Source organism: Canis lupus, chromosome 19 (genome assembly GCF_048164855.1).
Source record: "Canis lupus baileyi chromosome 19, mCanLup2.hap1, whole genome shotgun sequence".
NCBI lineage: Eukaryota > Metazoa > Chordata > Mammalia > Carnivora > Canidae > Canis > Canis lupus.
This window is the reverse complement of record NC_132856.1, coordinates 1,532,162-1,676,340: the sequence shown is the minus strand read 5'-3', so window position 1 is coordinate 1,676,340 and position 144,179 is coordinate 1,532,162. Positions and strand designations below refer to the sequence as shown.

The 144,179-nt window shown below is 41.0% G+C and overlaps 3 protein-coding genes across 21 annotated transcripts; all 3 read left to right on the top strand.

Annotated features, from left to right (window-relative positions):
- Positions 1-43,194: 43,194 nt before the first annotated feature.
- ZNF197 (zinc finger protein 197) lies at positions 43,195-92,849 on the top strand. 10 transcript variants are annotated; one of them, XM_072784814.1, is made up of 8 exons: positions 48,916-49,048; positions 64,453-64,548; positions 65,106-65,276; positions 72,119-72,596; positions 74,215-74,374; positions 74,751-74,842; positions 75,117-75,243; positions 86,965-92,849. In XM_072784814.1, the coding sequence occupies exons 4-8, from the start codon at positions 72,198-72,200 to the stop codon at positions 89,295-89,297; spliced, it is 3,111 nt and encodes a 1,036-aa protein (XP_072640915.1). In that variant the 5' UTR covers positions 48,916-49,048; positions 64,453-64,548; positions 65,106-65,276; positions 72,119-72,197; the 3' UTR covers positions 89,298-92,849. The 10 variants fall into 10 exon arrangements, with proteins under 10 accessions (XP_072640913.1, XP_072640907.1, XP_072640915.1 ...); XM_072784810.1 differs by having other exon boundaries at positions 48,923-49,048; positions 74,733-74,842; XM_072784809.1 differs by lacking the exon at positions 64,453-64,548 and having other exon boundaries at positions 48,919-49,048; positions 74,733-74,842.
- ZNF660 (zinc finger protein 660) lies at positions 48,700-54,083 on the top strand. The gene has a single exon (XM_072784824.1). It carries the CDS (start codon positions 48,700-48,702, stop codon positions 49,693-49,695), a length of 996 nt encoding a protein of 331 aa, XP_072640925.1. The 3' UTR covers positions 49,696-54,083.
- Positions 92,850-93,127: 278 nt separating the features above from the next.
- ZNF35 (zinc finger protein 35) lies at positions 93,128-117,276 on the top strand. Of its 10 annotated transcripts, XR_012011414.1 has the most exons (7): positions 93,141-93,414; positions 95,552-95,870; positions 103,441-103,585; positions 108,163-109,412; positions 110,391-110,441; positions 112,048-112,107; positions 112,313-117,276. XR_012011414.1 is itself a non-coding variant. In XM_072784820.1 (5 exons), the coding sequence occupies exons 4-5, from the start codon at positions 106,771-106,773 to the stop codon at positions 109,407-109,409; spliced, it is 1,413 nt and encodes a 470-aa protein (XP_072640921.1). In that variant the 5' UTR covers positions 93,128-93,414; positions 95,555-95,870; positions 103,441-103,585; positions 106,750-106,770; the 3' UTR covers positions 109,410-117,276. The 10 variants fall into 10 exon arrangements, 6 of the variants coding, with proteins under 6 accessions (XP_072640921.1, XP_072640922.1, XP_072640923.1 ...); XR_012011415.1 differs by lacking the exon at positions 112,048-112,107; XR_012011413.1 differs by having other exon boundaries at positions 112,048-117,276.
- Positions 117,277-144,179: the final 26,903 nt, after the last annotated feature.

The following is a 144,179-nucleotide window of genomic DNA, read 5'->3' as shown; positions in this document are numbered from 1 at the left end:
GTGGAACTTGACGGGATAAGCACTGGGTGTCATTCTGTATGTTGGTAAATTGAACACCAATAAAAAATAAATTTATTTAAAAAAAGGAATATTACTCAGCCATTAGAAATGACAAATACCCATCATTTGCTTCAACGTGGATGGAACTGGAGTGTATTATGCTGAGTGAAGTAAGTCGATCAGAGAAGGAAGACATTATATGTTCTCATTCATTTGGGGAATATAAATAATAGTGAAAGGGAATAGAAGGGAAGGGAGAAGAAATGTGTGGGAAATATCAGAAAGGGAGACAGAATATAAAGACTCCTAACTCTGGGAAACGAACTAGGGGTGGTGGAAGGGGAGGAGGGTGGGGGGTGGGTGTGAATGGGTGATGGGCACTGAGGGGGGCACTTGACGGGAAGAGCACTGGATGTTATTCTGTGTGTTGGCAAATTGAATAGCAATTAAAACAAATTTATTTTTTTAAAAAGAGCCACCAGTGCCTTTATAATAATACTTCTCAAGTTGGATTTCTGACATTTATTTAAATCCTAATTTGGTAACTCTGTGGCAGAGAGAAATGTTTCTTGTCAGTTCTTTGGTGGTGATCTCTTCCTTCTAGGCATTTTGCCCAAGGCAGTGGCTGTTTGATCAGGGTGAATCAAAATGATCAAACAGGACCTATGTAAAATACACCCTAGATGATACTGAAGAGGTCAGAGACAAGAATATTTAAAAAAAAAAAGAACAGAAACCAATGAAACAAAAGGACCACTAACATGAAAATCAAATTTTAAAACAAAGTAGTCAAAGAAAGGAAAAAAAACAACACAAAAAAAGAAGAAAAGGAAAGGAAGTAGAGAGAAAAAAAAGGGGGGGTCTTGGTGTTGAAGAGGTGGTCGGGGAGACATGATGTGTAGCTGAGGTGTCCTAGAGGGTGATTTTCTTGGTTCTGAGTGTATTTTGTTCTGTATGTTAGAAGATGGATAATCCCAAATGTATATAAACCAGACATAAATAAATAAAGCCCCACCTTTCCCACAAAAATATAAAGAAGATAAAATAAGGGGGACGTCAGAAATGGAAGAGAGAGTATAATCTCACAGAATGAACCAACTCAAAAAAAAAAAAAAAGAACCAACTCAGCATTCCACTTTGTTCTAAGTGTATGTTGATCCTGTTTTGTTTTTTGTTTTTTTTTTTAATTATTATTTATTTATGATAGTCACAGAGAGAGAGAGAGAGAGGCAGAGACATAGGCAGGCTCCATGCTGCAGGAGCCCGATGTGGGATTCGATCCCGGGTCTCCAAGATCGCGCCCTGGGCCAAAGGCAGGCGCCAAACCGCTGCGCCACCAGGGATCCTCTGTTGATCCTGTTTTATAAGGTATGAACTTCCACTATTGTAGAAGAAAATGAGACAGAAAAGAAAAAAAATACAAAACAAAACCCCAAAATTTAAGTGAATACCTTGAAGGGATCCAGAAGTGCCAAATATATCTAAGACATGTAATTGTAGAAATATGAAAGTCAAAACAATTTAAAAATAACTGGTAAAATATTGTAGTAAAGGTGGGAAAAGAGAAAAATTATTGGAAACTTGTAGTCTGATATAAAAAGGAGTCGGATTGGAAAAAGAAAAAGAAAAAAAAAAGGACAAAAGGCCCTAGTTCTATATACTAATTTCCCTCAGTCCTGGAGCTTTCCAGCGCTGCTTGGTCAATAACGTTGTTTTTCCCTTGTTCTTCCAGCAGTTCTCCTGGGGGAGGGGTGTGCTGTGCTGATTCTCAGGTGAGTGTGTGCCTGGGTGGACAGGCCCCACCCCTTGCCAGGTGCTGGGCTCAGGATGAGCTATCTCCCTGGGGGCCTTGGTTCCCTAGAGGTCTTGCCTCTCCGAGGCACAAGGTGACAGAAGGAGGAAAAACAATCCCGAGGGCGGCCAGCTGTCCAGCTGTGGAGTCAGCTCCCCGTGAGTCACTGCCTGCAGTGCCCAGTCTGCACTGGCCTAGATGCTCCCGGGGCAGGCGCGGGTGCACTGATCTGCACAGCTTGTGGGGCGCCCAGCAGCAGGATGCTTGTTGCTTTCCTTTATCCTCCCTGCTTCAGCCTGTCCCAGGAGGAACCCAGAATCGCCGGCTTTATCCCCCTGGGCGCCCTGAGCCCGGGGCCCTGTGCTGCTGGACCCACGCTCCCAGGGCCTGCCTCTCCAGAAGAGAACAGGGTCCAGCCCTCTCACCTGGGCCGGCTCCCCTACCTGACTGGCTTCTCCCAAATGCGCGGGAGGGCTGCGGCGCTGCAGCCCTTTCCTGATATGCCTCTGCGGTTTGTGGTGAGCTTTCCCCCGGGGTGCCCCTCCTCTTATAGTGACCCCAGGAATCTGGAGGCTTCACTGCCCCTCCCTCGAATCGGCCTGATTTCCTGGCTAAGCGCTTTTCCATCAGGGAAAACTCAAGCTCAGCTTATTAAAAGCCCTGCTTGTCCAGGGCTGGGCTTTCGTGCCCCAGGGGCTACCACTGCTCTGCTGTAGGCGGCCTACTTGCGGTTCCCCTCGCCCACTGTTTTCCTTTCTTTATTTGTCGGCTTTCCTTTTTTTTTTTTTTCATGACATAAGACATAAAGATTTAATTATCATTAAATTATAATGTACCTGCATTACTTTCTTCCAACAATCTAAACCTTGTTGTTCCATCATTACCAAATGAGAGTTTAATAAATTCATATTTTCAGAAATTAAGAAAGCATCATAAATAGCACATGCTTATAAATGCCCATTTGAAGCAAGTTGTCACAGGGTGCCTGGCACATTTTACCACTCAATTATTTCTATGAGCTTTGAACAGACATATGTAGAGTCCTTCTGGTATACTATATACACAGAAGAACATGGGAAATATATAGGAAAATGCTCTTGGTGTTTATTTCTGAGTGGTGATTTTCTTCTGTTTAGCCCTCAGTGATCACTGAAACACTTGAAAGATGACTTACATTTCACCTTCCCAGAGAACTGTTTATATAAAATTCTGTATCCAAAATTAAGACCTACAAAATTTAAAAAAATAGACTCTTCAGAGCTGGAACAATATTGATACCTACATGCATTTCAGGAAATTAGCCCACTTTAAGAATCATCCCACTGCTTAAACAATTGTATATTGGCCAAAGTAAAAATTCAAATCTCTTTTGATACAATGGATATGGTGCTATCTTGAGGTAAAGGTTGTAGGATTCAGGCACTAGTTCTGTCATTTATTGACCTGTGTTCTGGGGCAAACCATGTCCTCACTGTGGCTTATGATTGTCTGAATAATCTCACTGGATACTATCAAGTTTAACAGCCAACAAAGACTACCCACCTGAATGAAGCTATGGACCTGTGAAGTGTTTTATCTCTATATGCATAACTGGTTCTACTTAGGCACTGAAATATTGAGCTTGAAGGAGTCAGTAACAAGTCCGGTGCCAAATTACACTTTTAAAGGTAATTTAGGCACTCTAATAGAGGTCTTGAGGGGGATTATTTCAAAATAAATAAATAAAAAGATTCTAGTGCATTATACCCTCAACATACTTTGAATTTATGAACATGCTGTGAATCTGGCCATCCGTAAGCAGGGTTAATCATAATATTCTCTCCCTGTCTGATTCATGATAGCACTTCATAAATGTCCAATTTTCAAAAGCTCAGACCCTGGAGGAACAGAAAACAAATAGTGGAGTTAATGTGCAGCAAGAGCCAGCACTGCCATTATGCTAGCTTGGCACATCGTTATTCGGAACATGGCATTAGCACCTTGCAAGGAGGCAGGATAGAGGAAACAGGTCCCTCATTATTTCTGAGAGCAGGACTTGAGCACCAGTTTGGAGATTTGAATGCTCCATTATCATCAGTCTATAGCTGGCATTTATGGATCTGTCATCCCACTGGATCATCAACTAATTACATTAATAATCAGATCTCATTTTCTTTTGTCTTTCTAATTTTAACCACACAGTTTTGTCCATGAAGGTCACTTGTTTTATGGCACTGCTATCACAGTCACATCATCATTAATACTTTAGCTAAAATGTTCCTGTGAAGCTGAAGGGCTGGTTCCATGTGAATTTTAATCCATGTGGTTTTTTCTTTTTTTAATTTTTTTATTTATTATTTTTTATTGGAGTTCAATTTGCCAACATATAGTATAACTCCCAGTGCTCATCCCATCAAGCACCCCCTCAGTGCCCATCACCCAGTCACCCCCACCCCCCTGCCCACCTCCCTTTCCACCACCCCTTGTTCGTCTCCCAAAGTAAGGAGTCTCTCATGTTCTGTGTCCCTCTCTGATATTTCCCACTCATTTTTTCTCCTTCCCCCTTTATTCCCTTTTATTATTTTTTATATTGCCCAAATGAATGAGACCATATAATGTTTGTCCTTCTCCAATTGACTAACTTCACTCAGCATAACACCCTCCAGTTCCATCCACGTTGAAGCAAATGGTGGGTATTTGTCGTTTCTAATGGCTGAGGAATATTCCATTGTATACATAAACCACATCTTCTTTATCCATTCATCTTTCGATGGACACCGAGGCTCCTTCCACAGTTTGGCTGTTGTGGACATTACTGCTAGAAACATCGGGGTGCAGGTGTCCCGGCGTTTCATTGCATCTGTATCTTTGGGGTAAATCCCTAACAGTGCAATTGCTGGGTCGTAGGGCAGGTCTATTTTTAACTCTTTGAGGAACCTCCACACAGTTTTCCAGAGTGGCTGCACCAGGTCACATTCCCACCAACAGTGCAAGCGGGTTCCCCTTTCTCCACATCCTCTCCAACATTTGTTGTGTCCTGCCTTGTTTTTTTTTTATGATAGTCACAGAGAGAGAGAGAGAGAGAGAGGGAGAGTGAGAGAGAGAGGCAGAGACACAGGCAGAGGGAGAAGCAGGCTCCATGCACCGGGAGCCCGACGTGGGATTCGATCCCGAGGCTCCAGGATCGCGCCCTGGGTCAAAGGCAGGCGCCAAACCGCTGCGCCACCCAGGGATCCTGTTTCCTGCCTTGTTAATCTTCCCCATTCTCACTGGTGTGAGGTGGTATCTCATTGCGGTTTTGATTTGAATTTCCCTGACGGCACGTGATGCGGAGCATTTTCTCATGTGCGTGTTGGCCATGTCTATGTCTTCCTCGTGAGATTTCTCTTGATGTCTTTTGCCCATTTCATGATTGGATTGTTTCTTTGGTGTTGAGTTTAGTAAGTTCTTTATAGATCTTGGATACTAGACTTTCCTACCTTGTTAGCAGCAAAAATGTTTCTCTGTGTAGCATTCCAGCTATTCTCTCTAAGTCTCAGGTCAAATTCGTAGGTGTGTAGGGTATTTTGAAAGTCATCTAGGTAAGTGGGTGGGATCAGGTGAGTTGAGGCCCCTCCTCTTCTGCCCTCTTGCCCCCTCCCTCTCCTGGAGAGGTTGACCTGGAGTTTCCTAAAATTGAGGAAGCTCAGGAATAGTCAAAGTGGGGGGAGATGGTATTTCAAATCAAGGATGGAGCTTCTCTTTTTTGAACATGCTCGCTTTGCACTTTTCACGCTGAAATTTTTTCTGCCACCTGCATTAGGCAGGCACTGTTTTCTTTTTTGTTTTCTGTTTTCTGATATAACTTGAAACACATATGTCCTCGTAAATGCCACACGTGCCCATGTAAACAGACACTCTTCTAAACAGCAGCAGTTGGACCCACAGCGTGCAGAGGCACGTTCACTCTGAAGGCCCTTGATGACCAATCGCCATGGGGATATGATGATGCACACTTTGCATTCTATCCCAACTGTCACTCTCTGAGCTGAGCAACAGCCAAGTGGTGATAGCTGAGATGCTCCTCATGATGGGAAATCTGAATTGTTTTTCTACAGGTATGTTCACATTACTTTTCTTAAGACTGTTCCTTCCCCCCCGGGCTGGATAACTTTTACTGAAATCATATTCACGTGCTCTTTTGCATTTCCACTCTCCAATTCGTCTACAGGGTTATAGAAAGGTGTTTTCTAATATTGTGCTGTTACTTTACAATGTTCATTCTTGTATCAGGCCACTGAGAAGCAGATGGTCTGGCTGTTGTTTTCTAAAGAGAGACCAGAGGTGGGCTCCCGCAGGCTTTGGTTTTGGTGGGTATGCAGGGAAGCCCCTGCTGCCTCCCAATGCTGGGTCTAGAGAAGGATGAGGAGAGATCCCAGAGCACAGACTGGATCCACGGGAGAATGGGAGCAGGAAGGCACAAAAGCAGCCAGTGCAGCCACACGCGCTGTCAGCCAGGCCTTAGTCCACACTGCTCAGTCACTCACATCAGTAGTGAGACGCTGAACAGCACAGAATTAATCTTTCAACAACTAAAGCCCTAGCCCAGACGTCCCCCTTCCCATGAGCACACTGGAACTGTTCATCTAGAGTTGGTGAGTTGAAGAGAAGCTAATTCTGGGCAGAGCCATCATATAACAGTTGGTTTGGGATGTCATGGGTTTGGAGTCAGCTTGAGGGCTGAAGAGACCACTGGTCATTGGGTGTGGTCACCTGGTCATTGAAAGGCCCAGGGAGAGGAAGCAGACGCTTGGAAGATGCTGGGGAGGATGGCCACTGTTGGATTTCCCTGAACCTCACATGGGCTTGGTTTGGAGGAAACCATCCTATCTTCTGTCAGGGATGAAACACAGGATCAGGAGGCTGAGCTAGGTTTCCAGCTCTTTTCCTGGCCCAGGCACCTACTCCAGGGCATGCACTGTATCCCTCGGCAATTGTGGGGCAGGAGGATTTGTGAAAATACAGAGTATTTCAGATCTCTCTCCCAGGGAACAACTACATTCCTGTCTGGGATCTAACACTCATCATTGTAGCCACCTCTGGGCATTCACTTAATCTCTCTACATTTCCAAAGCCTACACTGTAAACGATGGGTTGAAGCCCCTTCTCTGACCTCTCCGGGCGGGCTGAAGGGGGGATCACAGGAGCCGACGATACATATTATCTATGAGCCCTTCTGTGACATTGCCATGTAAAGGCTGAGGAGTCAGCCTCCATCCCCCCTGCTGTGGAGCCAGCCATGTCCCCTCTCTGGAAGCAGCCACTACCATGTGTGGAGCTCATTCTCTAGGCATTCAGTAGCTGAACAGCTATAGAGCAATTGTGAAGCATCAGTCCTTTCCTTCCCTTAAGGCTTTCCTGGTAGGAAAGTGCTCTTAGCCTCCTAACTTAACACATTGAACAGCAATTTGTAGACCTGGATAACATTTCCACTTTGCAGAACAGGGATCTGAGGCACTGAGGGGTCCCCATAACTCTCTCAGCTATGTGTACCTGCTAAGTGGTATGGGAACCCGGGCCAATAGGTGTGGTCACTGTGCTGCGTGTCTAGAATGTATCAGCCAGAGAAGGTACCTGTCCACCAACCCAGTCTGTGGGCTGTGGAAGTCCAGGCCAATCTGTAACATCTTTCTAAGGTCAACTGTAATTCAGGAGTCTCTGCCAGGCAGCTGATGAAGAAGGAAAGAAGATTGCACTCTGACAAAGTTCCCTATGGTCTTCTGTCAGCAAGTTGCCAACCGTGCTCTGTATCGTTATGTATTTCCCAGGATCTTGTTTGCGAGATTCAGGAAGAAATGGGCAACCCTAGTCCAGAAATATCAACTTCTGGCCCCCCTTCTGACCATTGGCGAAAGTCCACTTCTGGCCACACACGGGTACAAGGTACAGATGACCCAGATCAAGGTACTGTGGAGATTTTCTCACTTGGTTGACATGGAGGATTCTCTCTAAGTCTCATGTCCTTAAGACACAGGAATAAACATGCTGGGACACACTTCTCTGTGTTTGAAAAGAACGTTTAAAAACTAGGTTGTATGTTCAATGTGAGGACCCTGAGATCAAGAGTTGCATGCCTCCTTGACTGAGGCAGCCAGGGGACCCATCTTTCCCTGTGAATTCACATGCCCAAATTTACATTTACTCAGACAATGGGTACATTCAGTTCACTTTACTAGTAACCAATGTGTCCGGTGCAATTCACTGACCTTAGCTACTTTTTGGACATAGAGCATTATCGCTATCTCCCTGAAAGACTGTTTCTGGATTTTAATCATGATTACTGCATTTAAATTCCATTTGCCAACATATAGTTTAACACACAGTGCTCATTCCTTCGAGTGCCCTCCTTAGTGGCCATCATGCAGTCATCCCATTGCCCCACGCACCTCCCCTTCTGCAACCCTTTGTTCATTTCCCAGAGTTAGGAGTCTCTCATGGTTTCTCTCCCTCTCTACTTTTTCCTCTCAGTTCCCCTCCTTTCTTGATAACCCTTTTCACTATTGCTTATTTTTCACACATGAGTGGAAGCATATGATGATTGCCTTTCTCCCATTGACTGACTTCAGTCAGCATCATGCCCTCCAGTTCCATCCACATCGAAGCAAATGCTGGTGTTTGTCCTTTCTGATGGCTAATATTCCATTGTATATTTAGACCACATCTTCCTTACCCATTCGTGTGTCGAAGGAAATCGTGGCTCCTATACAGTTTTCCTGTTGTGGATATTGCTGGTATGAACACTGGAGTGCAGGTGGCAGAAGAATGAAACTAGACCACTGTCTTTCACCATACACAAAGATAAACTCAAAATGGATGAAAGATCTAAATGTGAGACAAGATTCCATCAAAATCATGGTGTTTCACTACATCTGTGTCTTTAGGGTAAATACCCAGCAGTGGAGTTGCTGGCTTGTAAGGTAGGTCTAGTTTTAGTTTCTTGAGGAACCTCCACACATTTTCCCAGAGTGGCTACCAGTTCACATTTCCACCAACAGTGCAAGATGTTTCCCCTTTCCCCACATCCTCTCCAAAGTTTGCTGTGTCCTGCCTTGTTAGTTTCGCCAATCTCACTGGCATGTGGTAGTATCTCATTGTAGTTTTGATTTGTATTTACCCAATGGCATGTGATGTGGAGCATGTTCTCATATGCTTGTTGACCATGAGTATGTCTTCTTTGTAGATTTGTCTGTTTTTGTCCTCTGCCCATTTCATGATTAGATTTTTTGTTCCTTGGCATTAAGCTTGATAAGTTCTCTATCAATCTTGGATACTAGCCCATTAACTAATATGTCATTTGCAAATATCTTCTCCCATTCTGTAGGTTGTCTTGTAGTTTTGTAGACTGTTTCTTTTGCTGTGCAGAAGCTCTTTATCTTGATGAAGTCCCAATAGTTCATTATTGCTTTTGTTCCCTTGCCTTCATAGATGTATCTTGCAGGACGTTGCTGTGGCCAAGTTCAAAAATGGTGTTGCCTGTGTTATCCTCTAGGAACTTGATGGATTCTTGTCTCACATTTAGATCTTTAATCCAGTTAGAGTTTATCTTTTTGTCTGGTGGAAAAGAATGGTGTAGTTCATTCTTCTGCACATGGCTGTTCAATTTTCCCAGCACCATTTATTGAAGAGACTGTCCTTTTTCCAGGGGACAGTCTTTGCTGCCTTCGAATATTAGTTGAACATAGAGTTGAGCACCCATTTCTGGGTTCTCTATTCTGTTCTATTGATCTATATGTCTGTTTTGTAACACCTTGACATTTAATTTGAAACTTGCCAAAGACAAGAGAAAATCCTTAAAGCAGTGAGAGATAGGAGATTCCAAACTTATATGGGGAAATTTATTAGATTAACAGCAGAGTTCTCCACAGAGAGCTGGCAGGCCAGATGGCCTGGCAGGATATATTCAGGGTCCTAAAGGGGAAGAACATGCAGCCAAGAATACTCTATCCTTCAAGGCTCTCATTCAGAAAGAAGGAGACATAAAGAGCTTCCAACATAGGCAGAAACTTAAAAGATATGTGACCACCAAACAAGCTCTGCAAAAAATATTAAGGGGGACCCTGTAAAAGAAAGAGGAAGCTTGAAGAAATAATCCACAAAACAGGGAGGGATTGAAGAGGTATTATGATGACACTAAATTCATATGTTTCAATAGTTACTCTGAATGTGAAAGTGCAAAATGATCCCATGAAAAGATGCAGGGTTTCTGACAGGATAATAAAGCAAGACAGATCCCTTTAGTCTCGAAGAGACTCATTTTAGAGCTAAGGACACCTCCAGCCTGAAAATGAATGTTTGGAGAACCATTTACCATTCAAATGGTCCTCAAAAGGAAGCTGGGGTAGCAATCCTCATATTAGATAAAATGAACTTTATCCCAAAGACTTTAGTAAGAGAAAAGAGGAACACTATATCATACTTAAAGGATATATCCAACAAGAAGACCTAACAATCATGAATATTTATGCCCAAATTAACAAGGGCTTTAAATGATACAGTAGACCCAATAGATTTCACCTATATACAGAACTTTGCCACCGAACACAACTGAATACACGTCCTTCTCAAGTGCACGTGGAAGTTTCTCTAGAAGAGACCACATACTGGATCACAAATCAGCTCTCAACCGATACCAAAAGATTGGGATTGTCCCCTGCATATTTTCAGACCACATGATTTGAAACTAGAACTCAATCACAAGAGGAAATTTGGGGGAAAAAAAAACTCTTTTTTCTGTCTCATCAACAGATTCCTGTGCATTGACTTTGTACCCTGCCATAGTACTGAATTCCTCTACCAGTTCCACCCATCTTAGGGTGGAGTCTTTTGGGTTTTGTACATACAGTATCCTGTCATCTGCAGATGATAAAAGTTTGACTTCTTCTTTGACCATTTGAATGCCTTTTGTTTCTTTTTGTTGTCATATTCCTGAGGCTGGGACTTCTAGCACTATGTCAAACAACAGCGGTGAGAATGGGCATCCCTGTTGAGTTCCTAACCTTAGGGGAAAAACTTACTTTTTTCCTGCTAAGTGCCACAGGTGGCCATGTAGACAGACAGTAGCCCACACCGCATCACAAAGGCCCATGCTGTGTAGATGTGCATTCACTCTGGAAGTTATACAATGGCCCGTTACCATGGGGATGTGATGATGCGCACAATCCCTTAATTTCCCACTGTTACTCTCAGAGCTGAGCAGTACCAGTGTGGTAATAGTTGTGGAGCTCCCCACGATGGGAAATCTGAACTGTTGCTCTTCAGGTATGTACCTATTCGAGTTCCAAGGCTTGTTCCTTCAAATTGGCTATGAAACTTTTACTAAATTATGCTCATCTTTTTAAACTTCTCATCGTCTGATTGTATAGAGGGTTATGTAAAGATATTGTATAAACTTCCGTGTTACGGGCCTATTGTCCTTCTCTCAAGCTGCCTGCCTTAATACCATCCTAAATTTAGGACAATGTGTGATTTCCACATGCCAGTTTTGTATATATTTGCATCGAGAAAACACACAGAAACACACCCACACTGCTTTCAATGGGTCGGGAGAGTGTTGGTGCCATTTCAGCAAGAGTCACTCCATTTGGAGAATACCAGGAGAATTCCCACTCAAGTTTTCCTCAATATAGACGTCAGAATCTGAGGGCATATATTCCCAGTCTAAATCCAGAGATTTTTCTATAGAATGAAACGGAATTCTTTTTTTTTTAACAATAAATTTATTTTTTATTGGTGTTCAATTTGCCAACATACAGAATAACACCCAGTGCTCATCCTGTCAAGTGCCCCCCTCAGTGCCCATCAACCATTCACCCCCACCCTCCGCCCTCCTCCCCTTCCACCACCCCTAGTTCGTTTCCCAGAGTTAGGAGTCTTCATGTTCTGTCTCCCTTTTGGATATTTCCTACCCATTTCTTCTCCCTTCCCTTCTAGTCCCTTTCACTATTTTTTATATTCCCCAAATGAATGAGACCATATAATGTTTGTCCTTCTCCGATTGACTTATTTCACTCAGCATAATACCCTCCAGGTCCCTCCACGTCGAAGCAAATGGTGGGTATTTGTCATTTCTAATGGCTGAGTAATATTTCATTGTATACATAAACCACTTCTTCTTTATCCATATTTCGATGGACACCGAGGCTCCTTCCACAGTTTGGCTATTGTGGACATTGCTGCTAGAAACATCAGGGTGCAGGTGTCCCAGCGTGAAACGGAATTCTTACAGGAGTTTTCTGGGTCAAAGTGCACACGTTCACTGGCTTTGGAGTGATACCTGGGACTGGGGTAAGATGGGACTGCGTCATTTGTGGCCACAGTGAAATGGATATTTGCAACTGAGGGATGGAGGGTTTGGCCAACGTTCTCAAGAGAGTCTTAGACTGGGATCTCCACCCTGTCCCCTGCCACCATGGTGTCTAGAGAGGGTGATGGATACTGAGAGTGGGGATGGATATGTAGGAGGTCAGAAAGAGCAACCAAGCCCACTCTCAGCCTGTCCTTAGTCCATGCCCCTCAGACCTTTGCCAGGTAAATAGCAAGTCACTGAGAGTCACAGAATTCACTCATTCAACCATTCTGGGGTGGGATGGATTCATAGAGCTATCAGCTGAATTCAGTCTTGGCTTTTTCTCTAGTCAAACACTTCTTCCAGGGCATCCATTCTCTCCCATAGAAACTCTGGGCAAGAAGATTTGGGACATGGAGGAGAGTCATGATTCAGGGGCCCCAGGCATTTTCTCAGGGTCCTCAGGTTGGTCTCAGGTGGCCAGTGATCTCTATACCCTGAACCTAACTACCTTGGTGCCCCAGATCCGTCATTCACCAGTGTGGCAAGTCTGGACATGTTACTCCATCTCCTTAAATTTTAATCTCCCTCAATTTCAGTAATTCTACGTAATTTCCCACAGCTTCACTGTAGGACATGAGTGACGATCCCTGCTTGCCAAGCCCTAAGAAGGCTGGTGTCAGATCACAGCAGATGTTAATAACGTATTCTCCGTGATTTGGACACATCAGTCTCACGTCAAGGCTGAGGACTAAGCCTCCATCCTCCGTTACTGTGGAGACATTCAATTCCCCTCTCTGGATTCACTCATTACCAAGTGTCCAGCTCATTCTCTACTCATTCAAAATCTGAACGCTTATGGAGCAATAGTGAAGCACCAGTCCTTGCCTTTCCTTTCAGTTTTATTGGTGGTCAACCAAATCTCCCCTCGTTTCCACATTCCAGAATAGGGAACGGAGGTGCAGAGGGCTCCCCACCACTCTCTGGGGTACATGGTCGTCCTAACTAGGACTCCCGTCCTAGGTCGTCAGTTTTGCTCCCTGTGCCATGTGGCATCTCTCTAATAACTCAGCCAAAGTCATGTGATTGCCCACAAAACTTGTCTGTGGGGGTTGTAAGTGCACACCAACTGTAGCAACTTCCTGCCTCCAACTTTGATCCAGAGGGCTCAAGCTGAACAGCTGAACAGACTGAACCGTGCAATTCCCTATGGTTTTCTGCCTGCAAGTGGCCAACAATTTTCTCCCTTCTGGCCCAATTTCCAGAATTTTGCTCGGACTGCAGAAGAGGAAACGTGCTGGACACACCAAGAACATCACCTTCTGTCCTCAAAAGGCAGACCAGGCAAGGCCGCTTCTGGCCCCGCAATAGGGTCAATCCTGCAGCGGACACAGAGGAAGGTATTGTGGAAATTTCCTCATTAAGTCAATCCAGAGTACTCTCTTTCATTAAGGACTATATGCTTATGAGATAGCAAAAACATAATGTGACGGTCCTTTTTGTTGTTGTTATTTCCTCTGTACAAATTTAAATTCACTAAGTCAACTGGTGGTAGGAGAAGGGTCCGGATGCATTTCTAACTCAAAAGTGGGCTCACTCTACTAGTAAACAACTTCTCTAGTGCATCTTTAGACCTTAGCTGATTTTGGAATATTGGGAGGTCTAAAGCTCTCCCTGGACCACTGCTTCTAAACTTTTCAAACCAACTAACAGCTAGGATTCAGGGCAGGTTAAGGTACACATAAAGGTTGGACAGATAATGCAGAAAATCTCCATAAGCTACACCTCCACTTTCCCCTAAGGGATAGCTTCTTACATGAGTGTGGGACATTTCTTTCAATCAGAGAAACTACACCCATATATTTTTAAATGCAAAGTGCTGAATTTACACTAAAACTCATGCTTTGTGAGTTGACATTCTAAGAGCTTTGACAATTGCATCATGTCAAGTGTCCCCCCTCTGGCAACGCACAGAATCTTTACACCTACGTCCACAGTAGCATGACGCACAATAGCTACAGGCGGACACTCCTGGAAAGGCCATCAACTGAAGAATTGATAAATAAAATGGCATATACGTGAGTGCGTGTGTCTGTGTGTTGCACACACAGTGTGAGATAGTAATCAAACATTCATACAATTGAATTCACAACATGCTACAACATGAATCGACCTTGAGAAATAAGATATTTTGGAGCTGCCAGCTGAGAAAATCCTATATTTTATGATTCCCCTGAAAGAACTCCACACAGCAGGCAATTTCTAGAGAAAGAAAGGGGAGGTTACAAGGGTTAAAGGCAGCGGGGTGGGGGCGAGAGGGCGGAGTTAGTTCTTCAAGGGTACAGAGGTATTTTTCGACTTGGTGAGAGTTTTGTGTGTAAATGGTAGTAATGGACACAAAGAACTCTGAATGTCATTATTACCACCGAGCGTGTACTTACACACGATGAGAAGCATAGACATTAGGTCAGTTACATCCCCCAAAACACAAGGAGTAATCCTATAGACTAGATGATGAATAGAGAAGCTGCCTTTGTGAACGCATAGAAGCCAGAGTAGTCCTATATTATGTGGAGAAGTGGAAATTTACCCTGGGCAGGGTGCTTCCCATGACCCTGTCACTGCAACAAGGTATGCACTTAGTGTTTGCCCTTCTTCACGTTGACTATTTCACACTGATTATGTCTCCTTAGCTAAAAAAGACATAGATTCTGTTTCCCACTTCTTTGCTGCTCCTCTCCTTTGCCTTCCGTCATCCACTAAGTAGGTGGGCCCAGGAGCAGCTCAGTCCTTCCTTGTTCACCAGTGAGTAACAAGCGCTGTAGCCCTGTGTCCACCTCAAGCAAAGCTCCTTGAGTAATTCCTGAGCAACACCAGCAATGCGCTGACAGGTATCTGTGCCTTCCCTGTCTTGCAGAGGGCCCACTGGAGGTTTCTCCTGATGGCGGGGCAGAGGAAGGGGCCCCATATCTCCCCAAGGTAAGATCAGCTTTCTTTTCCTGATGTAGAAATCTCTCTGTCTCTCTCTCTGTCCCTGTCTCTGTCTCTATCTATCTCTCTCCTCTCTCTTCTCGGGTAGTTTTCAAATCAATGCAGATTGTAGGACATCACAATGTACACAAGCAATGCTATGTGCAATTCCCTGTTTGGGGCCATGTCGAGTGAAAGTCTATAATCACCTGACAGCTGAAACAAGAGGCAAGAGAAATGACAGCATCAGTTACAACATGTAGAGTAGAGAGCATTCTCATCCACAGAACCTTTTCTTCCTTGAAAAGGAATTTTGTACTTGCTGATCAGAATGGACTGGACAGGTCTGCCAGGCAATGGTCAAGCCTCTTCCCTTGGGTGTCCTCTTTAAATTGGGGGAGCCATCGACTCAAACACTATATATGATCTGGTTTCCTGGACTCATCTTCAAAGCAGTGTATAGAAGGATATGACCCTCCTAATGTCTTCTTTTCTCTCAATCACAGGTGGATGCAGGAGGAAAGGAGAGCTGTACGTATCCTAGACTCAGGGCATTTTCACACAGAATCTAGGTGATGAAGAAGGTGGGGCTGCCCTGGCTGCTTTGGAGAACCACCAGTTTCCGGGTTTCCACTGGGAGGGGGATAGGAGAATCACGAGAGCAACGGCCTCTCCTGGGAAGAACTAGAACCATGTTCTATAGACTCCAGAGGAAGTAGTTTTTTCAATGAGGTTTATGTGTATGAGGTTTGGAGGGAGTTATGCATGAGTCTCTGTAACATGACTGTGAGAGGTGTCTGTGTGTGCGTGTGGTTGTGTGTGTGCATATTCCTTCTGGAGCTCTTTCTCACTTAAACAACAAACTGCAAGTGTTGAAGTTGTAAAGAAGGAAAAAAAAAACCCTCCAAGGCACACTTTGCCTACATTGGCCCATTCCTCCTTCACAGCATTTGTGTCTGGAGGATTCTTCAAAATTACTTCACCTCACTAGATATAGAGCAGAGATGAATGGCCCAAGCCATTCCCTTCCTATGTGGAAAGGTCACCATGTGAACCAACGCCTATGTCCCAATGTTGGTGCCCTGGGCTACTGACCTGCCCTTATCTCTCAGCCCCTGGGTCATCAGAGAGCAAGGGAGTTCCAGCATCAGAGTCCATGACTGACAGTACCGGAGGCTACAGAGGTCCCACAGAGTGCCCAAAAGTCAAACGAGGCCTCAGTGGCCCCAGAAAGCAGGGGAGTTAGAGGGTACTTCACAGCTGCTTGGGCATAACATTGGTGTGTACTGCACCTAGAAGGCCCGCAGACTTCTGGTCAGCCCACAGATTCTCAGAGGGGAGAGGTCCCATGCAAGACAGTGCAGGAAACAGCAATCATTGCTGGAGTCCTTGATCAGACACGGCTGAAGCAGAGAAGCAGCAGACAGATATTTCAGTGTGTTTGATGACATTTTCATTAGGCATACAAGCGCTCAACTCCTGCAATCACACACCCAGGGGACAGTGGAAAAGAGGAACTCAACGGAAAACTTGGTCCTTAGCTTGGTGCTTAACACCCTTGTTTCAGTCTCCTGCACAGTCAGGCCAGAGACTGCAAGCACTCGCTGTGTGGTTCTTCTCGGCAATGACCCTCCCACTGGCTCCATGGCCCATGCCAGTATAATTACACCCAGACTCCATGGACCCCCACAGACACACACACACACACAGACACAGACACACACACACACACACACACACACACACACACACACACTGCATAGGAAAGGAAGACTGGAGGGAAAATTCCACTTGACAGATAATTACTACATTCTATTCCTGATACCAAAACTACATGTTACGGTAACTAACTTGAATATAAAGAAAAGGAAAATGGCTATTTTTAAATGTTAGGATGTCCATATTTCAAATCTTCTGTATGTGATTTTCTTTAGGATGATTGATCAGTGAACAACTACAATGGGATATTGGCCCAGGGTTGCTTTCAGCCTCCGAAAATGTTACAGAAGACATAATCAGTACAGTAGCAGACTGTGGGCATCCTGGGGGAAGAACTGGTTTGCAAAGAAGAGAGTGGCAATTTAGCTGAACCTCAAAGATACAGGAGGCATCAGGGACTCTGTCGTTACAACATAGCATATATGTTAGGGTATATGCTCTTTTAGACTGACTTCTTCCCACCGAATAGGATTCCTCTCACAAGGAAGTGAAAGGTCCCATTTCTCCTTTCTTTGCTCCTGCCCTCTCTGCCTCCCTTTGTCCACCAAGGAGGAGGGCCCCGCAGCAGCTCAATGCGTACTGATCACCACCCATGTGCGCACTCCCACAATGTAACCACATCCAGCAAAGCTCCCAGACTACTTTCTGAGCACCATCTCTGCGGCCCTAACAGTGCCTATGTATCCCCCTAGTTCCCACTGAGGACCTGATAGCCGATCTTCCTCCTGCCACCGAAGAGGAAGAAGCCCCAAAAGTCTCTGAGGTAAACTCTTTTGTCTAAGACAGACATTTTTTACTTTTTCAATAGAATGAAGCTGTGATTCTGAGCCAGGACATCTCAGATGATGTATCTAATTCTCTCAGTGTGGAGAGTTTCAAGGGAGAGTGTGTTACCAACTGATACCTGGTACAATAGGGTATTTGATGGATGACAAGATCACGGACAAACGGTATGGTAGGGAGCATTTTCCTCAGCAGAAATGTCCGTCCTTGAAAGTGAGTTATTGGTTTCCTGATCAAAATGGACCCACCAGATCTTGTATGAAATGCCTAAGCTTCTTCAATGTCCTCTGTGTGTTACTCTGGGGTCAAAGACTCCGCCACTGTTTCATTTACTTTCCAAAAGAGAGCAAAAGACCTGCGTAAATGCTGTATAGAGCGCTCCTACATTTTCTCTCTAATTGCAGGTGAATGCAGGCAGGAAGGAAAATGATCCTTTCTTTATCAAGATCCATTTTCCGTGTCAGAATATAAGGATGGAAGAAGGTGAGGACTTCTTGTATGCACAGCCACCTTAACACTAGGCTCAAGCTGAGTATGCATTTTGTGATGTATTGAGAGAAACAGTCCCCTAAGGAACATGTCCATGTTCTACACTTTCTGAGGTACTAGGTCTTTTAGGTGGTGTGGGTTGTGTGTGTGAGGGTTGGGGGTGGCTGTGTTTATCTCTGTGCTTTAACTTCCAATGCATGTGTGTGTGTGTGCATGTGTCTTTGTGGGTCTGTTTCCTCAGGACATATTTTCCAATAGCACAAGTCAAACTTCCCCCCCAAAAATGTCACCTTCACCACATTTACACTTCATATACCAGTGTTGCGTGCAATACCACATGCCTCCCTCTACACAGCGGTACCTTCAGTTTTGCTTAAAATTCTCTTTCCTCAGAAGGAGATCCTGCTGAGAGAATACCTCCAGCTCTTGCCTTCTATATGGAAACATAAAAGTAGCATTCCATACCCGCATCCCACTCCTGTGACTCTGGGCCTGGATCTGCAGTTGTCCCTCAGTTATGGGAGCATCAGTCATGTAACAAGTCCCTCATCCATTACATACCTGGAAATGCTTATCTATAAGGCCACACCGTGCCCCATATTTTAAGTGGCTTCAGTGGAAAAATAACCCAGGATACATAATATGCATTTAAGAACTCATTTTGGCATAGTCATTTGTGTGGAACACACACAGGAAGCACACATGCTCGTGGTCAGCCCACAGATCGTGAAAGGTATGGATGTAGGTTCCACCCTCCACCATGCAGGTCGACATCTGTCAGAGTTGGGGCAAATTCTCATGCATGATTGAAGCCTATGACAGCACCTCCCATTCCCTTCTCCCGACAGTGCTTGGCTATTAATCCTCTACTCTCTACTTCCATGACTGGACTACTAACATACTTTGTCGTCACCAAACACATGGTATTTGTGTTTCTGTGATTGGCTTATTACACTTACAATAATGCTCTCTAGCTTCGAGTCAGTAAGGATCTGAGAATCCACTAGAAAGATCCAGGAGATAGTTGATGACTGACCACACCCTCAATGAAAGTAGGAGGAGTGGCTGGTCCCCTACTAACAACAATATTGCTAACGCTGTTTTTCCCTAGATTTGTGTGTGGAGAACCTTGAGGATTGAAGGAATGAGATGGGAAAATCTCCAGGTAGGAAACAATGCTGAGTAAACCAAATGGGAGAGATTCCCTGGGAGGAGTTGTGTTGGAACTGCTCATTTGGAGACTGAACAAGTTGCATATGAATCAGGAAAGAAAATGAGTTATGTGTAGGAATCAGATTCGTCTACTTTATAACATAAATAGTAGTGACATAATAGTGACATAATAGTAGAAAACATGAGTTCAGTGTGCGGGGTTTGTGAACATCTGTTCTCACTTTCTAAAAAGTACCTTTCCCTACACTTTCCCCTCTTTGCCAAAATCAAATGTCCAATCTCGGTTCTGTCTCGTTGAGATCACTTTGGAATCATGCATGAAAGAGTTAGGATCTTTCTTCTCATTGACCTATGGGGCACATAATCTGCAGGGACACAGGAACTCGCTCCCAGATACATGAGCCTGGAGACCTGTAGGCTGTGCCAGGTGATGGGTAAGAAGTAAACTCTATTAACTGACAGGACATGTCACATCACCTTCATGTCTCTGTCCTCACCCTGGCTCCTCCATCAAGAGCACTCACACAGCTGGATTCGTTAAAGACTGTTTGCTGTGGGGCTCTGCACGTGCTCCATTCTACTTTGGGCCTTGCCACCCTCAACACATGCTGTCATTTCCTCAAGCTTCTCCAGAACATCCATCCTCATCCTCTCTTTCCAATGTCCAGGGTAAACACTGGCACATAGTAGCATGTGTTCATGTGGCCATACTCTTCACATCTCCAAGGACCTCACTTAAAGACTAAGGTGTATTGGACAAGTTACTGTCCCGTAGTTTTCTCTCATTCTCTCTAAATCTTCACAAGATAATGGGATGGAAGTGTAGGTTGGAGGACAGAGGTCAAGTTCCTCAATACATAGGAGAAAGACCCAGGATGGGAAGGACTTGAGGAAGGGATAGATCATCTGGAATTCAGGGCACCTTAACTCTGGAGAAGTGGGGTCTAGGATATCACTGCCTATTGCTTTGCACTTTCCTTTCCCCCATTCACCCTGAAATCATTGCTGTGCTGTCCACCTGAACAAGTCTGTGCATTCAAAGGTTCCAAGGAATGAAGAAGTATGGTGCCTCTAATGTATTTGCTCCTTCATCCTTTTTCACTTCCTCTCTTTGTCCCCATAGATCCTCTGTATACCGCTTATCCATTTTCTCTTTCTAGGACTCTGGCCCTGTAGATCCTGGTATCATCCAGGCACTGGAAGCCTTGCCTCATCAGGGTCTAGGAAATCTCTGCAGCCACTCTCATCCCCTTCCTTAGCACTGCCCAGCACCTGACCCTGGGCCTGCACCACTGATTCATGGTGAGTGATCTGTCCTGAATGGCCCAGCAGGGAGCCAGGCTGTGAGTCAAAAAGCCAGCCTTTGGCTTTTTGTCTGGCTCTGCCCTAGACTCCCTGCACACGGTCTAGTTCTACCCTAGGTGACTCTGGTCATACTTGAAATCTTCCCTTCCTTTCAGCTGTCAAACCTTCTCCATTACAGGACCCAGGAGAAAGAGCAGAGGATGCAGTTTCTCAGCAGGAACACAAAGCCGTGTAAATGCGCAGTGCCTGCCACGAAAAGGGTAAGGGAAAGAAGTACACGTGTTGCTCATCACTCCCTCAACTTTCTTGGTGGGTCTGCAGCTTGATCAGCCAAAATGCCTAGGTAGCTGCTCTTGCCTAGGTTCAAAAAATAAGAGGATGGCCGACATCTATGCAGGCCACTGGAGGATGCCCTGAGCACATCCCCCAGGGACCCAGTAGCTACTCCCAGCATGCAGCAGAGCATGAAGTGAAATGTCCGCCAGCAGGCAGGGCTCTGGGTGCCTGAAGGTCACCATGGGCAGGCCTGGAGGAGGTGCTGTGCATTCTTTGCTCTCTGAAGAGCGCCCTTGATTCTGTTCTTCATCTCCCTCTGCAGGACACAACCCTGCCTTTGTAACAGGCTCCAAGTCAGCAGAGAGCTTGCTCTGTTAATCACTAGTTGTGAAGAGGCATTTGGGGGTGGCACTGTGCTCCCCCTATTCGGGCATCTATTAAATGAGAGAAGGCACAGGGCATTCCAGTGCTCATGCAAGCACGACTGCTCACCTCTCGCAGATGTGCATCCCTCTGGCACATGGTAGGCCCTGGTATCAAGGTGGGGTAACGATGCAATCCCCATCTGGCTGGCAGCTTCCCATTTCCTTGGGTTTCTTGACCCTAATGGACCCTTCTGGGACATAGGGGCAAGCTTCATGGCAATAGTTTTCCACGTGACCTTGGAGCTTCCATAGATTCTGTCCCAGTTGGCAGACAAAGCCATCAGGGAAAGCAGAGCCCTGTGCTCCCACTCAGACATGTCTTGCAGCTCAGTGTGTATATTCTGCAAACTCATTCCCTATGTGCTACAGCAGCCTGGCGTACTGCTATGCCATGCACCACAGGCAGATGTGCCCAAGGTTCATCCAGAAAGAAACTCACTTGAGTGAGTTTGAGTGAGTTCACTTGAGTGCTCTCAGAGAGATTGGGCAAGTGACTGGCAAGCAACAGAAGCACCCTGCACCGACAGGGAGGCGGGCTCTTAGGGAAGGGCCCCGATGGCATCGCTAATATAGCCTTCATTCAGGCCCCAGGGGATGGATGCAGTTTCTCTTCCTTCGTGTCAGGCTTGGGTTCTGCAAAGAAACTTCCATCCCAAGAGTTCAGAAAACCAACCTAAGAGAAATCCTAGAACTCCTATAAAAGCTGTAGCAAACAAAGTGCCATAATCTTGTACAACAGCATGTCCTGTTTCTCACAGGTGCAGAGGAGGAACTTCTTGCCATCTCCCAGACCTCAGGGCTCCAGAGGCCCTCATCGTAATGGACTGATGGGCCTTTGGTCTCCCGCTGCAGCACTGCTGGTTTCCCGTTTCCCAGGGGTCTTCCCATGAGGCAGAAACACACCTGCAGGTACTGCTCAGGTGCACTTGACACTTGCAGGCCTCAGGAACTGAAGACTTTTGCACTTCCAACCAGCAGACAAGACTCAGGAGCCCTGGAGACAAGACAGAGGGATCCTCTGAGATTGCCACACCCTTTGAGTTGGGTTAAGAGTCAGTACTAATGAACTAGCAACTGAGGAGGAAGCAGAACCCCAGGTCTCACCCAGTGCATTTCGGGGAGTCTGGAGGCCGGTGAGTGTCACATCTCTAACTACAGCACTATACAGCCTTCCAGTTCTTTCCCCCTGCCTACTGCAAGGTCTGCTCCTCCTCCAGCTATCTCTCCAATCCCAGAAGGAATGCACAGTGTGAGAGGTGCAAGAAGATGCAGGACTACCACGGCTCCATGACCACCCTAGAGTCCAATTGAGGGGCAGCATCTGTGCATCCTCTGTTTCAGAGGGCACACAGCTCACCTGGCCTCCTCTCCTCTCTGTCAGAACCCCTTTCAGTCACCTGTTCACCATCACTGTCCCCAGCCCTGTCCATCTGGCTGACTGAGCCCTGCTCACTGCCACATGTCACTTTGGTCAGCCTGACCTACTGGGTCCTCAAAGCACTGCCCCTGGCCCCTCCACCTCACCAGGCAGGGAGTCTGCATGAGACTCCCAACTCCTGACCGGCCAGCTCCAGAAGCAGCTGCAGTCCCTGTCCCCCTCCATATAGGACTCCGGCCCATCCTGGATTACCCTCTACTGGGTTTAGTGGGCAGGCCCTCTGTAACACAAGGCCTCAGTTATAGCTGAAGCAGATGCCAGTTGTACCTCCCTGCTGCTCCCAGCACCTCTGAAATAGAGCCCCCACCTGGGATGTATAGATTTTCCTGTCTTCACTTGTCAGGGCTCCCTTCCCACTGGGGTCCTAGTGACCCTCCCCACCACAGCCTCCCCATCACTGCTGCTGCCATGTCCAGCCCCTCCTTGAGCATACCTGAAGGACTGTCGGTCCCCAGCCAGCCCCTCACCCTGAGGTTAACGCCATAGACACCACTCTGTGGAGATGCACTACTGCCCTTCAACTCACATCTCCTGGGCCCTGCCCTCTCAGAGCTCCTGACTTATAGCAGAGGGCCCAGGACAACTGTCTGCCAGTATGCCTTTACTGGTGGGTGTTACCAGGTGTCTACTCCTAGAGCCCTATCTCTGTGATGAACACAGCAAGAGCATCCTTGTAAAGAGGATGGCAATCTCAACTCAAGGATACATATGCTTGTGTAGAGGAAACAAGGTCAGAGGAATTTTAAAAATTTTAAATTTGATGTAGTTAACATATAATGTATTATTAGTTTCAGGGGCAGAATTCAGTGATCAATAGGTTGAATGGAAAGGCCAGTGCTCATCAAGTCACAATCCCTCTTTAATGCCCATCCCTCAATTACCCCATTCCCCACCTACTTCCTGTCCATCAACTTGTTTCCTAGAATTAAAAGTCTCCTATATTTGCTTTTGTCTCTGTTCTTTTTCATTCTGTCTTCCCTTCCCCTGTGTTCATATGGTTTTCTTCTTAAATGTCACATATAACACAGACCATATGGTAGTTGAGTTTTGCTAAGGGTATATTCTATGAGTTTAGTAGACTTCCAATGTGTCATCTGATATGTGTGGAGTGTAGACATCATTAATCCTGTCATTGCAACAAAAGAAATGCCGAAGAAGCTGAAAATCAACAAATCCTCCCAAAATCCATCAGAGAACTGAGATCTCAGGCCAAACTGTCCCCAGAAAAACTGGAGAGACAAGTGAACACAGAAAAATATCCACACATAGAGCCCTCCAGGCTTCTCTGTGGACCAGGGGACCCAACTCCAGCTCCCTCTGCTATTCTCTTACCTAATGGGAACAAAGTCTTGGAAGCACTTAAAGCCACTTCCCAGGGACACATGTTCGCTAAACCATGAGAGCTACTCATACCACTACACAAGGCTTCCCGTTCCAAACACATTTCTGCTGCATGAAAGGGCACCTGATAACTGGGTGATGGTCACTACAGAGGGTGCTTGATGGAAAGAACACTGGGTGTGATAATGTATTTTGGCAAATGGAATTTAAATAAAACATTCTCTTTTTTTCGTTCTATGAACTGGAATCATAGCAATTTGTTTTAACAGATGTCATAAAATCAGCATTACCATATATACAAAGGACAAGCCACCAGTTTGGCATACAAAAATGCCATATATTGAAATCGGGTTCATTGGAAAAATTCGGGACTTGCTAAGACACCATGTACAACAGAGAGAGCAAGCAAGAATGCTTTTTAGACATCCAGCTTTATAAACAGCAGCTTAATACCCCCCTTACAAAGTCAATTATTTGGCAACATTTGAACAATATTTTCTACACAGCCCAGCAGGTCATTTATCTGTAGGGCTATGTGGCCCTTTCAAAGAAAGGCTCCTAAAATAAAGCATCCACATAATTGTAAATGAAGCATGTTGAGGACTTGAGTTAGCCTGTAGAGCAGCATTAATCTAGCCATCGGACTGTAGTATTAGCTATCCAGAGGGCCGGGGAACCCACCAGTGGGGCTGGAAGAAATGGCAGGAACCCTGTTCAGCAGCTGCATGGCTTGTGTTGGGGAGGTTGCACCCACCCCAAGCTGAAACCAGCCTCCCCACCTGCAACTGTCAAGTGAGGCAAACAGGAATAAAGAGAATAGAAGAAATGACAACAACCAGGATGGAAAAACGAAATGTTCTGGAATGAGTCTTCCAATAGTATCGACCTACTCAGTCAGGAAACATCCACAGGCAGGGGCACTGCTCTCACCGCTAAGAGGGTGGTATTAGTTTGTAACCACTCAGCAACCAACTCTAGAGCGTCTAGTGTGCAGACAACGCCGGGGGCCCTCTTTGCATCCTCTCATCAGCTGAGCCCATTCCCTATGTCTTCAACGGAAACATCTGGAATGGAATTTTCCCCTTTGTAACTAGAAGACCACCCTTTCTCTATTTTGTCTACCTCCATCCTCGTCTCCTCTGGCAGTCACCAGATTGTTCTCTGTATCTATGAATCTGCTTCTGTTTTGTTTTTTAAATCCTACATGTACTGAAATCAATCATATGGTATTTATCTTTCTCTCAAGTATTACACTTAGCCTAATACCCTCTAGATACACCTATTTGTCACAACTGGCAAGGTTTCATTCTTTATAAATGTAATTTTCAAATGAATATATACAATATATATTTTACATCTTTTTATCCATTCAGCTATGATGGAAAACTGGATTGCCTCCATAATTGGCTGCTGTATTTATAGCTCCAATAATATTGAGTCTGCATATATCTTTTTGAATTAGTGCTTCTGTTTTTTTTTTATTTAAACTCAATTTGAGGGGATCCCTAGGTGGCTCAGAGGTTTAGCGCCTGCCTTTGGGCACAGGGTGCGATCCTGGAGTCCCGGGATCGAGTCCCGCGTTGGGCTCCCAGCATGGAGCCTGCTTCTCCCTCTGCCTATGTCTCTGCCTCTTTCTCTCTCTCTCTGTGTCTATCATGAATTAATAAATAAACAAAAATAAATAAAAATAAATTCCATTTGATTAATATATAATGTATTATTACTTTCAGAGGCAGGATTTAGTGATTCACCAGATGCACATAACACCCAGTGCTCATGACATCAAGTGCCCTCCTTAACGCCCATCACCCAGTTACCTCATCCACCCACCCATCTCCCCTCCAGTAATCCTCAGTTTGTTTCCTATAGAGTCTCTTACTGTTTGTCTCCCTCTCCATTTTCATCTGATTTTTTCTTCCCTTCCCCAATGTTCATGTGTTTTGTTTCTTAAATTCCACATATAAGTGGAAGAAAATAATTTGTCTTTCTCTGACTGACTTATTTCACTCATAATAATACCCTCCACTTTGATGCATGTAGTTACAAATGCCAAAATTTCATTTTCTGATGACTAATATTTATATATCTATAAATATAAATAATAATTTGTATATAATATGTATATCACATCTTTATCCTTTCATCTGTTGATGGACATCTAGGCTCTTTCCATATTTTTCCTGTTGTTGATAATGCTGCTATAACCCTTGGTGTGCATGTGCCCCTTCAAATTACTATGTTTATCCTTTGGATAAATACCTAGTACTGCGACCCATCAATTGCCCTGCTGGGGATTTACCCCAATGATACAGATGCAGTGAAACGCCAGGACACCTGCACCCCGATGTTTCTAGCAGCAATGTCCACAATAGCCAAACTGTGGAAGGAGCCTCGGTGTCCATCGAAAGATGAATGGATAAAGAAGATGTGGTTTATGTATACAATGGAATATTCCTCAGCCATTAGAGACGACAATTACCCACCATTTGCTTCAACATGGATGGAACTGGAGGGTATTATGCTGAGTGAAGTAAGTCAATCGGAGAAGGACAAACATATGTTCTCATTCATTTGGGGAATATAAATAATAATGAAAGGGAATAGAAGGGAAGGGAGAAGAAATAGGTAGGAAATATCTGAAAGGGAGACAGAACATAAAGACTCCTGACTCTGGCAAACGAACTAGGGGTGGTGGAAGGGGAGGAGGGCGGGGGTTGGGGGTGAATGGGTGACGGGACTGAGGGGGACACTTGACGGGATGAGCACAGGGTGTTATTATGTATGTTGGCAAATTGAACACCAATAAAAAATAAATTTATTATTTAAAAAAATCCAAAAAAAGAAGATGTGGTTTATGCATGCAATGCAGTATTACTCAGCCATTAGAAAAGACAAATACCCACCATTTGCTTCAACGTGGATGGAACTGGAGGGTATTATGCTGAGTGAAATAAGTCAATCAGAGAAGGACAAACATTATATGGTCTTATTCATTTGGGGAATATAAACAATAGTGAAAGGGAAGAAAGGGGAAAGGAGAAAAATGGGTGGGAAATATCAGAAATGGAGACAGAACATGAGAGACTCCTAACTCCCAACCCGAACTGTGCAGATCAGCGTCCCCTGCCCCAGGAGCATCCAGGCCATTGTGGACTGGGAGACTGGGGTAGTTACTGCTGCAGCTGACTCCAAAGCTGGAGACCTGTCTTCCACCAGTGTTGTTGTCCCTCCTGGTGTCATGTCACCTTGTGCCTGGGAGGGGCGGGGCCCCCAGGAAACAGAGGCCTCACAGGAGAAACAGCTTCCACTGAGCTGTTCACCCAACGGGGGGGGGCAGGCATCTCCCCAGATGCACACACACCTGAGAATCAGCACAGCAGCCCCTCCTGCAGAAGACAAGCTGGAGGGACAGGGAAGGAGCAAGTTCTTGACCAGGTAGCACTGGAAAGCTCCAGAAGTCAAGGAATTTATAGTATATAGAGCTAGAGAATACCCCTCTTTTTTTTTTTCCTTTTTACCTTTTTTTCAGTACAATTTGTTTTTATATCCAACTAAAAATTTCCAACTTCTTTTCTCTTTTCCCGCCTTAACTACATTTTACTACTTCTTCATTTTTAGGTTTCTTCCTTTTTGACTTTCATATTTCTATAGTTACAGGTCTAAGATATATTTTCCTTTTCTAGATTCCCTTCAAAATTACTCAACTTAATTTTGGGAGATATACAAGATATGTTTTTGTTTTCTTTTGTTTTGTCTTTTTTGTTTTCTCTGTCTCATTTGGTTCTACAATGGTGGGAGTTAATACCTTCTATGACCAGCATGCACCTAAAACCAAGTGGTATACCGTCTAGTTCATTTTGTGATATTATATTCTCTCTTCATTTCCATTCTACCACCCACTTTTATCTCCTTTGTGTTATGGTGGTCAATATTGGGGCTCTCTACAAGTATTTCTGGTTTATATAAAGTTGGTACTGAGCATCTTCTAACATACAGAACTTAATACACTCAGAACCAAGAGGATCATCCTCTAGGATCCCTCAGGTAGTGCTCATTCTCCCTCCACTAAAACTTCATCATCACAACCATCTCTCAGTCTCCCTGGTTTTTTTCCTCTCCTTTTCTTTTCTTTCTTTTTTCCCAATTTACTTTTGCTCTTTTGCTCTTTTTTCTCTCTTTTTTTTTCTACTTCTCTGGGATTCTTGGCCTTTTATTTTTAACTACTTTGTTTTAAAATTTGTTTTTCACAGAACATGAAAGACTCCTAACTCTGGGAAATGAACTAGGGGTGGTGGAAGGGGAGGTGGGAGGGAGGTGGGGGTGACTGGGTGACAGGCATTGAGGTGGGCACTTGACGGGATGAGCACTGGGTGCTATTCTATATGTTGGCAAATTGAACACCAATAAAAATAAATTTATACAAATAAATAAATAAATAAAATTTATTTTTCACTTTAGTGGTCCTTTTGTTTTATTCAACTCTGATCTTTGTTTTCAATTTCTGGTCTCTGAACTCATCAGAATAATCTAGGGTGAAATTTACTTAGGTCATGGCTTATATTCTTGACTCAGCCCAGTCATACAGCCACTCTGCATGGCACAAAATGACTAGAAGGAAGAACTCACCACAAAAGAAAGAATCAGAAACAGTACTCTTTGCCACAGAGTTACAGAATTTGGATTATAATTCATTGTCAGACAGCCAATTCAGAAGCACTATTATAAAGCTACTGGTGGCTCAGGAAAAAAGCATAAAGGAATCAAGAGACTTCATGACGGCAGAATTTAGATCTAATCAAGCCAAAATTAAAAATAAATTAAATGAGATGCAATCCAAACTGGAAGTCCTAACACAAGGGTTAATGAGGTGGAAGAAAGAGTGAGCAACATAGAAGACAACTTGATGGCAAGGAAGGAAGTTAAGGAAAAAAGAGAAAAACAAAAGACCATGAGTAAAAGTTAAGGGAAATAAATGACAGCCTCAGAAGGAAAAATCTACATTTAATTGGGGTTCCAGAGGGCGCCAGGAGGGACAAAGGACCAGAAAGCATATTTGAACAAATCATAGCTGAGAATTTCCCTAATTTGGGGAAGGAAACAGGCATTCAGATCCAGGAGCCAGAGAGGTCCCCCCCCACCAAAATCAATAAAAATCTTTCAACAACTTGACATTTAATAGTGAAACTAGCAAATTCCAAAGATAGAGAGAAAATCCTTAAAGCAACAAGAGACAAGATTTCTAACATATGGGAAGAAATATCAGATTAACAGCAGGCCTTTCCACAGAGACCTGGCAGGCCTGAAAGGGCTGGCAGGATATATTCAGGATCCTAAATGAGAAGAACAAGCAGACAAGAATACTATATCCATCAAGGCTCTCATTCAGAATAGAAGGAGAGATAGAGAGTTTCCAACATAGGCAGATGCTGAAAGAATGTGACCACCAAACCAACTCTGCAAGAAATATTAAGAGGGACCCTGTAAAAGAAAGAGGAAGCCCAAAGAAATAATCCATAAAACAGGGACTGAATAGGTATTACAATGACACTAAATTCATATGTTTCAATAGTTACTCTGAACGTTGAATGGGCTAAATGAACCCATCAAAAGATCTTTGCAGGGTTTCGGGCTGGATAAAAAAGGAAGACCCTTTTGCTGTCTACAAGAGATTCATTTTAGACCTAAGGTCCTCTCCAGCCTGAAAATGAAAGAGTGGAGAACCATTTACCATTCAAGTGGTCCTCAAGAGGAAGCTGGGGTAGCAATCCTCATATAATATAAATTAAAGTTTATCCAAAAGACTGTCATAAGAGATGAGGAGTGACACTATAGCATATTAAAGGGTCTATCCAACAAAAAGGCCTAACAGTCATGAGTATTTATGCCTTTAATGCAGGAGCTGCCAAGAATATCAATCCACTAATAACCAAAGTAAAGACAGACTTAGATAATAATACACTAATAGTAGGAGATTTCAACATGGCAGTTTCGGCAAATGACAGATATTCTAAGCACAACATCACCAAAGAAACAATAGCTTTAAATGATACACTGGACCAGATGGATTTCACAGATATATACAACTGAACGCAACTGAATACACATTCTTCTCAAGTGCACATGGAACTTTCCGCAGAATAGACCACATACTGGGTCACAAATCAGGTCTCAACCAATACCAAAATATTGGAATTGGCACCTGCATATTCAGACCACAATGCTTTGAAACTAGAACTCAATCACAAGAACAAATTTGCAAGAAACTCAAACAGGTGGAGGTTAAAGAGCATCCTGCTAAAAGATAAATGGGTCAATCAGGAAATTAGAGAAGAAATAAAAGATTTCTGGAAACTAGTGGAAGTGAAGATACAATCATTCAAAATCTTTGGGATTCAGCAAAAGCAGTCCTACGAGGGAAATACATTACAATACAAGCATCCCTCAAAAAATTGGAAGAAACTCAAATATACAATCTAACCTGGCACCTAAAGGAACTTGGAGAAAGAACAGTAAGTAAAACCTACACCAAGCAGAGGACAATGAAATAGCGACCAGAAGAACTGTAGAACAGATCAACAAAACCAGGATTTGGTTCTTTGAAAGAATTAATAAGAGAGATAAACATTAGCCAGCCTTATTAAAACGAAAAAAGACTCAAATTAATAAAATCATGAATAAAAGAAGAGAGGTCACAACCAATACCAAGGAAATACAAACGATTTTAAAAACATGTTATAAGCAGCTATATGTGATAAATTAGACAATCATAGAAGAAATATATGCATTTTTGGAAAACCACCAATTACCAAAACTGGAACAGGAAGAAATAGAAAACCTGAAGAGGCCAATAACCAGGGAGGAAATTGAATCCATCATCAAAAACCTCCCAAGACCAGGGCCAGATGGCTTCCCAGTGGAATTCTATTAAAGGTTTAAAGAAGAAACAATTCCACTTCTATTAAAGCTGTTCTGAAAGAAAAAAGGGACGGAATACTTCCAAACTCATTTTATGAAGCCAGCATCACCTTAATTCCATAACCAGACAGAAACCCCACCAAAGGAGAATTATAGAACAATATCCCTGATGAACACGATGCAAAAGTTCTCAAGAAGATACTAGCCAATAGGATCCAACAGTACATTAAGAAGACTATTCACCATGACCTAGTGGGATTTATCTCTGGGATGCAGGGCTGGTTCAACACTCGTAAAGCAATCAACATGATACATCATATCAACAAAAGAAAATACAAGAACCATGTGATCCTCTCAATAGATGCAGAGAAAGCATTTGACAAAATATAGCATCCATTCCTGATCAAAACTCTTCAGAGTGTAGGGAGGGAGGGAACAGTCCTCAGCATCTTAAAAGCCATCTACGAAAAGCCCACAGCAAATATCATTCTCAATGGGGAAAAACTGAGAGCCTGCCTTTCCCCTAAGATCAGGAACACGACAGGGATGTTCACTCTCACCACTGCCATTCAACATAGAAGTCCTAGCCTCAGCAATCAGGCAACAAAAAGACATAAAAGGCATTCCAATTGGCAAAGAAGAAGTCAAGCTCTCCCTCTTCACAGATGACATGATGTTGTGCGTAGAAATGCCAAAAGGCTCCATGTCAGGATTGCTGGAACTCATATAGCAATTCGGCAATGTGGCAGGATACAAAATAGATGCCCAGAAATTAGTGGCAGTTCCATACACTAATATTGAGACTGAAGAATAATAAATGAAGGAATCAATCCCATTTGCAATTGCACCCAAAAGCTTAAGATACCGATGAATAAACCCAATCAAAGAGGTAAAGCATCTATACCCTAAAAACTACACAACACTTCTGAGGGAAATTGAGGAAGACACAAAGCAATGGAAAAATACTCCATGCTCATGGATTGGAGGAATTAATATTGTGAAAATGTCAATGCTACCCAGAGCAATTTACACATTTAATGCAATCCCTATCAAAATACCAAGGACTTTCTTCAGAGAGTTGGAACAAATCATCTTAAGATTTGTGTGGAATCAGAAAAGACCCTGAATGCCCAGAGGAATATTGAAAAAGAAAACCAGAGCCGGGTGCATCACAATGCCAGGTTTTAAGTTGTATTACAAAGCTGTGATCATCAAAACAATGTGGTAATGGCCCCAAAACAGACACATAGATCAATGGAACAGAATAGAGAACCCAGAAATGGGCACTCAACTGTACGGTCAACTCATCTTCGACAAACCAGAAAAGACTATCCACTGGAAAAAGGTCAGTCTCTTCAATAAATGGTGCTGGGAAAATTGGACAGCCACGTGCAGAAGAATGAAACTGGACCTTTCTCTTACACAATACACAAAGATACTCAAAAGATACTCAAAAGATAACACAGGCAACACCCTTTTTGAACTTGGCCACAGCAACTTCTTGATGAAGGCAAAAGAAACAAAAGCAAAAATGAACTATTGGGACTTACTCAAGACAAGAAGCTTCTGCACAGCAAAAGAAACAGTCAACAAAACTAAAGGACAACCTACAGAACGGGAGAAGATATTTGCAAATGACGTCGTATCAGATAAAGGGCTAGTTTCCAAGATCTATAAAGATCTATCCCATTGAAGTGGATGAGGGGATGTGGTGACTGGGTGACAGGCACTGAGGGAGGCACTTTTTTATGTTTACTCTTTTTTTAATAAATTTATTTTTTAATTGGTGTTCAATTTGCCAACATACAGAATAACACCCAGTGCTCATCTCGTCACGTGCCCACCTCAGTGCCCACCACCCAGGCACCATCCCCCCCCCCCCGCCCACCTCCCCTTACTCTACCCCTAGTTCATTTCCCAGAGTTAGGAGTCTCTCATGATCTGTCTCCATTTCTGATATTTCCCACTTATTTTTTCTCCTTTCCCCTTTATTCCCTTTCACTATTTTTTATATTCCCCAAATGAATGAGACCATATAATGTTTGTCCTTCTCCGATTGACTTACTTCACTCAGCATAATAACCTCCAGTTCCATCCACGTCGAAGCAAATGGTGGGTATTTGTCATTTCTAATGGCTGAGTAATATTCCATTGTATACATAAACCACATCTTCTTTATCCATTCATCTTTCGATGGACACCGAGGCTCCTTCCACAGTTTGGCTATTGTGGACATTGCTACTAGAAACATCGGGGTGCAGGTGTCCTGGCGTTTCATTGCATCTGAATCTTTGGGGTAAATCCCCAGCAGGGTCGTAGGGCGGATCTATTTTTAACTCTTTGAGGAACCTCCACACAGTTTCCAGAGTGGCTGCACCATTTCACATTCCCACCAACAGTGCAAGAGGGTTCCCTTTTCTCCACATCCTCTCCAACATTTGTGGTTTCCTGCCTTGTTAATTTTCCCCATTCTCATTGGTGTGAGGTGGTATCTCACTGTGGTTTTGATTTGTATTTCCCTGATGGCAAGTGATGCAGAGCATTTTCTCATGTGCTTGTTGGCCATGTCTATGTCTTCCTCTGTGAGATTTCTGTTCATGTCTTTTGCCCATTTCATGATTGGATTGTTTCTTTCTTTGGTGTTGAGTTTAACAAGTTCTTTATAGATCTTGGAAACTAGCCCTTTATCTGATACGTCATTTGCAAATATCTTCTCCCATTCTGCAGGTTGTCTTTTAGATTTGTTGACTGTATCCTTTGCTGTGCAAAAGCTTCCTATCTTGATGAAATCACAATAGTTCATTTTTGCTTTTGTTTCTCTTGCCTTCATCGGTGTATCCTGCAAGAAGTTACTGTGGCCAAGTTCAAAAAGGGTGTTGCCTGTGTTCTCCTCTAGAATTTTGATGCAATCTTGTCTCACATTTAGATCTTTCATCCATTTTGAGTTTATCTTTGTGTATGGTGCAAGAGAGTGGTCTAGTTTCATTCTTCTGCATGCGGATGTCCAATTTTCCCAGCACCATTTATTGAAGAGACTTTTTTCCATTGGATAGTCTTTCCTGCTTTGTCGAATATTAGTGACCATAAAGTTGAGGGTCCACTTCTGGATTCTCTATTCTGTTCCATTGATATGTGTCTGTGTGTGTGCACAGACAGTGTGCACCACACTCTCTTGATGACCACAGCTTTGTAGTACAACCTGAAATCTGGCATTGTGATGCCCTCGGCTATGGTTTTCTTCTTTAAAATTCCCCTGCCTATTTGGGGTCTTTTCTGATTCCACACAAATCTTAAAATAATTTGTTCTAACTCTCTGAAGAAAGTCCATGGTATTTTGATAGGGATTGCATTAAACGTGTAAATTGCCCTGGGTAACATTGACATTTTCACAATATTAATTCTTCCAATCCATGAGCATGGAATATTTTCCCATCTTTTTGTGTCTTCCTCAATTTCTTTCATATGTGTTCTATAGTTTTTAGGGTATGGATCCTTTACCTCTTTGGTTAGGTTTATTCCTAGGTATCTTATGCTTTTGGGTGAAATTGTAAATGGGATTGACACCTTAATTTCTCTTTCTTCAGTATCATTGTTAGTGTATAGAAATGTCACTGACTTCTGGGCATTGATTTTGTATCTTGACACACTGCCAAATTGCTGTATGAGTTCCAGCAATCTTGGGGTGGAGTCTTTGGGTTTTCTATGTAGAGTATCATGTAATTGGCGAAGAGGAAGAGTTTGACTTCTTCTTTGCCAATTTGAATGCCTTTTATTTCTTTTTGTTGCCTGATTGCTGAGGCTAGGACTTCTAGTACTATGTTGAATAGCAGTGGTGAGAGTGAACATCCCTGTCTTGTTCCTGATCTTAGGGGAAAGGCTCCCAGTGCTTCCTCAATGAGAATGATATTTGCTGTGGGCTTTTTCTAGATGGCTTTTAAGATGTTGAGGAATGTTCTGAGGGGGGAACTTGATGGGATGAGCACTGGATGTTATAATATAGGTTGACAAATTAAACTCAAATAAAAAAATATACAGGAAAAAAATCAACGATGACGTATGTAAAATACACTCTAGATGATTCCCAATAGGTGATGAAAAAATCAAAGGAAAAGCAGAACTGAACAAAAAAAACAAAAGGACCGCTAATGTGAAAAACAAATTTAAATCAGATAGTAATAATGAAAAACAGAAAGCAAAGAATAAGAAGAAAATAAATGGACGGTGTTGGTAGTGTTGGTGTGAAAGTGGTGTTGGTGAGAGAATGTATTCTCCCTAAGGGGACCTAGAGGATGATCCACTTGTATCTAGGTGTATTTTGTTCTTTATTTTAGAAGATGGTCAATTCCAAACTTATATAATCTGACAAATCTTATATAATAACCCAACATCGACCACAAAAACATAAATAAGATAAAAGATGGGGGCAGAATGGCAGGGAAGAGAGAATATAGTCTCACAGAATGAACCAACATTGTGTTCTACTTGGTTCTGCGAGTATTTTGGTTGTGTATTAGAAGGTACTAACTTCCAGCAGTATAAACAAAATGAGACAGAATAAAGAAAAACCCTTGCCTGGTGCTGGGCTCTGTATGAGTTGTTTATCCCATGAGGCCTTTGTTCCCTAGAGGCCCTGTCTCTACCAGCTGAAAAGCGAAAAGAGGAAAAAAAATGGCAGTGGCCAGATCTCCCGCTCAGGATCTAAGATCTCCCAGCAAGTACCTAATTGCAGTCTCCCAGTCCACACTGGCCTAGATGCTCCTGGGGGCTAGCGTGGGTGCACTGATCTGCACAGCTTGCAGGGCACCCAGAGGAAGTAGAGTTCTTGCTGTCCTGTGCCCTGTCTGGTTCTGCCTGTCTCAGGGGAAGTGAGGATTTCTGGCTTTTTCTGCTTCGGCACCTTGGGATGGAGGGCCCTTTACTCCTGGACCCACGCTTCTGGGGTCCACCTCTCCCGAAGGGAATGTAGGACAGCCACTTCTGTCCATTGTAAGGCTCTAGGGTAAAGGGAGCACTAGTGCCAGCCTGCTTCTCTCAAATGCCCAGGAGGACTGTAGCGCTCCAGCTCTTTACTCAGATTGGACTACAATTTGCTGTGAGCTTTCTCCAGAGGACCCCTATTCTTATTGTGTCTCTGGGAATTTTGAGGCTTCACTGCCCCTCTTGCAATTCTGCTCTATTTCTCTGATGAGCCCTTTTAAGTTAGGGAAGTCTCTTTCAGGAGCATATTTCTAAAGTTCCCATTTGTTCACTGTACCACTTTTCTGCAGTGGCTTTCTGCAGCTCCCCTTCTCCCCCGCCTTTCTTCTCTGCCTTCCTACCTTGTCAGAAGAGATTGCTTTTCTCTCTGTAGCATTCCAGCTGTTCTCTCTTTACTCAGGTTGAAGTCATATGTGTATTTGCTTCAACATGGATGGAACTGGAGGGTATTATGCTGAGTGAAATAAGTCAATCGGAGAAGGACAAACATTATATGTTCTCATTCATTTGGGGAATATAAATAATAGTGAAAGGGAATAGAAGGGGAGGGAGAAGAAATGGGTAGGAAATATCAGAAAGGGAGACAGAACATAAAGACTCCTAACTCTGGGAAATGAACTAGGGGTGGTGGAAGGGGAGGAGGGCAGGGGGTGGGGGTGAATGGTTGATGGGCACTGAGGGGGGCACCTGATGGGATGAGCACTGGGTGTTATTCTGTATGTTGGCAAATTGAACACCAATAAAAAATAAATTTATTATTTAAAAAGGAATTCATAGGTGTTCAGGATGTTTTGAAAGTTATCTAGGTTAAGTTTGGGGGACCAGATGAATCAAGGACCCCTACTCCTTTCTGGAATCTTGTCTCCTCTCACTTAATAAATTTATAATAATGTTTCCATTAATGTGGCTTTTTATGTTCTGGAAGTTTTTTCCATGTTCACTGTTTGCTGCAAGCCTGAGGTGCCTGAAGCTATAAATTTCTCTGAGGTCCTTTGTATTTTCAAAGAGTTTTTTTTGTTGTTGTTTGTCTCTCCTGTTTGTTTTGGTTTTCCTTGATACTTCTTCTTCAGTAATATCTGAGAGCAGATGTTCTTCAGTTGAAATTGCATCTTGATATCAGGTCCCCATTAATGCAGCAGAAGTGTGTAAGGAAGGAGAAGTGTTGTGTAGTTGTATGATTAGGTCTCAGGGTTTAGTGAGCATGTGTCCCTAGGACTTGACCTTTTACAAGTGCTTCCAAGACCTTTGTTTCCATTAGTTAAGAGAATAGGAGAGGGAACTGAAGTTGGGTTCCTTCATGCTCATAGAAACCTGGAGGGATCTAGGTGTGGAGATTTCCTCTCCTCAGGCCAGTTATGGTGTGGTCAAATCCAAAGTGACTGCTCTGCTACAACAATTTCCCTTGAGGGAAGGCTTCCTTAAGGAGAACAGAGGGCTCTGGGTGTGTTCCAGAATGGTTGCATCACTTCTTTTCAGCTGGAAGTAGAAGGACTTTTCCTTTACCTTCATCCTCACAATGTTGGGGACAGGGCTAATGGAGGTAATCATGGAAGTGAAGAGTCCTCCATCAAAATACCCCCCTGGAGATTTTCACTTTCCACCCATGCTCACAGAGCTTCCAGGGATTCTTCATTCACTGTATAAATTTGCAGCCCAGATTCTGGCTCCTGCAAACACAGATGCTTCTGAAGCTCTGATACTTCTGTATTCACCTGTCTCTCTAGATTTTTTGGTGACAGTTTGCACTGAGATCTCAGTTCTCTGATGGATCTTTGAAGAATTGTTTCTTTTCATCTTCTTCAGCTTTTGTCTTATTGCTATGACAGGAGTGTTAATGTCTAAGTCCCATACATTTGAGACCACAAATTATTAATATTTGTAATAGAAATTAACCTTAGCTTGTTCCCTCTGCATATAGCTCCATTTTGTACCCTATTGTTGGGAAAAGGAGGAGATATAATGAGTGATTCCCTCTGATTTTTAAAATAGAATGTCAGGAGTTTCTCAGGGATATGTCATATCCTAAAATGAAAACCTGCCTTGTTTTCCCCAACTCAGCAGTTGTAAAGCCAGGCCATGTTCCTTATATCAGTTATTTATGTATATTATTTGCCTGGGATAATAAAGCAAAAAGTTACAACATAAATGACTACATTAGACAAGGTGAAATGTGTAGAGTGTGGACTCTGGGTATATAGTAGGGATGTTCAGCCTGCCCCAAGTCAGAGAGGATTTTGAGTATCATCAGTTCCAAGAGACAGGGATAAGTCTCCCCATTTATACCTCCCCTGGGACACATTTATATTGAGTTGCATCTTTGGACTCCAAACACACTGTCAGATGCAGGTGTCAGTCCTTCTAGCCATCAAGGTATGCTATTCTCTCTACCCTGTTAGGTGGGCCATAGGAAATTTGAAACAGGCCCAGCCCCCATGTCACCCTTCCTCCAAATCAGTGTTTTTCTGCATTTGGTTTACAGATCACAGGCACATGAGAATTATGCAGAGAAACGGGAACAAACTTTTATGATTAGTTCTGGAGAAGAAATGAGGGTTCTGAGTAGAAAACAGGGAGAGGGGAAGAGTCAAGCTTAGGCAGAAGGAGTCCCACCACATCCAGGTCTGGAGGAGAACGGAAGAGGAATACTTCCATCAACTGCTCTGTGAGGACTGTGACCACAGTGATTGAACTATAACCTCTAACCTATTCATATAGGTTGCAGAAATGCAGAACCGTTTCTCAACTTTAGGAAAAATTGCAGGGCAGGGAGTAGGGATGAAATGCTCTATCTATGGGCATTCAGTTGGCTCCATGATTCCAGAGGTCAAGACTAGATATCTATTTCCCATCTAACAAGGCCCACACATGAAGAAGGAAGATGGAGCCTAGGAAGAAGATGGAGAACATCGGCTAATTTTCAAGGAAGCTATTCCCTGGGGCCATGCATTTGCCTCCCAAAAAAAACCAATTCAAATCTGAAAGAAAACATAGTCAATGGCCCAGAGGAACAGCCCATGATGAAGATGAGGGGGTCCTCCTGTTGAAGCTGATTCTTTTTATGTTGACTATAGAAGTAGGACTGCTAGGAGTAGACACTTAAGAATGTACCCCACTAAAGGCCTGGGGAGGCAGTGGTCCTGGGCCCTCAGCTGTAAGTCAGGGGTCTTTGACAAGGTGTGGCCCCAGGGGTGTGAACTTTAGGGGCAGTAGTGTCTCCAAACACAGTGGTGTTTATAGGGCTGACCTCAGGGTCAGAGTCTGGCTGGGGAGCCATAATTCGTGTAACATACAAAAGTATGAATTGACTGTGCTGTCTGTAAGGCTTTGTAAGTTTGGGGGGATTTAAAATGGGGATATGTGGATATTTTTTTAATTGTCAGGGTCTGTGTCCCTAACCCCTACATTGCTCAAGGATCAACTGTATATGCAGAACCGTTTCTCATCACCCCCATCATTTCTAAGGTAATTCAAGCAACAATTGTTTCTCATCTGGAATACTACAATAGCCTCAATCTCCCTGATTCTACTCTCACCCTTTAGACTGTTCTGGACAGAGCAGCCAAAACAAAATTTTTAAATGTCATGTCATCGAGTAAAGCCTTCATGTTGAGGTTTCTGTCAGAATGACCGGGGACTCTGAGCAAGAAATTCACAGAATTTGCAGAACAAGTTTCTTGGCTTCTTTTGTATCCAATAGCTAATAAAGTTTGGACATGTGATATGAAAAGAAAAAAGATGAGATCTTGTCAGTCCTCAGTTCCAAACCCGTCCTAAGTTATTCCTGACACATCCGAAGCCCCTGTGGTCTCCGAGGTCCGAAACGTGCCGCATACCCGCCTCCTGACTCAAGGACTTTGCTCCTGATGTTCCCTCTGTTGGGAATACTCTTCCCCCAGATGCCTTTGTTTGTCTTTATATCCCCTGACTTGAAAGAAAGCTTTAGGAGGCAGCGAGTTCAGGTTCTCCGCCACCTCCTGTGCGGCGTCTGAAGCGGCGACAGGTAAGCGCCCAATGCGTAGCCCTCAGGCCGGCGGTAGATGGGGACTGGTTCTGGCTTTGAGGCTGGAAGGGGCGGGAGCTGTGGAAGGAAAGACGACTTTTCCCGAGTAGGGAACCTGATTTCAGGGAGCCTCCCATGGTCGCTGCCGTGACTGGTTCCCCTCCCCACCCAACCCGGCCTCTAAGCAGGCTCCACCGTGTCTAGAGCCCTCTCGACCTCATCGGCCGAGCCCTCCGAGTCCCTCCGTCCTCCCTTCGTCCTCCCCCGTCCTCCCCCGTCCTCCCCCCGTCCTCCCCCGTCCTCCCTCCGTCCTCCCCCCGTCCTCCCTCGTCCTCCCTCCGTCCTCCCCCCGTCCTCCCCCGTCCTCCTCCGTCCTCCCTCCGTCCTCCCCCCGTCCTCCCCCGTCCTCCCTCCGTCCTCCCCCCGTCCTCCCTCGTCCTCCCTCCGTCCTCCCCCCGTCCTCCCCCGTCCTCCTCCGTCCTCCCCCCGTCCTCCCCCGTCCTCCCTCCGTCCTCCCCCGTCCTCCTCCGTCCTCCCTCCGTCCTCCCCCGTCCTCCCCCGTCCTCCCGCGTCCTCCCTCCGTCCTCCCCCCGTCCTCCCCCGTCCTCCCCCCGTCCTCCTCCGTCCTCCCCCCGTCCTCCCTCGTCCTCCCTCCGTCCTCCCCCCGTCCTCCCCCGTCCTCCCCCCGTCCTCCCCCGTCCTCCTCCGTCCTCCTCCGTCCTCCCCCCGTCCTCCCCCCGTCCTCCCCCCGTCCTCCCCCGTCCTCCTCCGTCCTCCTCCGTCCTCCCCCCGTCCTCCCCCGTCCTCCCTCCGTCCTCCCGCGTCCTCCCTCCGTCCTCCCCCCGTCCTCCCCCGTCCTCCCCCCGTCCTCCTCCGTCCTCCCCCCGTCCTCCCGCGTCCACCCTCCGTCCTCCCCCCGTCCTCCCCCGTCCTCCCCCCGTCCTCCCCCGTCCTCCTCCGTCCTCCTCCGTCCTCCCCCCGTCCTCCCCCCGTCCTCCCCCGTCCTCCCTCCGTCCTCCCGCGTCCTCCCTCCGTCCTCCCCCGTCCTCCCTCCGTCCTCCCGGCCAGTGCTAGGGCGCGCTGTGCGGGGGGTGGGGCCGGAGCTCCCGCGGAGCTGGCCGACTCCGCCTCCGGGGCACAGAGACGCCGGGACCTCCAGACGCCTAGAAGGGCGGGCGGGGGGAGCAAGGGGGGCTCGCGCGGCGTCGGTGACGCGGTTCCGTGTGCGCCGCGTCCCGAGCTGTGGGCCGGGCGCCGCGGGCGAGCGCTGTGTGCAGCCGGTGCCGCCAGCCCTGTGCGCGTGGTGGGAGCGGGCGGGGGCCAGCGGCCGGGACTCGGGACTCGGGCCTCGGTCGCCGCCGCCGCGGGCGTCTCCAGGGCCGGCCGAGGGCCTCGGCCCCCTCGGTCGGCGCTGGCCCTTTGTCTGGGCTCGGTCTCCAACCCGCCTAGCTGCCCTCACGGGGCTCACAGTGGTGGCCCCGGCCCCGGCCCCGGCCCCGGCCCCGGCAGGCCGCCCCAGGAACAGCAGAGCAGACCCCAGCCAGACTGGAGGATTCCGCAGCCCTAGTTCACCCCCGATGTGAACCGGATCGCCAGTGGCGCCCCTTGCGTTCCCGGTGAGGAAACAAGACTCAGAGAGGACAGAGTTGTGCAGGAGGTTACTCATCCGCCCACCAAATACTCGTTGAGCACCTACCACGAAGTGCTAGGTCCTGGGGTTACCGCTGTGTGTTTTCTGGAAGGGAAGAAGCGGAACAAGCTTGGAAAGCCAGAAGCCAAGTCTGGAAGTCTGGAGGGCTTGAAAACACAGACTTGGAGGGCGAGTCATCCTAAGAATTAGGTAATCGTTGAAAACAAACAAGAATACTTTCGTCCCTTTAAAGCCTTAGTTCTTCCTCTCTGGAGATCCTTGACTCAGCAAAGTCTCCTCTTCCTGCTGCAGACTGGCTGGAGAGCAGCGGGAATGCGTTTTGCAGTTAGAGAAGAGTATGGAGACTTTTTATGTAGATCAAACAACAGGTAAAAAGGGGTCACTGTAGATCTTCAGCCACAGAAGCCTTGTTTCTCACCAGCCATACGACCTTTGGCAAGTAATTCAGTGTCTGGTAGCTTCATTTCCTCATCTTCAGAATGGAAATGATCATCCTTACTGCTCACGCTTCTATAGGAAGGGGAGTTACCCATGGATGGGACACTACTCTGAGTGTCCACCTGGAGTTGAGCTCTGGGAGAACTCAGTCATTTCTATCTGTTTACAGCGATTCAGCACCCCATTAGGAACTTCCTCAGCAAACCCGAGAAAGAGATCAGGCAAGACTTGTGCTGGGCAGACCCTTTGGAGTGAGGCTTTCTGTGCCGGGCAGGTGAGAGACCTATAGTGTGAAATGAGTTATCTGGGGACAGGAATCCTGCCCATTAGCGGAAAGGACCATGACTGCAAGGGAGCATTTCCGGATGGCTCTTTATTGAGGAGAAGAGAAGCAGAGAACTGGGACCTTGAGGAGTAGAGTTTGGGGGTGGGAGGAACAGTAATATAGTTGAACTCAACTTTGGATGGCAGGAGACTTGGACTTGAGTCATAGCTTTCTTTTAAGTTTCAATGTCCTCATCACTACTTTTGAGAGAGGTCACTTGGAATCCGCATGATTCCTTCCAGCACTGACATTTTGGGAATCTCTGAGTAGTTAGACTAGGTCAGTCTCAGAATTGGGGTCCCTGGATAGTCCTGTTGAGACAACACTGCTGAGACTTTAAATATATACTGTCATGGTGTTCAGGCAAGATGAAGCACGAAAGAGATGAACAAGTGGAGGAGAGATGGCAGTGGTCATGTGTGGAGCGTGGAGTTCTTACCATCCCTACACCCAGATAGAATCTTGAACTTGTTTAACATTTCAAATCATAACATTTACTGAACCCCCTCTATGCTAAGTACTTTGTGGAATCCACATATGAATACTATGGGCCTTGCTCTTGGGAGCTTAGAGCTTAATGTGTACTTGGAAAGAAGAATGACACAGACATACACCAGTTAACTTTAGTATAAGGCAACTCTAGTTCATATTACAGATTTGTTACGGTGGCTTTTTTTTTTTTTTTTTGAAGTACAGGAATTTCTGTATGATCAAATCTGTCTGCTTTTGTTATGATGTCAGGCTTGTTTTAGGCTTTTTGCTTCCTGGGATCAAATTATCCCCTGATTTTTTTCTCCCAGTTCTTTTCTTTTATTTTTTTTTTCTTTTCAATTTTGATATTTCATTCATTAGTCTCTCTGGAATTTTTCAGGTATTCCCTCTTAGTCCTCGATCCGTTGCAGCTAATCAGTAACCAAGGACCATGTGACCACTGCTCACAGAGACTTGATCATGCAGGTGATGATGGTGAATTAGAGGAATACGACCTCCCAAGGTAAAACTACTTTCTCTCTCTTTCTGGGAATATGACCCTGCTCTTTGTGAGTTTCTCATAGCCTGCACTGAACATGGTCCTAAGATCACTCACCCATCAGTCTCAGGGATTTGTAGGTTGGAGATTTGTGGAGCCTCATTGGTTCATTTGCCAGTTGTCTGAGATTATGCTTTTATGCACAGTTGCTTGGATACCCCTGGTGTCCTCCTGGCCCTGTGGTCTCATCTGTCCCTCCTCCTAGTTCTCTAGCCAAGAGTTCGCCTCCCTGCACACATATCAGTGCCTGGGAATTCTTTCTGAGGGAATTTCCCATTCAGTCAGACAGAGGACAAGTAGTTTTTCTTTTGACCAACCTCTCCTTAGACCAGCCCTCCCTGGTCTTCTGATAAGTCTTGTTTCTTTCTCAGGTCCCCAGAACCACATTGGGCTTCCTTTTGGCACATCCTTGTGCATTTCTCTTTCTCCCTTCCTGCTTTTCTAGCCAAAATCTCTATGTCAGTGAGCTTATACATTTGCATGACTTCCTTTGTCCCCTCTGTCTTACTCTCAAATTTGCATTCTTGACATATTCTTCCTCTTCTCATCTAAAGTGTTTTCCTGTTCTTCATCTTCCTTAGTGACATGACCATTGTTGATATTCAGACCTGGATCTGGTAACTTTGAATTCTTTCTTTTAGTCATCCTCTGTATCCAATCTGATATAAGTATATGCTTTCCTGGAAATAGCTAGATTTCATCCTTCTCTTTCCTATCATTATCCTGGACTAGGGTCTCACTATCACATTCATTTATTCATTCGTTCAACAAACATTTATTGGGCACCTAGAAAGTGGCAGACCCTCAGTAGAGGGGTCATGAATACTGCATTCCTAAAGTCTCCCCACTCATTTCCCTTCCTCCATTCTTTCTTGCAGTTCTATTCCATCTGGGCTAATCTTCCTAAAGCATTCTTTTTTAAAGAAACACGTTTAATTCAAGTATAGTTGACATACAATGTTATACCCTAAAGCGTTCTTTTCCTCATGCCATATCTAGGAAGGATGATGTGAAATTTATTGTCCAAACTGGGATATTTTTGTGAGTTCAGGAGGCCACTGATTTATAATCATGCTAGAATAGCAGGTATAAGCCAGCTCTGTTCTGGGACATCTGAGATATATGAACGCTCTACTCCTAGGTGGCATCTCTTGATTCTGTTTTCTTCAGTTTGCAACTCGTGGGATAACCAGCTGCCTCTGTCCTGTTTTCTACTCTGTGAAGCTGAGAGAATTATTAATGTGCTGGGGTGTGGAGGGAAGTTTGAGAACTAGGGGATATGAATAGCAATGCTCAAAAAACTGTGTTATTGACAAGTGAGAGTGAGACAGGAGAACAGCAAGGTAGAAAAAAGAATGTAGACTGGGGAAAGAAAACGATGATGACGGGATCCCTGGGTGGCGCAGCGGTTTGGCGCCTGCCTTTGGCCCAGGGCGCAATCCTGGAGACCCGGGATCGAATCCCACATCAGGCTCCCGGTGCATGGAGCCTGCTTCTCCCTCTGCCTGTGTCTCTGCCTCTCTCTCTCTCTCTGATGACTATCATAAATAAATAAAAATTTAAAAAAAAAAGAAAACGATGATGGTAAATACTTATTTCCCATTGACCATTAAATTATATCCATATATGCCCCATAATTTCAGTGTTCTGACTCCTATAACTTCAGGCAACTTCTTTCATTCCTTCATTTGTTCATTCAAACAAAAATTTTTTTGATTCCTACTGAATGCCGGGACTGTGCTAGTTGCTGGGAAGACAAAGGTGAAGAAAATGGACAAAATCCCCACCATCATGAAGCTATGTGATACTGTAATCTCACACTTATTTCTGAGTACACTGGCCCTGTGCAATCTTTTTTTTTTTTTTCTGCCTTTCCACAAGCTTCTTTTGGAGGAAATAATTTCATCTTCTGGGGCTCATCCAAAGGTGTGCGTTCTTAAAGTACCTTTCCCCAAAGGGATTCAATTCAGTAAATGTCCCCTTCCCTCTTACCCTTCACCTGTTGATTGGATACTTTATAAATCTTAATTTGGCTTCTTCATTTTTCACCATTTACTCCACTGTAAGCTCCTTAAAGGTAGATGCAATACTTCATGCTTGTATTAGTGTGCTCAGGCTGCCATAATAAAATCCCACAGACGGGCAGTGTAAACAACAGACATTTCTTTTCTCACAGTTCTGGAGCCTAGAAGTCCAAGATCAAGGTGACCACCTGATTCAGTTTCTGGTGAGGACTCTCTTCCTGGCTTATAAATGGCCACCTTCTTGTTGTGTGCTCAAATGGCTATCCTCAGTTTATTGGGAGGAGGAGAGGCAGAAATGGAAGCAAAAATGAGCTCTCAAAAAAAAAAAAAAAAGGCTCTCCTATGTCTTCTTATAAGGACACACTAATCTTGTCAGGTCAAAGCTCCACCCTCATGATCTCATTTAACCTTAATTTACCTCCTTAAAGGTCACATCTTCAAATATAGTTACATTAGACATTAGAGCTTCAACACGTAAATTAGGGATGAGGGGGACACATTCAGTATTTAACAATCCTTTATTTTTAATATTTTTTAATTGAAGTTTGGTTTGCCAGCATATAGTATTTTTTTTATTTACATTCAATAATGGTATTTATTTCTTTGTGACAGAGCCATGTAAATACCTAGCTATTAATATTTTCCATGAACACCTCTTTCTTGAAAGCCACGAGACTAATCTTTTCCACAGCAGCCTTTGACAGTAGAATAGTTACTACAATAGCTAACTGGGAAGCTTCAGATCAGTCATGCCTAGAAATGAGACAAGCTGGGGCTGGCTTCAAGGCATTATCTCATTCTGAATCCTTATTATGTCTTGTTCTCATAATTATGAAGATCCATTCTCAAGTTGGGAAGTCATTTCCCAACTTTTCATAAAAAATACTATAAAAAGAATTAAAAAATAATGCAAGTTGGCAGAAGACAATTTGCTAGCAAAATGAGAGGCCTCTATAACAGTAAATATATAAACTTACCCACCTTTTCATCCATCCATTCATTCATCCACAGTTATTTTCTACCTTTCCGCAATAATGCTTTTTAAAATTTTCCCTGTGTTAGATCCAAAACAGAGATGTGTACAGAGTAGAATGCTCAGTAACTACTACTTTAAGACATGTATGAAAAAAAGAGTTTTAGAGAAGATTGCAAATGGAAAAGAAATTCAGAAAGAACCATCAACTTTCCCGGAGAGAACATTGGAAATGGCTTCACTTTCTGTCCCACCCTGCTCTGCAGGCACCTGGCTTCTCACTGAGTTTCTTCCTTATTGATTAGGAGAGGTAACAACAGCTGGATGTGTTCAGTATCCTGGCAAGAATCCACCCTTCAACCACCATTTTCTCTGCGTTTATATCTTGAGCACAGATTTGTATATATGTGTCCCTGTATGGCATCAGTGGCACCTATATTCCTGAAATATGAATTCTAATCTCAATTGGAAGTTCTCTTCCTTTCTTGCTGATCTTGAGCACTGAACCACTGGACATGCTTCTCCTTTAGAGAGTGTGACTCAGCCTATGAAAAAGCTATGAGACCATGGAAACTGGTCAGACTTTTTTGAAAAGCAATAGGCAGCATTGCAAAACAATTTCATTCCTTCTGATCCAATAACTCCTTTGTGGAACTTTTATTCTAGGAACATATTTCAATTGGAAGAAAACTTTATCCAAAGTGACAATTGAAGTGGTTAAACCTCAGGGAGCAACAGAAATGTCTAACACTAGCAAAATTGTAGGTAAATTATAATGAATTCAACTGGTAGTATATTTTATTTTCATAAAATGATCTTATGATGATAAAAAACTAACGTGGAAAGTTACATATGAAATTTAAAGAGATAGAATGCAAAATTATATCTACTGTATATTTGTAATTGTATAACTATACATATGGACAAATTTGAAGAGGAACATGGTAAAAGGAACATTAATTATGTATTAGTATCATGGGGTCATCTTTCTGTTTCCTTTATGATTCCAGTCCCCTCCAGATTTGAGATATCCTAGGGTTACCAGTGTGTCCAGAGTTTCATGTTAAACCCACTAGGCAGTTCATGCTCGTTCCTGTCATGGGTTTCATGTATTTGCCCCTTTTGATTGCACTGCCTCCTCCTTTCACCCTTTTGCCAATGTTAGATACTTACATTATACCATGCACAGTCTTATCAGAGTTTCCCCTGCCATGCTTTAGCTAGCCCTGTTCCCCAACTCAGACTCTCAAATTTGCAGTGGATTGAATGATAGCTTATCAGAGTGATAGCTTGGTGAGAAACAGACAGACTGAATGAGTGCATGTGGCTGGATCCAGCTACAGAGCAATCCCTACAGAGTAGGCTGTGGTGTGACTAGGCTCCAATAGGTTCTGGTACTGCAAGAATAGTGTTCCCCTTTATTAAGACAGAACTTAAAAACAGGGATGTAGCCAGGGGCCTTGTATCTGGACTTTGAACAAAAGACGAATTCTTGTACCCTAAGACCATCCCAGTTGCTGATCTATGAAATAGTTCTTGAGTATCTATTTTGTGCCAGCCATTATATCATTGGTATTAGGGGAATAGGTCAGCAAGAACTAAAAGCCAAACTGTTTTTGAAGAGCTACTGAGGGATGCCTGGGTGGCTCAGTGGTTGAGTGTCTGCCGGAGTCCCAGGATCGAGTCCTACATCAGGCTGTCTGTATGGAGCCTATTTCTACTCCCTCTTCCTATGTCTCTGCCTCTCTCTGTATGTCTCTCATGAATAAATAAATTAAATCTTTTTTTTTTTTTTTTTTTTTTTTTTTTTAAGAGGAAGAAGAGCTACTGAACTAAGGATCTTTCAGTTCATTTTTTCTGGGAACCAGGTGGGGAGTTTGATGGCTCCAATTCTGGGAGTAGAATGTGAGACAGGAAGAAATCAGGATGGATTTTATATTATTCATTGCTTATCCTAATGCTGGATCTGTTGGGTTCCTCTCTTATGCCTTTACCTTGGTCTCGGGGTCTACCCTCATTTTTCTCATCTTGCTTTTGATCTGTTCCGCCATCTTTGAACACTTCTTCTTCCATGTGAGACCCTGTGATGTACTACATCTTGTTATCTTTGGATAATTCTCCTTCCTCCAGGAAAAAGAATAGGTAATATTGCAATTTCTGTTTCTTCTGTCAGATGGTGGAACTGGAACTGAGGAGGTATTGATTGCAAAGTATTATTCCTGAAAAATTAGAATCTTGCACTTTTCAAGAGAACTCCACAGAGGTATTTCCCAGGAAGTCAAAATTTAAAAAGCTCCTCTGAAGAGAAAGAGAAGATTCAACAGGCCACTGTGATGTTTCAAGCAAGAGAAAATGAGGAGAAAGACGAGAAATTTCAGACATAAGACAGTTAAAGACAATAAAACACTTACAGAAGTAAGTGAGCAAGAATCTGAAAAAGATGGTAGTCAGTGCTTGGATCCTATAACAAGCAGGAGAATTCAGGCTGAAAAGAAACAGTATGTATGTACTGAGTGTGGGAAAGCTTTTAGTCAGAGTGCAAACCTTACAGTGCATGAGAGAATCCACACAGGAGAGAAACCCTATAAGTGTAAGGAGTGTGGAAAAGCCTTCAGTCATAGCTCCAACCTTGTTGTTCATCGGAGAATCCACACTGGACTGAAGCCCTACACATGCAGTGAATGTGGGAAATCTTTCAGTGGTAAGTCACACCTCATTCGGCACCAGGGAATCCATAGTGGGGAAAAAACGTATGAATGTAAGGAGTGTGGGAAAGCCTTTAGTCGGAGTTCAGGTCTTATTTCACATCATAGAGTTCACACTGGGGAGAAGCCCTACACTTGTATTGAATGTGGGAAAGCCTTTAGCCGTAGTTCAAATCTTACTCAACATCAAAGAATGCACAAAGGAAAAAAAGTTTACAAATGTAAGGAGTGTGGGAAAACATGTGTTTCTAATACAAAGATTATAGACCATCAGAGAATTCACACAGGGGAGAAGCCTTACGAGTGTGATGAGTGTGGAAAAACTTTCATTTTAAGGAAGACCCTTAGTGAACATCAGAGACTTCACCGTAGAGAGAAACCTTACAAATGTAATGAATGTGGGAAAGCTTTTACTTCTAATCGAAACCTTATTGATCATCAGAGAGTTCACACTGGAGAGAAACCCTATAAATGTAACGAATGTGGAAAAACCTTCAGGCAGACTTCTCAAGTTATTTTACATTTGAGAACCCATACTAAGGAGAAACCCTATAAATGTAGTGAGTGTGGGAAAGCCTATCGTTACAGCTCGCAGCTTATTCAACACCAGAGAAAACATAATGAGGAGAAAGAAATCTCATAAATAAAATATATTGTTGGTAGTAGTCCTAATTGCTACTTTTTATAAAAGCAATTTTTCATTATTATCAACTTAATTCAGTTTTTAAGACTCCATGCAGGGAAAGTAACCAGAAACAGACAAAGATTAACAGAGGGATATTCATGCCAGCATCATATATAACAAGGAAGAGAACTAGATTTTCAATAGGACGTGGTTTAAATGAATGATAGTCTATCTACTTGATGGTTTTGCAGCCATTATATAAACATCTTTAAAGAATATTTAATGCCATGGGGGAAAAATTTGTATAAAACAGAAGATAGAGAAAAAACAAGTTCGATCCAAATATTTGAAAAGCATTTACATATAGTAGAGAAATGGTTATGAAATAATACCAAACCAAAACATTGACAGTGATTATCATTGGGTGATAGAATTATAGGCTATTTCTATTTTCTTCTTTATACTTTTCTATGCATTTTAGATTTTCTACAATGAGAACATACTACTTTTATATTCAGGAAAGAAGTATAGTACTTTTTTTATTTTTTATTTTTTATTTATTTTTTTTAGTAATAAATTTATTTTTTATTGGTGTTCAATTTGCCAACATACAGAATAACACCCAGTGCTCATCCCATCAAGTGCCCCCCCTCAGTGCCCGTCACCCATTCACCCCCACCCCCTGCCCTCCTCCCCTTCCACTACCCCTAGTTTGTTCCCAGAGTTAGGAGTCTTCATGTTCTTTCTCCCTTTCTGATATTTCCTACCCATTTCTTCTCCCTTCCCTTCTATTCCCTTTCACTATTATTTATATTCCCCAAATGAATGAGACCATATAATGTTTCTCCTTCTCCGATTGACTTACTTCATTCAGCATAATACCCTCCAGTTCCATGCACATTGAAGCAAATGGTGGGTATTTGTCATTTCTAATGGCTGAGTAATATTCCATTGTATACATAAACCACATCTTCTTTATCCATTCATCTTTCGATGAACACCGAGGCTCCTTCCACAGTTTGGCTATTGTGGACATTGCTGCTAGAAACATCGGGGTGCAGGTGTCCTGGCGTTTCATTGCATCTGTATCTTTGGGGTAAATCCCCAGCAGTGCAATTGCTGGGTCATAGGGCAGGTCTATTTTTAACTCTTTTCCAAGATCTATAAAGAACTTATTAAACTCAACACCAAAGAAACAAACAATCCAATCATGAAATGGGCAAAAGACATGAACAGAAATCTCAGAGAGGAAGACATAGACATGGCCAGCACGCACGTGAGAAAATGCTGTGCATCACTTGCCATCAGGGAAATACAAATCAAAACCACAATGAGATACCACCTCACACCAGTGAGAATGGGGAAAATTAATAAGGCAGGAAACCACAAATGTTGGAGAGGATGCAGAGAAAAGGGAACCCTCTTACACTGTTGGTGGGAATGTGAAATGGTGCAGCCACTCTGGAAAACTGTGGAAGTTCCTCAAAGAGTTAAAAATAGTACAGTATTTTTTAAGTGCAACCAGAACATGTTCATTTTCACTTGACAGTGTTATGAAAGGCATGGAGAATATGGACCCTAAACTCATGGGATTCCACCCTAATACTGGTACTTGGTAGCAGTGGAACCATGAGCAAATCACTTCCTTTTAGAGCCTGTTTACTGTTTGTTAAATAATAAACACTAGTCATTGGTCTTTGCAGTTTTAAAATAAGCTGGCTGTATAGTTGTCAGCTGTTAGGTTAAAAGAACAGCAAAAATTTACTACATTCTCCTCTCCACAGTTGTAGAAGGATGTACAGATAATAGAGGCTTTATTTTTTAGGTATATGTCTACAAAACCAGAAAAAAATGTCCCCTTATGAAATTGAAACAATTGCAGGTTCAAAACTGTAAAGATGCAATGAGCATAATCTAAAACTAGGGGAAGACTCTGCCTTCTCATGTTATGTATAGTTTAGTAGCTAAAGGTGCAGACTTTGGAATCAGAGATAGGTGTTCTGATCCCAGATCTACCTCTCACCAACTTGTCAAGGTTGGTCAGGAAGTGAGGAAATGCTGAGTCTTTCTCCCTTTTATCATCTATAAAAACCTTTCTTAAGAGAAGGGAGGGATGCTGTGCAGTCAGTACTACAGGTGCTTACTAGCTTCCTCTGCATGTCTTTAAGTCCAGCCCTTTGAGAAGGCCTTAAACCAGTATTTTAAACTTCTAAGTCCTTGGCTCAAAATCCACCTGGGAACACTTAGAAAGAATCTGCCCATTTTTAAATGCAGTTGCCCCTCTTTCTTTGTATATGGTGAATTCCTAAGCCTAATGTCATTTGTTTTATGCATATAAGGATTATTGTTATCCCATTCAATTCTTATAACATTTGTACAAGATAATTGTGTCTTGGGGTTAGGTGACTGGCTACTTAGTGATTGGAGTCAGGATTTGAACTCAGATCTGAGGTTTAAGTCTGTGCTTTCTTCATTATACCACAGTGTCTCTGCCCACCGTGATGGTTCTATATGTGAGCAGGAGACCAGTTGTGATTCTCCTGAGTAGACACCTCTGTGAAAGGACATTGTATCTAAATAATTATTTGATCATGGTTTCATAAGGAAGATGCTATCTGTCTTCCCTAAGTTTGATTTATGGCTTGTCCCTGCACCTTGTAATTTAGTTTTAAGGATTATATATTTCTTCCTTGCTGTTACTGGAGACAAGGAAGCAGAAGGTTGTAAAGGGTATAGTGTGAAAAGAGATTGTTTGGTTTTGTCCTATTTTTATAGGATTGGTACATGGAATTTTGTGATGTAATAGTCCATCTTTGTTTGCGTGGTTATTCAAAAGAAGGTTGCTGGATTCAGGGATAGGACTGTTATATCACTGTTGAATAGGCACTTCCCTAAGAGTCTATGTGGACACAAGGGTAGAATAACCCACATATGGCAGTGGGTTACACTACTATAACACTAAGGGTCCTTCCATCATTTTCCTCTTGTCACATGTCCTTCTAAAATTAAGGGAGGCATTTGTAATTAGCATCCCATGCCTTTTGTTATGCCAGCCATCCTCACCTGCTGATTACCTATGTAGAAACTCCATTACTGATGTCTACTGGTGGCCGAAACTAAGAAAACAGTCAGTTGGCTTCTTTATACCTGTCAGAGGTTGTATTTTGAGCATTTATTATTACTGAGCAGAGTTGTTGATGCTTCCTGTATTACTGAGTAGGTATTCTCTAACCAAAACAATTTCCTATCACTGTGTCATAGTGCCTGAGATTCTTCCTTCAAATAGGCTCTCTTTTTCATCTTAAAAGACTTTTGTGATCTTCAAAAGTAAATACCTTCTGGAAGGATGCTGTGCCATTTCAAACCCAGAAATCTGAATACAGATCTTCACTTATCTTACCCCAGGCAAGGTAAGATAATAGACGCTCACCCGTTTTCTAAGCTGATACTTTTCTCAAGCTGCACAGGTAAATGCTGATAAGTGGTCCTCATACCCTTTCAGATAAATATTCCGTAGTATAATGTGAACTGATCATCCACCTTCCTCCAGGGACACTTTCAAGACTACCAGCTGTTTACTTCAGTCAGACTTGAATTATGTAGTTCTTATCATACTTTCAGGCTTTTTCATGACACACTCTGCACTCAGGATGTCTCTGTGTTTTTTCCAGTTACCTGTGCTAATGGAAACCAGTGCCTCCTCTGCGGCCACTCATTTGTTAGTTTTGGTCTCCCTCAACCCTGAGTTTATTTCCATTTTCCCCTATTTTCCATCAAAAACCCATTGCTAGACTACTGTGTATTGCCTATCCCTTTTTATGTTATCTACTGGCTTCTTGTGCACTCACACTTATTCATTTATGTTTTTAGTACCCTGAATATTCTTGAGGAATATGAAGAGGTGATATTTTTTAGCCACAGACATCCTGGTTGTGTAGAATTGCTCTTGTGTGGAATAGGAATATATATGTATCCTTTTAGTTGAGAAAGTGTGGAATAAAATCTCATTTTTTATAGCCTTGATTGAAGAGAAATATGAAAGACAAAGAATCTGCATAGAGAGAAGAGTTTCTCCTTAGGTTTAGAGATATAATATGTTATTGGTGGTGTGTACTGTATTAGGTCTTACTTGGAACTGAGAAGAAAATCAAACCAAAAAGGGGCTTAAATAGCTGAATAATTCTGTTGCATTTAAATCCTCTAAGACTAAATTTTATTTTAGTTCGGTATCCTCAGTGACAGATTTCTTTTTTTTAATTTTTCCATTTAATATAAATAAATAAAATAGTATGCTCGTGTTGTTAGATTGTTTTCTGAAACTGATTGTCTTTAATCACCTCTGATGTTATAAAACTGTTTTTGCAGGACATAGTTATAATTCCTCCAATAAATTCTGTTTTCATTCACTTGTTATAAATACCACTGAATTTTTTTATCTTGTTTCCTTTGTTCAGAGTGGGAAGAAAACAGTTCAGTTTGCTTTTCTTTAAGCAGCTGTTTTTGGAATGATGTGATTTTGCTTGTTTCTGATTTAAACGCAACACAAAGCTTGTTCTTTTCATACTCCTACTACATAAATCAGAGCTCCCTAGCCAACAGAAAGTGTCCTATAATTTCCTTAGAGGAATTGTTTAGCCAATTATTATCCGAGTCCCTTTCTCTGGGCCCATCTGTGTTTCAAATCTTTACCATTCCGTAGACCTCAGATGGCTATATAAAACCAGCCATGTTCCCTGAAGTCTGTTTCTGCTCCAGAAAGTATGTTTGTGAGTGGTATAAAGTGGTATAAAGGAGATAGCAGACTCCTTTCTGGGCATCATAGATAAGGACCTGACTAGTTCCCACTCTTCCCACTGACCATTTAAATGTACATGGTACAGTTTGACCACAGGGATTGTAGACATGCAAAAGCTATAACCAGTCTCTGAAACTAAGGCCAGTGGATTCCAAATTTGGGAACCACAGGAGGTAAAAGCACACACAGATCAATTTCCAAGGCCCGCCAAATGTGGGCCAAGGTCCAGGAGTCTATATAAAACAACACTTTTGCAGTGGGAATTGAAAATTTTTCATTAGGAGCCTTGACTCTTTACCTCACTACTGTGATGATAGTCCATTTTTCCCTCAGAAGAACCTATAAATTACAAAATTATTAAGACATATATCAAAGTTTGTATAACCATGACAAATTAGCAACCAGTTTATGGAGTATGAAACAAAATGCTGTCACATTTGCAGTCTGTTTTACCACAAAATTGAGCAGAGATTAATGTCCTTAAAAGGCATAAAAGAACAGTAAGGCAAACTAGATAATTATAAAGCCCTTTGGCTGCAAAACAACCTAGAAATTCTGGATTAAATTTAAACATTCTTTTCAAGGGCTTTTGAGAAGGTGAAGTAAACACACAGAGCCTAAAGTAAATAGGAGGTGGAAGTCAGAAAGGTAAGTGGGTGATGATACTTTGGGTGCTGTGAGGCAGTTTGATGATATTGGTCACAAGGGACATAGATTTTACCTGCTGCAAGTGCAGAATTTGAATCTGTGGCCTTGCAAGAGGTGGAGAATTGGAAGTGAGATTTCCATAAGAATCCCAGATGTGTACTATACTCCCAGCGAAAGCATGCATTAGGAAAAGGTCAACCAGGAGCAGAGGAAAACATCAAGGAAGCTTGTGAGTTTTGTCATGGACTTTAAGTAGAAAATAAAAGCCTCTAATAATTAGTAGTCATGAGTCAATCCTCATGGTAATTTAGAGTTCAAATTTAGAAAACTCTAAACCAAGAAAGTAATATAAAAGTATGTATGTACATTTCCAAGTATTCTTGAATGGTTATTTAAAAGTTAGTGAATTTTTAAAAACTGAGTTATCTAATTAAACTGAGTTACCTAATTGTTTTAGGTTGTTTTTCAGGAAGTATGTATAGACAAAGGATAACATACAGCAAATTTATTAGAGAGTATTCTTGGATTAACACCCAAGAACACAGAACTACCAAACTAGTAGTAAGAGAAGTCCTCTGTGTTCCTTCAGACTCAATTAGACGGGTCTGTACTATCAGAAGTGCCTAGACCAGAGGAGAGAGGTCTGGGCTCATATGCCGCTTCAGCCAGTCACTCAGTACAAGCCCTGTCACACCACCGTAAAGGGAACCATGATCTTGGGTAAGGTAGGCTTCTTCAGCTGAGGATATAGTTCCTGGAGAGAACTGACAATTGAAGGCTTTCAGCCTGCCCTCCTGGGTGGAAGGATAGGGGACAATCCAGGGAAATCCAGACAGGGCAACACAATGTCCTCTGCCCTGATCATAATGCAATTATTAACTAATAATTAATTAATTAATTAAACCACATACATTTGGAAAGTAAACACATTTCTAAATAATCCATGATTTGAAGAAAACTTAATGAGAATGAGAAAATACTTAAACATGAATAAAACTGAAGGAGAGACTCCCTCTTCTGGCCATGTTAGAGTTAGAGGGACCAGAATTACATTCCTACCTGAAACTAGAATCCTAGACAAAATATATGAAACAATGATTTTGGTCCTATTGATATCAGTAACAAACATCAAGGATTTTTTATTTCTGATATAGAGAAACAAGTTAAGTGAGCCATATGTGCCCCAGTTTATTGCCTTAAGAAAGTCCCCAGGCGGGCAGCCCCGGTGGCACAGCGGTTTAGCGCCGCCTGCAGCTTGGGGTGTGATCCTGGTAGACCCGGGATCGAGTCCCACGTCAGGCTCCCTGCATGGAGCCTGCTTCTCCCTTTGCCTGTGTCTCTGCCTCTCTCTCTGTGTCTCTCATGAATAAATAAAATAAAATTAAAAAGAAAAAAAAAGTTCCCAGGCATCCCCAGGCAGTAGCATAAGGAGAGGGAGCTGGTGGAGTCTGGTGAAATTCTTGAGTTGACGAGAGAGCTGAGAATCCAAGAAGACCAAGGCAGGTAGGGTTCACAAGATAGTACTGGAGGAGAGAGAACTATGCAGAGATATCTGGAGATCTGTGAATGGTCAGGATATTCAGCAGAGTACTGATGGGCACATTATATGAGGAAACTTATCTAAGGCCAGGGGGGTGGCGGGGGGAACATTCCAAAGGATTGGAGTGAACAGTTCCAGGCACAGAAACAAGGTAAGAAATACTGTCTTGCCATGAGTCAGACACAATTCCTTTGTGCATTGGGTAAACTACTCAGAAGGGTCTTGCCTCGGTAGTGTAGAGCAATAAACCTAGAATAAATCTGAAGAAAATTACTACAAGGTGCATCACAAATTTCTCAAAAACAGTCAAGAGAAAATTATAAAAACAGTGCAGAGGAAAAAGATAGGGATTACAACAGGTTTCTTTCTCCCTTCCCTTCCCTTCCCTTCCCTTCCCTTTTCTTTCTTTCTTTCTTTCTTTCTTCCTTTCTTTCTTTCTTTCTTTCTTTCTTTCTTTCTTTCTTTCTTTCTTTCTTTCTTTCTCTCTTCTTTCTTTCTTTCTTTCTCTTTCTTTCTTTCTTTCTTTCTTTCTTTCTTTCTTTCTTTCTTTCTTTCTTTCTTCTTTCCCTCCCTTCCTTCCTTCCTTCCTTCCTTCCTTCCTTCCTTCCTTCCTTCCTTCCTTCCTTCCTTCCTTTCTTTCTTTTCTCTCTTTCTTTTTTTAAGATTTTATTTATTGGGAACCCCCAGTGGCTCAGTGATTTAGCGCCACCTTCAGCCCAGGGCATGATCCTGGAGACCCGGGATCGAGTCCCACATCCGGCTCCCTGCATGGAGCCTGCTTCTCCCTCGGCCTCGCTCTCTCTCTCTCTTAAATAAATAAATAAATAAATAAATAAATAAATAAATAAATAAATAAATAAAATCTTTATTCATGAGAGACACAGAGAGAGAGAGAGAAGCAGAGACACCGGCAGAGGGAGAAGCCGCTCTCTCAAATTGATAAATAAATAAAATCTTTATTCATGAGAGACACAGAGAGAGAGAGAAGCAGAGACACAGGCAGAGGGAGAAACAGGCTTCCTGCATAGCTTTTTAAAAAAGTTTAAGTTATCTACACCCAATTTGAGCTCAAACTCAAAACCATGAAATAAAGAGCTGGATGCATTTCTCCTTGAGCCAGCCAGGTGCCCCTGTCTTACATTTTGGACTGTTGTGTTGGGCTGTCCTGTGCATTATACGAAACTTAGCAGCACCCATGGCTTCTACCCACTAGATGCCAGTATCACCATACCTCTGTTGTTTCAAAAATATCTAGATAATAGCCCCCAGGGGAGAACCATTACTAAGTAAGTTGAGTACCACTGCTATACAGAAAATGGTATAATGTCACTTGAAGGTAGACTGATGAAGATCCCAAAGCAATCATTAAAATAACAAAACAGGGGGATCCCTGGGTGGCTCAGCGGTTTAGTGCCTGCCTTTGGCCCAGGGCGTGATCCTGGAGATTCGGGATCGAGTCCCACGTCGGGCTCCCAGTGCATGGAGCCTGCTTTTCCCTCTGCCTCTCTCTCTCTCTCTCTCTCTCTGTGTGTGTGTGTGACTATCATAAATAAATAAAAATTAAAAAAAAAATAACAAAACAGGGACACCCGGGTGGCTCACTGGTTTAGCCTCTGCCTTCCATTCAGGTTGTGATCCTGGGGACCTGGGATTGAGTCCCGCATCGGGCTCCCTGCATGGAGCCTGTTTCTCCCTCTGCCCATGTCTCTGCTTCTCTCTGTAGGTCTCTCATGAGTGAATAAATAGAATCTTAAAAAAAAAGTTTTAGTTATTAATAAAAAGATAAAATTGCATAGAATTATATACCCACCAATTAGCATATCCAAAGTTGGTGAACCTGAATAAGCTCTGTGGATTGTACCATTCAATTTCCTGGTTGAATTGATAGATATTGTGCTCTAGTTATGCAAGATGTGACCATTGGACGAAGCTGGGTGAAAGATACATAGGAATTCACCGTACTTTTTAATTTCCTGTTATTTTCCCCAAAAAAAAGTTTAAAAAAGAAAAATAAATACGACTGATTGCAGCTTAATTCCATCTTATGAAAACAAAATTCCATCTTATGTATGCTATGAACATATGTGTAATTATATATTTTAAAAAGCTATTTGATAATGGAAAGTTTACAGTATCTAAAGTGCTCATACTCCTAACTCTGGGAAACGAACTAGGGGTGGTGGGAGGGGAGGTGGGCGGGGGGTGGGGGTGACTGGATGATGGGCACTGAGGGGGGCACTTGATGGGATGAGCACTGGGTGTTATTCTATATGTTGGCAAATTGAACAGCAATAAAAAATAAATTTATTAAAGAAAAAACTTAAAGGGCTCATAAAGTTATTCCAAGTAAATCCAAAAGAAGTTAATGAAGTTAGTTTTTTCCATGCTATCATACTGAGTTAATAAAATATATGTTTTATACACAAACAGGTCATTTCCTAATGAAAAGGGGTCAATTCATCAAGAGTACCTGATCTTAAACATTGATATATTTAAAAGCAGTTTTAAAATACACAGAGTAAAAACTGATAGAACTGTAAGGAGAAATAGACAAGCCCACGTACATAGCAGATTTCAATACATCTTTCTCAAATGATAGAATATATAGAAAACAAAGATACAGATCTGAGCAATACTACCAACCAACTTGACCAATAGACATTTAACACTAGCCAGCAACAACAGAACATACCACCATGGAATTCAATTAGAATTGGTAACAGAAAGATCCCTATAAATCCTCAACTATTTGAAACTAAATTACACAAATGAAATCTTGACTCCAAAGATGAAATTAAGAAATATATATAGAAAGCATTTTGAATTGACTCAGAAAAAAAAAAAACATCAAAATTTATGGAACATTGTTAAAGCAGTAGAGGGACATTATAGCACTAAATGTGTATTAGGAAAGAGGAAAGGTTAAGCAACTAGAATAAGAGCAAATTAGAATCAAAGTAAGAAGAAATGAAATAATAAGGTCAGAGTGGAAAACTTAAAAACAGGAAATCTATAGAGAAAATCAATGAAAGCCAAAATGATTATTTTTTAAAAATCAATAAATTTGATAAACCTCCAGCAAGATTAACTAAAGAGGAGACTCAAAGTACCTGTATCAGGATTGAAAAAGATGATATCAATTAGATGAGATTCTTACACCAATTAAAGGGATAAATTGTGTGATGGTTAACTATTTTGAACTTGTCTGGGCTAAGAGATGCCAGATAGTTAAGATATTGTTTCTGGGTATGTGTGAGGTTATTTCCAGAAGAGATTAGCATTTGAATTGGGAAACTCCTGGAGTTAGGAAGGGTTCCAATAGTTTGGTTGACTGGCTGAAACACAAACCAAAGATAGTCCCCTGTGAATGAAATGGAAATGCCCAATCTCCCTTTAATTTGGAGGAAGGAATTTAAAGGCTTAGAGAGGGATACCTGGGTGGTTCAGTGGTTGAATGTCTGCCAAAATACAAATATTGGCTCAGTTGATGATCCTAGGGTCCTGGGATTCAGTCCTGCACCGAGGTCCCCGAAGGGAGCCTGCTTCTCCCTCTGCCTCTGCCTCTTTGTGTCTCTCATGAAATAAATGAAATCTTAAAAAAAAAAAAAAGGCTTAGAGAGATTGCAATGTTCAGAGTGGACTTGTCATTTAAACTGTACTCACCAACCCTGGGTGGGTCCATAAGATGAACTTCTTGTCTTTCTGCTTCTTTAAAAGACATAAAATTACATAAAATAATAATTATGATAATAATAGCACAAAGAGGGGGAAGGAAATAGAGCTATGCAGGCAGCAGTTCTGTATCTCACTGGAAGTTACTGTAAATCTGAAGTAGATTCTCATAGCTTAAGATATAAAGAACAGCCACTAAGTAATAATGTAAAAATTGCAATGAAAAAAATCATTAAGGGAATTAACATACTAGAATATTCACTTAATGCAAAAGAAGGAAGATAAGAGAAACAAGACATGAGATGTATGAAAAATAAAAAGTAAAATGGAAAATATAAATCAAACTATACCAATAATAACATTACTTTTTTTAAATTTAAATTCAATTTACTTATAGTGTACTAGTAGTTTCAGGAGTAGAATACAGTGATTCATCAGTTGCATATAACACCCAGTTGCTCATGACATCAAGTGCGCTCCTTAATGCCCATCACCTAGTTACCCCATCCCTCTACCCCACTCCCTTCCAGCAACCCTCAGTTTGTTTACAGTTAAGAGGCTCTTATGGTTTGCCTCCCTCTCTGTTTTTATTTTTCCTTCCCTTCCCCTATATTCATCTGTTTTGTTTCTGATATTCCACATATGAGTGAAATCATATGGTATTTGTTTTCTGACTAACTTGTTTTGCTTAGCATAATACTCTCTAGTTCAATCCACAGTGTTGCAAATGGCAAGATTTCATTCTTTTTGATGTAATGTTCCATTGTATATATACGTAATACACTTCTTATCCATTCATCTATTGATGTACTTTTTCCATATTTTGGCTATTGTGAACGTTGCTGTTATAAACATTGGGGTGCATATGCCCCTTCAAAGCACTATTTTTGTATCCCTTGGATAAATAGAGTACACACCAATAATGACATTGACTATGAATGGGTTAAGCAATCAAATAAAAAAGGAGAGAAATTAGACTGGATAAAGAAACAATATATGTATATATTTCTATAGGAGACCCACTTTAGTTTCAAAGATACAAATAGATTAAATGTGAAAGGATAGAAAAAGATCTATCATGCAAAGAGCAATCATAAGAAAACTGGAATGGCTGTACTAATAACAGACAAAATAGACTTTGCAACAGGAAAAAGGTCATTAAAGATGAAGAGGCACATCTCATAATGATATAAAATGAGATGAGTTAATCCATCAGGAAGATAATTATATATGCATCTAATAAAAGACTGCCAAAATATATGAAGGAAAAACTGATAGGAACGAAAAAAGAAATAGACACTTTAATTAGTTGGAAACCTTATTTTCAGGAATAGATGGAACTGCAGGTATTATGCTAAGTATAAATAAATTGATCAGAAAAAGAGAATTCTATGGTTTCATTCATATGTGGACTATAAGAAATAGTGTATAGTGTACAGGAACATAGGGAGGGAGGGAAAACTGAATGGGGAAAAATCAGAGAAGGAGACAAACCATGTGAGACTCTTAACTCTGGGAAACCAACTGCGGGTTGCTGAAGGGGAGCAGGTTGGGGGATGGGGTAAATGGATGATGGGCATTAAGGAGGGCACGTGATGTGATGAGCACTGGGTGTTAGATGCAACTGATGAATTATTAAATACTAATACATTACTAAAACTAATGATATATGTTGGCAAAATGAATTTAAATAAAAAGAAAAATCAGGGAAGATCAACAAGGAAATGGAGGACTTGAACACTTTATGCAAAGAGACTTAACATACAACTTTAGGACACTCCATCTAAGGACAGCATAATATACATTTCTCTCAAGTTCACACAGAACATTCTCCAGGATAGACCATATACTAGGCCATAAAACGAATGTCAATACTTTTAAAAGGATTGAAATAATAAAGTATGTTCTCTGATCATAATGCAACTTAACTGCAACACTCTCTAAAAAACAAAACAAAACAAAAAAACCCTCAAGAATATTTATAGGAACAAAATATACCCATCCCTCAACAAAATAAAATTCAAAATATATAGCATACACTTATTACCAGGCATGCAACAAACAGGAAATACAACCTGTATTTACAGACACACAAAAATCAATCCGTCAAAACTGACCCGGAACTGATACAGGTATTAGAATCAACCATCAAGCATATTAAAAACGGTTATAACTATAAATCACATAATCAAAAATCTAGAGGAAAGATAGAACTTTCAGACATAGAAGAAATTAAAAAGACCCAAACTGAACTTCTGGACATGAAAATTACAATGTCTGAGATAAAAAATACATTGGATGGAAATTTCTGCCTGATAATTTTACCACACTTATTACATTCATAGTTTCTTTTCATTGTGGATTGTCTAATGCCCACTTAAGGGGTGAGTTCTGCTTAATAGATTTGCCACATTCACCACATAGAGTTCAGAACTCCTTGATGCTCAGAAGGAATATTAGGATGTTCCCAAGGTTCTTTATATTCAGCAAATCCATATTTTTGTGTTCTTAAGATTCTTTGTCCATTACTTCCAAGAATCACTTTCCAGTCTACTTCCTTCTTAATGTGAGAGTTGGCTTCTAGTTTCTCTAGAATATCTTTATGGGCATCTAGCTGCTTCCCCCAGGAACCATCTCACAGAGTCCTCCTGATGTACCATTAGATGATTCTGATCTTTTAAAAATTTCCTTCTTTGGAGCCAACTGTGAACTCTGCATCCAGTTCTCATCTGCTGCCAAAAGGCTACTTTTTGTCCTGTGGTGGAAACAGAATCATCAAGAAACCTATACTTCTAAACAAAAACAAAAACCTTCACATTATTGGTAAGGAATGAAGTGACACATTGAGAACAAGAGGGAAAATTGGAAAGAGCTCATTTTTTTTTCTTCAGGGACAGAAAAAAATAGAAAAGGGAAAGTTGATCAATTCAGGGGAGTAGAAGAGAGATCAGGACAGACAAATGTTGAACCGTCACAGTCAAGTTAGAAGGGCAACTGAAAAGCAAGAGACAAGGTTGTGGTGTGTGATCTTACAGAAGTAATCTCCTTAGTAAAATGATTAACTCTAAGGTCCTTTCCAACCATGACATCATATAGTACCACGGCTCTCACAGAAGATGTTGGGGAGACAAAGAGGTAGCAAGCACCTCAAGTCAAATATGGGAGATTACAGAGTAATCATGGTAATGGTTGTGAAACATGAAAATGTTGATTCCTTTCATCAAATTTTAACCAGGGCCACATACTGTTTTGCATTTTAGTATGTGAGAAGTTGAAGATATCTGAATCCTTGACTGTTAAGCCCACCTTCTCCGTAGTTGATTACTGTCCTTGTCTAGTCAATCACAGAATCTACCTTGCCTAAACGCCTCTTCCAGAAGGCTTTCCTGATCCAGTTTTGGCTGAGGGGAAGCTGGGGTAACCATACTTTTTGTCAAGTGACCCTACTTATTCCATAATGAACCACAGGTGATAGGACCAGAGCCAGGCACTAGATCCATGTATAACTTATCTCTAGGCTAATTATCAGCTTCTGCTATGACTTGTGTGTGTGTGGCAGGGGTTGGGGGGGGGGGAAACTCTGCCCAAACAGATGTTTAATGACTGAGCCAACTGGAATACCTCTCTCTGGAAATTCTGAATCAGAAGTAGAACAAAAATAAGAAAGTTAAAAGTAGGAACTGAGGGCAGCCTGGGTGGCTCAGCAGTTTGGCGCCTGCCTTCAGCCCAGGGCGTGATCCTGGAGACCCCGGATCGAGTCCCATATCAAGCTCCCTGTGTGGAGCCTGTGTCTCCTTCTGCCTGTGTCTCTGCCTCTCTCTCTCTCTCTCTCCCCCTTTCTCTGTCTCTCATGAATAAATAAATAAAATCTTTAAAAAAAAAAGTAGGAACTGAAGATGAAATGATGTATGGAAAGAAGCTAAGCCGTTAGGAGCCACAGCAAATAAAGTATGATTTATTTGAACAGAAACTGAAATAAAGAACTTATTTGAGGGACAGAAGATTTTTCACAGTTGAGCAGCAGTGAGAAAAGTAGAGAGAAAACCAACATATATGGAGCAACTAAGTTACATTCACAGTGGAACACTGGCCTAAAGATTCATTTATTTTTGTTGTTGAGGCTCCCAGACTGCTATTCATGGGGGTGCATTCTCCACAAGAACCTGTTTCTCACAGTGTCTTCTGACTGGTTGGGCTTGGATCACTTCTCATAATGGTAAGAAATTTTAACCATAGACCCCTCTTTGACCAGGGATGCTTCCTTTTCCTCATTACTGTATCATTCAGGAGGATGAGATGTGTTAATAAAGCTTGCTAATATGTGTCGCTGTGTAAAGTCCTGTCTAACTTTGAAGTTAAAGAATTGGCTCCTGGATCCTCTGGAACAAAATAATTAGTCTCCAATCAGACTGATACAGGGGCGTTCACAAAATTGGGCATTGTGGAAGGACACACTCTTATTTGAATCTAGGATGTTGATTGTAAGTTTAGGTTTCTCCAAAAGCAGAGCCTAATGCCACAAGGACTTAGGGGTAGATAGGTTATTTGGGAGGTGATCCCAAGAAGCAGAAGGGAGGGAGCAGGAAGACTAAGATGGGCAACAGAGGAAAAGCCGATAAAGTGTGAGTTATTGAGTGGTTCCACTGTGAGCAACTAAGGCTCAATGTCACTTGGGGCCCCCTAAGAATCACGTAGGACAGAGCTGAGAATTTGCTGTCAAAGCACAGGAAGCTTGGGCATTTATGCACTAATTGCTATTTGTCATTCTTTTAGGGTTGCCCTTGAGGCTGTTATTCTCACCCACGTCTTCCAGGCAGTTCCTGAGACAGGGCTGGCAGAGCAAGCCCAGAGGCAAAACAGACTGAGATGTCACAATGCACACTAGAGATGGAAGGCTGTCAGGATGGATAGAACCATTCCTCAAGAGTTGCACAAAAATCACAGGTAGGCAGAGATGACTGTGGTAGAGAGCACAGATGGCATCTTCTTCTGGTAACAAGCAAAAGCTGCTTTTAATATTTGACTCAAAGAATTTAGTGTTTAGAAATAATCCCTTCATCTGTGTAGTAACGACTTCCATTATTTTCCAGTACCCAAAAGAAAAGTATCTGCACAATGTGTTGGAATATGAAAGGCCTCAGTTACATTTTGCTCTGCTTCCCAGCCACTTTTTTTTTTTTTTTTTAAGATTTTATTTATTTATTCATGAGAGACAGGCAGAGGGAGATGTAGGCTCCATGCAGGGAACCGATGTGGAACTCAATCCCAGGACCCCAGGGCCAAAGGCAGGCGCTAAACCGCTGAGCCACCTAGGGATCCCATTCCCAGCCACTTCTAAGGCTAGGAAATACTAGACTGATTTCAGGACCACCGCCTTTGGGCCTCTTCAAAGCAGTGTCCTCAAGAGCCACGACCCTCTATATAGAAGTCCAGGTGGTACAGGTGAAGATAGTAGGTCCAACTCATTTAGGAGGTAATTCAGCGTCCTGAGGGCCCGGGCCATGTTAGTCACCTTTGCATCCTCCCAAGTCTGGAGTGCCACAGCTCCCACCCCTTTGTTGGGAGGAGGAAAACCCCAGGGCTCAGAAGCTCGGCCACTCCCGCCTCCTCAGGCCAAAACAAGGAACCATAGAGACGAGGCTTCGCAGAGAGCAGGGGAGCGGGGCGGGGCTGGTAACCGCCGGAAGTGGCGGCGGCCGCCGGAAGTCGCGGTGCCTGCAGGTCGGCCATTGCTCGGAACCGCGGCTGCCTTCGCGTGGGGTTTTTGTGTCCTCTGTCGGCGTCCCAGCGCCCGGGCGGCAGTGCCCAGAGCCAGAGGCACAGTGGGAATTCCCGGTGAGCGCGGTGGGCTCGGGTCGGGTGGGGTGGCGCGGAGGGCGGCCTGAAGCTCCCTCGGGCGGTGCTGACTCCCGGCGCGGTCCCCGCCAGCTTGGTGTTGGGTAGACGCCCTGGCCCTGACCTGGGCAGGTGCTGGCTTGGGGCAGGTAGTGAAGGCGGCGCCTCAGAGCCGCGCTGTGTGTGTGTGTGCTGCTGGAGTCAGGCGTGGAGGAAAGCTGCCTCGGGAGCCAGGCCTTTCTGCTTTTCTTCAGTCTTCTCTGAGACTTACAGCTTGAGACATTCCTAGAGCGATGACAACCAGACTCCTGGGGACTTCTTATCGTAGGGATGGAATAATTTCCATCTTTTAATTTTGCATGATATTTAAGAAGCAAACTTAGATCACTCATACCACCATTACTTAAGGGAGTATTATTTTTTATTCATTTGAGAGAGACAGCACAAGCAGGGAGGCTGAGGCGGGGGGGGGGGCGGGGGGGAGCCGACCCCCGCTGAGTAGGGCGTGGGACTTGGAGCTGGAGCCCAGCGCCTGGAGATCTGGACCTGAGCCTGAGGCCGACACTCAACCATCTGAGCCATGAGCCACCCAGGTGCCCCAAGGGAGCATATTTTAATGCTAAGTCCTGGCACCGTAAACTCAGAATGAAAGCCATTCTTTGCAAGAAAGGTTATTGCAAACTTCTGTCAGTGATTATGTACAATTACTGTATTTTTCATTTTACAATTTGCCAGATTAAATCTTTATAACGAACTAGTGTTTGGAAACTATTACTTTAGAATGGATGTTGTTTGGCCTTAAAAAGTCTTTAGGTTGGTTTGGTTGGCTCTGTATTTTGACAGTTAATGCATAATGCTGCTATAAACATCTGTGTGCAGATTTTGTATGGACATTTGTTCTTGACCTTTTAATAAATACCAAGGAGCACAATTGCTAGATTGTGTGGAAAAGAGTTGTTTAGTTTTGCAAGAAATGCCGACCTATCTTCCAAAGTTCGCTGTACCATTTTGCATTTCCACCAGTAATGAATGAGAGTTCCTGTTGCTTCACATCCTCACCAGCATTTGGAATTGTCAGTCTTCTGGATTTTGGCCATCTTAATAGGTGTGTGGCAATACCTTGTTGTTTTAACTTGCATTTCCCTGATGACGTGATGTGAACCATCTCTTCATGTTCTTGTTTAGAACCTGTACATCTTTTTTGGTAAGGTGTCTGTTTTTTTGTTTTTTAAGATTTGTATTGATTTACTTGTGAAAGACACAGGCAGAAACACAGGCAGAGGGAGAACCCGGTTCCCCACATGAAGCCTGATGCAGGACCCCAGGATCATGACCTGATCCAAAGACAGACACTCAACCACAGAGCCACCCAGGCGTCCACGGTGAGGTGTCTTAAAGTCTTTGGGCTATTTTTAAATTGAGTTGTTTTCTTATTGTTGAGTTTTAAGAGTTCTTTGCATATGAAGTACACAAAGGATAACAGTCCTTTATCAGACATGCATGTCTTTTGCAAATATTTTTCTCAGCTTGTGGCTTGCCTTCTCAAGCTCTGAACAGTGTTTTTCACACAGCAGAATTTTTAAAATTCTATCAAAGTCCATCTTACTGTTTTTTTTTCTTCATGAATTACATCTTTGTGTTGTATCTAAAAAGTTACCACCATACCCAAGATCATTTAGGTTTTCCCTTGTTATCTTTTACGAGTTTTATAGTTTTGCATTTCACATTGAGACCCATTTTGATTTAATTTTTGTGAAGGGTGGAAGGTTTGTGTCTAGTTTTTGTTTTGTTTTTTGTTATTTTGCATGTGGATGTCCAGTTATAGTGTCTTGGCACTATTTGTCAAAAAGACTCTCTTTGTTCCACTGTATTGCCTTTGCTCCTTTATCAGTAACAGTTGCTATATTTACGTGGATTTGTTTCTGGGCTCTCTATTCTGTTTCATTAATTTGTATATTATTTCACCAATACCACACTATCTTAATTACTATAGTTTTATCATAATTCTTTATGTTGTGTGGTATCAGTCCTTTTTAACTTTTTTATTCTCCTTCAATGTCATGTTGACTATTCTGGGTCTTTTTCCTCATATAAACTTAAGAGTGAGTTTGTCGGTATCCACAAAATAACTTGATATTGTAATGGAAATTGCGTTGAACTATAAATAGGAAAGAACTGGCACTTTGGCAATATTGAATCTTTCTGTCTGTGAACATGGGATAGAAATCCTTTTTGAAAGTTCTTTCTGTAGTCCCCAGATCAATTACGAAGAATTCCTCAGGTTTTCTCAATTATTTTATTCCTATTGCTACTTAGTTTAGAACTTAATCATTTGTTTAGACCGCTGTAAAAACTTTCCTGGCCTTCCTGAGATCCAGTCTTCCCTCTCCCATCATCCCGCCCATATAGATTTTTGACCCTGTTAGTTAATACTTAATTCATGCCTAGAGTTAGAAAGGCCTTTCTAACTGTGACACAAAACCTAGAGCCATTAGAAAGAGATTGGTTGCATGGCAAGACAAATACAGATAAGATAAAATCACATGAGATACATGGCAGAGACATGACAAAAGGAAAAAATTTGCCACGTCCCATTGTAACAAAGGACTAATTTTCTTATAATGTAAAGAGTTACACATTAACAAGACCAAACATTCCAATAGAAACATGAGCAAAAGATATGAATAGTTAACAGAAAATAAAATATAAATGACTCATAAAAATACTCTCATTCACTCAAAATCCAAGTTAGATTTGGTGAAGGAGTAAGGAGAAAGGCACTCCCATACTGCTCATTCTTGGAGTGTAAATTGTAAATTCATCCAGGCCCAAAGAAGGAGTAATTAGGCAATATCAAAATTATAAAGTCATGGGGCATCTGGGTGGCTCCGTCAGCTGGGCATCTGATTTCTGCTAAAGTCATGATCTCAGGGTACTATGTTTGAGCCCCATGTCAGGTTTTCTGCTAAGTGGAGAGTCAGCTTCAGTATCTCCTCTCTGCCCCTCCCCCTGCTCATGTACACATGCTGTATCAAATCTAATACGTATATATATACACATACATATATATATGTGTGTATGTATATATAAAATATTTATGTGTGTGTATATATATAATCATATAAATTTGATCCAGCAATTCTTTGAGGAACTTTTCATGTATATGCCTGCACACATGCTAATTGATGTATGCTCAAGGTTTTTCATGATAATATTGTTTTTAATAAGAAAAGATGAGATTTACCTGCCCATCTATGATGGAGTAGGTAAATAAATTATACTACAGTAAAAAGGGGTTATGTGTGACAGGAAAAATCTCTAAGATACATTTTTTTTTTTTTTATGATTTGATTTTTAAATAATCTCTACACTCAGTATGGGGCTCAAATTCACAACTGTGACAATCAAGAGTCACATGCTGCACTGACTGACCCAGCCAGACAGCCCTAAGATAGAGTGCTGAGGAAAAAAAGACGCAATATGGGATTCATGGTGTTCTACCATTTATGGGGGTGGAAAAGATACAAAGCAATACATATTATACTTAATTGTGTAAACATAAATAGTTGGAAAGATAGTAAGAAACTAATGGGGAGAGGGAAACTTTACACAGTATGCATTTTATAATTTTTCTTTTTTCTTTAAAGATTTTATTTATTAGAGAGCAGGAGTTGGGGGAGGACCAGAGGGAGAGGGAGAAGCAGACTCAAGTTTGACATGGGGCTCCATCCCCGGACCCTGAGATCATGACCTGAGCTGAAGGCAGATGCTTAACCAACCGACTGAGCCACCCCGCATCCCAATTTTTTTTTTTTTGCATCCCAATTTTAAACTTCGAACTAATATTACCTGCTTAAAAACATAACAAGGACAAATATAAAATAAAATCTCTTTACTGGTTGCTTATCACAAACAGTACCTGACCACCCTCTTCCACTGCCTCTTGAGAGCTTTTAGAATTTGACTTCTGTTTATCTCTTGACTCTACTCCTATGGCCTTACCTCCAGAGTTTACTTCCTTTCTCTGGTTTACAGAGCTTTTTTCTTTCTCTTTCTCTCTTTTTTTTTCTTCCTTTTTTTTTTTTTTTTTTAAAGCACATTTCTAATAGAGCTGTGTGTGCTGTCATTCCCATACTTTTGAAAATACAGTTCTTTCGTCCTGAAATGGCTTGCCTAATAGCCCAATGGTCTTTTTATTTTTCTTTAGAGTCTAATCCAAAATAACCTTCTATGAATTCTTACTGTGCTTGTATGACCTATTAATTTTATTTGTATATTATATTGAAATTGTGTTTACATTTCTGCCTCCTCTACTAGCTATATACATTGCTCCGGAAAAGTCCAAGTGTTAAATTAGTGAAGGTGCTTTCATATGTCATGGACAGTGACATAACTGTTATAATCTCAAAAGGTTAAAACTATTTGTACCTTCCATGGGGCAGCCTGGGTGGCTCAGCGGTTTGGCGCCACTTTCAACCCGGACCCTGATCCCGGAGACCCGGAATCAAGTCCCATGTCGGGCTCCCTGCACAGAACCTGCTTCTCCCTCTGCCAGTGTCTCTGCCTTTCTTTCTGTCTCTCTCATGAATAAATAAATAAATAAATCTAAAAAAATAAAATAAAATAAAATAAAATAAAATAAAATAAAATAAAATAAAATAAAATAACTATTTGTACCTTCCAGCCCAACAATTTTTTTTTTTTTCTGGGAATTTTTCCTGAAAAAATAAGCAGAGATGTAACCAAAAATTCATTAGCAAAGATAGTCATTGTGGCCTAATTTATATAATAGGAGGAAATTATAAATAATTTAAATATCTAATAACAAGGGACTACCTAAGTAATGAATGGGCTCATATGCTCTTAAAATAGTGATGAAGACTATATAATATTACAGTTAAAAGACAACATGTCAAGGTACAGAGCTGTACTATTGGTTCCAATCTATCTTGTGATCCAAAATGATCAGAACATAGTACAGAACAATAGTAATGATTATTCTCTGGTTTTGTATGTTTTTCCTGATTTTATTAATTTTATGTTTTGTAATTAGAAAAATAAATATTATTCCTAAAAAAGATTTTAGAGAGCCACAAGCCTAAGTTTTATATATTAAAAGTCAAATTTATCTAATTTTTTTTTATTTTTATTTTTTATTCATGAGAGAGAGAAAGAGACAGAGACACAGGCAGAGGGAGAGAAGCAGGCTCCATGCAGAGAGCCCGACATGGGACTCAATCCCAGAACTCCGGGATCACTCCCTGTGCTGAAGCCAGCGCTAAACCACTGAGCCACCCGGGCTGCCCTAAATTTATCTAAATATTTTGATTAACACAAAGAACAATTTTCAGAGAATTCAAAGTATGTATATTCAAGCTAACTTAGTTCAACCTTTCTTTGTCAATTGAGAGGGTGTTAGGGTTTTGTCTCGTGTATCAGGATTAAGACCTTACTTGTTGACCATACAGAACATAGAAAAGAGTTATAGAAAGATAATAATTAACCTTTGAGTGCATATACTAAGCACTGTTCAAAGCTTGTATATAGATATCCAGTTCTTTCACAAGGCAGTAAGATAGGACTTATTATTACCCCTGTTCTGCAGGTTAAGAAACTGAGACTCAAAAGTGAAGTAACTTGTTCAGGGTTGCACAGGAGAAGCCTGGATGCCTGTTGTTAGAGTGGTAGTTAAAAGATTTATTATAATTATGTGGAGGAGACACTGTGAATAAAGACTAACGGGATTTCATGTCTGGTTACAGCAGTGATCTGGGTAACATGAGCATCTGTGTCCTTAGAGCTTTGGGCAGGGGCTTCTGTCAGAGTAGGCAATACCTAAAACCTAGAACCTTGCATTTAGGGAGGTTCTCTTCATCACTGGAAACTGACTGGGGTCTGGAAATCTTGGTTATTTATTGCTTTGGGTTAACTTTATGAATGATTTCTTGAAGTCTTCTAGATAATGTTCTCCAAGCTTTAAGGAAGAAGTCAAGCAAGGATTGAGAGGGCCTGGAGAGAAGTCTTTCTTAAATGACAGCAATGACAAGAGAAAATTGGGCCCACAGTGCTCTGAGACAAGAGGGTCTTGTTAAAGGGAAGGATGATACCTGGAAATGGGGAACCAGCTTCCAAGGAAGCAGCTCCTCTGTTTGGGAGACCTCCCACCTGCACTTTAGACAGTTACGTTATCATGAGACATCTGGACCCCAGGAAGCACTGAGCCGGCTCCGGGAGCTCTGTCGTCGTTGGCTGAGGCCAGAAGCACGTACCAAGGCCCAGATCCTGGAGCTGCTGGTCCTGGAGCAGTTCCTGAGCATCCTTCCTGGGGAGATTCGGACCTGGGTGCAGATCCATCGCCCTGGGAGCTGTGAGGAGGCCGTGGCTTTGGTAGAGGAGCTACAGAAAGACCTTGATGGACCAGCATTAAAAGTGAGAAAGGGGGAGGGGAGAGATTTGGGATGGAAGGAAGGAGAGAATTAAGGCAGGGTGAGCTGGGCTGGAGGCTGATCCTATAATTTTCATAAATAATTAGTAGCACATTAGCAACCCTAATGCTTATTACAGCAGGTTCACGAGCTATTTCAGATCATAGAATATCTGCAGAGAAATGGATTTATGATTGGTGTCTTGTTCCTAATTCAGAATTAGCAAAAAGGCATTGACTGCACTTTGTTCATCTGGTGATGCTTGCTAATGCTGAGTTTGGTTCAGTAACCTAAAGAACAGGGATCCCTGGGTGGCGCAGCGGTTTGGCGCCTGCCTTTGGCCCAGGGCGCGATCCTGGAGACCCGGGATCGAATCCCACATCGGGCTCCCGGTGCATGGAGCCTGCTTCTCCCTCTGCCTGTGTCTCTGCCTCTCTCTCTCTCTCTCTCTCTCTGTGACTATCATGAATAAATAATAAAATAAAATCTTTAAAAAAAAAAAAAAAACCTGAAGAACATAATGTTTCTAAGTGTTCCCCTAAAAAAAAAATAAGTGTTCCCCTAAACAGGAGCATATGTATTATTTGTATAAGTCTGTTAGGAGTGACGAGGTAAGCCTTGATTATAAAAGGCAGTGAGAAAACAGGACTAAAGCTCTCTAAATCTGGCAGGACCTCCCCATGTGTGCCCTAGGGCCAAGGGATTGGGTTGAGATACTTAATTTTAGAAAGATTTTATATCCTTGACCATTAAATTGGGATCTTAATATATTTCTCAGTGTGTGTATGAGATCTCTTTCTGTCAGTTTGTAGTCCACTAGAAACGTTATATGTAAGAAGTCTGAAACAAACTTAGGAGAGGCACCAAGGATGAGCTTGTTTATTTTAATCATAAAAATGAATTTTATTTATAAGAGATTTTATTTATTCATGAGATACTCAGAAAGAGAGGCAGAGACACAGGCAGAGGGAGAATCAGGCTTCCTGCAGGAAGCCCGATGTGGAACTCAATCCCAGGACCCCAGGATCATAACCTGAGCTGACAGCAGATGCTCAGCTGCTGAGCCCCCCAGGCATCCTCAAAATGAAGAATTTTAGAGCTATATAGTTCCTCACAAAGCTCTAATCCATCCTTATTTGAGAGATAGATAAATGGAGGCTGGATTGCCTTATGTCCGACATTTAGCTAGTAGCAAACATGTGTCTAGACTCTGGTATTCCTTCTGTTGAAGCAGGAAGGAATAATAAAGGGGTAGATAAGTAGAAGAGTATATTGAACCCAAGTCTGATCTAAAACCAGGTCTGAGGCTAAAATCTATACTCTTAATTATTACTGTAATTTCCCTTTCCCTCCTTAGCCCACACCCAGGTCTGGCTTCTGTTTCCATCATTTTGTTCAGTTTCAGTGGGAAAGGCCACCAGTGCCATGAATGGGCTACAGGGCCAGCTCCGTTGTTGTCAAGGCAAAGCTTTATTGCTGTTTTGATGTTCCATACTTGAGGTGGGTCTCTTATCTCACAGTTCTTGATTGTGGGCAGAAAGAGGTCCATAGTTGTCAGGTGAGTCTATTTTCTGTAAGTACAAGAAGAGTCAGCTTATTTATTTTGTTTTGCTTATTCCCAGGTTCCAGTTCTTGTTCAGGACCGGGACATTCTTCAGGAGGGGATGAGCACTTCAGGAACTGCAGTTCTTCATGTACCCACTGGCAGCCACATAACAACTGAAATTTGCCAAAATCCTTTTACTGACTCACTCGTGTTCAGTCTCCAGGATGCTCAACATGGTACTTAGCGATCCTGGCTTTGGACTTTGTCAGGGTCTTTATTATGGCTCATCCTCCTACTCACAGTTAGTTTCTTCCTCTCTTCCTGTCTTGTATATGAAACCCTTATGGTACCAAATTCTTTCTGTTGTTCCCCTGTCTGTCCTTTCCTGGATTCCTGTGACCTTTTATCCATTCTTACTGCTAATCTTCTATTATTCCAGTACTGTACCTGGGGGTCACTCAGAAAAAGGTTTGTAAGTCATTTTATGGCCACCATTGTCTAGTTCTGGAAGTTCTGGGTCTTTCTGAATTCCCTGTTTGTAGAAGAAACAATACTTGGAGTAGTGGTCAGGAACAGCAGTAATTTCACATGCAGCTTTTTCTCCTTCCTCAGATTCTCCTGCCCCTGAAGCTTCTGCCCTTTCCCAGGAAGAGAACCCAAGAAATCAGTTAATGGCCCTCATGCTCCTAACAGCCCAGCCCCAGGTAAGATTTGCATTCTCTTTCATTCCTAAGGCCCTCCCTGTACTACCAGACTGTGGCTTAGGTATCCTCTGTCATCCTAGTGTTTGGGGCCCAGTTAGTTCCTGTCTCTATCACAGTCCATGCAATTGGAAGGTAGACTTTATGTGGGGTCTCCTTGATAGCCCTTGCTCACTTCATGGCCTCATAATGTGTCCTTTTGCCAGGAATGTGAAAGGAACTTTTTGCTAGGGGAGCTCCTGGACATAGATAATCTCACACATACCTATTATTTCAGGAGTTGGTGATGTTTGAGGAGGTGTCTGTATGCTTCACTTCAGAGGAATGGGAGTGTCTGGGCCCGATTCAGAGGGCCTTGTACTGGGATGTGATGTTGGAGAATTATGGAAATGTGACCTCCCTAGGTAAGGACTCTTTCTTCCCATCAATTCTTACCTTTAATTCATCAGCCTTTGTTTTCTGACTATGAAATTAGTATATACTTGTTTTGGAAAACATAGAATATTAGAAGAAAATATAACTTAAACCCACACAAGTTTTTCCTGTATGAGTTTCTTTTTGTTGGCTACATAATTGTGCCGTAATTCAGCCATTTCCTTATTCTGGATAATTTCTGTAATAATCATCTTTCTCTATACCTAAAAGTCTTTATTTCTCATTATTTTTATTAGAAGCAGAGTTACTAGGCCTAAGTGTTTGAATTGTTTTAAGAAGGTTCTTCTGTCATACTGCCAAATTGCTTTCCTTGGTGATCTCTGTCCTCATGGAGAGGTACATAAGAACACTCCTTTTCTTCTGTCTTTATTGGTACTGTGTAGTCCCATTGTTTTAAATTGCTGCTGATATGATTTTTTTAAGTTGTAATATCTTTATTTTCTGGTAGATTTTTATGACTAGTAATAAAGTCAGAACACTTAAAAATATTTAGTAGCCATTTGTGCTTGCAACAAACATGAAAACATCTCTCATGTGGTGACAGCTGTGGAAATTATGTGAGTCTGCCCCTAAGTAGCTTATCATGGTTTGGTTGATGAGTATAGAAAGAATAAATAAGGCAGAGTAACATAATTAGTATAAGAATGTGATAAACCTTTTGAGATGGAAATGAAGAGGACAAAGCAACCAGTAGCATTCCTGACGTTAGGAAAGGCCATAAAGGAGGTATCTTTGTGTTATTAGACTTTGAAGAAAAAGGTAAGATTTTGTTTGGACAAATATACATTAAAAATTAAGGAATCAACTAATGCACTGATCTGATTTGGACTGAAATACAGATTCATAGCATCAGTTTATGTAGCTATATAGTATTCCATTGTCTATCATGCTTTACGTTGACAGCTTTATGATACTGAATTTCTTTTTGTGTGTGTGTGTGTGTGTGTGTGTTTTAATCTGATACTGAATTTCTATTCAAAAACATTACATGCCTTTCCATTTGTTCTGCGCTATTTTCATATTTCAGGCCTATTTTTAAATTGTCTTCATCTGGATTTTGCATATTTCAGGTTATGTTGAATCTTTGGAATTGGAATATTTTCTTTCTTTTTTTTTTAAAGATTTTATTTATTCACGAGAGACACAGGGTAGGGGGTGGGCAGAGATATGGGCAGAGGGAGAAGCAGGCTTCCTGCAGGGAGCCCGATGTGGGACTCAATCCCCAGAACTCCAGGATCATGCTCTGAGCCGAAGGCAGATGTTTAACTGCTGAGCCACCCAAGTGTCCCATGAATTGGAGTATTTTCTGAAGTTTTCTAATTGACTAGGGTGCACATATATGAAAATATTATTTTTTTGGTATGTTGCAACCTTATTATTTTATCACCTACAGTAATTTATATTGTATATTTTTATACTTAATGAGAAAATATCTCTTACTATCTCAGATGTGCTGATAATGGGCCAAACATTCTGCAGATTTTATATTTTAACACGTTACCAAACTGCTTTCTCCCAGTGATGTACCAACTAACTTACTTTCCCATAAACAGAGCAAAAGGAAGCCCATTTCCCTTATATATGCTTATGATTTGGTTAGTGTTTTAAATCTCTGCTAGGTAGGTGGCAAATACTATTATTTGTTTTTCATTTCATTGATTATTAGTGTGGTCAGAATCTTTTCACGTTTATTGGTCATTTCACTCTTACTCATATCCTTTCTGCATATTAATTTTATTTATGAGAGCTGCCAAGCCTTTGTCAAGTATTGCATATGTTTTTCCCATTTGTTTGCATTTCAATGTTATTTATGAATTGTTATTTTTAAGCCTTAGGAAATTTTTTATGTAGTATTAAACTTAGCAGTATTTTACTTTATGGTCTTTTGTGGTCTTCTTTTCAGTAAAATTATTTTTAATTATTCATTTATTGTTAAGATTTTATTTAGCAGGAAAGTGTCCAAGCGGCAGGGGGAGGGGCAGAGAGAGAGAATCTCTTTTTATTTTTTATTGTTTTTAAAGATTTTGTTTATTTATTCATGAGAGAGACAGCGAGAGAGGCAGAGACACAGGCAGAGGGAGAAGCAGGCTCCATGCAGGGAGCCTGATGCGAGACTCGATCCCAGGACCCCAGGATCACGCTCTGCGCCGAAGGCAGGTGCTTGACCACTGAGTCACCCAGGCGTCCCAAGAGAGAGGATCTCAAGCAGACTCCACAGTGAGCACAGAGCCTGGTACAGGGCTTGATCCCATGACCCTGAGATCATTACCAAGCCAAAATCTAGAGTCAGATGCTTAACCGACTGAGCCACTGAGGCACCCTAGTAAAATAATAATTATTATTATTTTAAAGATTTTATTTATTTACTCATGAGAGACAGAGAGAGAGAGAGAGAGAAAAGCAGAGACATAGGCAGAAGGAGAAGCAGGCTCCATGCAGGGAGCCTGACGTGGGACTTGATCCCAGGTCTCCAGGATCATGCCCTGGGCTGAAGGCAACACTAAACCGCTGAGCCACCCAGGCTGCCCAAGATTATTATTTTTTTTAATCACTTGTATTTTTTTCAGATATTTTCATTGTTTCAATTTTACATTGAAGCTTTAGTCCATCTAAAATTTATTTTCGGGGATCCCTGGGTGGCGCAGCGGTTTGGCGCCCGCCTTTGGCCCAGGGCGCGATCCTGGAGACCTGGGATCGAGTCCCACGTCGGGCTCCCGGTGCATGGAGCCTGCTTCTCCCTCTGCCTGTGTCTCTGCCTCTCTCTCTCTCTGTGTGACTATAATAAATAAATAAATAAATAAATAAATTTAAAAAAAATTTTAAAATAAAATAAAATTTATTTTCATATATAGAATGACATGCAAATCCAGTTTGTTTATTTTTTAACCCAAGTGGCTTTTAGTAGTTGTAATGCTATTTACTTAGTAATCCATCTTTTCTAAGAATTTAGAAGTAGGTTTGATGAATAAATTAGTGAATTTTATGATAAACCCTCATCATGTATCCATATAACTCATGCTGTAAACCAGAATAAAGTCTAGATGGGTCTAAGAGTTGAACCAAAAAAAAAAAAGGAAAAGAAGAAAATGGAATTGCTTATATAGTCTAGCTGTTTAAGGAAAGACAAGTTTGAATCAACTTTAATAAATAAGATATGCTTCAACTGCAGTGTTGTTGGGACTTTAGTAAGTTGGTACCTAGGTGCTTATGCCCTTTGACCTAGTGGTTTTCATTTGAGGAGGACACCTTAAGTAAATGTTTCAGAAAGAGGGAAGTAAATAATATGCCTAGGGATAGTACCAGAAAAACATTTATAACGGTTAAAAGTTGGGGCCGACCAAATTCCCCAAGATAAAGTACTAAGCAATCTATGGTGTTTGACCTGGAGTATACTGTCATATACTATGACACTATCAAATATGACAATTCTCTATTCTCAATTTCCATGCATTGATAAACTATTTGGAGAAAAGCAGAATTCTCAGCTGGCTTGCACACAGTGTTTCAGTGTGTAAAAGATTTATATATGTTTATTTAAGAGATTGGAATAGAATTTGAAGGAAATTCGAGAAATATTGAGTACTTCCCATAAGTTAATCTTAGTTCCTGCCTTCAAACATTCAAGTTGGAGTGGTAGACATTTATACTAATCGTTACAATACAGTGTGACAAATGATATATATAATACATGGTACACAACTGTGGGAACCCATAGGAGCTTGGGATGGTAGAAGGATTGGGAGATTGGGAGATTCGGGGCAGTGGTGGGTGACTAAGGGAAAGATTTACAGAGGGCTGACTTTCTATTTTAATAACAGTTTTATTGAGATTTAATTCATGTACTTTATAAATCACCCATTTAAAGGTTACAGTGTAGTGGTTTGTTAGTGTATACACAGAGCTCTGTGACTATCACCATGATTAATTTTAGAATAGTTCATTTCCCCCAAAAAGAAGCCTTGTACTGTATAGCAATCACATTCATTTCACCCAGCTACACCTCCAACCCAGCCCTAGGCAACCACTAATCTGCTATCTCTCTAGATCTGTATATTCTCTAGACATTTTACATAAATGAAATCATACAGTATGTGGTCTTTTGTGACTGCTTTTACTTAGCACAATGTTGTCAAGGTTCATCCATGTTGTAGCATGTATTAATACTTTATTCCTTTTAATGCTGAATACTTTCTTGTGTGTATATATCACATTTTATTGATTCATCAATTGATGGACATTTAAAAATGTTTCCACCTTTGAGCTATAGAAATAACGCTGCTGTGAATAATTGTACAGAAGTTTTTGTGTGGTTTTATGGTTTCATTTCTCTTGGATATATACCAAGGAGTGGAGTAGCTGGGTCTTCTGTGAAAAGATTCACGACAGTTATGTTTTGGTTTCTAAAAGGAAATAAAACTTTATTATTATTATTATTATTATTATTGAAACAGAAAAGGAAAGGAGAGCAATAATAAGCAGTAAATGAAAACAAGACAGAATTACATCCCATTGGGTACTTAAAACATACAACCTCATTAGCTTGGGAAGCCCCATGGAGACAGCTTGGCTTCCATATTGAGAGGCTTGGGCAGAGCATCCTCCCTTCAGGTCAAACTTCCAACTGACCATCCCCATAAGGGCCATGGTTAAAGGGCAAATGATGGGATTTGATGTTATTATTTTTTTAAATGATTTTATTTATTTATTCATGAGAGACCCACATTGAGAGAGAGAGGCAGAAACACAAGCAGAGGGAGAAGCAGGCTCCTCGCAGGGAGTCCGATGTAGGACTTCATCCCGGACTCCAGGATCACACTCTGAGCCGAAGACAGGTGCTCAACTGCTGAATCACCCAGGCATCCCATGGAGTTTTATGTTAAACATTTTTTTGCTTATGTGCAGTTTGGAGTAAGCTGCATTTCTATGTTACCATCTTTTTATATTTTCAAGGAGCCTGGGCTGTGTGTCTGTCCCCTCCCAGGTTACATTCCTGGGGGCCAGCCTCCCTAGAGCAGGAGGGAATATGAAATAAGATTTATAACTTTTGGAATCCAGAAGGGCCAGTTCTGACCTAGACGCCAGATAATATATATTAAGTAACAAGGCTCCCAAGGTTATTCACACAGCACGAATCTCACAACACTCATTAGCCTGCCTGCCTATACGCAGGTCTAGATGACTGGTTATGTTGGACAAATAACAGGAACATCCATCCGTATAAAACACTGGGTAACTCTTTGTTTAATCATATAAGGAATTGGCAGACTGTTCCAAAGTTGCTGCATTATTTTGCACTCTCACCAGTAGTGTATGTATAAGGGTTCCAATTTCTCCAGCTCTTTCTTTTTTAAATATTTATTTGAGAGAGAGAGAGCACAAGAAAGAAAGAGGAGGATCAGAGGGAGAAGCAGACTTCCCATTCAGCCAGATGTGGTGCTTGAACCTGGGACTCCAGGATCATGACCTGATCCAAAAGCAGATGCTTAACGGACTGAGGCACCCAAGTACTGTCCAGTTTCTCTAGGTCTTTCCCAGCATTTATTAATACTCTTTATAGCCATCCTAGTGGGTCTAAGAAGGTATCATTGTGGTTTTCTTTTTTTTTTTATTTTTTTTTTATTTTTTTTTTAATTTTTATTTATTTATGGTAGTCACAGATAGAGAGAGAGAGAGAGGCAGAGACACAGGCAGAGGGAGAAGCAGGCTCCATGCACTGGGAGCCCGACGTGGGATTCGATCCCGGGTCTCCAGGATCGCGCCCTGGGCCAAAGGCAGGCGCTAAACCACTGCGCCACCCAGAGATCCCTCATTGTGGTTTTCATTTGCATTTCCCTGATGGCTGAAGATGTTATGCAACTTTTCATGTGCTTATTGACTGTATATCTTTGAAGAAATGTTTTTCCAGATTCTTTGCCTATATTTTAATTGGGTTGTCTTTTTATTGTTGAGTAGTGGGAGTTGATGTATTTTAGATACAAATATGAGACTTTCATGTATTTTCTCCCATTCTGCGTGTGTCTTTTCACTCTCACAGTGAAATGCTTTGAACCACAAAACTTAATAATTTTGATTAGCTGAGTGAAGTAAGTCAGTCGGAGAAGGACAAACATTATATGTTCTCATTCATTTGGGGAATATAAATAATAGTGAAAGGGAAAATAAGGGAAGGGAGAAGAAATGTGTGGGAAATATCAGAAAGGGAGACAGAACGTAAAGACTGCTAACTCTGGGAAACGAACTAGGGGTGGTAGAAGGGGAGGAGGGCGGGGGGTGGGAGTGAATGGATGACGGGCACTGGGTGTTATTCTGTATGTTAGTAAATTGAACACCATTAAAAAAAAAATAAAAAAAATAAAAACTATAACCTTTAAAAAAAAAAAAAAAAACAAAGTAAAAAAAAAAAAATAATAATTTTGATTAATTTCTTTTTTATAGAAAAGTAAGATTTATTTACAAGCTTCTTTTTTAGTTATTAATTACACAATTAACACATGATTACATTCTCTGTAAAATATAAAATATTATTGGAAGATATGTCTCATTTCACTTTCCCTTGACATTTTTAGGCCTTTAAAAATTCATTTTTTGTGTGTGGATGTACATATAATTATGTATATTTTTTACATATATGATGTTATATATATTTTTGTAACTCATTTTAAGAAGAGAAAGTCACTAATATATATCATTTTTTGCCTTATGTATTTTTTGAATTTCAATTCAATCTGTTTCAAAAGTATTAATAATTTATCAGTTGTGTATAATACCTACTGCTCATCACCCAGTAACCCCAGCCCCCGCCTACCTCCCCTTCAGTAATCCTCAGTTTGTTTCCCAAAGTTAAGGGTGTCTCATGATTTCTCTCTCTGATTTCTTCCCATTTAGTTTTCTTTCCCTTCCCTTATGATCCTTTGCACTGTTTTTTATATTCTGCATATGAGTGAAATACTATATAATTGTTTTTCTCTGATTGACTTATTTTAAAAAACTATTGCCTAATTCAAGGTCATGGAGGTTTATGTCTGTTTTCTTCTAAGAGTTTTATAGTTTCAGTTCTCAGGTTAAGTATTTTGATCCATCTTGATTCATTTTTGTATGTGGTGTAAGTAAAGATTCACCTTCATTCTTTCTGTGTCTCAGCACCATTCCACTATCTCAACACAATTTTCCCTCCATTGAATTGTTTTGGTGCCCTTTTGAAAATTAATTAACCATAAAGGTGAAGGCTTATTTCTGGACTCTCAATTCTGTTCCTTTGATTATATGTCTATCCTTAATGTCAGTGGCACCCTGTCATTTTTTTTTCACCCTGTGTTATTACTGTTGCTTTGAAGTACATTTTAAAATCAGGAAGGGTTAGGCCTGGGTGGCTCAGCAGTTGAGTGTCTGCTTTTGGCTCGAGGCGTGATCCAGGGATCCGGGATCGAGTCCCACATCGGGCTCCCTGCATGGAGCCTGCTTCTCCATCTGCCTGTGTCTCTGCCTCTCCCTTTCCGTGTCTTCATGAATAAATAAATTAAAATCTTTTTAAAAAATGAAATAAAATAAAATCAGGAAAGGTGAGCCCTTCAATTGTGTTCTTCTTTTTCAGTATGTTTTAACTATTCTAGCCTTGTTAAGTTTCCATCTCAATTTTAGGATTAGTTTGTCAATTTCTGTGAAGAAGCCAGTGAACTTATGATAGGGATTGCACTGAATTTGTAGATTAGTGTGGGGATCGTTGCCATATTAACAATTTTTAAATCTTCCAGTCCATGAACCTGGGATACATTTTCTTGTATTTAGTCTTTAACTTCATTCAAAATGTTTCATCGTTTTCAGAGTATAAGTTTTGTACTTCTTTTTAACATTTATTCCCAAGTCTTTTACTCTTTTTTTATGCTGTTATTTCTTAATTTCCTTTTAGGATTGTTTAGTGCTATTGTGTAGAAATGCCACTATTTTTTGTTCATTGATCTTGTGTCCTGCATCCTTGCTCTACTTACTTAATTCTAGCAGTTTTTTTTTAAATAATAAATTTATTTTTTATTGGTGTTCAATTTACCAACATACAGAATAACACCCAGTGCTCATCCCATCAAGTGCCCCCTCAGTGCCCGTCACCCATTCGCCCCCACCCCCCGCCCTCCTCCCCTCCACCACCCCTAGTTCGTTTCCCAGAGTTAGGAGTCTTTATGTTCTGTCTCCCTTTCTGATATTTCCCACACATTTCTTCTCCCTTCCCTTATATTCCCTTTCACTATTATTTATATTCCCCCAAATGAATGAGAACATACACTGTTTGTCCTTCTCTGATTGACTTACTTAACTCAGCATAATACCCTCCAGTTCCATCCACATGGAAGCAAATGGTGGGTATTTGTCGTTTCTAATGGCTGAGTAATATTCCATTGTATACATAAACCACATCTTCTTTATCCATTCATCTTTCAGTGGACACCGAGGCTCCTTCCACAGTTTGGCTATTGTGGACATTGCTGCTAGAAACATCGGGGTGCAGGTATCCCGGCGTTTCATTGCATCTGAATCTTTGGGGTAAATCCCCAACAGTGCAATTGCTGGGTCGTAGGGCAGGTCTATTTTTAACTCTTTGAGGAACCTCCACACAGTTTTCCAGAGTGGCTGCACCATTTCACATTCCCACCAACAGTGTAAGAGGGTTCCCTTTTCTCCACATCCTCTCCAGCATTTGTGGTTTCCTGCCTTGTTAATTTTCCCCATTCTCACTGGTGTGAGGTGGTATCTCATTGTGGTTTTGACTTGTATTTCCCTGATGGCAAGTGATCCGGAGCATTTTCTCATGTGCATGTTGGCCATGTCTATGTCTTCCTCTGTGAGATTTCTGTTCATGTCTTTTGCCCATTTCATGATTGGATTGTTTGTTGCTTTGGTTTCTTTTGCCTTCGTGGATGTATCTTGCAAGGGGTTACTGTGGCCAAGTTCAAAAAGGGTGTTGCCTGTGTTCTCCTCTAGGATTTTGATGGAAAAGACCCCCTAATAGCCAGGGGAATTTTAAAAAAGAAAACCATAGCTGGGGGCATCACAATGCCAGATTTCAGATTGTACTACAAAGCTGTGGTCATCAAGACAGTTTGGTACTGGCACAAAAACAGACACACAGAACAATGGAACAGAATAGAGAATCCAGAAATGGACCCTGAACTTTATGGTCAACTAATATTCGATAAAGGAGGAAAGACTATCCACTGGAAGAAAGACAGTCTCTTCAATAGATGGTGCTGGGAAAATTGGACATCCACATTCAGAAGAATGAAACTAGACCACTCTCTTTCACCATACACAAAGATAAACTCAAAATGGATGAAAGATCTAAATGTGAGACAAGATTCCATCAAAATCCTAGAGGACAACACAGGCAACACCCTTTTTGAACTTGGCCACAGTAACCCCTTGCAAGATACATCCACGAAGGCAAAAGAAACAAAAGCAAAAATGAACTATTGGGGCTTCATTAAGATAAAAACCCTTTGCACAGCAAAGGATACAGTCAACAAAACTCAAAGACAACCTACAGAATGGGAGAGGATATTTGCAAATGACATATCAGATAAAGGGCTAGTTTCCAAGATCTATAAAGAACTTGTTAAACTCAACAGCAAAGAAAGAAACAATCCAATCATGAAATGGGCAAAAGACATGAACAGAAATCTCACAGAGGAAGACATAGACATGGCCAACACGCACATGAGAAAATGCTCCGGATCACTTGCCATCAGGGAAATACAAATCAAAACCACAATGAGATACCACCTCACACCAGTGAGAATGGGGAAAATTAACAAGGCAGGAAACCACAAATGTTGGAGAGGATGCGGAGAAAAGGGAACCCTCTTACACTGTTGGTGGGAATGTGAAATGGTGCAGCCACTCTGGAAAACTGTGTGGAGGTTCCTCAAAGAGTTAAAAATAGACCTGCCCTACGACCCAGCAATTGCACTGTTGGGGATTTACCCCAAGGATTCAGATGCAATGAAACACCAGGACACCTGCACCCCGATGTTTCTAGCAGCAATGTCCACAATAGCCAAACTGTGGAAGGAGCCTCGGTGTCCATCGAAAGATGAATGGATAAAGAAGAGGTGGTTTATGTATACAATGGAATATTACTCAGCCATTAGAAACGACAAATACCAACCATTTGCTTCAACGTGGATGGAACTGGAGGTTATGCTGAGTGAAGTAAGTCAATCAGAGAAGGACAAACGTTATATGATCTCATTCATTTGGGGAATATAAATAATAGTGAAAGGGAATATAAGGGAAGGGAGAAGAAATGTGTGGGAAATATCAGAAAGGGAGACAGAACATAAAGACTCCTAACTCTGGGAAATGAACTAGGGGTGGTGGAAGGGGAGGAGGGTGGGGAGTGGGGGTGAATGGGTGACGGGCACTGAGGGGGACACTTGACGGGATGAGCACTGGGTGTTATTCTGTATGTTGGTGAATTGAACACCAATAAAAAATAAATAAAAATAAATAAAAATAAAAAAATACTTTAAAAATAGTAATTTCACATTTTACAATATTTGAGAATGTTGGAGTAGAAAGGGACTAGCAATTTACTAGTGCAGCCACATCATTTTATAGATATGTTCATGTTTTTAAGATATCTGAGTTTTTCATTCTGTATTTCTTCTTATATATATTTTTTAAATTTTATTTATTTATTTTAGAGAGAGAGTAAACAGAGGGAGGGAGAGAGACAAGCAGACTCCATGCGAAGTGCAGAGCCCAACATGGGGCTCAGTCTCACAACCCTGAGATCGTGACCTGGGCTGAAATCAAGAATCCAAAAAAAAAGAATCCGATACTTGGGACACCTGGGTAGCTCAGCGCTTGAGCATCTACCTTTGGCTCAGGGCGTGATCCCGGGGTCCTGGGATCGAGTCCCACATCGCGCTCCCTGCAGGGAGCCTGCTTCTCCCTCTGCCTGTGTCTCTGACTCTCTCTCTGTGTCTCTCATGAATAAATAAATGAAATTTTAAGAAAAGAAAAAAGAATGAGATACGTAAACAACTGAGCCACCTAGGCATCCCTCTTCATTTTTATATTTAACTGAATCTAAGTCAGTCTTGATGTTTTCCATTTCTCAACTTTAAAAGGAATAGTCGTAGTTACCGATGAATTCTAAACGTTAAGTTGCTTTTTAATAGATTTTTTCCCCTATAGGTTACTTGCTTTCAAGTAATTAAATGTTTATGCCCTTGACTTTCAAAAATAAAAGATTATTTTAGGGTTCTTAGGTATATTTTCTCTCCATTAGAGTTCCCATCTTCCTAGCATGAAGAAGATAAAGAGTTCTTTATAAGCCCAGTGATTCTCTCTATTCTGTCCAACATCGTGAGCCTCATGTCTGAACCACCTACACATGATCACACGTTCTCTCTCTGGTTCTTCCTTGCATCTGTTTACTCAACATCATTTACCTTTTTACATCTTTCTATTTCTTGGAGACAAAGTGCTTAGAAGTGTCTAAGTGAGTTCTCTGTTAATATATTTACAACCTTGTCAGTGTAGTATTCTGCTTTGTACTTTGATTTAATGAAAAGTGTCTTCTTTTTGTATTCATATAAATGCAATTCATTTGAATATTTTAAAGTCATATGAAGATCTTATTCTCACTGACACAGTTACGTGGTAACATTTGCATTTTTAATTCCTTTTACCAGAATGGGAGGCCATGACTGAGAATGAGGAGGTGACACCAAAGCCAACCATTTCTCAAAGAGCTGATTCTCAGAAAGGAACATTCAAAAGACTTCAAGGAAGTGTCCCCCAGACCCTTGATTTTGAGGAAGCGTGTGAATGGCAAGTTTTGGCAAGTTATTGGGGAACTAAAACAGGGGAAAGAGATACTCTGAAGAATGTTCCTCTCTGTGAACGAGATAAGAAGAAAAGGACTCTACCAGAAAAACGAGGACAGAAGTGGAAGGAATTTGGAGAAAGCTTGACTTTAGGTTCAGCTCTTTCTGAAAGTTTAATAGCTACTGAAGGAAAGAAGTTTTATAAATGTGATATATGTTATAAACATTTCAATAAAATCTCCCATCTTATAAACCATCGGCGAATCCACACTGGTGAGAAACCTCATAAATGTAAGGAATGTGGAAAAGGCTTCATTCAGCGCTCAAGCCTTTTAATGCATTTACGAAACCATTCTGGGGAGAAACCTTATAAATGTAATGAATGTGGGAAAGCCTTCTCTCAAAGTGCTTACCTTCTGAACCATCAGAGAATTCACACTGGGGAGAAGCCTTATAAATGCAAGGAGTGTGGAAAGGGCTTCTATAGGCACTCGGGCCTTATTATACATCTAAGGCGCCATTCTGGGGAGAGACCTTATAAATGTAATGAGTGTGGGAAAGTTTTCTCTCAGAATGCTTACCTCATTGACCATCAGAGGCTCCACAAAGGGGAAGAACCTTATAAATGTAACAAGTGTCAGAAAGCTTTCATTCTGAAGAAGAGCCTCATTCTGCACCAGAGAATCCACTCTGGGGAAAAACCCTATAAATGTGATGAGTGTGGAAAAACCTTTGCTCAGACCACTTACCTTGTTGACCATCAGCGGCTCCACAGTGCAGAGAACCCATACAAATGTAAAGAATGTGGAAAAGTTTTCATTCGAAGCAAAAGCCTCCTCTTACACCAGAGAGTACACACAGAAAAGAAGACTTTTGGTTGTAAAAAATGTGGGAAGATTTTCAATTCAAAGTCAAATCTCATTGACCATAAGAGGATGCATAGCAGAGAGAAGCCGTATAAATGTACTGAATGTGGGAAAGCCTTCACTCAGAGTGCTTACCTTTTTGACCACCAGAGACTCCACAATGGAGAGAAACCTTACGAATGTAATGAATGTGGGAAAGTTTTCATTCTAAAAAAAAGCCTTATTTTACATCAGAGGTTCCATACTGGAGAGAATCTCTATGAATGTAAAGACTGTGGTAAGGTCTTTGGTTCTAACAGAAACCTCATTGACCACGAGAGACTACACAATGGGGAAAAGCCATATGAATGTCGAGAGTGTGGGAAAACTTTCATCATGAGCAAAAGTTTCATGGTTCATCAGAAACTACATACACAGGAGAAATCCTACAAATGTGAGGATTGTGGGAAGGCTTTTAGTTATAATTCAAGCCTGCTTGTACATCGGAGAATCCACACCGGAGAAAAGCCCTTTGAATGCAGTGAGTGTGGAAGAGCTTTCAGTTCTAACAGAAACCTCATTGAACATAAAAGAATCCACAGTGGTGAGAAACCCTATGAGTGTAATGAATGTGGTAAATGCTTCATTTTGAAGAAGAGCCTCATTGGACATCAGAGGATTCACACAAGGGAAAAATCTTATAAATGCAGTGACTGTGGGAAAGTCTTCAGTTACCGCTCAAACCTTATAGCCCATCAAAGAATCCACACTGGTGAAAAGCCCTATGCATGTAATGAGTGTGGGAAAGGCTTTACTTACAACAGAAACCTTATTGAACATCAAAGAATTCACAGTGGGGAAAAAACCTATGAATGTCATATATGTAGAAAAGTTCTTACCTCTAGTAGAAATCTTATGGTACATCAAAGAATCCACACTGGAGAAAAGCCTTATAAATGTAATGAGTGTGGTAAAGACTTCAGTCAGAATAAAAACCTGGTTGTGCATCAGAGAATGCACACTGGGGAAAAACCATATGAGTGTGAGAAGTGTAGAAAATCTTTTACTTCTAAGAGGAATTTAGTTGGCCACCAGAGGATCCATACAGGGGAAAAACCATATGGGTGTAATGATTGTAGTAAAGTTTTTAGGCAGAGAAAAAACCTTACTGTACATCAGAAAATTCATACAGATGGAAAACTCTGTGAATGTGAAGAGTCTCAAAAAGAATTCTCTCAGATTTCAAACCTTCATCTTCAACAGGAAGTCCGTAGTGTGGAGGAATTCTCTTGGCTCCAAAATGCCACGGAGTCCCAGACAGATTCAGAAAATCTAATGTCATTTGTAAAATGAGATAGAATCTCTGCCTATCTAAGTAACTGTTAGACAAACAGTGTATTTGGTCCTTGCAAGGAAAAAATTCATGATTCACCCTTTTGTAGACAAATGACTTGCATGTGAAAGTTAATCTAGACTTTCAAGACTACAAAAACATAAAGCAAATTCTAGGTAAATTATACTATATTCCAGACCATTTATTATGACTCTGGAAAGGGACCTTAGAGCAATTGAAGACTGAAGAAACTTATGAGATGTAATGATGTAGATGTAAATGATAGCAAAATATCTTTGTATTAAAAATGGACATTGTTTCTGAAAATGTGTATATTATACCTTTTAAAAATAGTGTCACTACTATAAAAAGTCTCTATTGACCATATGATTGAGATATGTCAGACAGGAGTTGAGGGGGCAAGAGTCTGCTGTTTGTGGACAACTTAAGACTACTAAATTGGAAGTTAGAAGACCTAGGTTTAGGGCCTAGCTCTTTCTCTTACTAGCCATGTGTTGTTAAGTCAGCTCAAGGCCTCCGTTTCTCTGTCAGTCAAATGTAGACATAATGCCTACCTCAAAGGGTTTGAGGATTAAGTGAAAGGACATTTGTGAACATATTTTGTGAAATAATTTAGTTGTCAATAAAGTTGAGTGAAAGATATGGTCAGAATCTAGAACATGATGTAATGTTTGTTCAGTATGTCAATATTAGGGTTCTGGGAACCTCATAAATACTCCTTTTTATAGTAAGAGAAAGAATGGTGGATAGCTAACTTTGGATTTAATAGTCTAAGACTATTAAATATAGCTTTCAGAATTTTTATGGTATTAGTAGATAATAATATACATAGTTTGTTTTGATGGTAAAATACTGGCTTATTATGGAAAAACAATATTATGTCCAGCTGTTAACACTGATGCCAAAGAAAACTATTTTTCAACCTGAATATTTGAAACCTAGCAGATCTAGAATATCAAAATGGAAGGACAGTCCTATGTTGCTTTCCTTGTTCATAGGGAAAAAAAAATCCTTAATCCCATCCCGAGCTGTTGATCTCTGCTACTATTACTGAAAAGTTCTAATCGACATTTCACCATTACATACGAAAGCTTGGTACTCAAGAAATAACATTCTTCTCCAGTACTCAACTTACTACCTAAGTTTCACCCGGAACCAAGGTCTTAAAGCTCTGATTAAATCAATTCGGAATCCACCTCTGTGATCAGGCCCATTCCTCTGAACCAATCATTCATTCAGTCTGTGCTTTTTGTACATTTGATACTTCATTCATCCTATATTATTGAGTTGCTAATTTTATATTGTAATTCTCAAAACTCCCAATTCTGCAGCTGGATCATAAATGCCTTAGTATCAGGATTGTGTTTCTAATAGTAGTGGTGAACTGATGTGTAGATAAATGTTACTAATTCAACCCCAGAGTTCCTTGAGGGCTGGTTCCTCATTAGACTGAAAGGTACACAAGAGTGAAAATTGGAAGGGCCCAAGATTTAAAATCTTAAGACTTGAGTGTAAGTCAGCTTCTGCTACTTTGCTTGGACAGATGCCTTCATTTCTTGGAGCCTTGATTTTCTCATCTGTATAACAGGAGGGAGAATACCTTACAAAGTTGTTATGAGGTAATGAATATGGAGATGCTCTATATCTGTGCTATATAGGAGAATCACTACAGATTATGTAATTACAAAGGGAAAGACGTACTTTAACAGTGGAGAGGCTGGCATTCACCTCTTAACCAGTTAAAATATAACATCACTAAGACTGAGACAGCCTACGTTATGTGCCTCCTCATATGATGCAATAAGCCAAAAGTGTAACCTGAATTTTTTCAAGCTTTGTAGACCTAATTGCCAGTTTACAGGAGATACAGGAGGCAGAGGAACAAGATAAATTGACACCATGAGAAACAAGTTTAGAACATGGGATATTGTATAAGAAAACTGCACTAGATTCTTAAAAAATATGAAAAAAGGGAAGGGTGGTAATTGTTGATACTGGATGAATATTGGGAGTTCATTGTATTCATCTCTGCTTTTGTATATGTATTAAAATTTCCAGAATGAAAGGTATAAAAAGTGAATGAGGAAGGTTGTTCTTAAAAAATATTAAAGAGCCATAAGACACTAAGATCCAGAAATAGACTCACACAAGTGCTCAATTGGTTTATGGCAAAGATACAAGAGCAATTCAGTAAAAGAGGGATAGCCTTTTCAAAAAATGCTGCTGATGCAATTGGAATATCCATAGGCAAATATACATAAATATATACATGTATAGTCAAGAGCTAGGACTAAGCAAGAACTCTTAAACTTATATATCAAAAGCAGCCTCCATAAAAGGAAAGATGATAAATTGAACCTTATCACAATGAAAATAACTTGCTCTGCAAAAACAAAACAAAACCAAAAAAACCTTAAAAGTAATAAGACGTTACAGACTTGGGGAAAATACTTGTAAATCATATTCCAACAAGATTTGTATCTAGACTATATATCTCAAAACTCAACAATAATAGATTCAAGTAGAAAATGAGCAAAAGACATGTAAAGACTTTTCACTGAAATATAGATAGCAAATAAATGACAAGATGTTTACTGTCACTAACCACTAGGGTTTAAAATCACAGCACATCTATCAGAATAGCTTAAAATAAAAAAATATTAAATCTTGGCAAGGGTGCAGAGAAACTGGATCTTATATGTTGCTGGAGCTGTTAAATGGTACAGCCACTCTGGAGAAAAAGTTTGGCAGTTTCTTACAAAACCAAACACGCACCTATGTTATGACCCAGTATTTGTACTCCTGTATGTGACTGTTTATAGCACTTATAAGCGTCTGTAAGGAACCCAAATAGCCTCAACAAGTGGCCAAAATAGTTTTTTATCTATACCATGAATACTTATTACTGTGCAATAAAACGAATGACCCGTTGCTCCAATGAAAAGAAGAATTTCAAGAAAATTATGCTGATTAAAAATCCAACCTCAAAAGGTATTATGTATGATTCTATCTATATAATACTCTAAAATGACAAAACTATATAGAGATGAAAGGTTAGTGGTTGCCAGAGCTTGGGGGTGGTGGGTGGGGACAGGAGGGAGAGGGAGGGTAGCACTTATCAAGGTCTTTGTGATGTTGAACAGTTGTGTATCTTGATTGTGGTAGTGGTCACACAAATATGTGAGAAAGGTAGAAGTAGGTGTGAGTGGAAGTCTACACAAATATGCCAGTATCAATTTCCTGATTTTTATATTAAGCGATAATTATGTAGGTTGTACCCGTTGAGGGAAACTGGAGGCAGGATTATTACCTTTCCAACTTCCTGTGAATTGTTAAATTCGAAATAAAAGGTGACCCTAAAAAAGCCATAACCAAGTGCACTGTGTGAAACTGATTTGGAAGAACAAAATTATGAAATATGTTTTAGGACAGTTGGGGAGATTTGATATTGTCGGATATTAGATGATATTATGGAATTGTTCATTTTCTTACCGATATGTAATGGTGGTATAGCGTTTGGAGAATATTTATTAAAGGATGCATTTGAAGTATTTCGCATGGTGTTTTGATGTTTACAACTTTCAAAAATATTTTAGTATATATAGAAAGATATGGCAAATGTAGCCAAGTGTTGAGTCCAGGTGGAGGAAACCGGTATTAATGGTACCATTCTGTACCGTTTGTATTTTCTTTTCTTTCTTTTTCCTTTTTTTTTTTTTTTTTTTTTAATTTTCAAAATAAAACGTTTGGGGCAAAATGATCAGGGCTTTCTACAGACAAATCCTTTCTGGCTTCAGGTTCCTGCCTACGCGCCTTGCCTAAGTACTGCCGAGCCAGGGGATGTCCCCTTCCCTGAAGCTCGGGGCCACAGTTCACCTGCACCTTCCAAAGCACTTGGCTCCCGTCGCTGGTCTGCGGCGATTTGGGACATCCATCGAGAAGACCGCACCTCCGAGATTCCTAGAGAGGCCGGCCTGGAGACTGGAGAAGCCGGAAGCCCGGCTCTAGGCACTTCCTGTCCGGTTATTGTTCTCGCGCCGGAGGCGCGGGGCGTCGGATCCTGCTGGCCTTTTGCCGTAGTGCTCGTGGGCTCCTGGCGGGCGTCTTCGAGACACGGTCAGTGAGTCTGGCGGGGGTGGGCACAAATGTCCCGGGCGCGGGAAGGGCCATCCCAAGGGCGGGCCGCCGCGACCTCCTCGGGGGCCCTGGCCTGTTTGTCCCTAAGGCGGCTCCGCGTCCCATCACTTCAGAAGCCCAGCTGGCGCCTGCCGGGGGTCTGGCCGGGGACCTTGAACGCGGACGGCCCTGGGGCCTGGGGCCTGGGGCCTGGGGCAGGCTCGCCCGGAGTGCGGCCGCCTGGGGTCTGCAGGGGGCAGGGGCGCTGGGGGAGCCCTCTCTGGGGAGTCTGTGCTGTCTGGGTGGAGGCGCGCGTGAGGTTCCTTAGCCGCAGGCAGGTCCGGAGGGACGCAGCAGGGGACTGTTCGGGCCTTTGTACCTGGTGGAGTTCACCTCGTGGAAAGAATGGACGATGGAAAGAATAATCGCCCAGAATTGAGGATTGGTGCAGGAGTGACAGTACTGCTGCGTCAAGAAATTCAGTGTGTGCGGTAAATTGCCAATAAGTCTGACGTAGGAGAAAGCATGCGATTACTTCAATAGTAGCAAAAGGGGACTTGACAAAAATTAGCACCTTTTTCCCCCAGTAAAACGTCTGAAGGGGAATAGAAGAAATTTAATTTCCTCATAATAAACTAAACCAGTAAGATCGTTTTACTCACAAATTAAACAACAACACAAACAATCAATTAGGATGAAGGGGTACTGTTAAGTTGTTGGTGTGATCCTTTAAGAAAGCAGTTTGGAATGTTTATCAACCATGAAATCCTTGAACCACTAATCAGAGCCTATATTCCGAGGGAGTAATTCAGCAGAAGAAAAAACTATTTGCACAGAAAAAAATTTAGCGTTAATTATTAAGAATATAAACTGAAAACAATCAAAATGCCTTTTACTAAAGCAATGGCTCATAAGTAGGATTAAGTTATAGTATAGGTATAATTCAGAATTCTGTGCCAGAATGAAGTAACTCTGTATATATTTATATGGAAAGATCTAAGACTATGGAATACTATGTGAAATATAGAGATTGAGGTAAGAAAGAAACAATGCAAGTTGCTGAAAAATGCACAGGTGTGATCTAATCTCTGTTTTGGGAAATAAGCGCTCTCTGTAAAGGTGTACATATCTGTATGGAAATGCAGAGAAAACACTGATGACTGGTAACAACTGTGGGGGGAATATATTTAATTCTGTGTGTTTCTGTATCACTTGGTCCTTTTTAAAAAAAAAAAAAATTTTATCTATTCATGAGAGACAAAGAGAACAGAGAGAGAGGCAGAGCCACAGGCAGAGAGAAAAGCAGGCTCCATGCAGGGAGCCTGATGTGGGACTTGATCCCAGGACCAGGAATCACACCCTGAGCCAAAGGTGGCGCTAAACCGCTGAGCCACCCAGGCACCCCTACTTGGTTCTTTTTGGTTAAGAATGACTGAATAGGGGAATTAATACTATAGGTTATTGTATAGCTACTAAAAATAATAAGCATGGAGAATGGCAACATAAAACATCTCTTTTTTTAATCTTAAGAGTAATACAAGGCATTTAGAATTAGTGGAAAAAGTAAGCAAACAAAAAGAATCTCAAAACTACATCACCCAAAGATGACCACCCCTAAATGTTGGTATGTAGACCCTCAGTCTTTTTCTTGAGATTCTTTAGTTTATGCTATTGTGTATCTTTGCTAATTTAAAAAAGCGCTGTTTTAATATTCCTTCTTAAAAAAAAAACAACCGTGATAATTATGAAATATATATCCCTATAGGTAAAAAGTTTATTAAGTCATGATTGTCACTATGGTTGAAGCTTTTCCCTTAAATTCTGTGCTGCATCTCCTTGGAGATGGAGTAGGACTGATTGTTCTTAGTCTTTTCTGTATTTTTCAAGTTTTACAATAAAAATACGTTATCCCTATAAACAAGAAAAAAACTCAATAAATATTATATAAAGCTATCTGTGATTATTATGGGAACAAATTACATGTTTGCAGTTGAACCCTCTCCATTCTATGAAGGTGCAGTAGAGCAGACTCTTGCCATAGTGGCTGCTGCTTAGGCACTGGTGAAATTGGCCAGTCGGCTTTATGACATCCAGGCATACCTCTGCTCAATGCTAACAACGTTTTCTGGTTTTTCAGTAGACAGTCTTCATTTTGGCCCTGGGAAGAAACCTAAGAAGAAGCTTTTGAAACTTAAAAATTAGATGGGACTTGATCTCTGCTGGGCAGCCCCCAGCTATAATAATTCCCCTCCTGAGCATAGAAGATGACTGCACAACTGAGAGAGGCCATGGATTTAACTGCCTGGGGCTCAGTGACCGTGAAAAAGGAGGAGGAAGAGGAAGAAAACTTCCTGGGTCAGGCATCCAGTCAGCAAGTGCACTCTGAGAACATCAAAGTCTGGGCTCCTGGGGAAGGTCCTCAGACAGGCCTTGATATATCAGAACAGGAGGAAAAGGTAAATAATTGTCTGGGAGGAAGCGGAGAGAAGAGACCTGAAAACCTCAAGTAGTTTCAGAGGGCACTATGTCCCTCTGCTTCCACACCTGGAGTATTATTTTCTGGCAAGGGCTCTAGCCTTTGGCCTTTGGAATATAATACAAATAGTCTCTTCTGATTGATGGGACATTTAGTGCTTTCTCTAAACCAGTGGTTCTCAAACCTTGCTACCCAGAATTGATTGGGGAGATTTTTGTAAAATTGTGATGCTCATGCCATACTTTATTCCAGTTAAATGAAATCCTGTGGTGGGTCCCAGACATCTGTGTTTTTTAAAAACTTCAGGTGATTCCAGTCAGATTCTGATAGCTCTAACCTGTGCTTCTCAAATTTTAATATAATTGATATCTCACATTTTAATCACCAGGAGATCTTATAAAAATGTAGATTCTGATTCAGGAGGTCTGGGTTAAGATTCTGTACTCACAAGCTCGCAGTTGGTGATGATCTATGGGTTGCACTTCGAAGAGGGAGGATATACCCTATACTCTGGTCCTTAATGCTTTCAAAACATTTGAACCAGATGATACTGTGGTTCCCCAAAGATCATAACCTTGCTTTTGTGATCTTTAGACCTCAGAAAACTGTACCCTGGAAAATCTCCCCACATGCTCTTTTGTCATGCACCCACTGGTAAATTAGGTTTCGGTGCTATAGTGGGTAGTGAAGTGAAATCAAAGTGATAGAGAAAAAACTCGGTGCCTTGATTCTCTGCCTGACCCATGTTGGGGATCAGAGAAGCCTTTGCCTTTATTTTCTTTTTTCTTTTTTGTTTTATTTTTACTTTTTTATGTATAAATTTCTTTTTTATTGGTGTTCAATTTGCCAACATATAGAATAACACCCAGTGCTCATCCCGTCAAGTGCCCAACTCAGTGCCTGACACCCAGTCACCCCCAGCCCCCACCCTCCTCCCCTTCCACCACCCCTAGTTCGTTTCCCAGAGTTAGGAGTCTTTCATGTTCTGTCTCCCATTCTGATATTTCCCAGTTATTTTTTCTCCTTTCCGCTTTATTCCCTTTCACTATTTTTTATATTCCGCAAGTGAATGAGAACATACGCTATTTGTCCTTCTCCGATTGACTTACTTCACTCAGCATAATACCCTCCAGTTCCATCCATGTTGAAGCAAATGGTGGGTAATTGTCGTCTCTAATGGCTGAGGAATATTCCATTGTATACATAAACCACATCTTCTTTATCCATTCATCTTTCGATGGACACCGAGGCTCCTTCCACAGTTTGGCTATTGTGGACATTGCTGCTAGAAACATCGGGGTGCAGGTGTCCCGGCGTTTCATTGCATCTGTATCTTTGGGGTAAATCCCCAGCAGTGCAATTGCTGGGTCGTAGGGCAGGTCTATTTTTAACTCTGAGGAACCTCCACACAGTTTTCCAGAGTGGCTGCACCAGTTCACATTCCCACCAACAGTGTAAGAGGGTTCCCTTTTCTCCGCATCCTCTCCAACATTTGTGTTTCCTGCCTTGTTAATTGTCCCCATTCTTACTGGTGTGAGGTGGTACCTCATTGTGGTTTTGATTTTTCCCTGATGGCAAGTGATGCAGAGCATTTTCTCGTGTGCATGTTGGCCATGTCTATGTCTTCCTCCGTGAGGTGGTACCTCATTGTGGTTTTGATTTTTCCCTGATGGCAAGTGATGCAGAGCATTTTCTCGTGTGCATGTTGGCCATGTCTATGTCTTCCTCCGTGAGATTTCTCTTCATGTCTTTTGCCCATTTCATGATTGGATTGTTTGTTTCTTTGGTGTTGAGTTCAACAAGTTCTTTATAGATCTTGGAAACTAGCCCTTTATCTGATATGTCATTTGCAAATATCTTCTCCCATTCTGTAGTTTGTCTTTTAGATTTGTTGACTGTATCCTTTGCTGTGCAAAGGGTTTTTATCTTAATGAAGCCCCAATAGTTCATTTTTGCTTTTGTTTCTTTAGCCTTCCTGGATGAATCTTCCAAGAAGTTACTGTGGCCGAGTTCAAAAAGGGTGCTGCCTGTGTTCTCCTCTAGGATTTTGATGGAATCTTGTCTCACATTTACATCTTTCATCCATTTTGAGTTTATCTTTGTGTATGGTGCAAGAGAGTGGTCTAGTTTCATTCTTCTGCATGTGGATGTCCAATTTTCCCAGCACCATTTATTGAAGAGACTGTCTTTCTTCCAGTGGATAGTCTTTCCTCCTTTATCGAATATTAGTTGACCATAAAGTTCAGGGTCCACTTCTGGGTTCTCTATTCTGTTCCATTGTTCTGTGTGTCTGCTTTTGTGCCAGTACCACACTGTCTTGATGACCACAGCTTTGTAGTACAACCTGAAATCTGGCATTGTGATGCCCCCAGCTATGGTTTTCTTTTTTAAAATTCCCCTGGCTATTCGGTGTCTTTTCTGATTCCACACAAATCTTAAAATAATTTGTTCTAACTCTCTGAAGAAAGTCCATGGTATTTTGATAGGGATGGCATTGAACATGTAAATTGCCCTGGGTAACATTGACATTTTCACAATATTAATTCTTCCAATCCATGAGCATGGAATATTTTTCCATCTCTTTGTGCCTTCCTCAATTTCTTTCAGAAGTGTTCTATAGTTTTTAGGGTATAGATCCTTTACCTCTTTGGTTAGGTTTATTCCTAGGTATCTTATGCTTTTGGGTGCCATTGTAAATGGGATTGACTCCTTAATTTCTCTTTCTTCAGTCTCATTGTTGCTCTATAGAAATGCCACTGAATGCTGGGCATTGATTTTGTATCCTGCCACACTGCCAAATTGCTGTATGAGTTCTAGCAATATTGGGGTGCAGTCTTTTGGGTTTTCTACGTAGAGTATCATGTCATCGGTGAAGATGGAGAGTTTGACTTCTTCTTTGCCAATTTGAATGCCTTTTATTTCTTTATGTTGCCTGATTGCTGAGGCTAGGACTTCCATTACTATGTTGAATAGCAGTGGTGAGAGTGAACATCCCTGTCTTGTTCCTGATCTTAGGGGAAAGGCTCCCAGTGCTTCCCCATTGAGAATGATATTTGTAAAAAAAAAAAAAAAAGAGAATGATATTTGCTGTGGGCTTTTCGTAGATGGCTTTTAAGATGTTGAGGAATGTTCCCTCTATCCCTAAGCTCTGAAGAGTTTTGATCAGGAATGGATGCTGTATATTGTCAAATGCTTTCTCTGCGTCTATTGAAAGGATCATATGGTTCTTGTTTTTTCTCTTGCTGATATGATGAATCACACTGATTGTTTTACGAGTGTTGAACCAGCGTTGCATTCCGGGGATAAATCCTACTTGTTCATGGTGAATAATCTTCTTAATGTACTGTTGGATCCTATTGGATAGTATCTTGTTGAGAATTTTTGCATCCATGTTCATCAGGGATATTGGTCTAGAATTCTCCTTTTTGGTGGGGTCTTTGTCTGGTTTTGGAGTTAAGGTGATGCTGGCCTCATAGACGAGTTTGGAAGTACTCCATCTCTTTCTATCTTTCCGAACAGCTTTAGTAGAATAGGTATGGTTTCTTCTTTAAACATTTGATAGAATTCCCCTGGGAAGCCATCTGGCCCTGGTCTTGGGAGGTTTTTGATGACTGCTTCAATTTCCTCCCTGGTTATTGGCCTGTTCAGGTTTTCTGTTTCTTCCAGTTCCAGTTTTGGTAGTTTGAGGTTTTCCAGAAATGTGTCCATTTCTTCTAGATTGCCTAATTTATTGGCGTATAGCTGTTCATAATATGTTTTTATTTATTTTTATTTTATTTTATTTTTTTAAGATTTTATTTATTTATTCATAGACACACAGAGAGAGAGAGGCAGAGACACAGGCAAAGGGAGAAGCAGGCTCCACACAGGGAGCCTGACGTGGGACTCGATCCCGGGTCTCCAGGATCACACCCCAGGCTGCAGGCGGCGCCAAACCACTGCGCCACCGGGGCTGCCCCATAGTATGTTTGTAAAATCGTTTGTATTTCCTTGGTGTTGGTAGTGACCTCTCTTTTCTCATTCATGATTTTATTAATTTGAGTCTTCTCTCTCTTCTTTTTAATAAGGCTGGCTAATGGTTTATCTCTCTTATTAATTCTTTCAAAGAACCAACTCCTGGTTTTGTTAATCTGTTCCACAGTTCTTCTGGTCTCAATTTCATTGAGTTCTGCGCGAATCTTTATTAATTCTCTTCTGCTGGGTGTAAGATCTATTTGCTGTTTTTTCTCTAGCTCCTGTAGGTGTAAGGTTAGCTTTTGTATTTGAGTTCTTTCCAGTTTTTGGATGGCTGCTTGTATTGCGATGTATTTCCCCCTCAGGAGTGCTTTTGCTGTATCCCAAAGATTTTGAATGGTTGTATCTTCATTCTTATTAGTTTCCATGAATCTTTTTAATTCTTCCTTAATTTCCTGGTTGACCCTTTCATCTTTTAGCAGGATGGTCCTTAACCTCCACGTGTTTGACGTCCTTCCAACCTTATTCTTGCCATTTAGTTCTAATTTCAAGGCATTATGGTCTGAGAATACGCAGGGGAGGATCCCAATCTTTTGGTATCGGTTCAGACCTATTTGTGACCCAGTATGTGGTCTATTCTGGAGAAAGTTCCATGTGCACTTGAGAAGAATGTGTATTCAGTTGCGTTTGGACGTAAATTTCTGTAGATATCTGTGAAATCCATCTAGTCCAGTGTGTCATTTAAAGCTCGTTTCTTTGGAGATGTGCTTAGAATATCTATCGAGTATAGAAAGTGCTACATTGAAGTCACCAAATATAAGTGTGTTATTATCTAAGTATGTCTTAACTTTGGTTATTAGTTGATTGATATATTTGGCAGCTCTCACATTCGGAGCATATATATTGAGGATTGTTTAGTCCTCTTCTTGGATAGATCCTTTAAGTATAATACAATGTCCCTCTTTATCTCTCACTACAGTTTTTGGGGTAAATTTTAGTTTATCTGATATAAGGATGGCTACCCCTGCTTTCTTTTGAGGACCATTTGAATGGTAAATGGTTCTCCAACCCTTTATTTTCAGGCTGTAGGTGTCCTTATGTCTAAAGTGAGTCTCTTGTAGACAGCAAATAGATAGGTCTTGTTTTTTTATCCAACCTGAAACCCTGCGCCTTTTGATAGGGTCATTAAGCCCATTCACGTTCAGAGTTACTATTGAAAGATATGAGTATAGTTTCATCATGATACCTATTCAGTCCCTGTTTTTGTGGATTGTTCCGTTGGAATTCTTCTTAAAGAGGAATTTTAAGAGTCCCCCTTAAAGTTTCTTGCAGAGCTGGTTTCATGGTCACATATTCTTTCAGTTCCTACTTGTCTTGGAAGCTCTTTATCTCTCCTTCTATTCTGAATGAGAGCCTTGCTGGATAAAGTATTCTTGGCTACATGTTTTTCTCATTTAGGACCCTGAATATATCCTGCCAGCCCTTTCTGGCCTGCCAGGTCTCTGTGGAGACGTCTGCTGTTAATCTGATATCTCTCCCCTTATAAGTTAGGGATCTCTTGTCTCTTGCTGCTTTAAGGATCTTCTCTTTATCTTTGAAATTTGCAAGCTTCACTATTAAATGTCAAGGTGTTGAACAGTTTTTATTGATTTTTAGGGGGGGATCTCTCTATTTCCTGGATCTGAATGCCTGTTTCCATTCCCAGATTAGGAAAGTTTTCAGGTATGATTTGTTCAAATACATATTCTGGCCCTCTGTCCCTTTCGGCGCCCTCGGGAACCCCAATTAAATGTAGATTTTTCTTCCTCAGGCTGTCGCTTATTTCCCTTAATCTATTCATGATCTTTTAATTGTTTGTCTCTTTTTTCCTCAGTTTCCTCTTTGCCATCAACTTGTCTTCTATGTCACTCCCTCGTTCTTCCACCTTGTCAACCCTCATCGTTAGGACCTCTAGTTTGGATTGCATCTCATTCAATTGATTTTTAATGTCTGCCTGATTAGATCTAAGTTCTGCAGTCATGAAGTCTCTTGAGTCCTTTATGCTTTTTTCTAGAGCCACCAGTAGCTGTGTAATAGTGCTTCTGAATTGGCTTTCTGACATTGAATTGTAATCCAGATGTAACTGTGTGGGAGAGAGGACTGTTTCTAATTCTTTTGAGGTGAGGTTTTCCTTCTAGCCATTTTGCACAGTGCAGAGTGGCCAAAAACAAGTTGTATTGGGAAAAGGAGAAAAAGAAGAGAAAGAAGAAAAGAAAACGAAAAAAAGAGAAAAAAAAAAAAGAGAAGAAAAGAAAGGTCGGGGGGAAGCAAACAGAAATCAAAAAACAAAAAACAAGGGGGAGTATCCTCTGATTCTGTATACTGTAAATCCCTCGACTTCCACTGGGACTTTCCAGTGCTGCTTTGTCAATAATTTGTTTTTCCCCTGTCCGTATAGCTGGTCTTCTGGGGGAGGCGCCTGCTGTGCTGATTTTCAGGTGTTAGCACTTGGGGAAGGTGCTCAGCCCCCTGCCTGGTGCAGGGCTCAGTGAAAGATGTTTAAGCTATATATCTGGTGAGGCCACTGTGAGGCTCAGTGGGGGTTTATCCTGTGAGGCCCCAGGAGGAACAAGAACAGTGGCGGCGGCCAGGTTTGGAGCCCTGGATTCAGCTCTGGCAGTAACACTCAGTCTGCAGGGGCCTGGATCCTCCAGGGGCGGGGCCGCTGATCTGCTCCGCTTGGGGCAGGAGTGTCCCTGCTGTCCTGGGCCCTCCTGGCTTCTGCCTGTCCCGGTGCGAGTGCTGGATCTTGGGCTGTGTCCCTGGCGCCCTGTGCTCCCGGGCCTGTGCTGTTGGATTTGCCCTCCCGGCCGCCAGGCCCCTTCCGCCCCGGAGCCGCGGTCTGAGCCACTCCCAAGCTGCTCCTGGGGTCGTGCAGTCCCCTCTGTGCAGAGCCTCTGCTGGAGCGCCTCTGAGCTGCTCCTGGGTCCAGCCAGGTGTGCCCTGCAGCCCTTTAGGGAGCTGGGCCACGGGGTGTGGCATGCTTTCCCTGGGGCGCAAGTGCCTCTGTTAGTGTCCCAGGGAGCCTGAGGGCATCCTCGCCCCTCCTCAGATCCTACTCTAACTCCCTGTGAGCACCTTTCAGTCCGGGAAGATGGGGTGAAACTCCTGCTTCTCCAGGCATGGCTTTCCTGTCCTGGGGACACTAGCCCTGGCCTTAGCGTGGCTCCTCGCAGAGCCCCTCCCCCTTGGATGCCTTTTGTTTATTTCTTTCCTCTCCCCACTTCCCCCCCCCTCCCTACCTTGATAGAAGCGTGAACTTTTCTCACTGTAGCATTCCAGCTGTTCTCTCTTTAAATCTCAGACCGAATTGGTAGATTTTCAGGATTATTTGAAGGTTATCTAGGTAATTTGTTGGGGACAGGTGACTTGGGGACCCTACTCTTCCGCCATCTTGCCCCGCCTCTCCTTTTTTTTTGTTTTTAAATGTTAAAAAATTTTTAAAAATCTTTTATGGTCTTCAGGAATAGGTCCTTACATTCTCATCTTCAAAACTAATCATACCACCTCCCCCTGACAATCCACTCATAAACTGACCTGGGCTTTGTTGTCTCTAGGGTCCAAACATGTTCTGGGACATGGCTGTCGTCCTGAAAGCAACACAGGAGGCACCTACTGGCTCAACCATTGGCAGCTACTCATTACCGGGGACTTTGGCCAAGAACGAGATACTGGATACTCATGGGATCATGACCTCTCTCGGCAAGTTTCTACCCCCTGATTCAGAATCTGACCTTTGGAGTTTCTCCATATCTATTTAGAGACTGGTGGTCTGATCTCCTAACTTGAGAAACCTAGAGTATTGAGGTATCAAAACTGTCAGGGAGAGCTGGCTAGAAGAATGCCAAAAGATACCTGTGCATTTGTCACAGGAAATGGCTCATTTTATATGTAGTCTTAAGACACCAGATAGACACGGGTGAACTTTAAATTCACGTACTCTTCATATGCTTCGTGTTTATCATTGGTTGGTGAGCCTGCAAGAGAAGCCAGCTAAGGTCAGAAGGGTCAGTTTTTGTTGTGATTTTGAGGAAATGTTGTGGAGATGTTCTTTTTTTTATAGATCTTTGTGCAGATTCCAGGGGGGTTTTGAGCAGTTGTGTCAACTATACTCATGTTCAAAGCTAGGTCTTAATAGAGGGTACTAATGGCTGACTTATCACCTGGTTCTTTCTCTAGGCTGGGACTCAGGATATGTCTGACTAGCAATGGCAGAAACTTACCTATAGAGGAGTGATGTGTCACTGTGGGTCAAGGATGTGGTAGCCATGGGTCCTGTGTTGTAGAAGTAATCCCTGGGTGACTGCCAAGGCCCTTACGGCACTCGAATTCTAGAAATCTGGCTGGTACAGAGCTACACCTGAATATTTTGAATACTCTGCTCTCTAGCCCATTCCTCAGACTGACCAGGTCACTTTCTTAAACCACTATAGGATTATCTTATATATTATTCATCTTCTTGTCTCTTCTTTAATTATTCCTCATCAGCAGCTTCTGTTGCCTATTTCCTGCTCTCTGTTCCATTCTCTCTGGTGCATTCTGTGTATTATCACTTCTTTTTCTCTTTCCTTGCTTTATCTTTCATTCACATCTTAACTCCAGCAGTAACACGTGTCCACCAGGCATGATCACTGTTTCCCTTCTTTGCTTCTTACCTCAAGACCCTTTCCCCAGCCAAGATTGACCCTTCTGTGTATTGTCAGCTGTTTGCATAGCAGCAGGTAACAGCAGGGTTATAAGTTCTACAAATTAAGAGAAATACCTGAGTGTAGTTGCTGCCCTGCCTTTGATAACTCTTTGACCTTGAACAAGTCCTTTCTCTCTCAACCTCCATTTCCTGTTCTTTCAGCAAGACTGTATTCATTCAGTGCATACAGGATCTTGTGGGGGCCCTGCTTTCTGTGTGCTGGGTAATGTGATAGGTGTTGAGGATACTGAAGAAGATACAGTCTTGCCCTTCTTTTTAGCTCTCACACAAATGAAGGAGAATAGTTTCATCTTGATGATAAAATTGTAAAATATGCATGAACATGCTTTGAAAATTCCTGGTGGTTAACATCTGAGAGAGTTTTATCTACAGCTTCCTATGTATTAATTACTGTTGAATTTATTAAAGTTTAAAACATTTAAAACTCAAGTTTTTAAGCATTTAAACATAACTTATTTTTATTTTACTTATACATCTAGGAGATTTTTATAAAAATGAGAATACTTGTCCTTTAATTCATGTTTAGTGAAGCCTCAGGTTTTACAGATTAATATTTTAAACTTTTTAAAACGTTTTGCTCTATCTACATATCAATTTATATAAAAATTTCCTTATTTTTATTCTCAAATATATAAAATGTATTATATTTCAAATTCAGTATATATAATTTTTAAAAATATTTCAAATACCTAAGTAGGCAGACTTAACTAATCTTACGTATAAAATCTTACTAATCACACTTTTGTAAACCTAATGAATTTGTAGTGACTTACAAATTTAGTAAATCAAATTACCATTCATATCTTACAATAGAGTCTCCAGCTAAAATGGTAGACCTAGATAGCATTTTAGATCTCTTTTTAAAAAAATGAAAAAAAAGGTATTGATTTCAAAAGTTGTACTTTGCCTGTCCTCTAGTTCATCACAAGTACATTTTTAGTTAATTTCTTTAGTAGGGTTACAATAATGCTTCAAGGTCTAAAAAAGGAAAAATAACTATCTCAAGCCAAAGGTACAGGTTCTACATTATTGGTTAATTAATAATGCAAAGGGATTTGAGCTTGAGTACTCAGAACAGACTTTTCCTTTTTTTAGATCCTGGGCATTGGCCAAGATCCTAGCTCTTCATCCCTGTAATGGAAATGTTAAATGACCAATATGTGGAGACCTTGTAGGCCACAGTTGTACCTGCTTCTGTAATAATCTTGACAGAAAACATGATGCAAATATAAGTAATTGTTTCTGTTATTGGTTCTAATTGGTTCAGTAGTTCCCACTGGTCTTCATCTTTCATGGCTTTCTAGTGTTCTAAATCTTATGGTAAAAAGGGTAGGAGTGAGGTCAGGGGATGAAAGTGAGGTCATAGATTGAAGTTTTCTTGGAATTTGTTCTTCTTGGAAAGATGCTTGGTGGGGATAGGAGGCCCCCAGTGTCAGTGATACAGAGCTAAAGGAAAGAAGTAGTAGATGGAAAAAAGCAAGGAGGGAGACATTAGAAGGGAAAGAAATTAGGTGAGATGTATGGGATAAAGAAAAGTAGAGAACATAGAAGAAAGTGCGCAAAAGAAAAGCAGAAGAGATATGAAATAATACAAGGAAAAAAATCAGAATATTCCACTCACACTGAGTTGTAATATAAAAACCAAGAGAGGAGAGATGACGAGGCACTAGGGAAAAGAGATAGAGGGGGAAAAAGTAAAATAAGAAAGAAGATAAGAAGACAGATGGTCACTGCACTTAGGGTGGTGAGCATTGAGTAATGTATGGAATTGTTGAATTAATATGTCATACACTTGAAATTAATATAAGACTGTTAATCATACTTTAGTTAAAAAAATTTTGAAAAGACAAAAATGTTAGGGCAGTTAAGCTACAGGAAGAAAAATAGAATAGATACAAGAAAGACATCAGAAGACCTCAAAAGAGTAGGAATAGAAAGAACTGGAAAAAGACTAGCATTTCATAATTTGTTGTCACATTCAGTTCTCTGCCATATGCAGGCCTTGCATTGCCTTTTTCCAGCACTGCCTATCTTATCTGAATGATTATGATGGGAGTGTCGTGTAACTGTTGTTTTAACCAGGTAACCATACTGGGCTGTTTCCCTGCCCCCCCATCATGTTTTGTATCCTGATATCCCTGTCTCACTCATCTCCTAGGTTGGAGAGTTGCCCTGATCTATGCTGGTGGGATGTCTTACAGATGCTGGATTCTCCCCCTTGCAGTTGCTGTATGACCTGCAGCTCACAGCTTTCCTGCTCACTTCTAAGTTCACCACCAGGAGGAATATCTCCCCTTTGGAGGCTTGCCTTCACTGCTTGCCCTGGTTTCATGTGCCTTATCTGGGTAGTGTTCCTGAACTTGGTATAATTCAAATGCTGATGAAGAGTTTATGAACGCTAGGTTGTACAGGTGCACATCATTGGGTCACGGGTGATAGGAGTGGAGAGGAGACACATAAAGAGTTACTATGTTACTGACTCTAGGACCCCTTTTCTGACACTACAGTTCCAAGGCAGTTTTAAAACTTCAGGGTGTTTTGCTGTTTTCATGATACTGGCATAAGGGAACAGGCTATACAGTGTCTCAAACTTAGAAGGGTCAGCTTTCCTTGACACAAAGCAGAGCTGTTTGCTCAACACAAGTGTTGAGCTGTTTACTCTGTTCACATTCTTCCTTAGTCCCTTCTGGGGTTGCCATCTATCACCATAACAACTCCTATCCTCTAAGGATCTCCATCTTTGCTCCTGGGCCCCAACACGTGGACCCACAGTACTAGATGTGAGGCTCAAAGTCACTGCAGACTCTCCAGAGCCACTTCCTGTGCTCAGACATTACTGTAGAGTAACTTGATTAATCTTCTCCTGGTTTTATGAGATACATACTGTTATTGTCCTTATTTTGGAGATAAGGAAACTGAGGCAAAGAAGTTAAGTTAGTAGCCCAAATTCCTACAGCTATGTGGCAGAGCAGGCGTTTGAAACCAAGCCGTCTGGCTCCACAGTCATGTTGTTAAGCTATGTGCTACATAGCCTCTCAGTGTTTCAGGTGCTCTTAGCTGCTCTGGTCCTTCTGGCATCCAGTGGACCCTTTCTGTCCATGCTTATCTTTACTTGAATATCCAGCTTCCTCATACACAAAAGTCTAAGTTGCATAGATTTTCATTTCTAGGGTCAGAATGTCCTTAAGTGGTGGGTTGTAAGCAGATCTACACTAAGTAGCTAACGTAAGGAGGCAAGCCTGGGAGAGTAGTGCCCTACAACTGGTCTTAATTGTAAGATCAGTCATTACACAACCAGAGCCATCTGAAGATGGCTTTCCTGCATGAAGCAGTGTTGGATGTCCAATGGAGGTAACTGGAAGTGCTGGAAAGACCACGAATCAGTGGAGTCTGCTCTGGGTGTGGCAGAAGAACCTAGAGAGGAGAGGTGACACATGGGGGAATTCTTTTCTTTGATGAAGCCATTTTACACATACACCAAAGTCACATACATCCTGACATTTATCACTTGATCCTGTTCTTTTTCTAGGCCAGAATAAGCTGACACTTATACTTTTGTTTGTTGTTTCAGGTGCTGAAACCAAGAACCCACAGTTACTGGTTCCAAAAACTGAGATATGTGATGAAGCAGAAAAACCCTTCATAATATCAGGAAGAATCCAGAAAGTTAATCCTCAAGGACCTGAGTTAGGAGAAGCCTGTGAAAAAGGGAACATGATAAAGAGGCAAAGAATTAAGAGGGAAAAGAAAGGTTTCAGACATATGGCAGTGAAGGACTGTCATGTACCTGAAAGCTTCAAAGTAGAGGAAGATCAGAAATGTCAGCAGTCTGGGGAAAGATATAGCCTTAGTTCTAGCTCTGTTAAAAATCAGAAAAGCCAGCCTGGACAGAAACCTTTCACATGTAGTGTGTGTGGAAAAGGCTTTAGTCAGAGTGCAAACCTTGTAGTGCATCAGCGAATCCACACTGGGGAGAAACCCTTCGAATGTCATGAGTGTGGAAAGGCCTTCATTCAGAGTGCAAACCTTGTCGTACATCAGCGAATCCACACTGGACAGAAACCATATGTATGTTCAAAATGTGGGAAAGCCTTCACTCAGAGTTCAAATCTGACTGTACATCAAAAAATCCACTCCTTAGAAAAAACCTTTAAGTGCAGTGAATGTGAGAAAGCCTTCAGTTATAGCTCACAACTTGCTCGGCACCAGAAAGTCCACATTACAGAAAAATGCTATGAATGTAATGAGTGTGGGAAAACATTTACTCGGAGCTCAAACCTCATTGTCCACCAGAGGATCCACACTGGGGAGAAGCCCTTTGCCTGTAATGATTGTGGCAAAGCCTTTACCCAGAGTGCAAATCTTATTGTACATCAACGAAGCCATACTGGTGAGAAGCCATATGAGTGTAAAGAGTGTGGAAAAGCCTTTAGTTGTTTTTCACACCTTATTGTGCACCAGAGAATTCACACTGCAGAGAAACCTTATGATTGCAGTGAGTGTGGAAAAGCCTTCAGTCAGCTATCTTGCCTTATTGTGCATCAGAGGATTCACAGTGGAGATCTTCCTTATGTGTGTAATGAGTGTGGGAAGGCCTTCACATGTAGCTCGTACCTGCTTATTCATCAGAGAATTCATAATGGGGAAAAACCTTACACATGCAATGAGTGTGGCAAGGCCTTCCGGCAAAGGTCGAGCCTCACTGTGCACCAGAGAACCCACACTGGGGAGAAGCCCTATGAGTGTGCCAAGTGTGGCGCGGCTTTCATTTCTAACTCACACCTCATGCGACACCACAGAACCCATCTTGTTGAGTAACAGGTACTGGTTACTCCAGGCATTGATCGTAATCCACTAACCCCTAATTGGATATGTCTTTGCTGTTTTGTTCCTCTGTAAAAATGAGGCTGTCATGTTCTTAAAAGTAACAGTTTTCAGGAGTATATCACAGAACATAAGCATTTTGGAGACTGACTTAAAGTGAAAGCTAAGCACTTAAAGGCAGGGACTGTGTTTTTTTGAGGTGTGCCCTCAGTGGTCCTCCTGTTTGAAATGGAATGTGGCTTTTTTAGAAATTGGTTATATAAAGCTAAGTGATAAAGATCCTATTTGAGGAAAGGTGTTTTTGATTTTTTAAACCCAATTTCTTGAGCAACAGGCAGGTTTTTGGTATAGGTCTGCTTGGAATTCTGGAGCTTTGATCCTTGTATTCTAGTATTTTGGGTTAAGAAATGATGACTAGTTAAGGAAGCCACTTGGGGTAGCAAATCAACACTCACCTTTGAACTTTTTTATAAGCTTTCCATTCCTTAGGCAATCTTCTCCTAAAATGGATAGAAGTAGGAAATAGCTGTTTCCCCTGTTGTCTATACCTCATGAACCTTGGTATGGTAAAGCTCTGGGAGGGTCTGACAAACCTCTTCCATTCTGCAGTCTGAGTGGCCAAGCACTTGAGGATTGATGGTGACAAAACACTGGGGCCAGGGTGTATTCATTTGCTGACAACTCTTCATGTGACCCTAACTTCATTGCATTCCATCAGAGTGAGATGCTTCTAACAGCCCCTTCACAGAGGGGTCAAAGAATAAAGCTTGCTGAAAGGCCTGTTCACATTATCTATGCTTATTCTGCTCAGGCCCAGCCAGGGGGGGTTCACTTTGGGTGTCATTCTCACTTTTTGGCTGGTCTTTAGAAGAAATAATGGAGTCCTAATTTTGAGAGGACCAAAGAAGAAAGTAAAGGGAGGAGGGGAGGTAGAGTGGGACTCCTAAAGTCTTAATTTTTTTTTTTTTTGAGAAGTTCAACAGTATTGGAATGTGAAAACTTAGAAGGATGAAGAAACTGGCTAAGGTAAGATAACCTTTGTTACTATTGAGCCTTTATTCCTGGAAAAATAATTTATAAAACTATGCAATAGGTAGAGTTATGTAATATTGCCTTGTATTTATATAGAACTTAATTCCTTGTTTATACACCTTCAAGTATAGAATCAATCCTCAGCACTTCCCTTAAACTTTCACACAGATCCTTACCTTAATCCATAGAACACTGAAAGAGGTGTTTTCCCCATCTAGCTGAGAGTGATCAGACAACAAAGAGCAGCCTACATTCAAATCCAGGATTTAAACTAGGTTCTCTGTTCTGCAATGCTGTGTCTAACCACCTGCAATCCAGGTCTTCCACAGAGCCTGAGAAAGGGGTGAGGAAGCTGAGATTTTAGGACGTGCCTTAGGTAGTGTGACCCACAGTAAGCATCAAATCAGACTAGGATTGGAGTCTCCTGGTTGTGGGTCTGTCTCTTCATCCCATTCAGCAAGCAAGAACATATTGTAAATGCCCTACCTGCTGACAAGCAATCTGGTACAACTCGTAGAAGTCCCATCATTGGGACTTAACTGGCTCATTTGTTTTGTATTTAAGCTCAGGAAGAGGTGTTTGGACACTTTCATGTATAGAAGGCGTAAACAAAGCTTGTTTATTTCCTCTTTCTCTTCCCCTTCAACTATGGTCTTAAATCCAAGCATATGCACCTTCTTTTCCCAGTTTGCACTCTGAATCATACATAACTATAAGAAATTAATAGGATTCAAAAGTCAGAATCAGAAATGCTCATGTCCTCTGTGACTGTTCCTGTCCCCCAGATGAGAATGGAGAAACCCAAAGATAACACCAAGTGTTTGCTAAGATTGGGAACAAGCCTAGGTATTTACCCCTGCAGGATCAGGAAGCCCAGTAGAAGAGCAGGTTTGAAGATTTGGAGTAAATCTGACCTGGACCTATCAAGAGACCAAAAGTGTACTTTCCTTGAAAGATACAAGCCAGGACTTAGGATCCTTAGGACAGTTAAATTCTTCTGGTTTCACACTATGTTCATCCTAATTTAATGCTTTTCGTGGATGATTGAGATTTCCTGGCTAAAGATTGCTGGTCATAGGCAACTCAGAAAAGGCTGTGCAGGTGATTATGATGTAAAGCTAGATTTGAAAATCACCCAACCTTGCAGTGAAACAGTGATTTTCACTTGGCTGCATGTTAGAACAACCTAGTGTACTTAAATTTTTTTTCCATTCCCAGGGCCAACTTTTTTTTTTTTTTCCAATTCTGGAGGGAAACCCTTTGGGGTCACATTGTGTGACCAAGGTAATGGCCACTGCAGTCAAGTAAAGTCTGTAGGCCACGAATGCATGTGATCAAAGGTGGAGTAGGAAAGCCCGAGTAAAATCTGGATGTGCAGAGTACTCTGTGTGGTTTCGGCAAAACAGGATACTAACAACATTGGCTGCACTGGATGTCCTATACCTTGGTTGTAAGGATTCTGTGCCCTAATTTATTTGTATTTTAAGTGAATATACCAAACACTTTATATATATGAGCAAACCAAGTTTTACACAGCATACTTTTATATTCCTCATTCAACAAAATGACTTTTTACACTTCTACTGTATTTCATCTCCAGGTCTTGGTTTCCACAAATCTGCACCCAGGTTCAAGACTTCTCCAATGCTGCATAAATTATGTGAGCCTAGTGGATTACCAAACAGACCAGATCCTTAACTAACAACTCTTATTTCCAGTTAATTTCCAGACTTTAAAATAAGTTACTGCTCTCCTTTTTCTGTATGGTTTCTGATAGATGAGAAGTGACTACTACTTGGCACAGTTGGCTTAAGTTTTCATTTTCCCAAAAGTCAACCCCTTTCTCTCTTGGCTTTTATTTCTAGAAGCAGATCAGAACTCTGAAGCCCTGATTCTTAAGTTGCCAAGAGCTATCAGAGTTCTAGCTATCAAAAATCCAGGCCAACTGATGAGTACTAAGAAGACAGCCAAGAAGTCATGGCAACAGTTGTGTATTAAGGAGAACATAGTGATATGGAAGTGATGATAAAGTCTTGTACTTTGGGGGGCACAGGGGAGGAGAGACTCATTCACACACACACACAACACATACACACACCCCTACACTTACATGCCTCAGACCCATGGATCTCCAAGCTCAGGAAGAGGTGTTTGGACAAAGCTAATCTTTATGTTCTGGGTCCCTCCCTCGCCTAGATAGTTATCCTTTCATATCTGTCACTTTGCTTGCTCTTCCATCCAGTGTGCTCAATCTTTCTGGGGTCATAGTCCCTTTGAGGATCTAATGGAGGTTGTAGATACTCTTCCTGAGACCTGCAGATAGCACATTCAGTTTTTCGCTCATTTGTGGTGGTTTATAGTCTCCCTAAGGCCAGTTCTTGAATCCGCTAGGGCCTAAATGTCTAGTGACATTAAGAAATGAGGTCAGAATCTCTAGATGTTGCCCAAATACAATCTCAATCTTGCTTTTCCTGGATTCCCTCCTTAAGCAAATAGCGTTATTCAGCACCCAAACTGGAAATCCAAGAGGTTATTTCTGGCTTTCTCTGTGTCCTTCTTTCAACAGTTCTTTTCACTCTTTGTGGCAAACATGGTGCTAGTTCCTGGAGTACAAAGGCAAACAAGGCCTACCAAATCCTGGTGTCTCAGGAAAACTGTTTGAACCCCTTAACATGATTTACTAAGCTCTTCATAGTCTCTTTCCAAGCTAATCTCTTCACTTTGCATGTATTTTTACTGCAGCCTAGAGGCATGTGCTGGCTTTTCTCTGTGCCTTTGCTCACACTGTCCCTGATGCTTATTACCACCACTTCCTACTTGGCCTCTGTCTACTTTGCTGAACTTTAGATTTCTTTTAAGATTTGATTCCAGTCTCATCTTTGGGAACCCTCTGACTAATCCTTAGCAAGTATGTGTATACACACACACACACACACACACAGATAGATAGATATATACTTAGAAGTATGGAAGAGCATGTGGTATGTATCCACTTTATGCTTTAAAGTGAAAAAAAAATTTGGATTCATAATTGTGTATATAGTACAGTTCTCATATAATGTTTCATATACTATGTACTGTTAAAAAGTAATAGATAAATTACCTGAAGGAAATAAAAAAATGTTATAAGTGGTTAAGTGACATGTTCACAGCCATACAGAATTGCAGAGCTTAGACTCAAACTTGGTCCTGTAGATTATAGAATTATGGGTGATTAAAAGTCATTTTTTTCTTTTTAAGTAATATTTTCTATAAGGAACAAGAACTTTATAATCAAGAAAAAATTATTATATTTACGTATTTAGTTCTATTGTATTAACTCTAAACAGTATTTTAATTCTGTGTTTTAAGATGTGGAATATACCCTGCCATTTCTTTCTCCTTCCCCTTCCACCTCTCTGCCTCTGACAATGTCAAGTCTGATTCTTGAACTCTATTCTGTAACCACAGATAGTCTTTTATGCTTTGTTTATTGATTTGCTCTAAATGTTGAAAATAAACAGCATGAATGTAATGTAAATGTTTACTGCAGATTAAGTAGCTTACTATGATTTATATATATTATTTTACTGGAGTTTTTAGTTGCCTTTCTTTTCCCCTTATACTGGTTGCTTTTAGCACACTCTGAGTGATTTTCAGATTCTTCATCTAATTAGATACTCTATTGAGTCCCCTTTTTTCTCTTTAAGAGACCTCTAGTTTCTAGCTTCCCATGCTAGTCTGCCCTTGATGTTTTCCTGCCCCTTGTTTTGTTGTTAAATGGGGCTTTGGTGTGTATTGAATTGTACATGTTGCTCTTATTTATTAACTCATTTCACTGCAGCACAACTTCCAAGTCACTGCCAAGAAAGAGTATATGGAAAACAAAAATATTGAGTGCTTATATATCAAAAAAACATCTTTCTCTGTCCTCCAGCTTGATTGTTACTCTGGCTCTGAAATTCTACATTGAAAAATTAATCCAGAATTTGTAGATGCCTGGTTCCAGTCTGATTCTTATTTGACAATCAATAAATACTGTTTGCATTACTGAGATCTTTTCCCCCACCCAGCCCCCATCCCTGAAAGCTTTTATAAAGTCTCCTCTTTATTCTTGTGCACTTAATTCTCCAGTGTACTCAGTGGAATTTTTCAATCTAGTGACTCAGGTTACTTCTATTCTTGGAAATGTTCTTGTATTATGTGATAATCTCCCCACCCCTTTTTCTCTTTTTAGTCTTTCTGGAATCTTTATCTGTCATATGTTGGACCTGTGGATTGATCCTCAGCTACTTTCTGTGTTATTACCATGTCCTTGTTTTGTGCTATTTTCTGAGAGACTTTTGTTATTTTTTAACCTGCTTAGCAAATTTCTTATTTTGCCAATATTAATTTCTAAAAAGCTTTTCCTTTTCTGTTTGTTCCCTTTTTGTAGCATACTATTCTCATTTTAGAGACACCTCTCAATTCTGAGTGTTGTAATTAGAAGAGTTTTCTTAAAGGTTTCTCTGTCAGCAGATATCTCACCCCTTCGTGTCCTTCCCCTGGGTCCTTTTTTCTCTTTGTTTACTCTCATTAGAGACTTTCCTCAAATATGTTGTGATTCTTACTGACATAAACAAATCTGTATGTGTGTATCAAAAGTCCATTTGAGACCTCTGTGTGTGGGAGTGGGGTTTGCTCAGTTAAGAGGCTTTCTTCTAGAATACTCGGAAGGAAACAAACTCTTCCCTGGAAATCTTTCAGCTCTAGAATGCTATCTTTTGTCTGGGGCTTATATGCTTTGTTAGCAGGAACACCTCTGATATTTTGTCTGGGGTTTAGATACCATAAGTGCTTCTGTAGGAGTGGGAGAGAGGAAAGTCAAGTGTTATTAAAGGCTTTTGGTTAATGCCCTTATTTTTATCCTCACTTCTCCCTTCTACCCTTAATGTACCTGGGGTTTCCAAGTCCCAAGTTGCTTTGGGATTTGGCAGGGTATGTCAGCTACCTCCTTGCATTGTATTGCCCTCAGCAAGTGTTCCAAGTTCTTACTCCCTCCATGCAGCCTTCTCCATTTTCCATCTTACAGAGATTTGTTCCCCTTATCACATCATTATTTATATATTTTAAGCCATTATAATTCATTATCATCTTACAGGAAGATAAAACATTTTTTAAAAGACTGTTGATATGCTTTTATATTGCACTACCACTTAACTATCCTAAAAATGAGTATTTTGGCAGTGATTTATATACTTGTCAGTGTTACAGTTTTACCAAAAAAAAAAAAAAAAAATCCAAGGGAATAATTAAATTATAATATGATGGAATATTATGCAACCACTAAAGAGCATAATTTAAAGGATATTTAGTGATATAAAATGTTCCCGGTATTAAATGGAAAATGCTAAGTACAAAATTAAATGGTAGGTACAGATAGCTCAATTTTCTTAAATATACGTGCATAGAAAAGATGAAAAAAATAAGTACATAGGGTGGTTAATGGTTAAATATCACTGCTTTGTCTATATTTTCTACAATACACCTCAGTTACCTTTATGACCAGGAAGGGAAAAGCTAATAAAAACACAAGATGATGGCTCATATGGAGTGATGAGACAATTTTGGGGGGTGTGGTAGTAGGGAGCAGCAGAGTAAGGGACTGGGGAATAAAGAAACCAGTTACCAAGGACAATGGTGGATGGAATTCGTTCGGGGAATATATGTAACCTTAGTGATTGTGATGTATACCTGGGGCTCGGCTGGTGAGGGGAGAAAGAAATCTTGGAGACCATACAGATAGCTTTTGTCAGACTACAAGGGAGATTCTGACTCAGTGGCCGGGGCAAGAAGAGAATGGACAGATGGAGCGAGCAGGCCTTAGGGGCATGAAAGATTAAGCCTCAAATCCCCAAGCCAGAAATCAGCTCCACAACCTGGTGAAACATGACTTGTGACAAATGGGTCCTGCCCAGGCCTAAGAAGCCCTGGTTTCCTTGTACTGCTCTGGGTCTGACCTGTGTTCACAGTAGTCAGTACTTCTGAGGTGTTGGGTGGGGATTTGGGAGATGCAACTCAAGTCCTAGCACACTAGTAGCAAGGTTGTAACAACCCCATTTGTTAAGGGGTTCCTGTGTGGGAGACTTAATGCCAAATGTTCTTTATTTCATTTAGTCCTCACCTGAGGAAGAAAGTTCCTTTATAATCCCCATTTTCAAGGAATATCTTCACAGGATTAGAATAACTCAGGCCAAAGTTTGTGCCCCTTCCTCCCAAGCTACTTTCTCCATGTCCCTCCAGAGACCTTTCGCCTCAAAAGTTACAGAAGCAAACAATGAAGAATAAGTCTTCCTCCTAGCTCAGGGTACCCTGGTTGGGAGTACCCTGGAAATAAGTGTTGCAAATTTCTTGATCCTTCCAAGGAGAGTGTATGTATTTACAGTCTTCTGTATCCCCCTTTAAAACACACACTCAGAAACAGGACCTTAGGATATGCAATGTCTACACTTTTTTTTTTTTCCATTTAGTGTGTCTTGGAGATGGTTCTATATTAGCCTATAAGATCTACCTCATTTTTTTTTCTTTGCCATGTGATATTGAATTCTATGGATGTACCATTATTCATGTAGCAGTATCCTGTTGGTGGGCATGTAGTTTCTTTTCTGTCTTTTGTTTTACAAACAGTGCCATGCTAAATCACCTGGTATACCATCATGTTGTGTGCAACTTTGCAGTATAAATTGATAAAGGGTAGGTACATTTGATTTTTGATAGAAATTGCAAATGCAGTTCACAGTATTTGTATGAAAATGCCCATTTCCATGAGTCTTCTATAAAACTATTATTTTCTGGTCTGATAAACGGAAAATGCTCTCATGTTTTTATTTTGTGTTCAATTCTGAGTGAAACTGGGTATCCTGTTGGGTGTTTACAAAGTCATATATTTCTTTTTCCTGTGATTTGCTTGTTCATGTCCTTTAGCAGTTTTTTGTTGGGTTGATCCTTTTAAGAATTGGTTTGGGGACACCTGGGTGGCTCAGTGGCCGAGCGTCTCCCTTTGGTTCAGGTCATGATTCCAGGGTCCTGGGATCAAGTTCCACATTGGGCTCCCCACAGAGAGACTGCTTCTCTGTCTGCCTGTGTCTCTGCCTCTTTCTGTGTGTCTCATGAATAAATAAATCTTTAAAAAAAAGAATTGGTTTGTACAGACCATAGTAAAGGAATTATCTGCCATATGTGTTGCAAATATTCCCCAGTTTACAGTTACTCCTTTAATTTTTAATGTTCGGAAATTTTCATTTTAAAGTCAAATCCCAGACTTTCCCTCTTCAAATGATATATTCTCTCATGATTTTGCCTAGTCATGTGATTTAGGTCCATTTGAAATTCATTTTGGAGTAAGGATTGAATTGGGTCCTTGTCCTGCTTCCTGCCCCTTTTCCTCTCCCAGCAGGAGGAACCTCAAATATGAAGACACCTCTCTGATTCCTTGAGCTGCTGGGTGAAAGCCTGCAGCCAGATACTTCCTCCCTGTTTGGGGGAGTGGGGTACACTCCCAACAACTCGGCCTAAGATCAGCCAAGGTCTGCACTGAGCTCATTGGTGCCACCTCCTTGTGCTCTGGTTAATGGAGGGAAAGGATCACAGGGGAGAGAGCAACAAGGGGAAGAAGTGCTGGAATGGGGAAAGCACATTCATGGGCAAGGGAGAGGGAGGACCCATCAGTACAGTGCAAGGAGGGGCATGTTGGAAGAGGAGGGGAGGTGGGGGTTGCAACCTGAGATCAGTGGGGGGACAGAGTAGTCTGCAGTTGAGGTGGGGGATAGAGTTTTGGAAATGGGACCAGAGCCAGCTGAGGGAGAATCAGCAATGGATGGGAAGAGTAGAGACATGGAGCAGGTGGTGGGTAGGGAAGGGGTCAGATGGGGTGCTGTGGGAGGTAGGAGAGTAGGGGGTTGGAAAATGAGAGGCTCAGTCCAGAGCAAGGGCAGCTTCCTTCAAGACCTGAGCCTTCCCAAACTGATTTCTCTGGCCTTCGGTTGGTGGGGCAGGAACTAGGCTGTCCTATTAGGAACAAGAAGTTTATCCTCCTAATAAGAGGACATTCTAGACTGGCAGTGCCTTTCACTTACCTGCCACCCAGGACAAATCACTAACCACTCCAAACATCAATCATCCCTTCACTATCTCCAAGCTGAGTGTGAGGCAGGAATAAATGAGGGATTTGAAAAGACACTTGACTATTAAAAGGCTCCTGATTGCACAGGTCTGCCATGTTCTGTTGGAGGACAGCATGGGCATGTATAAAAACCAACCCAGAGTAGTTAAGATGGCAGAGGAGTAGGGGCCCTAATTTTGTCTGGTCCCTGGAATTCAGGTAGATAGTTATCAAATCATTCTGAACAAAGGAGAAATCAACCACAGTTCTGAGAAAAGAATTACTGTAATTCTATAAATAGAAAATCAACCAGTTTTTGCAAGGTAGGCACAGAGAAATGAATCTGAGGCAATATGTTGGAAGATAAACTGCGGGGGGTGGGGATCAGCCTTCAGAATCAGCACTAGAAAGTGTTACAAGCAGTGGAGCACAAAATCAGGACTTTTAGAAGTCTGCCTGAAAGGTGCTCAGGTGTTGAAGTGGGGAGGAATCCCATGTGGGACAGCATGGTCTCAGAGTTTCTGAGGTCACACAAAGAGTGGGAGTGCCTGAGTGCATTAGAGTCCACAAGCACGGGAACAGGGAAGCCAGCAGAATACAGTGAGTCCAAGGGCCGGCTTTCTACTTGGTATTGCCATAGACCATGAATCGTTGTGGGATCAGGCAACTGCTATCCAGAGGCCCAGCAAGAGGCAGAACCACGGCGAGACCACCCTTCCTCCTCTGGGAAGAATGGTGCAGGTGCACACCCAGGAGTCCATAAAGCTTGGAGACTGGAGACGGTCACATGCTTGAGATAAAAATGCTCAGTCAGACGCTGGGTGAGCACAAAGTTCAGACAGAAACCAGGGGGATACGAGTGATTGACTGGTTCTCTGTGAAGGTCACTGAGGAGTGGGAGGCACAAACTTTCAGCTCTGGGGCTAGAGATTGAAGTGCCACCATTTTCATTCCCCTTATGGTGCTAAGAGTCTTCAGACAGCAAAACAACCACATAGTGGACTTCAGAGCCACTTATGCTGAACCCAGTCCCCTGACAATGGCCGTGCAATTCTGCCCAGGCGAAGACACATGAGAACCAGTACAACAAACTCCTCTCCCGAAAAACAGCAAGAACTTCTGGCTAATACCACGTTTACCCATCAGAAAAATACAAAACTCCAGCTCTTGGGGAAAGCAGTACATAGAATTTGCGGTTTTTCCTTATGATTCTTTAGTCTTTCAGTTTTATATTTTATTGAATTTTAATTATTTTCTTATTTTATCTATTAATTTTCATCTTTATATTAACATTATATAAAAATACATTATAGGGGGATGCCTGGGTGGCTAAGCGGTTGGGCGGGTGCCTTTGGGTCAGGTCGTGATCCCGAGATCTGAGATCAAGTCCCGCATTGGGATCCTACAAAGAGTCACCTTCTCCCCCTGCCCCTCTCTCTCTCTCTCTCTCTCTCTCTCTCTCGAATAAATAAATAAATCAGGGGCAGGGCAAGATGACAGAAGAGTAGGATCCCCAAGTTACCTGTCTCCACCAACTTAGATAACTGTCAAATCATCATGAAAACCTATGAATTCAGCCTGAGATTTAAAGAGAGAACAGCTGGAATGTTACAGTGAGAAGAGTTCACGCTTCTATCAAGGCAGGAAGACAGAAAAAACTAAATAAAAAAGCATCCAGGGGAAGGGGCCCCAGCGAGGAGCCAGGCTAAGGCCAGGCAGCGAGAGCCTCCAGAACAAGAAAGCCCAATCCCAGAGAAGCAGGGACTTTACAATCTTCCTGGATGGAAAGGCGCTCGCAGGGAACTCGGGCAGGATCCCAGGAGGGGCAGTGGAGCCCCCAGGTTCCCGGGAGCACTAACAGAGGAAGTGCGCCCCAGGGGAAAGTGGTCCACACACCGCAGGCCAAAGGACCTGGAGCCAGCGCCCAGCAGGGCCCGGGGAGCAGCTCAGGTGGCCGCTCCGCGCAGAGGGGGTTGCGGTGGCCCTGGGAGCCCAATTCCAGCAGCGCAGGCCCCGGAGCCCAGGGCAACGGGGGACACAGCCCAGGGTCCGGTGCTCCCCTTGGGAAAGGCAGAGGCTGGGAGGACACATGACAGCGAGGATGCTCCTGCTGCCAGCCAACCCCGAGCTATGCAGATCAGAGCATCCAGGCCTCTGCGGACTGAGAGACAGCAGTAGTTACTGCGAGCTGACTCAGGGCTGGAGAGCTGGCTGCCGCCACTGTTGTTCCTCCTGGTGTCACCTTGTGCCTGAGACTGAGCAGGGCTGCCAGGGAGCAGGGGCCTCCCAGGATAAACATCTGCCAATGAGCCCTGCACCCAGCAGGGGCGGGGCAGCTCCCCCAAGTGCACACATCTGAGAATCAGCACAGCAGGCCCCTCCCCCAGAAGACCAGCTGAAAGGAGAGGGAAAGAGCAAGTTCTTAACCAAGCAGCACTGGAAAGCTCCAGGGGAAGTAGAGGGACTTATAGAATCAGAGGATACCCCTCCTTGTTTTTTGTTTGTTTTCCCCCTTTTTCCTTACTTTTCCAGTACAACTTGTTTTTAGCCACTCTGCACTGAGCAAAATGACTAGGAGGAAGAACTCACCACAAAAGAAAGAATCAGAAATCTTACTCTCTCCCACAGTTACAGAATTTGGATTACAATTCAATGTCAGAAAGCCAATTAAGAAGCACAATTTTAAGGCTACTGGTGGCTCTGGAGAAAGCATAAAGGAATCAAGAGACTTCATGACTGCAGAATATATATCTAATCAGGCCAAAATTAAAAATCATTAAATGAGATGCAATCCAAACTGGAGATCCTAAATGAGGGTTAATGAGGTAGAAGAACGAATGAGTGACATAGAAGACAAGTTGATGGCAAGGAAGGAAGCAGAGGGAAAAGGAGAAAAACAAAAGATCATGAGGAAAGGTAAGGGAAATAAAGGATACCCTCAGAAAGAAAATCTGTGTTTAATTGAGGTTCCAGAGGACACCGAAAGAGACAAAGGACCAGAAAACATACTTGAACAAATAATAGCTGAGAACTTCCCTAACTTGGCGGGGGGTGGTGGGGAAAGGCATTCAGACCGAGGAGATAGATCCCTCCTTAAAATCAATAAAAACCATACAACACCACGATATTTTAGAGTGACACTTGCAAATTCCAAAGATAAAGAAAATATCCTTAAAGCAGCAAGAGACAAGAAATCCCTAATCTTTAAGGGGAGAAGTATTGGGCTAACAACACATCTCTCCAAAGAGACCTGCCAGGCCGAATTTACTGTGGCCGAGTTCAAGGCCTGGCTGGCTATATTCAGGGTCCTAAATGAAAAGAACATGCAGCCAAGAATACTTTATCCAGCAAGACTCTCATTCAAAAGAGAGGAGAGATAAAGAGCTTCCAAGATAGGCAGAAACTGAAAGAATACGTGACTAGGATGCCACCTCAGCAAGAAATTTTAAAGGGGACTCTGTAAAAGAAAGAGGAAGTCCAATAGAACAATCCACAAAAACAGGTACTGAATAGGTATCATGATGACACTAAACTCATATCTTTCAATAGTAACTCTGAATGTGAATGGGCTTAATAACCCCATAAAAAGGTGCAGAGTTTCAGACTGGATATAAAAGCAGGACCAATCTATTTACTGTCTACAATAGATGCATTTTAGACATAAGGACACCTACAGCCTGAAAATAAAAGATTGGAGAACCATGTACCATTCAAATGATCCTCAAAAGAGAGCAAGTGTAGTCATCCTTATATCAGATGAACTAAAGTTTATCACAAAGACTGTAGTAAGAGATGAAGAGGGACACTATATCATACTTAAAGGATCTATGCAACAAGAGGGATTAACAATCATCAATATATATGCCCCGAATGTGGGAGCTGCCAAGTGTATCTATCAATTAATAACCAAAGTTAAGACATACTTATATAATAATACACTTATACTTGGTGACTTGGTGACATAATACACTTATACTTGTATATAATAATACACTTTCTACACTCAATAGGTCTTCTAGCACAACATCGCAAAAGAAACCAGGGCTTTAAATGATACATTGGACCAGATGCATTTCACAGAAATCTACAGAACTTTACATCCAAACGCAACTGAATACATATTCTTCTCAAGTGCACCTGGAACTTTCTCCAGAATAGACCACATACTGGATCACAAATAGGTCTTAACCGATACCAAAAGATTGGGATCGTCCCCTGCATATTTTCAGGCCATAATACTTTGAAATTAGAGCTAAATCACAAGAATAAGTTTGGAAGGACGTCAAACACGTGGAGGTTAAGGAACATCATGCTAAAAGATGAAAGGGTCAACCAGGAAATTAAGGAAGAATTAAAAAGATTCATGGAAACTAATGAGAATGAAGATACAACTGTTAAAAATCTTTGGGATGCAGCAAAAGCAGACCTGAGGGGAAAATACATTGCAATGCAAGCAGCCATCCAAAAACTGGAAAGAACTCAAATACAAAAGCTAATCTTACACCTAAAGGAGCTAGAGAAAAACAGCAAATAGATCCTACACCCAGCAGAAGAGAATTAATAAAGATTCACGCAGAACTCAATGAAATCGAGACCAGAAGAACTGTGGAACAGATCAACAAAACCAGGAATTGGTTCTTTGAAAGAATTAATAAGATAGAATCTTGTCTCACATTTAGATCTTTCATCCATTTTCAGTTTATCTTTGTGTATGATGAAAGAGAGTGGTCTAGTTTCATTCTTCTGAATGTGGATGTCCAATTTTCCCAGCACCATTTATTGAAGAGGCTGTCTTTTTTACAGTGGATAGTCTTTCCTCCTTTAGTGAATATTAGTTGACCATAAAGTTGAGGTTCCATTTCTGGATTCTCTATTCTGTTCCATTGATCTATGTGTCTCTTTTTGTGCCAGTACCACACTGTCTTGATGACCACAGCTTTGTAGTACAGCCTGAAATCTGGCATTGTGATGGCCCCAGCTATGGTTTTCTTTTTTAAAATTCCCCTGGCTATTCAGGATCTTTTCCATCAAAATCCTAGAGGAGAACACAGGCAACACCCTTTTTGAACTCGGCCACAGTAACTTCTTGCAAGATACATCCATGAAGGCAAAAGAAACCAAAGCAAAAATGAATAAGAAGCTTTTGCACAACAAAGGATACAGTCAACAAAACTAAAAGACAACCTACGGAATGGGAGAAGATATTTGCAAATGACGTATCAGATAAAGGGCTAGTTTCCAAGATCTATAAAGAACTTATTAAACTCAACACCAAAGAACTTATTAAACTCAACACCATGGGCAAAAGACATGAAGAGAAATCTCACCTAGGAAGACATAGACATGGCCAACGTGCACATGAGAAAATGCTCTGCATCACTTGCCATCAGGGAAATACAAATCAAAACCACAATGAGATACCACCTCACACCAGTGAGAATGGGGAACATTAGCAAGGCAGGAAACCACAAATGTAGGAGAGGATGCAGAGAAAAGGGAACCCTCTTACACTGTTGGTGGGAATGCGAACTGGTGCAGCCACTCTGGAAAACCGTGTGGAAGTTCCTCAAAGAGTTAAAAATAGACCTGCCCTACGACCCAGCCATTGCACTGTTGGGGATTTACCCCAAAGATACAGATGCAATGAAACGCTGAGACACCTGCACCCGGATGTTTATAGCAGCAATGTCCACAATAGCCAAACTGTGGAAGGAGCCTCGGTGTCCATCGAAAGATGGATAAAGAAGATGTGGTTTATGTATACAATGGAATAATACTCAGCCATTAGAAATGACAAATACCCACCATTTGCTTCAACGTGGATGGAACTGGAGGTTATTATGCTGAGGGAAGTAAGTCAATCGGACAAGGACAAACATGATATGTTCTCATTCATTTGGGGAATATAAGGGAAGGGAGAAGAAATGTGTGGGAAATATCAGAAAGGGAGACAGAACATAAAGACTCGTAACTCTGGGAAACAAATTAAGGGTGGTAGAAGGGGAGGAGGGCAGGGGGTGGGGATGAATGGGTGACAGGCACTGAGGGGGGCACTAGACGGGATGACCACTGGGTGTTATTCTGTATGTTGGCAAATTGAACACCAAGAAAAAAAATTTATTATAAAAAAGAATCCTTGTATTCCATGCTGGCAGAAGTGAGAAAAAAGTTTGGAGGTTGCAGGACTAAATGTCTGTGGTATTCGCTGCAGTATGGCGATTTCCCAGTACCAGGCGCAGTTAGAATGCATCCAGGTCATAACTCGAATAAATGAGAAGGTAGCTGAAATCGGCCTTGAAGGCCTACTTACTTCTGAGAGCTCAGACAAGATGCCGTTGCTCCCAGTTCCACAGTGCCTGTGGATTGACTTTCACGCATCCTCCTTAGATATCTGACAGAAGTGCATGAAAGGTAAATGGAAAACTGCCAGCCAGGAAGGCTTGGATCTGCACGGTCAAGACAGCTTTCAAAAGGCTCAATCCTACCGCACAAAGAAGTTAGCCAAAAACTCCCATAGGAGCGAGTCTAGTTGTAAGCTGGATGCAAGGCCTACTTACTTCTGGGGGTTCTGCTCATGACGTGTACGTCCCCCTTCCTGACTGCCTGGACAGTTAGCTTCTCAAATCCTACATCCGATTTCTGAACCAAGTTGTTTGAGAAGCAAGTGAACGTTGCAGGCATAGCAGTCTGGTATCTCCCTGTTCAATACATTGACTTCCTAGGAACATCGTCATGTAGAATGCAGCTAGATTCGAACAGACACCAATGCGAGGCTAGGGAAAAACTAGCTTCAAGTCATACTTTCTTCTGAGAGCTGAGCACACGTGTTATCCCTCGCAGGTCCACACTGCCTGTGGATTCAGTTTCTAACATCCTCATTGGAAATGCTTGTCAGTAGCTTCGTGTGAGGCAAGAGACAAGCTTCAGGCTTGGAGGGCTAGTGTCTCTGAGTTGAAGACACCATTTGCAATGGAAATTCTGACAGTAGGATGCTGTATGCTTGGAACTCCTATAGGAGCTAGTGTCCTTCGAAGCTGGCTACAAGACATCTGTACTCCAGAGAGTTGAACACAACCGGTGTCCCTGGCACCTGCTCGCTGCCTGAGGCTGTAATTGCTAACATCCCATCTTTGGGGACTGTGGGATGCTGCAAGAGAATGCAGTGGCAAGTCGCAGGCCTGGAAAGCTTGTTTCTCCGGGACGAGTAGGGCACTTCCCTAGAATCTCCGTGCCAAGATAGGGGCTAAGTTCTAACTCCAAGAAGAAAGAAGCTAGTTGAAAGCTGACATCAAGACCTGCTTACCTGTGGGAGGCGAGCTGCTTGCAGGACCCTCCTGCATCTTGACTGCTTATGGCCTTGCTTTCAACATCCTTGTGTTCCATGCCAGCAGAAGATGCGTGAAAAGCGTGTGGAGGTTGCAGGCCTAAACATCTGTGGTATTTCGATGCAGGACGGTGATTTCCCAGTACCAGCCATGATTGGAATGCATCCAGGGGCTAACTCAAATAAATGAGAAGGTAGCTGAAATCTGGCTTGAAGGCCGACTTCCTTCTGAGACTGAGCCTCTGTTGTTGATAACGCTGCTACAAACACTGGGCTGCGTGTTCCTCTTCGAATCTACTAAACTACTTTTGTATCCTCGGGGTAAATACCTAGCTGTGCAATTTTGGAATCGTAGGGTAGCTCTACTTTTAACTTCTTGAGGACCCTCCACACTGTTTTCCACAGTGGCTGCACCTGTTCGCATGCCCACCAGGAGTGTAAGGGGGCTCCCCCTTCTCCATAGCCTCACCAACACCTGTTGTTTCTTGTGTTATTAATTTTGGCCATTCTGACGGCTGTCAGGTGACATCTCATTGTGGTTTTGGTTTGCATTTCCCTGCTGATGGTGACGCTGAGTGTCTTTCCGTGTGTGTCTGGTGGCCATATGGATGTCTTGTCAGAGACAAAGTCCATTCATGTCTTCTGCCCATCTGCAGTTGGATAATTTGTGTTTAGGATGTTGAGATTTATATTTGCTTTATGTATTTTGGATACTAACTCTTTATTGGATGGGTTGTTTACAAATATCTCCTCTCATTTTGTATGTTGCCTTTGAGCTTTGGTTGTTTCCTTCACTTTGCGGAAGCTTTTCAATTTGATGAAGTCCCAATAGTATTTTTCCTTTTGTTTCCCTCGCCTCAGAGGCATATCTAGAAAGAAGATCCAATGGCCAATGTCAAAGACGTTTCTGCTTATCTTTTCTTCTTTTCCTGCTTTTAGGTCTCACATTTAAGTCTTTCGTCCATTTTGAATTTATTTTTTATATATATGGTGTAAGAAAGTGGTCCAGTTTCATTCTTCTGCAGGTGGCTGCCTGGTTTTCCCAACACCATTTGTTCTTATCCTGGGGTCAGGGTTAGGGTTTGTTGAAGAGACTGTCTTTGTGCCATTGGATATTCCTTCCTGCCTTGTTGTCGATTAATGGATCATAGAATTACAGGTTTGTATCTTCTTTTGGCTTTCCATTCTGTTCTATTGATCTAAGCATCTCCTGTTGGGAGATTTTTGATTGCAGATTCAATTTCTCTGCTGGTTATCTGTCTGTTCAAGTTTCTTATTTCTTCCGTTTTCATTTTTGCTATGTTATATATTTCTAGGAATTGATCTATTTCTTCCAGGTTCTAGGTTGCTGGCATATAATTTTTCATAATGTTCTCTTATAATCGTTTGTATTTCTCTAGTGTTGGTTGTTATTTCTCTTTTCTCATTTGTGATTTTATTTGGGTCTTTTCTCATCTTTTTATCTTTTCTTTTTTAAAGATTTTATTTATGTATTCATGAGAGACACAGAGAGGCAGAGCTATAGGCAGAGGGAAAATGAGGCTCCATGCGGGGAGCCTGATGTGGGACTTGATCCCCCAGGACCCTGGGATCATGACCTGAGCCAAAGCAGATGCTCAACCACTGAGGCACCCAGGTGCCTTGCTGATTCAATTCCTTTGCTAGTTATGGGTCTCTTCACATTTTCTATTTCTTCCTATTTCAGTTTTGCTCGTTTGCACATTTCTAGGGATTTGTCCATTTCTTCCAGGTCTCCCAGTTTGTTAGCATATAATCTTTCATAGTATTCCCTTATAATTGTCTTATTTTTCTGGTGTTGATTGTGATCTCTTCTCTTATTTGTGATTTTATTTATTTACGTCTTTTCTCTTTTCTCGTTGATAAGGCTGGCTAGGGCTTGATCCATTTTATTAATTATTTTGAAGAACCATCTCTTTGTTTCGTTATTCCATTCTACTGTTTTGTTGTTTCTGTATTGTTTATTTCTGCTCTCGTCTTTATTTTTTCCCTTCTTCTGTAGGCTTTAGGCTTTGTTTGGTATTCCTTTTCCAGCTCCTTTAGGTGTAGGGTTAGGTTGTGTATTGGAGACGTCTTGTTTCTTGAGGTAGGCCTGTATTGCTATGTACTTCCCTCCTAGGACTGCCTTTGCTACATCCCAGAGGTTTGGAGAAACATGTTTTCATTTTCATTTGTTTTAAATTTCCTCTTTAATTTCCTGGTTGCTCCATTCATTCTCTAGTAGGATGTTCATAATCTACACGTATTTTTTGTCTGTCCACTTATTTTTGGTATGTCCAAATTTTTTCTTACTGTTGACTTCAAGTTTCATAGCATCGTGGTCCGAAAATGTACAGGGTGGGATGTCAACCTTCTTGTACCTGTTGTACCTGTTGAGGGCTGATTTGTGGCCCATGATATGATCTGTTCTGGAGAATGTCCCATGTGCACTTGAAACGAATGTGTACTCTGCTTTAGGATGAAATGTTCTGACTATATCTGTTGAGTCCGTGTGGTCCAGTGTGTCAAGGCTATTGTTCCCCTGTTGATTTTCTGCATTGATGATCAGTCCATTGGCATAAGTGGGTGTTAAAATCCCCTGTCATTGTATTATTATCAGTGAGTTCCTGTACGTTTGTTGTTAATTGGTTTCTATATTTAGGTACTCCCATGTTGGCAGCATAAGTATTTAGTTGTTTTATCTTGATAGAGTCTTTTTAATTATGAAATAATGCTTTTCTTCATCTCTTCTTACAGTATTTGTTCTTTCTTTTTTGAAATTTAAATATTTTATTTATTTATTCATGAGAGATACACAGAGAAGCAGAGGCAGAAACATAGGCAGAGGGAGAGGCAGGCTCCCCAAAGGGAGGCCTATGTGGGACTCGATCCTGGGATCCCAGGATCACACCCTGAGCCAAAGGCAGATGTTCAACCACTGAGTCACCAGGTGTTCCCCAGGGTTTGGTTTCAAATCTAGTTTGTCTGATATAAGTATGGGTCCTCCAGCTTTCTTTTGATGTCCATTAGCGTGATAGATGATTTTCCATCCCCTGACTTTCAATCTGCTGGTGTCTATAGGTCTAAGGTGAGCATCTTGTAGGCAGTGTACAGATGGATCTTGTTTTTTTAATAACGATTTTATTTATGAGAGAGAGAGAGAGAGGCAGAAAATTAGGCAGAGAGAGAAGCAGGCTCCCCACCAGGAGCCCAATATGGGACTCTATCCCAGACTCCAGGATCACGCCCTGAGTCAAATGCAGAGGCTCAACCCCTGAGCAACACAGGCATCCCGGATCCTGTTTTTTAAGCCACTCTGATACCCTGTATCTTTTGATTGGAGCATTTAGTCTATCAGCATTCAGAGTGCTTATTGAAAGATATGAACTAAGTGCCTTTGTGTTACCAGAAGAGTTGGTGTTTCTGGTGACATTCTCTGGTCCTTTCTAGTCTTTGTTGCTTTTGGTCTCTTTTTTTCCCCCACTAGAAGAGTCCCTCTTAAAATTCCTTACTGGACTGGTTTAGTGGTCATGAACGCCTTTATATTTTGCCTGTCTGGGAAACTCATTATCTCTCCTTCTATCCTGAATGACACCGTTGCTGAAGAAAGAATTCATACAAATTGGGCTCCAATAAAAAGAAATTTAAAAACATAAAATAAATGTTTGCTATTATGATTGAGGAAAATGGCATTTAGGATGAAAACCAGAAGCAGAAAGAGAGGAGGACAGATTTCACCATCCGTAGCCTTCACAGGGACCTGGTGTCCTTTCCTAGGAGGGGCCCCCCCTCTGTAGGATGCTTCCTGCCCCTCTGTGCTCCTTCTTGGAACCCAGCAGGCACATCTCAGTGCCTCCAGCACCTCTGCAGTCGTGGTTTATAGAGTCTTCCATGTACCCTATTGGGGACCACAGCGTCGTGTATGTAATCATCTGGCTGCTGTTTGACAACATTGGGGGGATTCCGACTTTTGTTGGTTTTGGGGTGTGTGTGTGTCTATCACATGCAGCTATCACGTGCAGCTATCGGATCCTCTGGCTGGGTCACCCAAATGCCGAAATGGTTGGCACAACATCATTTCTGGTGCTGGCGCTGGGCGGCTCGCTGGGCTCTCCTGGCCATCCCGGGGCTCGCTCGTGCAGTGACTTTCCGCTGAAGGGTCAGCTGAGCTGGAAGGTCTGGCTCGGACACATTCCCATGTCTGGCAGTGGGTACTGTGGAGCGCCGGCTGCTTCTCTTCTCCCCGATGCCTCTCCAGCAGGGAGCCAGACCTCGGGGCCGCCCTGGGAGGAGCTCCTGAGAAGCCGGCTGCCCATGGCGGGGAGCCCTGGGGCTGCCTGTGTGTGGGTGTCAGGGTGGGGACGGGACTGGGGTTCCTCGGTCCCCTGTGCTGCCTGGCCTTCAGGCCGAGCCCCATGGTCACCCAGCCCCTACTCACTAGGGTGAGGAGGGTGCCCTCCGCACACTGGTGTGAGAGATCCAGCACCACAAGGTGTGCAGGCTGAGTCCACCTGGTGAGGGTGGCCCAGGTGCTTGAGCTGCAAGTGTGGGACCCAGGAAATTTAACAAAAATCCCCTACCCCTGGACAAGCAGAACAGGACTGATTCCATTTTGTGCTACACCCGCCATCTCCCCCACATGACCCCCACATGATCTGCTTATTGCTTAAGGCGCTGCCCCACCCTAGTCAAGCCACTGGGCACACCCTAATCAGAAATCGGCTCATAACAATGTAACCCTGGTTTGTGCCCGCCAAAACTGCACGCCCATTTTGACCAAACTAATAGGCCAGCTCAAGTGGATACTATAGGGTAAGGTATAATTCAATCGGCCACCTGCATGTGGACCGACATGACTGTACAGCTTTCTGTGTATCCCATGGGCCACTGGACCCTATAAAGCTGCTACGCCTCTTAGTCTTGGGGTCCAAGTCCCTGCTCTGCTGTGTCAGGTGCACTTGGACCCAAGCCCGAGCTTGTAAATAAACCCTCGTGTGTTAGCATCTGTGTCGGCTCCTCGGTGGTTTCTCGGATTTGCAATCTTGGGCACAACACAAGGGCCTGCTGTCCTGACATCCCTTCCAGGGTCACGCTGACTGCCCCGTAGGCCCTCTGTGCCCCAGGCACACAGGCACGGGGGTTTGGGGAGGGGAGGAAGTGCCCCGGAACCCGGCCAGCCCCGGCCCCGGACAGAGGGAGCAAAGACCTCCCAGGTCGCTTTGCACAGACCCTGGTGACCTGAGGCTCCCCGGCTGTCCCTCTGTCCCAGCCCTTCCTGGCCTGCGGGGCTCAGGCTGAGTCCCAGTAAGGTCTGTGGGGTCCTGACCCTGGCATCTGGCTGCCCCAGGAAGGCACGTGGGGAGTTCAGCTGTGTGTGCCTGGCGGCGCCCCTGCAGGGCCTGGTTCGGGCCTGGGTGGTGCCCCCTCCTCCTCTCTGGGGGTCTCTCCACGTCCCGTGCACAGAGTTCTGGGAGACACAGTAGTGGGCTGGCTGTCATTTTCACACCACAACACTTTATGGACTTTCTACAGCAAACAGGCTCAGAGCCGAGTGTGTGCGCCTTCCCCTGGGGAGTGAGACCTTTCTGTCCTTTAGGGGAGGGCAAGAATCACACGGGGTGGGGGGGGCGGGTGCTGGAGTCCCATACCTGGGAGCATGTGTGGACTCCAGTGGGGGCGTGTGTCCTGAGGTTTCAGCCTGAGAGACGGTTCTGAGGACAGCAGAGCTGACCTGGACCTGCAGCTCATGGGCACCTGCGCTGGGTCCCCGCAGGGCAGCTGGACCCCGGCCTTGGGTCCAAGTACACCGGACACAGAGGAGCAGGGACTTGGGCCCCGAGGTGTGTTTTAGCTTAGTTTTAAGGGCTGGTCTCTGGAACCTCTAGAAGGGCTGGAGCAATTCCTCATGTTCTGTTTACATTTTGATATGGGGCCTTCAAGGGCATTGAGCTCTGTTGTCATTCTAATAGGGGCTTCCTGCCCTTGGCCTGGGCTCAGTTCTTATGCTAATGTGGGGCTTTCTAGGACTTTAAGCTGTAAACTTTTGTTATTTTCCTGTAACTGAAGTAATGTAAGTTTCAGCTCTTCTTTGCAGGGGCCTGGGATGGCTGGAGATGTGCTAACGCTGAACTTAAAGTGGGAATGGCCTTAATTGAATGGGCCTCGACGGGTCCGGTCTGTCCCATCCTATCTAGCTCCTTCCCCCTTCCCTGGAGTTCCTAAGAGAGCAATTGCAAATGACCTCAGCATGGCAGCGTGTGTTGGGGGACAGGCCCAGGGATTTGGGATCAGGAAGACCTGGATCACGGGCGTCCGGGCTGTGCAGCGGGATTCCATGCTGCGGACTCTTACTCCCTAAGGCTATCTTGACAACTGACTTTGTACGTAGAAAAGCTCTCCTTTGTCCTTAAAAGATGAAGAGCGAGTCATAGCGTTTTTTCTCTGCCAATCTGATTGCTCAGATTCCAATGTGAGACGTATTTCCTGTTAATAAGGATAATTTACTATCCGTAGCGCTATGGTTAAAATATTCTGACACAAGTAATTCAGAGGAATGAGGGTTTCTCATCTCTTTCTTCACAGCTCAGTCACTCATCAGGAAATGCATCTTATGGATTTGGAAAGTACTGAGAGACATTATTACCAATGGTCCTATTATTATGTGAAGGATTCTTCCCTGAGATTCTTCCCCTGTTTCAACTGACACTGAAACACTGTGAACTCTTTGGAAGACAAATGTCAAGGAAATAAATGTTATGCATTGATAATTTTAAATGCACTTGCAATATGGTGTCTATTATAATACAAGTATTTTTATCTGATTTTTGCTATTTATTATCCGTTCCTGCTTTTCAGGTTGAGGAGGCCTTATACATGTTCATAAGTGTTTTTCTTTCCTTCTGATATAAAATTCTTACTTTGTTCCCATCGAAGGAACTCTTTAAGAATAAGGCAAAAATTAATTAAACTACTCTTAAAATGTCTTCACACTTGGAGCCTGATTCATTTAAGTCAATATTCAAAATAAATCTTATTTATTAGAAAAAAACACAAAGATTTATAGGGAAATTGAGAAGATAGTACAGAGCATTCTCATGCACTTGCATGCAAATTCTCCAATTATTGATATCTTATATTAGTACGGTACAAATATTAGTTAATGAATCAGTATTAAAATATTCGCATTAACCAAAGACCATACTTTATTCAGATTTCCTTAGTTTTTGCTAAGTTACCATCCCTCAAATCACATTCCATTTGTCCTCATGTTTTCTTAGGCTCCTCTGGATTGTGACAGTCTTTCAGCCTTTCCTTGTTGTTGTTGAACTGGAACACTTTGAGAAGTAGAGTATTTTGTAAAATTTCCCTCAGTTGGGACATGTCTGTTGTTTATCTCATGATTGAACTGTTTTTGTGGATTATATACAGAGATATACTGCCATTTTTATTATATCATATAAAGGATCGATACTATCAACATGATTTATCAGTCTTGGTATAGATCTGATCATCTTGCTGAGGTAGTGTTGTCAGCTTTCTCCATAGTAAAGTGATTATTATTATTTCGATTCGATTCAATTCTTTTCTATTCGATTCAATTCAATTCTTTTCTATTCTATTCGATGAGATTCGATTCGATTCAATTCTTTTCTATTTGATTCAATTTGATTCGATTCTTTTCTATTCGATTTGATTCGATTCATTTCTATTCTATTCAATTCGATTCGATTTTTTCTATTCGATTTGATTCGATCGATTCTATTCTATTCTATTCGATTCGATTCGATTCAATTCGATTTGATTCAATTCGATTCGACTCGATTTTTTTCTATTCTATTCTATACTATTCAATTCGATTTGTTTAGAATCTTTTCTATTCTAATTCTATTCTATTCGATTCATTCGATTTGATTCGATTTGCTTCGATTCTTTTCTATTAGATTCATTTCTTTTCTATTCGATTCGATTCTGTTCGATTCGATTTTCTCTATTCGATTTGATTAGATTTTATTCTATTCTATTCAATTCGATTCGATTCTTTTTTATTCCATTCGATTCAATTCTTTTCTTTTTTTTGATTCAATTCTTTTCTTTTTTTTTTTAAACATTTTTATTTATTTATGATAGTCACAGAGAGAGAGAGAGGCAGAGACACAGGCAGAGGGAGAAGCAGGCTCCACGCACCAAGAGCCCGACGTGGGATTCGATCCCGGGTCTCCAGGATCGCGCCCTGGGCCAAAGGCAGGCGCCAAACCACTGCGCCACCTAGGGATCCCTCAATTCTTTTCTATTCGATTCGATTCTTTTCTATTCGATTCGATTCTATTTGATTCGATTCGAGTCTTTTTTATTTGATTCGATTATTTTCTATTCTATTCTATTCGAGTAGGTTTGATTCAATTCTTTTCTATTCTATTCTATTCTTTTCTATTCTATTCTATTCTTTTCTATTCGAATCTATTTGATTCGATTCGATTCTTTTCTATTCGATTCGATTCGATACGATTTGATTCTATTCTATTCTATTCTATTCTATTCTATTCTATTCTATTCTATTCTATTCTATTCCATTGGATTATCTTCTATTTGATTCAATTCGATTCTTTTCTATTCGATTTGATTCAATTCTTTTCTATTTGATTCGATTCGATTCTTTTCTATTCTATTCGATTCGATTTGATTTGATTCGATTCTTTTCTATTCGATTCGATTCTTTTCTGTTTAATTCGATTCAATTCTTTTCTATTCTATTGTATTCGATTCGATTCGACTCGATTCTTTTCAATACGATTCGATTCGATTCGAATCTGTTCTATTCGATTCGATTCTTTTCCATTCGATTCGAATCGGTTCGATTCGATTCGATTCTTTTCTATTCGATTCGATTTGATTCGATTTGATTCTTTTTGATTCGATTCGATACCATTCAATTCATTACTTTTCAATTCAATTCGATTTGATTCCATTCTTTTCTATTCAATTCGATTCTTTTCTATTCAATTCGGTTCGATTCGATTCTTTTCTATTCTATTCTATTCTATTTGATTCAATTCGATTTTTTTCTATTCTATTCGATTCGATTCGATTCTTTTTTATTCAATTCGAATCAATTCGATTCTTTTCTATTCTATTTGATTCGATTTGAATCGATTCGATTTGATTATTTTCTATTCGATTCAATTTGATTCTTTTCGATTCGATTCATTTCTATTCGATTCGATGCGAGGCAATTCGATTGTATTCAATTCGATTCGATTCTTTCCTATTCGATTCGATTCGAATCTTTTCTCTTCTATTCAATTCGATTCAATGCGATTCTTTTCTATTCGATTCGTTTCCCTCGATTTGATTCTTTTCTATTCTATTCGATTCTATTCTATTCGATTCGATTCTTTTCGATTCGATTCCATTCAATTCGATTCTATTCTTTTCCATTCGATTCGATACGATTTGATACTTTTCGATTCGATTCCATTCTATTCGATTTTTTCAATTTGATTCGATTCCTTTCGATTCGATTCAATTCGATTCTTTTCATTTCGATTAGAATCTTTTCGATTCGATTCTTTTTTATTTGATTAGATTCGATTTGATTCTTTTCGATTTGATTCGATTCAATACGATTCTTTTCAATTCGATTTGATTCTTTTCGACTTGATTAGATTATTTTATTCGATTCGATTCAATTCTTTTCGATTTGATTTCTTATGATTCGATTCTTCTCTATTCGATTCGATTTTTTGGATTCGATTAGATTCGATTCTTTTTGATTCGAATCGAATTTTTTTGATTCTATTCGATTCGATTCTTTTTGATTCGATTTGATTCCATTCTTTTCGATTAGATTTGATTCGATTCTTTTCGTTTCGATTTGGTTCGATTCGATTCTTTTTGACTCGATTCTATTCGATGCGATTGGGTTCTTTTCGATAGATTCGATTCGATTCGATTCTGTCCGATTCGATTCAATTTGATTCGATTCTTTTCGATTCGATTCAATGCGTGTTGATTCTTTTCGATTCTATTCTATTCAATTCTTTTCAATTAGATTCGATTTGATTCTTTTTAATTCGATTCGACTCGATTCTATACGATTCGATTCGATTCTTTTCAATACAAATCGCTTCAATTCTTTTCGATTCATAACTTTTCGATTCAATTTGATTCGATTCTTTTCGATTCGATTCTTTTCGATTCGATTCTTTTTTATTGGTTTCAATTCTTTTCTATTCTTTTTGATTCGATTTGATTCGATGCGATTTAATTCGTTTCTTTACATTTTGATTTTATTCGATTTTTTTCGATTCGATTCGATTCGATTCTTTTCGATTCGAGTTGATTCGATTCTTTTCTATTCAATTCGATTCGATTCTTTTCGATTCGATTCGATTCGGTCTTTTTGATTCGAATCGATTCGATTCTTTTTGTTTCGATTTGATTCTTTTTGATTCCATTCTTTTCGATTAGATTCGATTGGATTCTTTTTGTTTCTATTCGATTCGATTCGATTCAATTCTTTTCGAAACGATTCGATTCTTTTCGATTCGTTTCGATTTGATTCGAATTCGATTCTTTTCGATCGATTCAATTCTGTCCGATTCGATTCAATTTGATTTGATTCTTTACAATTCAATTCGATTCGCTTCGTTTCTTTTCAATTCGATTTGATTCTATTCTTTTCAATTAGTTTCGATTCGATTCTTTTCGATTCGATTCGATTCTTTTTAATTGGATTGGATTCGATTCGATTCTATACGATTCGATTTGATTCTATTCTTTTTGATAAGAATCGCTTCAATTCTTTTCGATTCATAACTTTTCAATTCGATTCGACTCGATTCGATTCTTTTAGATATGATACGATTTGATTCTTTTCTATTCGATTCGATTTGATTCGATTCTTTTGGATTCGATACGATTCTTTTCCATTTGATTCGATTAGATTCTTTTCGATTAGAATCAATTCGATTCTTTTTGATTTGACTCGATTCGATACTTTTTGATTCGATTTGATTCTTTTCGATTCGATGATTCTTTTCAATTTGATTGGATTCAATTCTTTTCGAATCAATTCGATTCAATTCGATTCAAAACAATTTTTTTCGATTGAATTTATTTCGATTCTATTCAATTCTTTTCGATTCGATTTGAATCAATTCGATCCTTTTTGATTGGTTTTGATTCTATTCGATTCTTTTTGATTCGATTTGATTCGATGCGATTTAATTCGTTTCTTTACATTTCGATTTTATTCGATTGTTTTCTATTCAATTCGAATAGATTCTTTTCGATTCGATTTGATTCACATTGATTCTTTTCGATTCAATTCAATTCTTTTCAATTCGATTCGATTCGGTTCTTTTTGATCCGATTCGATTCGATTCTTTTCGTTTCGGTTTGATTCGATTTGATTCCATTCTTTTTGATTAGATTCGATTCGATTCTTTTGGTTTCGATTCAATTCGATTCGATTCTTTTAGAAACGTTTCGGTTTGATTCTTTTTGATTCGTTTCGATTCTTTTCAATATGATTCGATTCGATTCTTTTCGATTTGTTTTTTTTCAATTCGATTCGATTCGATACGATTCTTTTTGACTCAATTCGATTCGATGCAATTTGATTCTTTTCGTTCAATTCGATTCTTTTCGTTCGATTCGAATCTTTCCCATTCGATTCAATTTGATTCGATTCTTTTCGATTCGATTAGCTTTGATTCTTTTCGATTTGATTCGATTCTATTCTTTTCGATTCAATTTGGTTCGATCCTTTCCTTTCTAATTGATTTGATTAGATTAGATTCTTTTCTATTCAATTCGATTCGATTCGATTATTTTTTTATTAGATTAGATTCGATTCGATTCTTTCCTAGTCGATCAGATTTGATTTGATTCTTTTGGAATCGATTCGATTCCATTCAATTGTTTACTATTCGATTCGATTCAATTAGATTCTTCTCTATATGATTCGATTCTTTTCTATCCTATTCTTTTTGATTCGATTCGATTCAATTCGATTCTTTTCAATTCGATTCGATTCGATTCTTTTCTATTCGATTCGATTCAATTATTTTCCATTCGATTCGTTACGATCCGATTCTTCTCGATTCGATTCGATTATTTCCCATTTGATTCTATTCGATTCTTTTCAATTTGATTTGATACGATTCGATTCTTTAGATTCGATTTAATTCGATTCTTTTCGATTCGAATCGATTCTTTTCGATTCGATTCGATTCTTTTCGATTCGATTAAATACTTTTTGATTCGATTCTTTTCGATTCGATTCAATTCGATTCTTTTCTATTCTATTCGTTTTGATTCGATTCATTTCGGTTCGATTCGATTGTTTTCAATTCGATTCGATTCTTTTCGTTTCGATTCAATACTTTTTGATTCGATTATTTTTCATTCGATTCGATTCGATTCTTTACAATTCAATTCTATTTGATTCTTTTCGTTTCCATTCGATTCGATTTGATTCTTTTAGATTCGATTCGATTCTTTCCTATTTGACTTGATTCGATTCTTTTCGATTGTATTCGATTCAATTCGATTCGATTATTTTTGAATTGATTCGATTCTTTTCGATTTGATTCGATTCGATTGTTTTCCATTTGATTTGTTTCAATTCGATTCATTTCGATTCAATTCGATTCTTTTCAATTCGATATCGATTCAATTGGATTTTTCGATTCGATTCAACTCAAGTATTTTCGATTCGATTCGATTCTTTTCTATTCGATTCGATTCGATTTGATTCTTTTCGATTTGACTCGATTATTTTATCCGATTCAATTCAATTTTTTCGACTCGATTTCTTACGATTCGATTCTTCTCGATTCGATTCGATTCTTTTCGATTTGATTCGATACGATTTTCTACTCGAATCGATTCGATTCTTTTCAATTCGATTCGGTTCGATTCTATTTGATTCTATTCGATTCTATTCGATTTTTGTCAATTCGATTCTTTTCGATTCCATTTGATTCGATTCTTTTCAATTCGATTCTTTTGTTTCGATTCGATTCTTTTTGATTCGATTCGATTCGATTCTTTTCATTTCGATTCGATTCATTTCTATTTGATTCTTTTCGATTCGATTCGATTCTTTTCGATTCAATTCGATTCAATTTCTTTCGATTCGATTCTTTTTGATTCAATTCGATTCGATTCTTTTCGATTCAATTCGATTCTATTCGATTCAATTTTTTTCGATTCGATTCTTTTTGATTCGATTCGATTCTTTTCGATTCAATTCAATTGTTTTCGATTCGATTCATTTCTTTTGATTCGATTCGATTTGATTCTTTTCGATTCTATTCGATACGATTCTTTTCATTTTGATTCGAATTGATTCTCTTCGATTCTATTCGTTTTGATTCTTTTCGATTCTATTCGATTCTATTCGATTTTTTTCAATTCAATTCGTTTTGATTCTTTTCGATTCTATTTCATTTCATTCTTTTCGATTCGTTTCGATTCCATTCTTTTCGATTCCATTAAATTTGATTCGATTCTTTTCGATTCGATTAGATTCTTTTCGATTCTATTCGATTGGTTTTGATTCAATTCGATTCGATTCTTTTTGATTCCATTAAATTTGATTCGATTCTTTTCAATTCAATTCTTTTTGATTCGATTTGATTCGATTCGATTCTTTTTGATTCAATTTTATTTGATTCTTTTCGTTTTGGTTTGATTCTTATGGATTCAGTTCGATTTTTTCATTCAATTTGATTCGAATCGATTCGATTCTTTTCCATTCAAATCGATTCATTTCGATTCGATTAGTTTCGATTCGGTTATTTTCGATTGGATTCGATTCGAGTCCTTTCCATTCAGTTAGATTCAATTCTTTTCGATCGATTGGATTCGATTCTTTCATTTCGATTGATTCTTTTCGATTCGATTCTTTTCGATTCGATTCTTTTCAATTTGATTCTTTTCGATTCGATTCGATTCTTTTTGATTCGATTCGGTTCGATTCTGTTTGATTCGATTCGATTCTATTCGATTTTTGTCAATTCGATTCTTTTCTATTCCATTCGATTCGATTCCATTTGATTCGATTCTTTTCGATTCGATTCTTTTGTTTTGATTCGATTCTTTTCGAATCAATTCGATTTGATTCTTTTCGATTCAATTAAATTTGATTCAATTGTTTTCGATTTGATTCGATTCTTTTCGATTCCATTAAATTTGATTCGGTTCTTTCGATTCGATTCGATTCTTTTCATTCTATTTGATTTGATTCTTTTCGATTCGATTCATTTCAATTCTTTTCAATTTGATTCGATTGGATTCTTTTCAATTCGCTTCAATTCGATTCTTTTCGATTCGATTGAATTCTTTTCTATTCGATTGAATTCGACTCCTTTCAATTCTATTTTATTCGATTCGATTCTTTTCGATTCTTTTCTATTCAATTCGATTCTTTTCAATTCGATTTGATACGATTCTTTTCTATTCAAATCGATTCGATTCTTTTCGATTTGATTCAGTTCGATTCTATTTGATTTGATTCGTTTCTATTCGATTTTTGTCAATTCGATTCTTTTCGATTCCATTCGATTCGATTCTTTTCATTTCGATTCGATTCATTTCTATTTGATTCTTTTAGATTCTATTCGATTTGATTCTTCGATTCAATTCAATTCTATTCGATTCAATTATTTTCGATTCGATTCTTTTTGATTCGATTCTTTTCGATTCGATTCTTTTCAATTCGATTCGATTCTTTTCCATTCGATCTGATTCGATTCGATTCGATTCTTTTTGATTTGATTCCATTCGATTCGATTGTTTTCAATTCAATTCTTTTGATTCAATTCGATTTGATTCTTTTCGATTCGATTCGATACGATTCTTTTCATTTTGATTCTTTTCGATTCTCTTTGATTCTATTCGTTTTGATTCTTTTCGATTCTATTTGATTCTATTCGATTTTCTTCGATTCGATTCGTTTCGATTCTTTTCGATTCTATTTCATTTCATTCTTTTCGATTCATTTCGATTCCATTCTTTTCGATTTGTTTCGATTCGATTCTTTTCGATTCCATTAAATTTGATTCGATTATTTTCGATTCGATTAGATTCTTTTCGATTCAATTCGATTGGTTTTGATTCAATTCAATTCGATTTGATTCTTTTCGATTCCATTAAATTTGATTCGATTCATTTCAATTCGATTCTTTTTTTTTTTTTTCAATTCGATTCTTTTTGATTCAATTCGATTCGATTGGATTTGATTCTTTTCAATTCAATTTTATTCAATTCTTTTCTATTCAATTCGATTCGATACGATTATTTTCAATTCGATTCGATACAATTCGATTCTTTTCGATTCGATTCGAGTTGATTTGATTCTTTTTGATTTCATTCGATTACAATATATTCAACCGATTCGATTCAATTCTTTTCGTTTCGGTTTGATTCTTTTCGATTCGTTTTTTTCATTCAATTCGATTCGATTCGATTCAATAATCGAATCGAAAAGAATCGGGGCGACACGAAACAAAAAGAATTGAATCAAATAGAATTGAATCGAAAATAATCGAATTGAATCAATAATAATCGAATCAAAGAGAATCAATTAGAAAATAATAAAATCGAAAAAATAGAATCGAATAAAAAATAATCGAATCGAATCAAAAGTAATCAAATCGAATGGAAAAGAATTCATTATAATTGTATAGAATTGAATAGAATTGAATCGAAAATAATCGAATAGAATTGAAAATACTCGAATCGAATCGAATTGAAATGAAAATAATCGAATCGAATCGAAAATAATTGAATCAAATCGAACCGAATTGAATCGAAAATAATCGAATCAGGGATCCCTGGGTGGCGCAGCGGTTTAGCGCCTGCCTTTGGTCCAGGGCGTGATCCTGGAGACCCGGGATCGAATCCCATGTCGGGCTCCCGGTGCATGGAGCCTGCTTCTCCCTCTGCCTGTGTCTCTGCCTCTCTGTCTCTCTCTCTGTGACTATCATAAATAAATTTTAAAAAAATTTAAAAAAAAGAAAATAATCGAATCAAATTGAATCGAATCCAATTGAATCGAAAATAATCGAATCAAATCGAACCGAATTGAATCGAAAATAATTGAATCGAATCGAATACAAAACAATCGAATCAAATCGAATCGAATTGAGTTGAATCAAAAATAATCAAATTGAATTGAACCGAATTGAATCGAAAATAATCGACTCGAATAGAAAATAATCGAATCGAATTGAATCGGAAATAATCAAATTGAATCGAATGAATCGAATCGAATCGAAAATAATTAAATCGAATCGAATAAAAAAAATCGAAACAAATCGAAAAGAATGAATCGAATCGAATCGAAAATCATCGAATCGAGTCGAATCCAATCGAATCGAATTGAAAATAATCGATTCGCATTGAATCGAATCGAAAATAATCAAATCGAATCAAAAAGAAGCAAATCGAATAAAAAATAATCGAATCGAATAAAAAATAATCGAATTGAATCCAAGCGAATTGAATCGAGAATAATCAAATTAAATCGAATTGAATCAAAATAATCGAATTGAATTGAAATTAATCGAATCGAATCGAATCGAAAATAATCGAATTGAATCGAATCGAATTGAAACGAATCGTTTTGAAAATAATCGATTCACATCGAATCGATCAAAAAAGGAAACGAATAGAATCATAAATAATCGAATCGAATCGAAAGGTATCGAATCCAATCGAAAATAATCGAATCCAATGTAAAATAATAGAATCGAATCTAAAATAATCGAATCGAAAATAATCGAGGCGAAACGAATAGAAAAGAATCGAATTGAGTCGAATAGAATCCAATTGAAAATAATCGAATCGAATCAAATCGAAAATAATCGAATCGAATCGAATCAAAAGTAATCGAATTGAATCAAAAAAAATTCATTACAATCGAATCGAATCGAATTAAAACGAAAATAATCGAATAGAATCAAATTGAAAATATTCGAATCGAATCAAATCAAATCGAAAATAGTCGAATCGAATCAAATAGAAAAAAATCAAATCGAATTGAATCGAATCGAAAATAATCCAATTGAATCGAATCAAAAATAATCGAATTGAATCAAAAAGAATTCATTACAATCGAATCAAATCGATTCGAATTGAAACGAAAATAATCGAATAGAATCAAATCGAAAATAATCGAATCGAATCGAAAATAATCGAATAGATTCGAATCAAATCGAACCAAAATAATTGAAACGAAACGAATCGAATCGAAAATAATCGAATCGAATCAAATCGAAATGAATCGAAACTAATCGAATCGAATCGAAAATAATCGAATCATCAAGAATTGAATCGAATCGAATCGAATACAAAATAATTGAATCGAATCGAATCAAAAATAATCGAATCGAAAATAATCGAATTGAAAAATAGAATCGAATCAAAAATAATCGAATCGAATCAAAAGTAATCATATCGAATCGAAAAGAATTCATTATAATCGAATTGAATCGAATTGAAAATAATCGAATTGAATCGAATAGAATCAAATCGAAAACAATTGAATCGGATCGATAATAATCGAATCAAATTGAATCGAATCGAAAATAATCGAATCGAAAAAATAGAATGGAATCCAAAATAATCGAATCGAATCGAATCAAAAGTAATCAAATCGAATCAAAAAGAATTCATATAATCGAATCAAATCGAATCGAAAATAATCGAATCGAATCGAATCAAATCGAAAAAATCAAATCGAATCGAATTGAATCGAATAGAAAATAATCCAATCGACTCAATCGAATCAAAACAATCAAATAGAATGGAATCGAAAACAATCGAGTTGAATAGAAAAGAATCAAGTCAAATCGAAAATAAACGAATCAAATCTAATCGAATCAAAAATAATTTAACCGAATCAAAAATAATCAAATCGAATCGAGAATAATCGATTCGTATCAAATCAAATCGAATCTACAATAATCGAATTGAATCTACAATAATCGAATCAAATCAAAAAAATCGAATTGAATCGAAATATTCGAATCGAATCTAAAATAATCCAATCGAATTGAATCGAAAATAATCGAATTGAATCAAATCGAGTCGAAAATAATCGAATCGAAATTAATCGAATCGAACCGAATTGAAAAGAATCGAATCGAATTGAAAAGAATCGAATCGAATCAAAACGAAAAGAATCGAATCGAATTGAATCGAAAATAATCGAAACGAATGGAAAATAATCGAATCAAATCAAAAATAATCGAATCTAAAATAATCGAATCAAATCGAAAAG

Excerpts from the sequence above, each read along its gene's own strand:
- ZNF660 (XM_072784824.1), top strand. The coding sequence starts at position 48,700 with ATGAGGAGAAAGACGAGAAATTTCAGACATAAGACAGTTAAAGACAAT.
- ZNF197 (XM_072784806.1), top strand. The coding sequence starts at position 72,198 with ATGACAGCAATGACAAGAGAAAATTGGGCCCACAGTGCTCTGAGACAA. Across the intron at positions 74,843-75,116 it reads TCCTAACAGCCCAGCCCCAG|GAGTTGGTGATGTTTGAGGA; the intron begins GTAAGATTTGCA and ends CTATTATTTCAG. Across the intron at positions 75,244-86,964 it reads TGGAAATGTGACCTCCCTAG|AATGGGAGGCCATGACTGAG; the intron begins GTAAGGACTCTT and ends TCCTTTTACCAG.
- ZNF35 (XM_072784818.1), top strand. The coding sequence starts at position 95,679 with ATGACTGCACAACTGAGAGAGGCCATGGATTTAACTGCCTGGGGCTCA. Across the intron at positions 95,871-103,440 it reads TATCAGAACAGGAGGAAAAG|GGTCCAAACATGTTCTGGGA; the intron begins GTAAATAATTGT and ends TGTTGTCTCTAG. Across the intron at positions 103,586-108,162 it reads TGGGATCATGACCTCTCTCG|GTGCTGAAACCAAGAACCCA; the intron begins GCAAGTTTCTAC and ends TTGTTGTTTCAG.